The 140,902-nt window shown below is 43.0% G+C and overlaps 6 protein-coding genes across 7 annotated transcripts in view; 4 read left to right on the top strand and 2 right to left on the bottom strand.

Moving 5' to 3' along the window:
* LOC311245416 (forkhead box protein P4-like) overlaps positions 1-11,020 on the bottom strand; it is a gene marked incomplete at both ends in the record, with an annotated part of 26,770 nt that extends 15,750 nt beyond the window's left edge. Inside the window, 2 exons of the mRNA XM_084335259.1 lie at positions 2,282-2,386; positions 10,415-11,020. Coding sequence (XP_084191385.1) covers positions 2,282-2,386; positions 10,415-11,020 — 711 coding nt within the window. The remainder of the gene's footprint in view (positions 1-2,281; positions 2,387-10,414) is intronic.
* Positions 11,021-29,290: 18,270 nt separating this feature from the next.
* On the top strand, positions 29,291-59,159 carry samtor (S-adenosylmethionine sensor upstream of mTORC1). The gene is made up of 5 exons (XM_084334909.1): positions 29,291-29,480; positions 39,033-39,174; positions 39,329-39,457; positions 48,169-48,283; positions 55,468-59,159. Exons 1-5 carry the CDS (start codon positions 29,321-29,323, stop codon positions 56,101-56,103), a joined length of 1,182 nt encoding a protein of 393 aa, XP_084191035.1. The 5' UTR covers positions 29,291-29,320; the 3' UTR covers positions 56,104-59,159.
* Positions 59,160-61,028: 1,869 nt separating this feature from the next.
* tmem168b (transmembrane protein 168b) lies at positions 61,029-67,114 on the top strand. The gene is made up of 4 exons (XM_084334876.1): positions 61,029-62,532; positions 62,685-62,827; positions 63,865-64,139; positions 65,538-67,114. Exons 1-4 carry the CDS (start codon positions 61,402-61,404, stop codon positions 66,083-66,085), a joined length of 2,097 nt encoding a protein of 698 aa, XP_084191002.1. The 5' UTR covers positions 61,029-61,401; the 3' UTR covers positions 66,086-67,114.
* Positions 67,115-67,547: 433 nt separating this feature from the next.
* LOC311245415 (kinesin-like protein klp-3) lies at positions 67,548-80,977 on the top strand (the record flags this gene model as incomplete). The annotated part of the gene is made up of 11 exons (XM_084335258.1): positions 67,548-67,688; positions 68,655-68,783; positions 69,671-69,784; positions 69,884-70,050; positions 70,605-71,262; positions 71,366-71,508; positions 72,670-72,730; positions 73,807-74,015; positions 78,711-78,897; positions 80,091-80,186; positions 80,828-80,977. 11 exons carry the CDS (start codon positions 67,548-67,550, stop codon positions 80,975-80,977), a joined length of 2,055 nt encoding a protein of 684 aa, XP_084191384.1.
* Positions 80,978-81,667: 690 nt separating this feature from the next.
* znf277 (zinc finger protein 277) lies at positions 81,668-98,714 on the bottom strand. Of its 2 annotated transcripts, none has more exons than XM_084334362.1 (12): positions 98,593-98,714; positions 97,476-97,689; positions 96,395-96,483; positions 96,214-96,296; positions 95,839-95,930; positions 94,318-94,428; positions 93,634-93,766; positions 85,582-85,649; positions 85,373-85,469; positions 84,011-84,053; positions 83,746-83,920; positions 81,668-82,824 (listed from the first exon to the last, which is right to left on the bottom strand). In XM_084334362.1, exons 1-12 carry the CDS (start codon positions 98,636-98,638, stop codon positions 82,638-82,640), a joined length of 1,338 nt encoding a protein of 445 aa, XP_084190488.1. In that variant the 5' UTR covers positions 98,639-98,714; the 3' UTR covers positions 81,668-82,637. The 2 variants fall into 2 exon arrangements, with proteins under 2 accessions (XP_084190488.1, XP_084190489.1); XM_084334363.1 differs by lacking the exon at positions 98,593-98,714 and adding an exon at positions 98,085-98,106.
* A 39,674-nt stretch (positions 98,715-138,388) lies between these two features.
* The window catches only part of immp2l (inner mitochondrial membrane peptidase subunit 2), a 503,188-nt gene continuing 500,674 nt past the window's right edge, over positions 138,389-140,902 (top strand). The window contains exon 1 of the mRNA XM_084335406.1: positions 138,389-138,422. The gene's annotated coding sequence lies outside the window, so the exon portion shown is untranslated. The remainder of the gene's footprint in view (positions 138,423-140,902) is intronic.

Genomic DNA, 140,902 nt, shown 5'->3' with positions numbered 1-140,902 from the left:
AAATACACACACACACACACACACACACACACACACACACACACACACACACACACACACACACACACACACACACACACACACACACACACACACACACACACACACACACACACACACACACACACACACACACACACACACACACACACACACACACACACACACACACACACACACACACACACACACACACACACACACACACACACACACACACACACACACACACACAGCTTGATAGAAGACCATAGAAAATAAACACACCTCCTTGGCTTTCTTGCCTGGGTGCTGTTGTCGCAGATGGAGGTGCATCTCCTCTTGTTGCTTCTTGTAAAACTCTTTTAAATGTTGCTGTAAAAAAAATAAGACAAGGTTTTACAATTATTATTATAATTGTTTTATTTATAGACTTTTTTATTTATAGATGTATGTGCATTTACATTAATCATTGTCACATGAAAACATGTTTGCACCAGATTTAGCAGAAGCTAATTTCCATCTATAGTTTAAGGTTGCAGGTTACTGATCCAAAACTATTATTGATGGAAAATATTATTGGTTGAAAACTCATCACTGGTTCCTTTTTTAACACTGGTGATTTTGGAAAAATGTGCCTGGAATGCAAGCCGATTAATTTATGTTACAACGCACAGCCGATGGCTAACAGTTGTTTCCTATTGGTGCAACTCATAACAGCAAAACACATCACACAATGAACTTGTTACAGTTTTTCTCAATTGCTTTGGTGCATTTCTCTGATCAGAATTAAAGTTCTCATAACTGTTAGTTCAACCTCCACAACATTTTGTAATTTGTGCACATCATAGTAGCAGTTTCTCATTCCTCCGAACAAATTGCAAATGCTTTTGGACATGCATCAATTGCTTTCATACAATTCTCTGCTGTTTTATAACATTATCATTTGCTTAGGTCATGTCAGTCAAAATGAACTATACTTATGACTGCTGAATAGTCATTCCCTATAAAACTAATAGTCCTCATTTCATTGCTTGAGTCATTACATACAAATATGTTGAACTAGTTGTCAAAATCCGTCAAGCAAATTTTATACATTTCTTTATAAATTTTCCCCTGAATGGAGCTGGATGCCAGGGAATCGCTGCACACATTCATATATGTTGATGAGGCGGGTTTCAATCTGGCAAAAGGTAGAAGGCGTGGAAGGAATCGCATTGGACAGAGAGCAACCACTGATGTCCCAGGCCAACGAGGAGGGAATATTACAATGTGTGCAGCCATCTCAGAAAATGGCGTCCTCACCCATATGGCCCGCATTGGTGCATACAACACACAACATCTGCTGACTTTTTTAGACACTCTTTACAGGGACATAATCCCTGAGAATGAGAGGGGTCTAAATGGCGACCATCTGACCAAGTATGTTGTTGTATGGGATAATGTGCGTTTTCACCACGCAATTCTGGTCACACAGTGGTTTGCAGCACATGAAAGGATGCTGGTGGAATATCTCCCTCCCTACTCCCCATTCCTGAATCCAATAGCCAGACAGACAGGAACGTCTGGATGTGAATGAATGATTTACAGTACTGTGTATGTTGTATGTTCCAATTCAGTTCCAATATGTACTGAAATATTGTTTACAGTTGTGCACAGCTCTACCCAAAGGCCAACGGGTCTTTCTTATGTTTGTTGTACATTTTGTTTGTATTTTTCTTTTGCACAATGCTGTGAACAAATTAAAATGGCAAAGAGCATATGCAGTAAAAATGTGAAACATACGTGTCTTGTACTCATTTACCTCACTAAATACAGCAATGTGTAACTGTAGATTTCAAATGGCTGTGCAAATAGTGTATAGTGCTGTCTTGAGCATTTTCAGAAAGTGTCACCAAGATCTGACTTTTTTTGCATTGGAAAACACTTACAGAGTGAACTGTCATAACGAAAACATGGCAAAGCCATTTGACTATCTTGTTCATAAACAATGGTGTCAGGACTTTTCATTTTGATGACAGTGACACTTTCATTGACATGAATACTTGCTTTTGAGGAATGAATTATCCATTTTGAGCAAGTGACACACTTCTGCAGGTTATCACCTAGGTTTTGCAGTTTGTACTAATTGTTTTGAGAAATGCACTAACAGTTATGAGAACTTTAATTCTGATCAGAGAAATGCACCAAAGCAATTGAGAAAAACTGTAATTGTAAGCATTCTACACTTGCTTTGATATGGTAATAATGTGTACATTATTACATTACATACACCCTTAGTGCAGTGTGACCTTGTCAGTACCTGCTGCAGCAGAAGGGCTTGTTGCTGCTGGTGGAGGAGAGCTTGCAGCTGACTGGGGAACAGAATCTGCTGCACCTGCTGTGGAGACATCATAGCCAGGGACACCTGCAGCAGCACAGAGGAATACAGAGATAAACTACACAGGAGGAAGAGAGAGTGGAACTATATCGTGCTATATCACTATTCAGTATAAGTACCTCTGGTCAATGAACTGCCGGTATTGTATAACTATCGCATGCTAGATAGATAGATAGATAGATAGATAGATAGATAGATAGATAGATAGATAGATAGATAGATAGATAGATAGATAGATAGATAGATAGATAGATAGATAGATAGATAGATAGATAGATAGATAGATAGATAGATAGATAGATAGATAGATAGATAGATAGATAGATAGATAGATAGATAGATAGATAGATAGATAGATAGATAGATAGATAGATAGATAGATAGATAGATAGATAGATAGATAGATAGATAGATAGATAGATAGATAGATAGATAGATAGATAGATAGATAGATAGATAGATAGATAGATAGATAGATAGATAGATAGATAGATAGATAGATAGATAGATAGATAGATAGATAGATAGATAGATAGATAGATAGATAGATAGATAGATAGATAGATAGATAGATAGATAGATAGATAGATAGATAGATAGATAGATAGATAGATAGATAGATAGATAGATAGATAGATAGATAGATAGATAGATAGATAGATAGATAGATAGATAGATAGATAGATAGATAGATAGATAGATAGATAGATAGATAGATAGATAGATAGATAGATAGATAGATAGATAGATAGATAGATAGATAGATAGATAGATAGATAGATAGATAGATAGATAGATAGATAGATAGATAGATAGATAGATAGATAGATAGATAGATAGATAGATAGATAGATAGATAGATAGATAGATAGATAGATAGATAGATAGATAGATAGATAGATAGATAGATAGATAGATAGATAGATAGATAGATAGATAGATAGATAGATAGATAGATAGATAGATAGATAGATAGATAGATAGATAGATAGATAGATAGATAGATAGATAGATAGATAGATAGATAGATAGATAGATAGATAGATAGATAGATAGATAGATAGATAGATAGATAGATAGATAGATAGATAGATAGATAGATAGATAGATAGATAGATAGATAGATAGATAGATAGATAGATAGATAGATAGATAGATAGATAGATAGATAGATAGATAGATAGATAGATAGATAGATAGATAGATAGATAGATAGATAGATAGATAGATAGATAGATAGATAGATAGATAGATAGATAGATAGATAGATAGATAGATAGATAGATAGATAGATAGATAGATAGATAGATAGATAGATAGATAGATAGATAGATAGATAGATAGATAGATAGATAGATAGATAGATAGATAGATAGATAGATAGATAGATAGATAGATAGATAGATAGATAGATAGATAGATAGATAGATAGATAGATAGATAGATAGATAGATAGATAGATAGATAGATAGATAGATAGATAGATAGATAGATAGATAGATAGATAGATAGATAGATAGATAGATAGATAGATAGATAGATAGATAGATAGATAGATAGATAGATAGATAGATAGATAGATAGATAGATAGATAGATAGATAGATAGATAGATAGATAGATAGATAGATAGATAGATAGATAGATAGATAGATAGATAGATAGATAGATAGATAGATAGATAGATAGATAGATAGATAGATAGATAGATAGATAGATAGATAGATAGATAGATAGATAGATAGATAGATAGATAGATAGATAGATAGATAGATAGATAGATAGATAGATAGATAGATAGATAGATAGATAGATAGATAGATAGATAGATAGATAGATAGATAGATAGATAGATAGATATAGATGTACAGTATAGTCTGCTGTTGTTGTTGTTGTTGTTGTTGTTGTTGTGCTGTCCCTGGGCACTGAATATGAGTTGTCTGTCTGTTGTCACTGCACCATGTGTGTTTGTCATACTAAGAAACTCACACTCCTACACAGAGCTGTCTCCATGCTTGCATGTCACAGCCAAACAGTGTTTGACAGCAGAACGTCATCCAACTTTCTGCGTAGGAGTGTGTAGGAAAGTTGTAAGTTGATTGTCTCCGTGCCACTGTCACCAAGAAATATTGCTAAATTTCTTTTGTATTTGGTGCGTGAAATGCTTCTGACAGACAGAAGGCAAGTGTCAAGGGTTATACAGTAATAATAACCATCGGATAGGAACGATCGCAATCCAATTACACCGCATTGCTGTGAACCTATTGTGAACATCATCATGATGGGTTGTGTGTCATTGACCCTAAATGAGATGGGAGATAGTTAACCAGTTCATTAGCAACATAATTACATGCTTGTTGTGACTCCTAATAGAAGTTTATGGATATTAATAAGGGCAAACACCCCCGGAATGATAACCGACCTGCTTGCTGTTAAACGACAAATAACACAATGGTCATCTCTTCTCCCATTCCATCAGTGGCTATGGCCAATTATGACTGAATCATTCCAAACGAGTCCCTCGTTCAATCTGAGATGCATCAGAGTGTAACAACTGTCACACAATGAACTGCCGGTAATTTGTAATAAAACATATTACAAACAGCACAATACAAATAAAACACTGTTGTTACATGATGATAATTGAAAAAAATATATACTAAAAGATATATATTCTTCAAATAAAAATGTTCTCTTATATTATGTTAAAATATATTCACATGTGATATATTTCACAGGCTGTATAGCTGTTCCATAGGTTGTTCTGTATAGGTTTCAGACTACTCGTGTTTGTGCTGGAGTAATATCTTTGTTGCTTGTCGGAACTAATGAAAGAAGAACCCTTCTGGGACCTCCTTGTCATCTTACTCAGTCCTATGAGATCACACTCCAGAATGTCCGCTGTATTGATCAATTTATTTATTCCTGTACCATGTCAAGATTTTTGATTAACAAAACAAAATTATTATACTGTTCATAATTGTGGAAACACCAGCATGAAGAATTCCCTCAATGACAGCTGGCTCTGGGTGTTTTCCCTAGCAAGATGCTATCCAAGATAGCAAGTTTATAATGCTTATCCCAACTAAAATATCACTTCTCTGCCCTCCAAAGTTTCTACAAATGCAACCCCGTTGGAATCATCATATCTGAGTATAAGGTATTGACATTTATGGTTAGCATCGTCGTTATCATGTCGCTCAAACCATCGGTTTTGTTGCTTGAGTTGCAACGGGGGCACTATCATTGACATCACCGTTGGAAAATAACAACATTCATCATTGAGTGAAGATGATGAAGGTGATGAAGGTGATGGGTCAGAATCATTGGGTTAATTACAACTTGACCCACACCAGTGACGAGAACCCGCCATTGTGGGCCGTGTTTTTATTAGTATTTCCTTTATATTAAATATATATATTTATTTATTTTCACTGCATATATATCTATCCACGCCTGTCTGTATTTACCTGCACATATCTGTAGATACTATATCTATCTGTACATATATCCTACTCTTACTAGTTACGCTGCTGGCCAGTATGATTACTACGATACTCTCTTTACACCTGTACATATTATACTACAAATCTGTACATACATCTGATTAGCACTACACTCAGTAGTACTAATCTGTATGTTTTGTACCCAGTTTAATCACCTGTACATTGTATATTGCTACATATTATATTATTGCTACATTTGCACTCTGGTTGAATGCCAAACTTCTTTTCGTTGTCCTGTACTTGTGCTGTATGATGACAATACATTACAATCTAATCTAATGATCTAATCAAACGAAAGAGGGAAGGCTTTGTGACTGTCCGTCCCATTCTGCCTTCCCTGTTGTATTGATCCCCTCAGATGAAAAAGAAATGCCCCCAGAAGGGACTGGTAACAGACAGCCATGAAACCAAGTTGGGGCCAATGTTTATTTGCCTTGCACTTGCATGTATTTGGGCCCCCGGGTCTGTGGACAATTATCCTTCTGTGGCCTTAACCCACAAACTAATAATGAAGGATAAACAGAGTCCTGCATGTCAACTCCCAGCTCGGGGAGATCTCATGAAATCTCTGCCACTGTCAACAGAGCTGTGACACTGCTGGGTCCTCTGGCTCGGTGTCTGAGGACGTTCAATATGGAGTTGACATTCTGTACCCCCCCTCCATCCCCTCCTCCTTCCCCTCAACGTCTGTTTACCCAACACTGTCCTATTTCTCTCTTATGAAGCGGAGGAAGAGACAAAGGAGGGAAGGCGAGAGGAGGATGAGGAGGAGAAGGAGGAGGATGAAGATACCTGTTTATGCCGGAGACTCTGGCAGTTCTGTGCGCTCGCGCCGCTGCAGGTGTCCCCATTAGCCGGTCTCTCTCCTGCGCTGTCGTCTAAGTGGCTGAAGAGGGGCTGAGTGGAGATTCAGGCATCCCAGCTCTCAAGTCCTGTCGTTGGAGGAGGAGGGGGGCGGGGGGGGCAATTCAAATCAAACGCACCCTTAAGACTCTGAGCTCTGAGCTTCTTCTGGCCAGTATCAGTGCTGATTTCATCCTGTTGTAATCTAGTGTATGAATGTGGCCTGGGGTAAAAAGAAAATACTAACACGGTATGACTTCATTAGATAGAAGGTGAAGCATACGTGCAGAGAGGTGACGGCTAATGGGAGCGAGCAGATGTAAACAAGGAGAAAGAGAGAAGAAACTCTGTCGGGTTTGTTTGAGAGAGAATGTGTGGCTCTTTCTCCCCCCAACAATTTAAAAACTTGAAGCGAAACAGTGGACATTATTTATATTATTTATAGAGTTGCAAAAGTCATTAAAAATGTTGGTCTCGTATTTTAAAACCGAGATATCAGATTTATAAGATGAATTGTTTTCGTAGAATTAAGTTTAATACATAATACATTAATAGAATCCATTTAATATTACAATGGTGTGGTTGATTACACAGACTGTCGCTATACGGTATTTAACACGTGATTAAATAAATAAATAATAAATAAAGTGACAAAAGTTTTGTATATTGTATAAAATAAAATTATTTTTCAGTTTCTGGTAGTTCTATGGTAGTTCTCCAGAATAATTAGGTGTCATAAAATACCACGACACACATTTTATTCATGCCATTTCTAGAACCATGCAATGACAGCATAAAGGCTATAATGTTTATTTTTCCTCAGACACCATAACCAGTCAAGTCAAATATATACAATTTATCACATGCTCTGGATCAGTCATTTACTTCTAGCACAATAGCCTACTCAGCTCACATGCTACTTAACAGAGCCTATCTACACACATGACTGAATTACTTCCTACATGCATGGCTGAACTTATCTCAGTTTTGCACGAAATATACAAGCACAAGAAATAAGAAACATACCTTATGCACACCCATGAAGTACAACTCACATACTACTAAAGCTGTATACAAATATGAAATTCCACAAAGCCTTAACTTTCCTAAAATGCACGAGAAGTCAAATCTGACTACACAGTCATTAGAGAAAGTTTTACAGTAACTTTGTCTATTAGGGTATAGAATATCAAACCTCCTCACCATGAAGTAGAATGTTGTCTGCAAGGCAGTGTTGATGTCTCAGTTATCTCGGCGAGGATGGGAGAGTGCTGCTGACAGAGTGGTGTATCTACCTGAGAGGGTGGAGTCACAGTGTCAGGCAGCAGATGGAGAATGACAGTTGATTACAGTAGAATGGAGAGAGAAAAATAACTGAGAAACAGAAGAGGGCTCCTAATAATTATTAATAATTATGTATTTATTTAATCAATAATTGTTCATGCATAACATTATTTACATCCAATAGGTTATTGTATATATAATATATGGATGTATTTGCATGATAATATAAGGTTATTATATATGGTTAAGGTAATTAAGGTTATCTCACCTGGTATTTGTGTCCAGATTTGCTGTGATATAAAAATGGCATTGGAGAAAGCAATGTTCCTCTACAAATTGATGACTTATTAATCATTATTGATTGACAACCCATACGAATGTGTAGTTGTCCCACTCTCCAGTCAATCTCATGTGCACAATTTGTATTCGCTTTTTATGTTAACATATTGTGTATCCGCAGTACAATATCTATGTGTTACGAGCAGACGAGACATAATACCATGCATTCACAATATATCCACAGATCAATTTTTGATGTTAAGTGGGTGATTTTGCTATCACTTCTCTAAGTGCACAACTACAAATGAATCCATATGCACAATCTGGCACACAGCCTATAGGAGGTTAAAAAAATAAAAATAAAAATGATACTAACTCTTAAGACAGGCATAATTTAATCTCTTTTAATGATTTAAAAGAAAGGGGTCCTCTCCTTTGAAAAAAGACAAATTTAGTCCCATGTGACAGTGTTTAGATGCACAATAAATATCCAAGAGTCTTCAAAGGGAAAATGAAATACCACAACATATAGCTCAGCATTCAGAACATAAAGAAGTGTGCAGCTGTCAAAGCATTTATCAAAGAGCTATTTACAGTTGTGCCTGTACTTCTATTTGAAGAGGATGTCAGTGCAGCTAATTAAAACAAATGGAGATGTTCTATGTAGACTTCTGCTACAGGCCTACTGTTAAATGCAAGGACAAATAGCAGTACGTCAGGGCATAGGGGCCTACTGTAACTACATACTGTAGGCTTACCTATGTTTCTGCTGAGACTGCTTAACAATTAGCTAACTTTGTACACTTTTAATGCAAGCATGCATCATTTGAAATTGTATTTAGTTATTGTTGTTGGTGTTGCTGCTACTGTTGTTGTTGTTGTTGTTGTTGTTGTTGTTGTTGTTGTTGTTATTGTTATTGTTATTGCCGTTGCTGTTGTTCTCCCTGTGCCAGGCTCTGTCATACCCATTTTTTTGCTTGCCCACTGAGTTCCATGGTTTGTGCAGACACTGTTTTACAGACTGTAGGACTGTATTGAGGTATAGGGCAGGTTACTACAAGAGCTTGTAATGAATGGGACATAATGTTTAAGACTAACAGATCAAAACGAAGCCTCTGCTTGTACTAGTTGATCTAAAATGCTGTGTTGTTCATGACCATTGAGAGTAGAAATAAATTAAACATGGAATGACATGCGTTAGGTACACACCCAAATGTAACAAAAGTACAGACTATGTAAAGGTTGAGGGCAGATAGGCAATAGCAAAAGTATTTATTTAAATATGTATCTAATTATTTGTTTTGCATAAAGCAGATACATCTACAAGGCTCTATCAGACATAAGATGTTTTAGATAAGTGGAGGATAAAGATTCAATTGTCTTTTTTTGTTTCCAAGGTAACTTTCTGCCACCTACTGGATCATTATTTATCTGCCATTATCTTATGTTATGGAAGAAAATGCAGGTCAGGTTTATTTGTATATCCCAGTATCCAGTATGTAATCCCATATGTCCCGATGGGATTCACAGGCTCATGCCACTAACGGCCCCTGACCTCAGCCCTCCATGAAGACGTCCCCCCAGACAGGATGGTCAGGCGTGCAATAGGTGCTGAGATGGGCAATCAATAATCAGCTAAATAAATTAAATCCAAAAAGAATACTAAGTTAAACAGTAACCATAGAAACTAAATGATAAAAACACAAGAGCACAAAAATATGGATTATGATATCCATATGACCAAATTCTTTATTATAACTTTTATGAAAATGTATGGAAATGTATAGCTATATTCATGGTGAAGCAGAATATTTAGATGTAGTCTGCACCATTTCTAGTTTTCATTTGATACGTTTCCAAAGGGTTCACGGGTGAATGAAATAGTTTACATAATAGGGCACCGGTTTTATAATGTCTCTATATACTGGAGTCACACACTGGCAGCCAGGTAAGCAGAGGGGGTGCTGAGGTCTCCGCACGAACATGCTGTCATGTGACTCTCTCACCCCTCTCAGAGTTGGGTTACACATCCCCCAGCTATGCAGCGTCCATGTGGGTGTCATGGGTTGACCGTGGTGCCAACTCCCGACCATAGCTGTGTCATGCGAGTATGGCGGTGAGTCAGGAGAATAGTAAGGTCTCACCCTGCCAGGAGTCTCTGCCCGGCCGACATCGAATCTCCCATGGTGATAGCGTGGTTCTGGCCAGACCAGAGGCCTGGCCCCATAACCACTAGGCCCATGCAGTTGGTACTGTGGTTCCACCCAGCCCAAAGACGGAGGACCAATCCTACAGATCCCGCCCCAGAGGCAGGTAGGCTCTGTCCGACCCGGGTGCATGGCCAGGCTGCCATGCGGCTCCCCCTCTCTGCTTCTCCTGGGCTGCCTGTGCTGCCTGAAGTTCCCTTGCTGGAAGTCACTCAGGTGGGCTGGGTGAATGCCCCAGTAGTGGCCCTTCCCGTCCTCACACCGGCTCACCTTCACAAAGCAGTCGTTCACAGAGAGGTTGTGCCGAACGCTGTTCCTCCACCCCTGGCTCTGGCGGCACCTGAAGTAAGGAAACTGGTCCTCCATTGCCTCGTAGATGGACGCCAGGTTGAGTTTCTGAGAGCAGGAGGATAGGATGACTTGAGAAATCAGAGCGACGTAGGAGACTGAGGGTTTTGAAAAGTGTCCCCTGTCTTCATACGAAGAACTGTCTGAGGTTCTCAGCTCTGACACAGTGTTCTCCTGAAGACGTGCCGGTTCCATGTGGACTTTCTCACAAGGTGTGATGGTACCTGTCGTCAATGGAGCCTATTTCTGGTGCAATTGTGGAGTTTCTCTGTCTCTCATCCCCCTCGGGTTCCTTGGTTAATTTCAATCCTGTTTTTTCCTCCGCCATGTCGTCGAGCTCCTTTATATTCTCATTTTGTGATTCTACTGTACATGCCTTTTCAGGACTGCTCTCGCTTTGCTGCTCGAGAGTGTATATGAACAACTTATCTCATTTGCCTACTCCCATTTAAACCACAGGAGGACTAGCAGCTCTTGTCATGCCTTGGGCTGGGCCTCCAACAGTCTAAGATAAACCCTGATGAAACACAAACATAATGAATAGCTGCAAACACGGTGGATTCTAACCCCAGATAAATCTCGATACGATGTGTGGGCTCAAAGAGATATAAGACCGAGGTTATGTGGATTTATTATTTGCTTTTCCCTGTGACTCAATCAAAGTCAACAATATTATTTTGATAAAGTTTCAATATTACACAATCATTCTTCATAGAGTCAGGGTTTGGCCATTAGAAGGACCTGAATAGTACAGTATGCGCGAAGGCTACTGTATACTGGGCCTTAACCAGTATCAGCTGAAAGAAGCAAACCGTATAACAAACCTAATAAATTACCTTACTGGGAGGAATTCTTGCTAAAGCAGGTGTCCTATAATTATCATTCCAATATTTCACATTCTTTGACAAAAATGTTATGTCTGGAAGAGCCATGGAGATGATATTTTCTCTTTCGAGCACAGACTGCATAGTTTAAGTCCCTTCTGGCCTATTTATAGTGTTGGCCCTCTCTACAATGTCATCTGTAACTCGACTCCATCTGTTTAGTCACAGCTTGTTGAATGCCAGTTGCCAGGAGCAGAGGCTCCACAGTCCTCCCTCACTCTCGCGCAGAGAGCCCAAATGCAGTATTTTGCTGAACCAAGACCCTCTGGGGCCTGTAACCTCCTCGGGGTACCGGGCCTCAGCAGCTCCGGAGATGTGGAAGCGGACGAGGACGACTGCGACGTGGGGCCTGGCCCGAGGCCCAAGTCCTCTCCCCTCCCGCGGAGACGGGTGTCTGAATCCGACGAGGACTATGAACCCGACCTGGCCCCGTTTCGCTCCAGGAGAGTGTCCTTCGCGGACGCCCAGGGCCTAAGCTTGGTCTGCGTCAAGCAATTTGACCAGTGGGATATACCCAACCTACCAGGTTACGAGTCACTGGAAGCGAAAGGGAAAGTGGGAGAGGAATACTACCTGTCTACGCTGTTCTCCCTTTCGTTGTCACCTGAGGAGCTGCTTAGGAGAGTTCACGAGCAGAGGCTGGAGCTGGAGACTATCGAGTTGCTCCCCGGGACCACGGTGCTGAGAGGGCTGATCCGAGTCCTCAACATCTCCTTCGATAAGAAGGTGTATGTCCGTGTGACGCTGGACGCCTGGGCCAGCCACTTTGACCTCCTGGCGCAGCACATCCCCGGTTCCAGCGACGGAGTGACGGACGGTTTCTCGTTCAAGCTCACCCTGGTGCCGCTGTTCGGCGAGCAGAGGACCAGGGTGGACTTCTGTCTGCGCTACGAAACTCCCGTTGGAACCTTCTGGTCCAACAATGGTGACATGAACTACGTGGTGTTCTGTCACCAGAAAGTGAAAGAGATTAAAGAAAAAACGCAGAAAGTGAACATAGAGAAGAAAAGCTGTCTCAAGGTTGTCAGGTGAGGAGGTTGTGGTTTAGTTACCATGGCTATAGTGATTGCAGTTATCATTATTTTAAATAGCCCAAACTAGATCAATTCATGTAGGTTATAGGTCATATTAGTAAGATATTTCATTATTTGGAATGAGAACCATGTAGATTCAAACTAAGTCAAATGTATGGACCGTAAAGTCAAATGTATGGACCGTAATTTATGGACCGTTTTGACTCAACCATTAGATTATGTGCTTATTCCACAAATTCCACATGGTTCTTATTCTAAACAGCCAAATGTCTTACTGATATGACCTTTAATGATAAGAATAATGATGATGATAATGATGATGATAATGATGATAATGATAATGATAATTAATAATAATAATAATAATAATAATAATAATAATAATAATAATAATAATAATAATAATAATAATAATAATAATAATAATAATAATAATAATAATAATAATAATAATAATAATAATAATAATAATAATAATAATAATAATAATAATAATAATAATAATAATAATAATAATAATAATAATAATAATAATAATAATAATAATAATAATAATAATAATAATAATAATAATAATAATAATAATAATAATAATAATAATAATAATAATAATAATAATAATAATAATAATAATAATAATAATAATAATAATAATAATAATAATAATAATAATAATAATAATAATAATAATAATAATAATAATAATAATTATTATTATTATTATTTTAATAATAATGATGATGATGATGATGATGATGATGATGATGATGATGATGATGATAATAATGCTGATAATAATAATTATAATAATAATGTGTATAATAATAATAATAATAATAATAATAATAATAATAATAATAATAATAATAATAATAATAATAATAATAATAATAATAATAATAATAATAATAATAATAATAATAATAATAATAATAATACAAGGTCTACAATATGCAAGTTGCAACAGGTCATTCAACAAAAGTATTATAGGCATTATCTATCTCAGTGCCAACATAATGAGAACAATCTCTCTCGTGTAGTGATCTTGTTGTGTGCGAGTTATTAACTAACAGAACAGTGTGAATTAGTCAATATGTTCAGAGAAAGAAATGGCCTTTTATCTTAACCCTCATGATTTTATTAATTTCAGTCGAAACTTCCTAGCAGTGGAGACATGGTCATCCTTAGAAAACGTGTCATCAGGTAATTTCTAAATATAATTGTCATATACAGTAGAAGATAACTAGAGGATAACAACTGGAAAATAAATCAGTAATGACTTTACTTTACAGATGTGTCAGAGAAAGAAGAAGTGGCCATTATAAAAGCCCAGCAAATCCGTGATTCTCAATCAGGAACTTTGGAAGAAGATGGTCATAAATTACAAGTGAGTAATAATAATTTTTAGATTAATCATTTATCTTTTATTAAATCTGTCAACTATCTTCTTCTTCTTCCATTTCCAATACATACACATACATCCATTGCAGTAATAGTGTTTTTCTGCTCAGACTCTAGACTCTAAACAGATATAGCAACTATAACTCAATGTTAGAGGTTAATGCCTTTAACTTAAAGGAACACGCCAACATTATGGGAAATGCGCTTACCGTCTTCTCCAGATTCAGACAAGAAGATAGCTTAGAACAAATAAATGGAAGCGGATATGGAACACCTCTCCCGGAGTTTTAAGCTAGGCTAGCTGATCCGTATCCGCTTCCGTTCATTTGTGCTACACTAGGCTAGCTTGCATCTGGATTGCTTTCTCCTGAACACACAGAGAGGAAATTGGTATCTATCTTCTTGTCTGATTCTGGAGAAGTCAGTCAAGCGCGTTTCCCATAATGTTATGCGTGTTCCTTTAAATCCATAGCTTGATTTGCTGTACATGGATGACACCTCAGCACATGACTTTTCCAAGGTCCCAAATACATTAGTCATGTCACGTGCTCAGTGAAGTGGTTAGGACCTGTATAACTTTTAAAGACCACGTGGTCCGTCAGCGAGGCACAGGAGAAACAGGAGACTGCTAGTGACCTATGAGTGGATATCATGATGGAGAACTGAGAGAGTCAGTGTAACATGCTGTACTGGCCCAGTGTGTTTTCCTCTGGTATATGTATGCAGTATAGTAGTAGGAAAATTATGATTTTGGGGTGAAAGACATACGTACTTGATTTGAGTAATATTTGCACCTGTTGAGTGTCTCTTACTATGTTGAGAATTGATTTTGAAGTGCATACTGTAGCTGTCTTTTTACAAAGGTATGGTTATGTGTGATATTTAATCTGAGCATGTATGGTGATGACATAGGCCTTCAAATTTCACCGTCCCCAAAAACACCACAGGCATGGTGTGAGCAAGCTGAACTGAGCTGTTCTCTGACTCTCTGTTGCTCCTTGATTGACAGGTCGAGAACAGCCGGAACAACAGCCAAAGAAGTCAGCGAAGGTCGGCAAGGTTGGCACGGGTGAAGGACTACTTTTCTGAAAGAGACGGAGATGCCAGCAATGAAGACAGTAAAGCGTCAACCCCAGAAACGTCACAGATCGCAGAAAGAAACACTCTGCATTCAAATGGGTCAGAAACAACACAATTACATCCAGTGGAGTACAGTGAATCTGCGGGTTCGGAGGTCATTCCAGTGGCAACATCTCCTGATGTCCAACGTGAAACACTGCCAGTGCAGCGTGCCGCATCAGTGATGAAGTCAGAGAAATCCAAGACCCTCAACTCATCGGTTGACTCAGCCACATCAGAAACAGCTGTGCAAGATGCTGCAGCAATCTCTAACAACCTATCAAATTCAAAGGTTCAACCTATGTCTCCACCACGTCAAAACCTCAACGAGTCTGTCTCCAATGCTGAGGACGAAAGACAGAGGCAAATGGAGAGTAATATGGGAGGTGTGAATGATGAATCTACCGGTACGACCAACACAGAAAGCAAATTGGATAGCAATGTCAGGTTATTGGAACCCATTAAAGGCTTTGACGGTCGTGCTAATAGTTTCACTTTTGAAACTGTGGTGGCCCCATTGTATCAGCAGGTGGTCGGTAGAGCACAAAGCGAGAGTCAAAACTTAGCTGATCATGGAAATCCAGTGAGGGAAAGACTGAATAAAAGGGACTGTTCATCGACAGGTACCATTCAGAATTATTATCATCCAAAAAGAAGTGAAACTTGCTCAAGTGCAAAAGATGCCAGTAAAAGCCACTCAGAAATTCCTAGGGATTCTTTAGAGACTCAAGAATCCGATCAACAATGCACCTATACATCTAAAGAACCTGCCCCTCTCTCAGAGGAAGTATGGGGCTTTCCCAAGTCTCACGAAATGTTGAACACTGACCTGTGGAGAGGACACGTCCCAAGAGGGAGTTCACATCTTCAGGGGAAAGCTCGGGAAGACACTTTGACCCATAATGTTCGACACAACAGCCCTGTCCAAGCGCAGACCACAGTGGAAACAGCACACACACAGCCTCCGGAAGACAAGTCTTCATACATGGAAACACTAGATGCAGCGGTTTTACACACACAGACCGACACAGACCGTGTACGTGCCCCTTTCTCACAGGCTCACGCTTCTCAGCTTGCGTCAATGAACATCAGTGCCGGATTCATTGGCCATGAGTGTATTGATGAGTCAAAGGAAAAAGAAGAGGTTCACACAACCACAGGGGCGTCAACAACCGGTACAAACTCAGAACGGGACAAACCCGTAGGTATTGCTATGTCAGAAAAGGAGGGGCTTGGTCAAGTTAAAAACGTGACCACGAGATGGGAGATCATCGACAAAGAGAAGACGGCTGAGGAAAATAACTGGGAGAAGATGGTTGAGGAAGAGGAAGTGGATGTGGACGTGTTAAACGAGGAACAGGGGAGTGCAGAGACAGCAGACAAAGAAGAGGCCGAGGAGGTCGGGAAAGAAGAGAGGAAACCGATGGAGGAGCTGGGGGAGGAACAGTGCTTAGAGAAGATAGAGATGGAATTAGAAGGGATGGAAGAGGAAGAAAGGTTAATGGAGGAAAGAGCGGTGGAGGGGATTGTGGTTGGGGAGGAGAATGAGGAGGAGGTTATTATAGGGATGAAAGAGGAGGAGGAGAATGAGGAGTGGGATATTATAGGGATGAAAGAGGAGGAGGAGAATGAGGAGGGGGATATTATAGGGATGAAAGAGGCGGAGGAGGAGGAGGAGGAGGAGGATATTCAATGGGAAGAGGACCCAGGAGAGGAAGAGGCGGAGAGGAAGGAACAGATGGAGCCAAACATGTTTGAGGCAGAGGAGGACATGGGTGTGGAGTGGGAGGAGGTAGAGCCAAAGAAGGATGACATGGGAGAAGGGAGGGAGGAGGGGATCACAGTGCATAGAGTAGAGGAGGAGGTGGATGTTGAGGAGGTAGGAGAGACAGAGGCTGTAGGTGAAAGAGTGGAGGAAATAGAGGAGGGTGTGAAGATAGAAACCAGTGAAGATGAGATGGAGGATTTGGAACAGAGATCGGATGCTATCCAAAATACAAACGTATGTATCACAGATGATATCCATCTCCACACAGGTGACGATGATACTACAAATGACAGAAAAAGAGTTGCTGACCAGGAAGATGCAGAGGGAGAATTGTGTTTCCTAACAGATGACCCAGAAAGGGACCTAACAGGAGAAGACAGTGCTTCCATGGAGTCTCTATCAGATGACGAGGTGGAACTGTACATGCACTGTCTGAGGGCTGTTCAGAAAAGAGACCTTGACCTGGCCACCACAAGGGATCGCAGCATGGGTTTCAGTGTGGTGAGAAGACCCTCTATAGTCAGAGGCAGACAACTGCGTATGCCGTCCATCAGCGAGTCTGTGGACGAGGACCGTAGCGGTCAAGACGATCAGGCAGACATGGAGAGACTGGAATCCCAACCCGCAGCCACCCCAATGGCAGGACAGGAAACCGGAAACATTGGATGGTGGAAAGAAACCTTTTCCTGCAGTAATATCTCAAAAGCGTTGTTATTCACCATATTGTTAGTTGTGTTCTTTGTTGTCGCTTATCATTATGATTTTCTTGCTTGTTTTGCTCTGTACTTGTTCTCTGTATTCTGGCTGTGGTGTCAGGGGGGGGGAAAGCCAGCGAAGAACAACAATAGATTAGGTTAAATCAAATTGGGGGGGAAAAAGGTTGTAAACTGATTTGTTCTAATGTTATCCCTGTGGATCACTTAGGTATCTGAGCATACAAAGCATTGACATTATGTACTCTGAGATGGGTTCCCTGCCTCTGGGATTACCAGCCCCCCTGTGGTCCAGAGATTCAACTCCAACTTGCTCCCTACTTTCCATGTTTTCTCTGAATGTGAATAAAATGATGAAAATAACAGCAATAACTAGAAGACTGAACAGCAACAACTAGAAGACTAGAAGAACAGCAACAAATAGAAGACTAGAAGAACAGCAACAACTAGAAGACTAGAAGAACAGCAACAACTAGAAGACTAGAAGGACAGCAACAACTAGAAGACTAGAAGGACAGCAACAACTAGAAGACTAGAAGTACAGCAACAACTAGAAGACTAGAAGAACAGCAACAACTAAAAGACTAGAAGGACAGCAACAACTAGAAGACTAGAAGAACAGCAACAAATAGAAGACTAGAAGAACAGCAACAACTAGAAGACTAGAAGAACAGCAACAACTAGAAGACTAGAAGGACAGCAACAACTAGAAGACTAGAAGGACAGCAACAACTAGAAGACTAGAAGTACAGCAACAACTAGAAGACTAGAAGAACAGCAACAACTAAAAGACTAGAAGGACAGCAACAACTAGAATACTAGAAGTACAGCAACAACTAGAAGACTAGAAGGACAGCAACAACTAGAAGACTAGAAGGACAGCAACAACTAGAAGACTAGAATGACAGCAACAACTAGAAGAATGCACAGGAGGCCTAACAATCTCCCCACGTTGCCATTACTTTCATTATGCAACATTCTACTGGGTAGATGACAGCAATGAGACTTGTCGATATTGCCAGTCTCAACAGACCCAGGCTATGAATTCACAGGTTTCTGAATTTGTACAGCAAATCGTGTGCCTGTATGACTTCAGGTCAGGAGATACGTCCATTTGAAAATGGAAAGTTTGGCCTGATGGGGACAATAGAGATTTCTTCCTCTTGGAGTCATGAATGTTCACAGCAAATGTTATAATAATAATACATCGGATTTATATACTGTAGCCGCTGTAGCGCTTTTCCAAATGCTCAAAGGCACTTTAGACACAATCCAGACATTGCTTTTCAAGATATCTTGTTCTGAGCTTGGCCTGATGGCTAGAGAAAAGGTCATGGGGTCACCAAAATCAAGAGATTTCTTCCTCTTGGGGTCATTAATGTGCACAGCAAATGTTATAGCCATTCTTTAATTCATTTTCAAAATGATCATAAATGTGCACTGCAGATTGCATGGCAATCCAGCCATTACTTGTATAGATAAGTCATGGACAGACTTTGGCCTGATGGTGGCGCTAGAGGAATGGTCATGGGGTTCTTCCTGATCTGACAATTTTGAAAAGGTTGTGCGGTGATGGACATTGTGGATTTTTTATATGAAACATATCAGGAGAGTGCACTGTATATTCCCTATGGGAGAATGTTCATTTTGTGATAAATTTGGACACATAAAATAAATAGCAGTTTTCTTGTATATTTTACAAAAGGCATTGTGCCCGATCAACTTCACAACAAGACTGTGGACCACAAAGCTCCAATGGATCATTTAATTTCTACTGCATTATAAAAGGTGTAAATTAAGCAAATGAGACTGTTTGTACGGATGCCACTAAAAACTATTTTGTAATACTTGTGTTATATTTACATAGATATTTATCAAAATAAATTAATTGTATCATAACAAACCACTGAGTCAGCCTATTATTTTATTCAAATGTGTAAAGAGAATTAAGGGGGGGGGGTGATATATTTGCATAGACTGCATCTATAGATAATACAGTCAGTTGTACTCAGTGTGTAACAGTACCAGACTGGTTAATCTTTTGTGTATGACAGAATACAATACATGACTCATTCAAGCCACTGCATACAGATTTGCTATACATAACATGCTAACATACATAACATGATAGCTATATGGCCTGTGGTGAACATAACATGATACTGTAGCTATAGGGCCTGTGGTGAAGTTATTTTAGTTGTTTCACACTATACTATGACATATACAGTATAAGTGTGTGTATTATAGGAAGTGGATATATATATTTAATTTTAACATTGTAGCCTATTAAACAAGAACATACAGTAGAGGGGCTTATACTCCTTGCAACATTATGTTGTCTAACCATTCTGCTCAGAAGAATAAAGACAAACAAACATTGCATTTGGATCAGTGATTGATTAGAACAATAAAAGTAGATGAGCACCATAGGTGGTTTGTACCCGATACAGGGCCCATACCCTGAAACTCCAAAAGAACTTCGAAACCAGATACCATATAACTCTAATCTTATTTAAACAGTGTTTTGGACATAGCCATACATTGTAATCTATATTAGTCTTTCCTGGTGTGTGGAAATGTTTGTCTTAGCTGTCTTACAGTATATCACCAGCTACTGTAGGATGTCACTGTTGAACTATGTTTGTTGTCAAGTTAAATAATGCCGCACAAACCCATAAATCATTCCATTTCAGGTTGTTTACTTGCTGTAGTTGTGGTTTTCAATGTAAAGTACACATCAAGGTTAATATTTTCACCTGAATAAATACAGGCTAATATGTCATTAAAATGTCCCTGAAGACTATTTGCACTAAATCCTGATCCCGTTCTCTCTTTCTCCCACTTATTCCTGGGAAAGAATGGCAGGATTCCTTCCGACATGGAGCTGTTGCCAAATAAAGGACAGACCTTGAGAGTTGGTCAAGAGCTCAATCTAAGAAGTTGTCTCTTCCTAGGGTTAGGGTTAGACAACGGATATTGTCCCCTGTAGGATTAAGAGTGAGGCTGGAGAAAATACCTTTCAGTATTCAGCACCTATACAATGAAACCAGCTACCATCTCAGATAAAATAAATTGTCACGATTAGGCATTTTAAAAGAGCAGTGAAGGGATGGTTGCCTAGCCGCCTGCACATTTTAAACTGAAGCATTTTATTTTGTATAGTGTTGTTTTATATTGTATTGTAAGAGTTTTATGTATTTTTTATCTTAAGTGTTTACTTTTGTTTTAATGTGTTTTCTGTACCTTGCTGAGACCTACCTGTGCCGACTATTGCTGTGACAGACGAGGACCACAATGGAAATAAGTATCTGACTTTATTGTTTGATAATTCCTCAAACAATGCAATGCATGTGATGGTTGTGGCCCAATTGGGTTTTAAATCCTGTGTGTATTTTTAACATCTATCATTCAACAGCGCCACATCACAGAAGTCGATTCCAGAGATTGTAGGCTACTCAGATGGAGTCACTTGATAGCTACAGGGTGTGACTTTATCCTGAACGTTAGCTTCTGCCTATGGTTGGAGCGGCACAGCTGCAAGTATTTTCTCAGGGGCTTTGGGGACAGTCCTCTGTGAGGATTATCACTTCCTCTCTGTACGTACATGGACGTTTTTAGCCACAGAGTACTGTCAGGGCAGGTATGCAGACAGGCACTGGGAGAAGGAATGTTAAGAGGGTAAAAACACAGTTTCCTTATTCAGATCCTGATTACAGCCTTCAAGGACATGGGCCTGTGCTCTCAGGCTTACTACAAAGTCCCCCTCTGGACAAAATGAGCTCTGTATTGTATGGCAGTGAGCCGGGCAATGGTCTATAACTCTGCTTGAGCTATTACCTAATGCGTCACTTCTATTAGTGTCGTGTAGCAAGCTTGTTTATTCATTCAAAGTCAAGTGATATATAGTGCTGCCCCCATTGCGTCGATTAATAGACCTATCTCAAACTCTGCCCTTTCCTTGATCATCCAATCACAACTGTTGCTTTGTCCGAAGTAAGCAACAGTTGTGATTGGAGGACCAAGGAAAGAGGGCGGTCAACCGATGAAGCGATTAGTTTGGTTTTTTTTATTATTGCAAAACAAAATTATTAAAAGTCAGTACTCAACACACAATGCATAATGAAACTAACAATTAAGATGGCTAAAATGACATACAAGCACAGAAACAGAAAGCAAAAAAAAGTATATAATAATACTTTACAGTATACAGTGTATAACCAACGAAATTACCAATTATACCAATGTCTTATACAGGATATACCCCTAATACCTGTTATCTAAAACCCTACACACATATGCTCCAGCTCGAACCCCCCCCCCTCCCGGACCCCTCTTTGGATAGTACCTCCATTATCCCTCGCTCCTAACCAGACACTACCATTATAAGCTAGCTTTTATTTTCTCCACCACTTCTAACCACATTGACATTTTGGATTCATTGAGACCCAGAATTCTTGCTGTAGATATTTCTTGATAAAACACATCGAGATATGTAAGAAACCAAACTTTCCGGCACATACTTTCCGGTTGAAACCAGCGTGATGCGATCAGCTTTTTCGCTACTGTGATACCCGATAAAACCAATCTCTTTAGCTGTGGATTTACTGCAAACTCAAAAACATCATTCAATAGTAATACAGAGGGGTGTACAGGTATATTCCAAGATACGAGTTTTGATAATTGTTGGGTCACATCTTTCCAAAAAGCCTTAACTGGTGGGCAGTCCCAATACATGTGCATAAATGTCCCTTCGTCTCCATTTGTACATTGGGAGCATTTGGAGTCTTGTTTAAGACCCATTCTGTTCAGTCTTATAGGAGTCAAGTATGTCCTGTGAATATAGTTAAGATTGATTTGTTGATGGTCCGGGTTCATTGATGTAAGTCGGACATTTGCCCATGCTCCTTGCCAATCAAAGTCACTTTCCAGGTCTGGTATATCCCTCCTCCAGACAGAGTCTAGTTGGAGGGTTTCATATGAGGACGTTAGTAATTGATGATAAAAACCTGAAACAAAACCTCTCGATGTCTCTCTTTCATAGAATAATTTGTGGTATCTGTGGTGTTCAATTGGTATGTCTAATGGAACACCGTGAGACTTCAAACATAGCCGTAACTGTATGTAAAAAAGCCATGTGGACTTGGTGAGATTAAATTTTGTGCATATTTCTCCATAACTACAAAAACCCTGGTTATTAAAAATATCCCCTAATGAGTGTATGCCTTGCTCTTCCCATATAGGGAATCTTATAGGTCGTTTTTCAATTAAGAGTGCATTGTTATTGAATAAGGGAGTGTGATTGTGCCATTTTTGTGGGTTAGGATATTTTTTTTGTGTTTCACGCCATATCCGGATCGCATGGGTAATTATGGGGCCAAATTTCCGTTCACAGTGCTTGATTGGTAGTTTAGTGTATGCTATGTCCTTCAGTCTATGTGGCGCTACTATGTTTTCTTCCAATTTTCTCCAGGACACTAATGCTTGGGGATCAAACCATGTTGTCAATGGTCTTAATGTGTACGCCTTAAAATAGTGGAAAAAATCTGGAAATGCCATGCCACCGTCTGCTTTATTTCTCTGTGCGGTGGATCTTTTTATATGTGGTGGTTTGTTATTCCAAATAAATTTGTATGTGGAGGAGTGTAATCTTTTCCAGTAACCCTCTGGAGGGGGTAACGGTAGCATTGAACTGAAGAAGTTGATTCTAGGTAGTACATCCATCTTAACTATTGATATCCTTGCCTGTACTGAGTTTTTAAGTTTTGCCCACCTATCAAGGTCGTCTTTGATTTTGTTTTGGATTTTTGTGTAATTGTGCTTCACCGTTTGTCTTATGGTGGGGAATATTTCCACTCCCAAGCATCTAAAATGTTTTACCATAGGTATCTCACCTGGGAGGGTTATATCTTTTTTTGCAGGGGTGTTAAGTGGAAGGAAAGCCGACTTCGGCCAATTTATCTTAAATCCCGATAAATCACCAAAGTTCTCAATCAACTTGAGTAGATGAGGCAATGTGGTGTTGGGGCTTTGCATGAACAATATTACGTTGTCCGCATATAAACTAATTTTATGTTGTGTGCCCTTGATTACGATTGGTTCTATGGATTGGGATTGTCTTATATATTGTGCTAAAGGCTCTAATGATAGATCGAATAGTCCGGGACTATTAGGGACCGTTAGTAGTTTTTTTTATGTTTTTTTTTCATGCTGAATGAGTAAACACTGAAATTCGATAAACACATACTCTGGTAAGTACTATTGGAAGAGGTGCTTCTGCATGACTGCACAAAGTGGGAAATACAATTTTACAGATTTGTCGACGAAATCAACTAATCGATAAGTCGACTAAAATCCTACGACTATTTGTCGACTAAGAGTTTCTTTAGTTGAGGACAGCCCTAGGGCTATCATGGCCACTTCCTCACACCAGGCCAGGTATGACATCAGTGTTTTACTCTGACACAGAGAGGTTTGATTCTCTGCCCAAATCCCGACTGGGCCCAATCCAACCCACTGGGTTCCAGTCAGGTTGTAATGTCTCTAAATCCCCCCAGCTTGAATTGGGTCGGGTTCATGCCAATTATTATTATTATTATTTTTTTTTACATATTACATGTTCCAACATAAATATTGGCCAGAATATTTTGTATGAGGGTCATCATTTAGACATGATTAACATGCTTTTTGTGCTTTTCAAAGCAATAGAAATACAGTAATCACCATTTCAGCCAAATTGGAGCAAGTCAGTATTTTCAGCTGTAACACCTTAACTCTTTCTGCGCCAAACACGAGAATTCTCATGTTTCAAATCCAACCGTTGAGCGCCAAAAACGAGATTTGCGCATACGCTGCACAAAACACACTTTATCTCACGATCTAGAAAACCAGCCTGGATTATTTTGAAACAGGGTGATGTTTACTGTGGTATAGCGCACAAACAAAGGGATGTAGAAATGAACTGTTTCATCCCTGTTGTACTATAAATAGTGTCTGTCAAATGAGCCCTACTATTGTCTCCATAGCTATAATATAGAATATACGATGGGTCCGCAAATATCGTGAAAATGGTCAATAACGCTGGCGCCAGGGAGTAAAGATGTGAAAACAGCGTGGCAGTCAATGAGTTAAAATGGGCTTTCTTTCCTACGCAGCACGACTCAATGGGAGGTGTTGTTTGAACACTCGAGCTCTACCCCCAAAATGACACCTTAACTCCACAAATTCACCATGGTGGACTTATAAGCCACCTGTCTTCTTACTTCACTAGCTGCCTGCTTCAACACCTATGCCTTTTGACTGCAGTGACAAGGCTATCACAAATTGGCCTAGAAAGAAACATGTTGTATGTTTGAAATAAAGTTTTTTTTTATAATAATAAAATAATAAAGTATTATTTATTTACATCCTAGTCATTTCTAGATCTGTGTTACTTAAATCAAGTTCAAGTTTCTTTATTAGTTGTCATACAAAAATACAGAATACTTTTATATGAAATGCTTTTTTTTTTACTGTTGGTGTTTCATCACCTGCACATGGCACCGCTGATAGTAGAGACCAGTGGTAGAGACTATACGCATAAACGCCTCTCAGTCATGACTGTAACATCAGGATATTGCCACCATGGGGTACTGTAATAGACATATTGCTGATGATGACACTACACCACAGCGTACCAGCAGGCGTTTCTGTCAGACTCCATAAACAGTGTAGTCACCATCATGTGCTTGTTATTTTTGGAGTGGGGTGCCAGTCAAGCTTCGGCAGGATATTAGTAGGAGATTGTATGATTCCTGCATGGGGTCTGACGCATTTAGGTACTGATTTGGCCTAATTGTCAACTTATATTTAAAGCCACAATAATGATTTTCTGACGACTAGCGGGCAGCATGGAGCCACTCTAAACAACCCCTTCCTTTCTCCCAAAAGGAAAGCCTCGTCTTGTTTCACCAAAGTTCTCATTTTAAGTATAAAAGATTTGCTGAAAAAATACTTCTTAAATGCATAGGTTTGGTCATGAAAGGTTTTGTATGTAAAAATGGTAGAAAATAGTTATTGCAGCTTTAGCCTAATTTAAAATCTGGTGCTGCTCCATAGACGTGGATGGGGAACTGACTTTGTGGAGCCATTAAATAAGCTCATAGACTCACATGATGTTTACATTTTGGAGACCTCATTCAGCCCCCTATCGCAGCCCCTGAACTGTGGAACAGCATCCCCACCTCCATTAGGCTCGCCCCCTCGATAGATGCCTTCAAATCCAGGCTCAAAACCCACTTCTACCTACTATAGATGTAGCAGTACTGTCTATCTGTATGTCGTGTATGTCATATATGTTATGATGAATTGAAAATGGGGGACCCTGATGTAAACAAGACGAAATTCTTTCTCTGGTCTGCATCCCCTTAACAATTGTGTGTATTGAGCTGTACCCATTCTGCAATCTGTTAATAAAGTTTTCAATCAATCAATCAATCAATCAAACCAAACATGACACATGCCTTTTTTTTTTTTTTTTACTATGATAGGGAAGAGAGGTGTAATGTTTTGTGGGATTCGGCCACATGGTGGCATCATTCACAACAATTATAATGATAGACCTGAAAATTGAATGTGTCATACTGATAGTTGTTGTTGTTGGCCAGTGCCGCAAATATATACCAATCGGCCATGTGGTGGAGCTATAATCAAAGGTCAAAATTTACAACTTTGACTATGTACATAACACCTACTCTAACTTACAGACACCATACATCTGATTGACGCAAGACTTCAGATAGCAAGGTGTACAACCTTGCTAGTAGATAACTGCATGATGATAACAGTTACCAGTGCTCAGGTTGAAGCGGATATCAAGGCAGCAAGTAACAGCTTGGTCGCAGTTTTATCAAGTATCTTTGTGTTTTTCTTACAGTAACTGATTACATTTACCTTTTTGTTATCATATAACAGGTAATTTGTTACTCAGCTATTCTAAGCTAAAGCTCTATTCAAAAAGTTTGAAATAATAGATAGCCCATGTTACTCTCAGGAATGATTATTCTTTCAAATAAAGCTTGGACTCTGACCAGACTTTCAGGGAACGCCTCTCATTGGCTTGTCAGGTCAGATTTATTTGTATAGTCTAATAAATGTCTCAATGGGCTTCACAGGCACACAATGCAACAACACCACTAGAGAAGATAAGGAAAAAAACGAAAAAAGGCTTGCCTTCAGGCGGTTTAGGAGGGCTCCCCACCCTCCAGAACATTTACAACAAGCGTTGCATGGGCAAGGCGAAGAGAATCATTAAAGACTCCAGTCACCCGAACAACTGCCTCTTTGAACTGCTGCGGTCAGGCAAGCAATACCGGAGTCTCAAGGCGAGCACAGAAAGACTCAGAAGAAGCTTCTATCCCCAGGCCATCAGGCTGCTAAACGAACAATGAATGAACACTACACAACAACAACCACCAAACGCACATAGCACACACATCCACACGCACACACTCACTTTAAACAAACACACTGTAGCACCCACTCCACACACTTTATAGCACACACCCACTTTAAACAAACACACTGTAGCACCCACTCCCCACACTTTATATTTATTGATGAAGGATTGCACTACAACTCGTACACCTTACTGTAAATTGTACCTAAATTGTACCTCATCCCATTTCTGCTTTGCACTATATAGTACTGTACATTAGTACACTGCATAGTATTGTATATTATATGGTAACTCAGAACATTGTACATATGTCTATACCGAACACTGTGACCTCATTTTCTTCTTCTAAAATTACATGCTATACTATGTTATTTGATACTATCTTGTCTAGCACAGTCTCTGGAGCGTAACAGTAAGAAGCATTTTGTATGAAAGTATTCTGTACTTCTGTATGACAACTATTAAAGAAACTTGAAACTTGAAACTTGAACTTGAAATTATGTACTTCATCTGTTTGATTGATTGATTGAAAACTTTATTAACAGATTGCAGAATGTGTACAATACAGTACAGCTCAATACACACAATTGTTAAGGGGATGCAGACCAGACTTTCATCTTGTTTACATCAGGGTCCCCCATTTGACTGTGAGGAAAGCCAAATGAGAATATTAAAGGAACCGAATCACTAATTCTTATGCTGACAGCATTTGTCCGCTGTTTTTTACCTTGTAAGAAAAGAACTAAAACATATATGTATAGCCTATGTATAGATAGAATATAAATTTTCCAGAATGTCCAGGGTTCGATTCCTGCTTGGGGACCAGGTTTCAATGATGTTACCCAGGTGGGGTATCTCCCAGGCCTTTCTGTGTGGAGATTGCATGTTCTCCCCGTGCTCGCAAGGGTGTCCCCCCCGATAAGATAAACCCAATGGAAAAACATGCACAACAATAGATCGCTAACGCTGTGGCGTCCTTGACGAAGACGGACAGGAGCACTTGGATTGGTCCCCTGGCGCGGCTCACGTTGACGCCTGTCTGCTCCCGGCTGCCCTTGGGGGGGAAGGACGACGGGATGGGTTAATCGCAGATACGAATTGCATGCATGCATCGCATGTGTGCCAATTGATGACCTCTGAGCAGGTCCTAAATTATTATTATTATTATTATTATTATTGTATATTATGTTTCCAAATCTACTACGGTTGAAGAGCCGGGAAAAACAAGCATAGATCTCATGTTTTTCTGAACGTATGTATATTTTATAAAGATGTGACAATAAAATAATCTTAATATGACAGATCCACAATAAAAGCAGTACCTCTCTTCCTGCTCATCAGTGTTGTCAACAAATTGCCAACCCTCAAGTACAAGTCGAGCGTCCTCAGTGTTCAAGCCCAGGGTCTGAGTCAAGGTCTTGTCTGAGTCAAATCCAAGTCAAGAAGGTTGTGACTGAATCCAGTCCCACATCCCCTTGTGTTTGACTCCAAGTCACAGTTTGAGTTCAAGTAATCAAGTGTCTGGATGTTATGGAAGTTACTGGAGAGAAGTTAGTAGCAGGGGTGCGTTGCTCATCATGGGACGGGGTCAACCGGCTCTGTGAGCAGAAGCAGAACCAGAACCACGCACGCGGCACATGCACGGATGTAGTCATCTACTACTAACTATTACTCTGTTGGTTTTAACATTTTGAAATGCCTTTACATTTGTAAATAACGCATTAGGAGTTGTCTAGGACTCAAAACCCAATATTTCAGACTTGTGACTTGCTTGAGACTTGCCTGTCATGACATGGAAATTGCCATTCTTGCCACTTGACTCAGAACAGAAGAACTTGACTTCGGACTTTGGTTCGACCTCTTTGATGTACAAGTAAGAGTTTATTCTATTCCAGTAGTAGGCAGTAATGAAACATTTTGGATGCCAATCGCCTCCAAAGAAAAACAAGAGAAAAAAGAAGAAGAAGACGACGAGGGCGTTTATGTTTCCAGGCCTCTGATTGGACGTTGGCCTGTCAATTCTGAAGCATGTTTTGTCAGAAACAAGCAATCAGCTCGCGCCGCCGGTATCCGAGTGGCGTCGGACGGGACTGCGGCTGAAGGAAGGGGAAGCAGCAGCAGCGGCGGTGCAGCGGCCAGTGCAATGGACCCCACGAACAATGTCGAGACAGGAGAGACTGAAGACGACCTGGAGACAGTATATATGCTCATTCCGACAGAGGCACCGTGCAAGAAGGAACAGGAGAAATTGTCAGGAGTCGTTAAAAACGTCCACAGAAAACTCCGCAGAAAATATCGAGAAGGTGAGAGCAGCCTCTGTGTTGCATAGCCTGCCCTGTCTGTCTGGCCTCGAGCAGACTCTGAATAACCAATGACTGAGATAACTTTAACCAACGAGACATGTCGGTCACTTTATCAAGTTAACTAGCGACCCAACTAACTAACCACTGGGTTTGTTTGCTTACTAACCGGGTTGATCGTGATCAGCTAACGCGTGACTGACTCGGGCCTAACGTTAACGTTGAACTGTGTGTTGTAACGTTAGCCGAGGTTAGCAGAGCAAAGCCACAGTTTCTCAAGTCTGGCCTGGAAAATACAGCAGATTTTTTTTATAAACTGTTAGCTGTGACCTGTGATATCATGCACATACTATTTGACAACTCTGTTCAATCAAAATTAGAACATGATCGACGCTCAACCAGAATCTGTAATGTCACCAAGAGATACACTTTTTAGCAGCAATATTGAATGGGAGATTTAAAAGTCGTCCCACCCCCCAATCAAAGAAGCTTGATTTCATTGTCTGGTCAGAAACATTAAACATTACTTATGCCCAGAAAGTCTTCATGGATGATGTAATAGTGTTGTCCTCCTATTAGTCAGAAGAGTATCTTCAGAAAGTCAAGTGTAACCTGATGACATCACATTATTAACTAGAGTTTTGAATTGATTGTTTCTTGAGACTATTCATGTGCACACAAATGTATATTAAACTATCATAGGAATAATGTATCTGTTTTAGGGTGGATTTTACACAGAAACCCTGAACTAACCTAAGCCAGCTAACGTGTGGTATTGGCTATTATAGGCTGATGACAAGTGAAAATAGGGTTTTGTTACTGGAAGAATTCTCCCAATATTCAAAATGTGTAACATCTCTGAATATTTGACACGTAAGATGTAATGGAGAAAATGGATTATGTCACAATCAGAATGGTCTAGGGTTATTATAATGTTCAGTAAAAGTAATAGATTATTATGTATCTGCCAATTGCTATTCCAACTGATTTTGGTCATTTAAGTCTTTTTCTGTTTTCACTCAGAACAAGATCAATATTAACACGCAGTAGTGTGTGTGCTACACACAATTAAAATGTACCTGACTGAAGTCTGATTACTTACGTGCCCCATGTGCCAGGCACGAAATCCACGAATACAAAGCAAGCTAGCTGATTTGAAAAAGCTTTCATCTGTTGTTGTCAAGCTCTGTGATCTCATAGTCCCTCCCTTTTTGGTGGGATGAAGGTTATAGTCTAGCATTGCCAGCAGATCTGAACCAGAATTTAAACCTCATTTGCGTATTAACTAATGTTAATAAAAAAAAAATGGTGGTATCAGCAAAAATCCATGGCAAAACTCTTACAGTAAGGCTTATAGCAGCGTTGCTCAAACTTGTATCGGACAGGCTAGATAGATTCCTTAACACATTGTGCGCCAACAATGAATAAACTCGTTTTTGGGATCAATATTTCATTTTTTTTCGCCATGGCATTCATAATTCATCCAGCCTCCCTCCGGGACTGCAGCTGGACCCTGTCTGATATTGCAACGCCTCAATACCGCCGCCTGGTGGATGTCGGGCGATTTACACTCCAAGCCAAACCGGAAGTGGCGCTCGGTGCATCGAGGAAATTCCTCCGGCAGTAATATTTTGTAGCGTGGATCTAGATACACACTTGAGTGCATGGGATCGCTTTCGAAGCGCAATAATCAATATGATTTCGGCGTTTATTGCGTCATACAAACGGGAAATGGATCTAGCAGATCGACGTCAAATAATTGGAATATTTTTCCTCCAGTCTCATCGGCGAACGGTAAGAGGAATATAATGTTATTTTCAGCCCGATTGTTTATTCATTTCAGGGCAATCCATCTGATCAACGTATCAACCCATAGTAAGAAAAGACGATACTGACGATCAAGGAATTATAAATGACCCCCCCCTTCTTCACGCATGATGAAGCATAATGTATACCGATCATATACATTTGAATTTTTTAATATAGTGTGTATAGGAAAGAAACACCAATCGATAATCTATCATATGCGTCAGGGCCTATAACTCGTGTTTTAGGAATTACTGCAGAAAACCTTAAAAACATACTTATATTCTCGACGGTACTAAGTAACACAACAATGTATTATTGAAAAAATATAACGTTCCCACATCCGGAACGATAGATACCCAATGTTGAATGGGCCATAGTAATGTCGATATAGCTATAATATTTAAAAAGTTATAGCCCTGCAAAGAAGGTAAACATCTCCATAGGGTTACAGCACTGGCAGACTGGGCATAAGGATGGGTACAATGCATGGCGGACAATGTGTTAAGCTTATACATTAATATTCAGTAGGGGGGGGGGAATCGCCAGTTTCATCACAATACAATACAATATCGATTCTTTGGACGTTTTGATATATTGAGCTTTAAACTTAAAATAACTAAGTTCCATTTTTTGGAACTCACAACCTAAAACCCCTCCCTACCTCCCTCTCCCAAACCGTTCTTACAACTATTTTTTACATTGCATGATCATGCGTACATTTATTATGTATTATATTTTATGTTTAAATATCAACATTATCTGGCCATCCTCAGTAAAAACTATCAATTCCTCTGACCTCATCTGGTCTTTCCAAAGACCAGAGATGGGAAGCCAATGCACACACGCACACACACAGAAAGGTAGAATGGCTTATAACAGACTTAATGATTTTAGAATATTTCAGCTAATGAAGTAAAATGTTTATTATCATCAACTATCCAGTTTGTTTTTATAGTGTAACGTTTCGCTACTTAAAATCATTGAACGTAGAGAGAGGGACAGAGAGAGGGAGAGAGGCTTAGCCCCCCCCCCCCCCCCCTTCTTCAATAATGGAACTCCGCGGGCGGCTAAGTGGCGCAGTGGGCAAGGCGCTCGCCACTAACGCAGGAGATGCTGGGTTCAAGCACAGCTCTCGGCGTTGCTTCCGGCTTGGCTGTTCGTTCATACTAATACAATTGGCAGTATTAGGGGGTGGGAAAGCCGGTGGGTGGGGATCGTACGTTGTGGACAGCGACTCCTACAGGTCGGTTGGTGCGCCTGTACAGCAGAATCAGGAAGTATTGGGGGCAGCGTGAGCCTCCCACGAGTTACTCCCCGCCACTGAGAGATCGCGCTGTTCAGGTGAAAAGATGCGACGGCTGCCTCCTCGTGTACCGGAGGGGACACGTGATGCAAGGCTTCGTCCACATTGCAGCCGACCAGTGGGGGAGAAAATGAAGATGAAAATGGGGAGAAAAAGTAGATACAAAAAAAATAATAATGGAACTCCGCTGTTTTCTCTGCCTCCTGAGCAGGGTTAGCTTAACGTTAGCAGGAATGGCGAGGATGCAAAGCATGTTGGATGCATTGGACCCATTGTGGGGGGAAAAAGCAGGGACTTAGTTTGGGTCGCAAAATGCGACCAAATAGGCGCACTCTGGAGCCCTGCTGTAACGTCTTCACACACAGGCATTTCACATGCTGTTGTTGTTGGGCGTATAGCCACCCCGCTCACCTGACTCTGTCAGATGGTTTGTTTTCACATCTCACGTGATGATCTTGCGTGAATCCAGCTGCCGGAGCTGCGCTTGGGCGTAATGAGACTTGCCACAGGATTTTCAAAATTAGAGTATCGATATGAACCGATATTTTTACGCTGCATCGTTCCTATTGGATCATTGATAATTGGATCGATATATCGATCTGGATCGATGTATTGTCCAACCCCTAATATTCGGAGAGTCTCTTGCTTTGCACACTGCAATCTTTCTACAGCTTGATTCTGCATCCTTTGCCGTGTCCAGCCTTCCATCATCACAAATAAGTAGCCTACTTGAGAAACGCTGTATAGACCTGGTGAATCATGTGATGGTTCGCCGGTTCATGTCGTCTCAATTACATGGAGCTTCTCAAGGTAGCTGGATTTATACGGTTCCATTCATGCAATTGGTCTGACATTTGACGGGAGCAGATTAAGAAGAAATTAAGGGGCACAAGACGAATGGCGGCATATGCACAAGGAACTACATTTTAAACAAGACGGGATACACTATTGGAATTACAAACTTGTGATTACCTGACTGATTGTTTTTCAATGGCATAGTTTTCGAGCTTTGGATATAAGTGTTCATAGCGATCATTGAAAACAAAGATGGCAGTGAATGGTGTGATATCGAACGAGATGAAGATGCCGACATCATAGTAGTTGTGCTATTTTGATTGGTCGAAGCCAGGCTTATGGGTATTGTAGTGGGTGTTATGGAAACAAGTAAACATTACGATATAAAATGCATTTTCACAAAAATTATATGAAAACATTTGCTTTTATTGGTTAAATAAACAAATAGTGAAATCTAAATCAAAACAAATCAAATTTATTTGTAAGGCCCGACAACACACGTTAATGTCCCCATGGGCCGGACACGTCTTCTTTAAACAAGTCAAGAAGAAACATTAACAATAAGTCAAGAACAAAACAAGAACACCATAAGGTCCAACAAATTTAAAATAAGTGCAAATAAATGAATGCAATGTGAACACTCCCAGACATACCCCACACGAAGGTAAGGAAAAACTCACTAAAACCTAACAATAGGGAAAAATGCACCACAGGCAGTGTGGAGGAGAGAAACCTTAGAAGGGCCATTCAAGGGGGGATCTCCCTTCTTAGATGTCAGTGATAGTAGTGTTGCAGACTGACAGTTGGTAAGCATGCACTCATGTGTGTAGTGAAACACAGATGAGTGCATGCAATAGCAACTGAACATTTTGAAAGATTAAAGATAGAGCTGATAGCGGATCTATTTGAGGCACAGGGGCGGCGCAAAGAGGGTCGCGTCCTCCCCGTCTTAATCACGGGACGTTCAACACTCCGGTCATCGCTCCGAGACAGCCGGAGACAGGGAGATAGGGGGCGGCGCAGAGAGGGTCGCAACCTCCCCGACATCATCGCGGGACGTCCAGCACTCCGGTCACCACTACGAGACCGCCGGAGACAGGAGGGCACGCAGAGAGGGTCGCATCCTCCCGGTCTTCATCACGGGACGTCCGACACTCCGGTCAACACTCCGGGACAGCAACTCACAGGGAGACAGAGAGATGTGGTTGGGACAGGGGTTAGAGAGTTCCCATGTTTGTAGTGCTGCAGAAAAGCAGACATGGGAGAAAATAGACATCCTAACTAAACTAGACCGATTAATCTAAAGGTCAGTCCCCGACCAGGTGAGATCAGGGTAGGTTGAAGGAGAGAGAGAAAAGACTCATATGACTCATTAAGCAGGCCACCGAGACACACTCATGTTCCACAGGTAGGGAGCGCGGTAGACAAAGGCTCAGTGGCCGGCGGATTTCTTTTTAATATCGAGAAGGTGAGAGCAGCCTCTGTGTTGCATAGCCTGCCCTGTCTGTCTGGCCTCGAGCAGACTCTGAATAACCAATGACTGAGATAACTTTAACCAACGAGACATGTTGGTCACTTTATCAAGTTAACTAGCGACCCAACTAACTAACCACTGGGTTTGTTTGCTTACTAACCGGGTTGATCGTGATCAGCTAACGCGTGACTGACTCGGGCCTAACGTTAACGTTGAACTGTGTGTTGTAACGTTAGCCGAGGTTAGCAGAGCAAAACAGTTTCTCAAGTCTGGCCTGGAAAATACAGCAGATTTTTTTTATAAACTGTTAGCTGTGACCTGTGATATCATGCACATACTATTTGACAACTCTGTTCAATCAAAATTAGAACATGATCGACGCTCAACCAGAATCTGTAATGTCACCAAGAGATACACTTTTTAGCAGCAATATTGAATGGGAGATTTAAAAGTCGTCCCACCCCCCATCAAAGAAGCTTGATTTCATTGTCTGGTCAGAAACATTAAACATTACTTATGCCCAGAAAGTCTTCATGGATGATGTAATAGTGTTGTCCTCCTATTAGTCAGAAGAGCATCTTCAGAAAGTCAAGTGTAACCTGATGACATCACATTATTAACTAGAGTTTTGAATTGATTGTTTCTTGAGACTATTCATGTGCACACAAATGTATATTAAACTATCATAGGAATAATGTATCTGTTTTAGGGTGGATTTTACACAGAAACCCTGAACTAACCTAAGCCAGCTAACGTGTGGTATTGGCTATTATAGGCTGATGACAAGTGAAAATAGGGTTTTGTTACTGGAAGAATTCTCCCAATATTCAAAATGTGTAACATCTCTGAATATTTGACACGTAAGATGTAATGGAGAAAATGGATTATGTCACAATCAGAATGGTCTAGGGTTATTATAATGTTCAGTAAAAGTAATGGATTATTATGTATCTGCCAATTGCTATTCCAACTGATTTTGGTCATTTAAGTCTTTTTCTGTTTTCACTCAGAACAAGATCAATATTAACACGCAGTAGTGTGTGTGCTACACACAATTAAAATGTACCTGACTGAAGCAGGGTTTCCGTTAGAAAAAATTGTTGCCGGTCTCCGTGACCTGCAAGATTTCAATCTACCGGACAAATGAGATTAATTCCGGTCATAGTTTATTGAGCTTTAAAACAATTGATAAGCAGGCTATATAAAGAATGTCATCCTCAAGGCATGTCGATTTATAATATTATTACTTAAAACTAGGCGTATACAGTCATTAATTAATATATTCCAAATAAAATAAGTCCCTCGATACTCCGTGCTGCTGCTGACTTGAAATAAAATAGACCGCGTATGTGGGCAGTCGGTCCGACACTAAACAGCAGTCTGTTATAATCACATTTTTATGAGCTAACGAATTCCGTTATATTGGACATTTGTATTAATTATATCAAGCGAAGAACTGAGAAAGCAGAGAGACGGCAACATTATCGTGGTTTGCGTGACGACTCTCTCCACCTCGCAACGACTTATTTGCAAAGAGTATGGCGCTGCAGAGAAGCTGATTTAGCTGTTATTGGCTCTTTTCTGGGAACCGCACAGCAGCGCCCCCCACCCAACATTGGCTGAAAATGGCTGAATTGGAGTACTGCTGGAATACTGCATTGGGCTGCTGGTGCTATGGCTCTGCAGCTTCACAAAAGTTTGCACACCCAGCACTAAGCTCTCGCTCGCTGACAACGTCGTTGTCATTATTAGAAGCAACGAGGAAACAAATGTAATGATCGTTTCGTTCATCGCATAGGCTATTTAATTTTAGCCTATTTTAATACAATTCAAATAATCAAATTGTGCTTAGACTCAGGGAATTATTTTCACCGGACATTAAGACCGGAGAGATGAAATATGTCGGACTTCAACAGATTTTGCCGGTCAAATACCGGTAATTACCGGCTAACGGAAACGCTGGACTGAAGTCTGATTACTTATGTGCCCCATGTGCCAGGCACGAAATCCACGAATACAAAGCAAGCTAGCTGATTTGAAAAAGCTTTAATCTGTTGTTGTCAAGCTCTGTGATGTCATAGTCCCTCCCTTTTTGGTGGGATGAAGGTTATAGTCTAGCATTGCCAGCAGATCTGAACCAGAATTTAAACCTCATTTGCGTATTAACTAATGTTAATAAAAAAAAATGGTGGTATCAGCAAAAATCCATGGCAAAACTCTTACAGTAAGGCTTATAGCAGCGTTGCTCAAACTTGTATAAACTTACAGTAAGGCTTATAGCAGCGTTGCTCAAACTTGTATAAACTAACTAAACTAGACCGATTAATCTAAAGGTCAGTCCCCGACCAGGTGAGATCAGGGTAGGTTGAAGGAGAGAGAGAAAAGACTCATATGACTCATTAAGCAGGCCACCGAGACACACTCATGTTCCACAGGTAGGGAGCGCGGTAGACAAAGGCTCAGTGGCCGGCGGATTTCTTTTTAACCCTAGGAATCGATAGAAGCCCCGCATTTTGTGAGCGCAGAGCACGAGCGGGCGAGTATCGGGAGATGAGATCAGATAGATAGAGCCGAGCGGTGCAAGCCCATTAAAAATTTTGTAGGTGAGGAGTAGCACTTTAAAGTCAGATCGGGCTTGAATAGGAAGCCAGTGTAGGGTGGACAAAACTGGTGTGATGTGATCAAATTTTCTAGTTCTAGTTAGTATCCGTGCAGCCGCATTTTGCACGAGTTGAAGATTTTTTTATGCTTGAATTAGGTAGGCCTGAAAAAAGTGCATTACAGTAGTCCAGACGTGATGAGACAAAAGCATGAATCAGGGTTTCAGTATCAGCCAGAGTTCAAATGGGGCGAATTTTTGCGATATTACGAAGATAGAAGAAGGAATCTATCCCTCCATCAAAGATTATGAACCCACACAATACTGTTTGGCTGTAATACTTAATAGTTTTATCTTCGCTGGGTGGCTACAATGAGGGAAAACGATTGTTGAACCTTACACTCCCCAGGTATATAGGCTTGAGGTTTATTTGACTTACAATAGTAGCTCTGAATGGTCCCTGACCCAGAGTAACCTAACTTGGCCTGTTTCGAATGCCTTTTAGAAAGTCTTGTTTCCAGTTCTTTCATATAAAAATACTGCTTCAGAATAAAAACACAAACCTCACCATTTTCTTGCTCTCTAATATCAAAGTAAAGAAAAAAAACACCCAGCACGAGGTAACAAAACTAGTTTGACATCGCTCATGGAGGAAACGAAAGAAGGAATCTCAATTGTATTTTTGGAGTCGGCCTGATGTTGTTTCAAACGCAGCCCAGTCAGTCTCCCAGGAAGCGGTGTTGCAAAAACTGGGGCTAAGTTGTTTTTGCTGACCCTGGCTTATTTTCTAACCTTCTGACCTCATAACAACCAATTCTACAGCTGTAGACTGCATTATCATCAGTGTAGCTTCCACAGCGATGCACTAAAGACCAACAGGCTCTTCTGAGAGACGAGACCTGAGCAGTTGTCCTGTTAGTTAGACCCCATGATTGGTTAATAAGTAAAGCATGATCTGCCAGGCTTGGCATTGCAGCGCAGTAGCTTTCAGGGCACTGCTGTTGTTTACGCCAATCCCTCCTTGTTGTCCTTTAATTTCTGCAAATCTGATAGTGTTTTCCGTCCTTGTGGTCATGGGATCTTTTTCTCTTCCTCATCAGCGTGTTCTCTCTTCGCTCGCAGAGCGAACGCTTGTGAATCAACATTTGAGATGCACTGAAGGGAGTTTTCCTGCAGACATTACTAATGTGAAATGGCTGTTTTGAGTTCTTCAGGGAAACCGTTCCGCTTCTGTTGCTGACTGATGATGCATAAGCATTGAGGGAATGTTGAGCATCCTAATCTTTTTCAGCCATTTTGCCAAAAGAAATTAGTCCTTTTTTTTTTATTCTGTCGATACTTCATTTGGATGATCACAGTTCACAAGTAGGTACTGAAAGCCTTGTTATTCGCTAAGGATAGGCCTAATAACTGTGAAAGATTATTTGGATAGACATTTTCAGACGACAACAAACGGGAGACCGAATTGTTTCGCTAATACCACTTAAATTAAATTGAGCCGTTTCTCATTCTTGTGGCACATATCATAGTGTTTATACAGCAGTTTGTTTGTTCTCCTCTGATGGCCTTCTTTAGTGGGGGATTTTGACAAGATCTGGCGAGAGCACTGTGAGGACGAGCAGACACTGAGCGAGTATGCCTTGGCCATGAAGAATCTAGCCGACAACCACTGGACCAAAAACTGCGAGGGAGAGGGACGCATTGAGTGGTGTCGCAGGTATGTGTAACCCGAAGATGGACAGAGACACATTAAATGGTCTCCAATAGTCCCCATGGCAACACACCCTGACACTCGTCGTTTGATTTTTTTTAACACATCACTGTCATTTTAACAGAGGTATGAGTAATATGTTTTCATTCCACTTTCTCAGTGTTTGTCAGGAATATTTCCTGGACGGTGGGATAAAAAGAATGTTGAAGAAGGATGAGAAAAGTGCCAGGATTGCCATGGGTTTGACCGCTGCATCATTAAGTGCCCAACCAAACAGCACCGTCCCTAGGTAAGTCACTGTGCCCTCGCCTAGTCACCTTATTCCCATTTTGGAGCGAGTAGTGCTTCTTCTTGCACTTTTTTCATAGGGATGATCCTATATATTGGTGGGCAATTGAGAAGCACAATCTTTTTTTCAGTTCTTCTTAGCGAAGAACCATATGACTGTTTTAGGTTTTCAGAGGAACAATGTTTCCATACTTTATTATCTAAAAATGGTAAGTTACAGTGTTGTGTTCATTCATAGTTAACTCTTTAATTTCCAGACCCGAGATATCTCGGGTTAACTCGCCATGCGTTGGCTGCCAGACCCGTGATATCTCGGGTTTTGGTCGTTTTTTTCTTTTTTTATTCGCTATTTTTATTCATCCAATGACCTCGGTGTTGCCATAGGAAGAGATTTTGAGATCGCCAAAGTGCAATACCGGCCGCGTCCTGCCAGATGGCAGTGTCGCCCACCCTTTGAAACCTTATATCTAACTCTGTGTTACACTCAAATGTCACCGGGCGCTATATTTAGACGGAGCCGAGTAAGACGCTTCATCCGAGCACTTCCAAACGCATCTGGCACTCTCGATCCATAAGTTGTGCCAAATTATGTCCGGGACCAGACTGACACCAATACTGGAAATTGCGATCAGACAATTGGAATATTCTTTTTGGAATACCACCGACCACAGGTAAGGACTATCTGACATCAATTTCAGCTTGATCCAACAATGTTTTGATACCGATCCAGCTGATCAGCGTTTTTAGTGTTCAATACGAATGCCGTTACTGGCAATCAAAGCATCAGAAACGACCCCCCCCCCCTTTCATGCATTCATGATTAAACATAATACCTATTATATACACTTGATTTGGAAATAGTAGCGTGTCCAGGCAAGAAACGCCAACGCTTATAGTAGGATTCACGTTGCACCCTATTACTCGCTTCCCAGGAATGATCCCTTATCACTCTGAAATTATACTTATATTCACCACAGGATAACGCGTGAACGTATGCATGAAAAAAAATTCTCTTTTTTGCATTTTGGACGGAAGAAAGTCAGTGTCAAAATGACCATAGTATTGTCCCCATAGCTATAATATAAAATATAGATATAGCTCTACAAACAAGGTGATGCACTCCTATCTTTAAAGCATGGCATAGCTACAACGGGACCCGGCTAATGGCTGGCGCTGAATGAGTTAAAGACAGTAGAGTAGGGGTGTAACCGTACGTGTATTCGTCCAGCGAATTTACGGTACAGGCTTGACGCTGCGGTACGTGCAGCCATACGAAGAATACGTCTCATACCACTAGGTGAAACTAGGGTTGCACATTTTACAAATCTATGCTCAATATCTTTACTTTACACTGGCTTACATTGATCTTTAACACTATGTGGACCGTCCACGTATATATACGTGTTTCGATTCCACCCGTTGAGGACCAGAGCCACGACTTAACTCGTGGCGAGTTGTTATTGTTTTATTCCATATTAATAGCGCTATTAACGTCCGCGATCGACTTGCAGGACCTACCCACATATTTGATTTTCGAAACATGCAATACCGGCCAGATCCGCTTAGGGGCGCCATCGCTCCACTGCAGTATCATTGAGGGCGATTGAATATTTTTTTTTGCTGTCTGTGGACGTTTCATATGAGCCTTGCTTCCAAACGAACACCCTCCATCTTTGATCCCGTTACCGATCGCAGATTTCAGCCTGGAATAATGGGATTTATGATTAGCCAATGGACATATCGATCTACCAGATTCCGATGACTAATGACGAAATACTGCCGGCGATCACATGGCCTGACGGTAGGATACTATTCCCCCAAATTACAGCTGGATTGGACATTGTTTTAAAACTCAACGTGATCGATCAGTGAAAATGGTATATTGAACGCACACTGTATTGCTAATCAATAATAGTAATCGGCGTTCCCCGCCGCCCCCATTTCATCCATAGATGCTCTGTAATAGTCCGGATGCTACGCAGTTTGTTTTATTTCATTCGTATATATACAGCAGAAATGGCGTTTGATATAACGTGACTAGCTTTTAGCCTCATATCTAGCTTCCCAGAAAAAAGACGAGGCGAAAACCGCGATAAACCTTATATTCACGCCGCTATAAAATGACAACCAACTGATGGATTTTTATTTTCTTTAAGCCATTATGAAGGCACGGTTTATGCACTCAAGTGACAATGAGAATGGACAGATAGCAATACTATAAAGTATATATATAGTTGTTAGAAAGTACATCGGTTTGTTGACAACCCCTGGTCGTCCAGAACCATATTACACTGCAAACCGTGGTCGCCAATGTGTTAACGTTGCATATTAAGTAGGGCTGTCTTAAATACTTCGAAGCTTCGTTCGATGGCACAAGCTTCGTACATTAAAAAAAAAATCGAAGTTAAAAAAATATATATATATTAATTAAAAAAAAAATTTACTTCGGTGTGTGTGTGTGAATGGGGCCATTGGGTGGGGCCGGGGGACAAATACACTGGAGGAAAGTAACCCAGCTCAGCACAGCCCAAATTATATCATCACTATTGCCTGTTTGAAGGATATCATCCTCAAACACATATACACCACCTACACGCCTATTCTCAGTCCTTGCCCCACAATGGTGGAATGAACTACCCACCTCAGTTAGGACAGCCGAATCCCGTCCAATCTTTCGCCGTCGACTAAAGACTCACTTCTTCAACCATTATCTGAAATAAAATTAAAAAAAATCTAACCCTAACTAACCTTACTGTCATGCACTTGTCCTAATAAACTAACCTACACTGTAACACGCAACACTTTGATGAATATTGTTACTCAGCTGATAGAGTTGTATCCTTCCTGATGACCTGTCGTACAGAACTTGTAAGTCGCTTTGGATAAAAGCATCAGCTAAATGACTAAATGTAAATGCCTTGTAGAATTCCACACATAAGAAAGAAAGATACTGGGATGAATAAACAAAATGGGAAATAAAATGTAGAAATGCATGCAATACATAAATAAATATGAATCTCCATATATGAAATAGAACATTTAGATAAGGTGCTACTGAGATGTTTTGGTGAGTTCTTTGTTTTTTTGTGGAAGTAGCCCTTCTTAAAAATGCATGAACATTCACTGATAATTGGTCTGTAGTGGAGTCTACAAGGTCTACATTGCCGGACCTTGTAGACTGACATAATTCTGTGCATAGTTTAGTCTACACAGGCCATATTTCAAATAATCAAAATCTTACTTCATTCATCTTAAACATTCTTGATTTGGGGGATTGGTAGTTCCCATGAAATCTGAAGTTGTTCAAACGACAACAGCGATCCACCTTGAATTAAATCACACAGCCGTGTTGGCTGCGTCACAGTCACGAAAGGGGCTACTTAATTCATTAATCCAATCCACTTTATTTATAGAGCACATTTAAAAACAACAAAGTTTACCAAAGTGCTGTACAAGTCCCACAACATAAGATAAAAAAAAAAGAAAAAAAGATTATAAAAAATTAAATAAAAAATGAATTAATTTTTTTATTCGAAGCTTCGAATTAAAATCGAAGCTCGGCCCCGAAGCTTCGATTGCCAAAAAAAAATTCGAAGGTCAGCCCTAATATTAAGCTTGTATTGCCAAATTTAGATGATGAATAAAATGTTGAAGCTTGTAAACGCACGCACGATGACAAGCATAGACCAAATTAACAACGTGCACTGACCCTCTGCACTGCAGGCTATTTCTCCCCTCCCTTACTACAGGTGTCTGGTGTCCCTAAAACAAAACTATGAATTAATTATATCATGTTTGTAACACAGCAGGGTCATTACAATTTTACAGTTTTCTTTCTTTTTCTTGTTCGCCCAATAATGGTAACCAATGGAAAGACGCACACACCAAGTTGGTGTGTCACCAACACACACGCTGACTTTCTCCGCGGACTTTCTCAGTCACAGCAGATCGGGAAAAAAGCACTACATACTTTTGGACTGATCATCTGAGCTCCTCTCCAGTTGCTGCTACTGTTGCTGTGTTTAAATCCAAAATATTGATAAATCCTCTGCCATTGTTGTGTAACATGTCATCTGTTCTCTAGTCTTCTTCAGTCTCGGCTTCACATGAAGTTAAATCTTCTCTACAAGTAGGCCTGCCGCGATAATCAATAAATCAATTTATCGCGCGATAATTAAAATTAATGCAATGATTTTGACGGCCGCGATTAATTGCTATTTGCGCGTTTGTTTTAATGAGGCGGAACCAGAACCTCTTCAGTCTCTGTGTGGGGAGGCGGGGCCGCTGGCATTACTACAGAGGTTGGCTGTGATGTTGCAGGCACGAGAGCAAAGCTCGCGTCACATCACAGCGTGGCAATATTCACGATGGCCACTGGCGTACAGCATGAGCGCTCCAGTATAGCTATGTCCGTGAGGGCTTGGAGCAAGCCAGAGTAAAACACAGTTTCAATCAATCAATAACAACATTAACCAGACTCTCGTTGTCTATTCTGCTAACGTTACCTCTCGTGTCTATTCTGCTAACGTTAACATTACCTCTCATTGTGTCTATTCTACAAGCTTTAACGTTAGCACCTAAGCTAACAACAAGCTTTAACGTTACCTAATTTGTGTCGCGTCAATCTGGTCCACAGACACGTTCAAACTTTGAAAAGTTTCAGTCAAGCGACCTGCCCACACAAGCTACTGCATCAAAGTTACTTATGATTAACACTTTGGCTGCCGGAAGACGTTTTTAGGCGTCCTTCCCCGCCATGCTCAAGTTGCCGAAGACACCGTAACTCGTCTTTGATATCAATATTTCAAAAATCTGTGATCGAAATCATATTTTCTTTCCGGAGCCCTGAGATGTACTGGTGAGCTCCCATCAACTGTTTAACGGTTCGAGAGCGCCATCTGGTGGCCGATCAGCAGATCGGCCAAGAGGGAGGGGCTCGCCAAACAGGAAGTACTCATCCTATGTGCTCCGGGCACTCGCGATCGGTAGCCGGACTCCATCTCAACACACTGGATGATCAATCGCTCGCCCTAACTCAATAAACTACGTTATTTGGACGTATATAGTATTATACAACCTGAAAATGGTTCATCTGGATAAACATCCCATAATCGAAAACGTCTACACCACGCTGATCGTCCAACGGCGCGAGGAAGATACGGTAAGATTCAGCGTTATTTTTGAACGTGTTCGATATAAACTGCTCTGATGAACATATGACCCACACTAGATGAATGATATAACGCTGCCCACGGAATTATAAACGATCCCCCGCCCATCCGGTCAACATCAGATGATACGTAGAAACTTCTAGAAGTACGTCCAATTGAAATTTTTTATATCGCGCCGATTGCCATCAAACTGTATTTCATCATCAATATAATGCATTTGGGGCTATAGATCACGTTCTGGAGAAAGCTGCAGAAAGAGATGAAAACATACTTATACATTAGACCATATTTTACTATGAATATGTGAATGAAAAAGTTTAACGTTGCTACACAATGAACAATACATATAGGACTTTGAATGGGCCATAATAATGGCAATTTAGCAATAGAATTTAAAAAGTTATAGCCCTGCAAAGAAGGGGTACTTATCCATAGACAAATAGAGCTGGCAACCTATGGTATATCATGAATTTAGCCTTAGGCAATCAAAGTGTTAACAAAGGCATTCGTTTTGTGGCATTAACGTTATATAGTTACACGTTCAATAACATCAGCATATTTACCCGAACATAGCAAGCATTACTCATTCATATCTCTCACTTCCTTCCTTTGCTCAGAGAGCCCGTACTGAATCGTACCCATTCTGCAATCTGTTAATAAAGTTTTCAATCAGACAAATGTATAGAAAAGCTTTTATTATAACATTCGTTGCAGTAAAATCATTATGCCTCGTTTGGTCATCCTGCGGAGCGCTGGTAGCTCCGGCGGGGAGCTAACTTTATTAGCGCCGGTAGGTTTATTATTGATCTCGCAAGCAGATCAATAGCGGACTTCCCGGAAGTAAAAAACGAATAAGCGATTGCCGATTGGTGGTAAGAACAGCAGAGGCGGGTGCAAGCGGTGTGACGTAATTGGCAGAATCGACTGTCAATCAAAATTGTTCTTTTGCCATCTACCTGCATTGCTTTGGTTGAGAGAGATAGTGCTCATTAAAACTCATAAACAAGTCTTGAGCAAGACAAGTTAGTCTGGTAGGTTATGAAAGTCAGTGAGTATTGTATGACTCAGACTTCAGCAATAATCATGACTCATGAGCATTATAAAATAAAAACACACATGGCATGGTGGAATTAATACCATAAACATATTTCTTGATGTTTCCTTTTTTTAAGTAAGTAAAGAGGCCTATGTTCATATCGGTGAGCACAATTTGTAACACAAAAAGAGAGACGCGTAGCCTATTTATTTATTTAATATTTTATTTATTCATTTTATTATTATTATTTTATTTGTTGCCATGCCTAAAATAATAGTCAAGCATAGGGCTAAAACCTTTTCATAAACAATAATATAATTTTTTGTTATGTTATAATAAAAGCTTTTCTATAAATTTGTCTGATTGATTGATTGAAAACTTTATTAACAGATTGCAGAATGGGTACAATACAGTACAGCTCAGTGGACTGGAGGATGAAGACCAGAAAATGACTTTCGGCTTTTTTACATAAGGGTCCTCCATTTTAAATTCATCAAAACATTTAGAGACATACAAATATACAGTAGTTTCATAAAAAAAATATATATACATATATATATATTTAATTTTTTTGCCACAAATATCGGTATCGGCCGATTGTGTTAGTTGAACAATCGGTATCGGTGGCAAATTTTCATATCGCCGCATCCCTATGGAAAACCGAAAATGCAGAGTCGAGTACGGTAGGTACCATGCAGTGGAAAAGGGTCCGAGAGTCCATTTTATTGTTTTAGGTTGTTTTATTTATTTAGGATATTTAAAATGTCTTCCAATGTTAAATAAAAGTTATTGCACTTTGAAACGGCGTCCTTGCATTATTATGCTATTATCATTATATTAGTGAATAAAAAAAAAAAAAAAATTGAACTTTTATGAAATAAATTTCCCAAAAAAAAAAGTCTCTAACCGGCCGCAATAATATCGCTTATCGCAATAATTTTCTGGGACAATTAATTGCCCAGCAAAATGTGTTATCGTGACAGGCCTATCTACAAGTGAAACTGAAACTAAGTTGTTGCATAAGTTGTTAAGGGGGCAGTAGGCAATTAATTTACTCATTGGATGCCTGAACACAGAATGACAGCAGTATCACTCACTACCACGGCAAGCCTATAGAATATCATTCTATTTAACCCCCCCCCCCCCCCCCACTGCAGCCAACGGTAAAAAGCACAACACGGTCCACACAGATAGCTTTGATCACATGAGAAAGAAATATCAGATCAACGCAAGATTTGATATATAGTGTTCTTACCTGGTCTCTGATGTAATGCAAAAAAAGAATCCAATTATCTGATCGCCATTCCAAATACTGCTCGCGGAGGTCCGTCCCACATTGTCCGGCATTGCATATGAAGGAGGGGGGGGGGTCAGCATCGCAGATGTATCGTTGTAAACGCTAGTCCTGCCGGAGTATTTAAACCCTGCCCGCACGGCTCAGATCGGCCCAGAAATACCGGCAGGAAGGCGTAGGCGGCGGTATTTGCCCTTTTGCTAGCTCAGACCCATTCCAAATGATAACATCAGGCTGGATGGATGAAAAATTTATGGATATAGCTAATAAAAATAACGATTAAAACCCGAGTTTTCTCATGATTGGCGCTGAACGGTTGGTGAGTTAACCCGACTTTTCTCGTGACTGGCGCAGAATCAGTTAATAATAATAATTATAATAATAATTATAAATATTCTTTTCCTGTTGTACCAAAATCATACCGAACCGTGACACCAATACCGAGGTACGTATCGAACCGTGGCTTCTGTGTACGTTACACCCCTACAGTAGAGGTTGAGTACTTTCTTGTGATGTATCGCATAAGCACTCCAAGTGATTTGGATTGACTTTACAACTGCAAATAATAAAAAATAATTGACATTTTTGTGACTTCTTTTTACTGGGAGTTTAATATGAAGTGCCAAGTGAACACTAACAAGCACTTTTGTTTAAACTAGGGATGCTCGGTATTGGCTTTTTTACCTATACCGATATTGTCCAACTCTTCATTTCCGATACCGATATCAACCGATACCGATATATGCAGGGTTTCCCCCGCCAAAAAACTGAATAATTTCAGGTAATTAACATTACATATGTCTTGTTGTGGAATTAACATAACATTATGCATACTTTTGACAATAAATAAAATCAGAATTTGTTCTTACTTGCTTGCCTGGGTAAATAAAGGTTATAGAAATGTAAAAAAAAAAAAGAGAAAAATTTGAGAACCAATACCGATATTTTCCGATATCACATTGTAATGCCAATATCGGACATCCCTATTTTAAACAACTATTTAATTTCAGTTAATCTCTCCTTTTAACTTGCATGTTTAGGACCTTCATTTATTACAGGGAGTGTAGCAACCTCCATCTGAGGATAGGCATGTCTGGGGAGAAAAAAAGCCTAACCCAATTTACCCATCTCAAACCACTTGCATTTCTTCCACAGATCCCATTGGGCTAATTTTATGACTCCACTTTATAATCTGTCACTTTCTGTTACAGTTCAATATCTCGGCTGGGGAAAATGCGCCTTCTTGATGTTGGAAGCTGTTTCAACCCTTTCCTGAAGTTCGACGAGTTCCTTACAGTCGGTATCGACATAGTGCCTGCGGTTGAGGTTTGTGATGCTTTTCTTGCATTTGAGAAACCTGTTTTACTGACGTCAACTGTTGTTACAATAAAGAGCAAGGGCTTTCCCTCACTGGTACCTCATGGAGTTGGCGTTATAAAGAGCAAGGGCCTTTCCTGACTGGTACCTCATGGAGTTGGTACCAGTCAAACCTTCTTTGCAATGTCATCTTCCTCTAATAATAGATCGGGTCTTGGTGATTCCCCTACTTTTTACAGCTTGTTCTTAGCCCAAATCATGATAGAATTAGACGACCCGCAAATGTCCACTTTTAGCCCATATCGCTCCTCCTATTTTAATAGGAATGTGTGAAGGAAAGGGCGATGCGGCTCACAGCAACGGTGCTTGTTATCAGAGAGAGATAACAAGTGGGGGAGGTTATTGGGGAAAGTGAGAGAGAAAGTGTTTAATAGCCTCCCTCTGTGGTGGGGGAGGGGGTCTGTGTTGACCAGGCTCTTAACACCTTCAATGCACACAAAATAATTCCAAATGATAGGCGATGCTCTTTTTGAAAGTATCAATACCTCGTCTTGCGAACTGCTTTCAGTTATTTTAATTTCTTCTCCAATGTTGTTCGGGGTTACCTACGTGACCAAGAGGACGCGGTCAGACAATGTAGCTGAGGAATGAGGAGGGTTTCACTTGATTATAGGAGTACAGGCATTCTGAATTGTGGAGGCTAAAATCGTTACCACAATTAATTGTACAGCCCTACTGTGTAGTCCCTACTGGGCCCCAGCCAATAGAAAAAGTGTGTAGGGAATAAATTAACTAATTTTAATTAGTTAACATTGTGTTAAAAGTAAGAGTTGGTTTAAAAACTATGGCATGGCTTAGGAGTTAGTTGAAAAGTCAGTTGTGTTGAACATGTTTTGTTTTAATTGGGATAAATGTCTAGCTTTATTTGTATTTATTTAGGTCTATTTACTATACATGTCAATATTAGTATTATAATAGTTTATATTAGGGGTGGGCGGTATGGCCTAAAATGTATATCACGTATATTAAAATGTTTGAACGGTAACGGTATATCATGGTACAGTATATTTGTTTTTCATGTCATTAACCATGTGAAATCCTGTTAGCCATGTTTTTTTTTTTACCTTTTACTTAACGTGGTTCCAAGTGGTCTGCCGCACACACAATCTGCCCATTTCACATTCTAATTATTATATACATTATCTAATTAGTAAATACAGCCCACCTCCATGATGACTGTACTGTATTTAAGCATTACATCACGCGCAGGAGGGGTTTGTGAACAATAAACCATGCCTAGGGGTGGTCGTTAGGCCCGAGGCGCAGCCGACTGCAAGTGGTGTAAAGCTTTTATACAACTGCCACATTCATCCAACCTTATTTCTATACAATAAACACACATTAATCGAAGATTTATTGAAAACCATCCGCCAGAAAAAGTAGTTCCCACAACTACAAAAAAGACAATTTGCCTCCATGTGGAAGCAGATCGGAAGTGCATCCAACCAACTAACACATCCAACTGTGTATTATTGGAATGATTGAGAGAAGTTGCCTCATGTGGAAGCAGCTTGAAGTGCATCCAACCAACTAACACATCCAACTGTGTATTATTGGAATGATTGATTGAAAATTGTATTACCAGATGCAGAATGGGTACAATACAGTACGGCTCAATACACACAATTGTTAAGGGAATGCAGACCTACTTTCCATAGAACTTCATTCTTAGATGCTTCTATAGAAAGTAGGTAAAACAAATTAAAACGTTTTCTTTGCCCTATAGGAAAAAAATGTTTTCTTCGCCCTATTTTTTTATTTATTTTTTTAAACCTACTGTAGAGGGCCTAAACTTAACCAGTTGGAAACCAAGCGTACAGTAATAAAATTAGCAATCAATCAACTCAATAGGCCATGCTCACTTAGAACAGCGCAGCACCCAGCTCTCTCTCAGTCTGACCCGCGTTGCAGACAGGAGTGTGTGTGTGTGTGTGTGGGGGGGGGGGGGGGGTGTGGCGGTGGGTGGAGTGTGGCGGTGGGTGGAGACTAGAGCTAGCGCTGACAGTCAGAGAGAAGGAAAAAGAAATTGAAAAAAAAATGCAAATCAATCAATCAAATCGCGATTTTTCTTTTGTTCTAGAATGACTCAAGACTCATCAATTACATCATCCAACATTGTTTAAAGGACTAACACATTCGCAGTGACAGAATCGCTTCATATTTAGTCGTTATGGCGCTATCAACATATCCATTTGTTGTCCGCGATCTTGTTTTCTCCCGGAGTGAGCCGGCGGAGTGATATGTGATTCGGTTGTGGGCGGGTCCTGAGCCCAGGACCGTGGATTGTTGCCAATAAAGACGTGTAAATGGACTGTTTCAGCCAATCAGAATTAGGGATGCCCCGATCGATCGGCCACCGATCGTTATCGGCCGATACTCAGTATAAATATGCAATCTGTGAATTCCGATAATTAGTCATATTCGCCGATAGCGGAAACCGATCAAGCGAAGCTCTCACTCGCTGTCTGTCTCAGACACACACGACCTGCAAACTGCCGCTGCTCCTCCTCCCTAGCCCCGCCCGCCCCCGTGTAGAGTTTGTAAACAAAGAGGTACGGCTCCTCTGCTCGAGTCTGTAGTGCACTGCATTCGACCTGCGCTAACGTTAGCTACCTAGCTATCGTTACTGTTTAAACAAAATTACCCAGTCAACTATTCACGTTTAGTAGGCATTGTCTAACGGTATTTAGCCGGCTAGCTACCGATAGCTCCTGATATCAACAAATGATCCAGAAAGTCTAGTAGTTCATGTTCATACCTCAGTTAGCTTGCGTTAGCTGACGTTCGTTTACTGTTCAAAACGAAATGTCCCATTGAACTAAAGTTCTGTCTTAACGTCATCTAGCCGGCTAGCAGTAGCTACAGATAGCTCTTGATATCAATGTCTTATAACATTGATTTAATGCGTATTCGAGCTGAGGGCTTGCTGAATGTGAAATGACCAAAGCACTTAACGTTACCAATGGGGTCCCGCTGCAGCGCCGGAGAATCCTTTTTGGAGCTGGGCTACTAGAGTACACACAGACAGTGGAGCTGTTTGCAGATAGTGAGCATTTTGACTTGTTGCGTGGTGGCGATGTCTCGCAGTCGCAGATAATACAAGTACAAGTCTAATTATATAATATATATATTTTATAAAAAATAAAAATAAAAAAAAACGTTTTATATAAAATAATTTTTAATTTTTTTTAATCAAAAACAATCGGTATCGGATCGGTATCGGCCGATATGGCTCACGACGATCGTTGATCGGTATCGGTGGCAAAAAACGTGATAGGGGCATCCCTAATCAGAATCGAGAAATTTGCATGCCGTTGTATAATTACTCATCATTAGTAGCAACACTTGTAAAACTGACTGGAACTCATGTCCACAGTACAGACTCCAGGCGGAGACAGAGATTGTGAAAATGATGACTCAGACGAAACAAACACCATGTGCAGCGCACAGATATTGAAAATATTGTTTCATATTTACACTGTATGCCCACAGCGATGGGTCTTTATATTTCAGTACTGATTTCACCATACAGCATAAACACCCACTAGCTGGGATTACAGTGATATGCTTGTCGTCAATTATCCTTATCAGGGATGTGATTTCTCCGGTTTCAAACGGAATTCTAAAATGTGACTCGCGTGAATCATGCAGAAAAGCAACTATGGTCATGGTCAATATTGAGCCGCGGAGCCGGCTTTTTAGAAAGCAGCCAAATGCAACCAACCAGAAGGCGAGGCTGTTCCGAAGCTTACAGCGCTTTCACCCGCCTCTGCTGTGCTCAGCACCAATGGGAAGCAGTTATTTGCGAATTTGTGAATGCCACAACTAATGCCTTTGTTTGTTAATCAGAACGTTATTTACGCGACAACCAGTTTGTGTGTGCGTGTGCGTGCTTGCGCCGCTCGCTTTCCATCACTGTAGTGTCTGCTGTCTTCATAACCATACTGTGTGTCTGTGTACTAGTACTTTCTAAAAATTGTCCTGTGTAACCTGAGGTAAGTTAGGCTAACTAACATCTCGAATAGCTAACTAGCTAACGTTACAACAAAACCAACAACCGGGAGACGTCTGGGAGATCATGGGCATGAAAAACGGGACTGTTTGTCGGGGACGTGAATGAGCTATGATGATATCGATAACCAGGGTGAACACTATGCATACACCGCTGCGGGATAGTTACATCTAGCTGGGTCACGTTAGCTTGATACACATAGCCACCTAGCGGTTTTGAGAATACACTGCTAGCCAGTCTACTTGACTACAGTGTACCATCCAATACTTTTTAACGTGTAACGTTACGTTATATTATAATTGGCTATGCGGATTCGCTGGATTTGGTTTTCGCTTTTTTTAATGGTTCGGGATTCGGCCGAATCCTTCACAAATATTGGACCGAATGTAACGTTATTTAATTACAGTGTCAAAAAATAACCATTTAGCTATGATTAATAATTGTGTCACTCATAGCTTTCAGCATCTTATCACCTTGTATTTATTCTTTATACTCACCCTTCATCTTAAAGCTTAGAATAACAGCTATTTTTATCTCGATTAGTATTTTAAATCAAGTGAATTGAGAAACATGTTTAACTTTAAAGTGTTTAATAGTAATCATTGGAATTTAATTTAATACTAAAACTTGAATTTTAATTTTTTTCCCCATCATAGCATAACTAATGAACCATGGTCAAAGTACCATTTAATAGCCCTGAAGTCAAGACCATTGATGGGGGGGGGGGGGGTGAAGAATTTCTTCAAATGGAGCTGGCTACAAGAGACAGTCGATGTATAAGCCGGAAACACATTAACACTGGAATGTTTTAGTAAAACTTACCAACCAGGCAAGGTTACTTGCAACCTGTGCAATGACACCATAAACTATGGCTCAAGTGGGAAGAAGGCACTCCAAATGCATGTTAAACACTCAAAATACCTGAAAGCATACAAGATCCACCACAAAATATGATAATTGAAATAACACCAGCAGACAATGAGAGAGATACCTGGAGGTTAGAGAGAGAGATACCTGGAGGTTAGAGAGAGAGATACCTGGAGGTGAGAGAGATACCTGGAGGTTAGAGAGAGAAGGGGATATCTGGAGGTTAGAGAGGGAGAGATACCTGGAGGTTAGAGAGAGATACCTGGAGGATAGAGAGAGAGAGATACCTGGAGGTTAGAGAGAGAGAGAGACCTGGAGGTGAGAGAGATACCTGGAGGTTAGAGAGAGAGAAGGGGATATCTGGAGGTTAGAGAGAGAGAGAGATACCTGGAGGTTAGAGAGAGAGAGAGAGAGACCTGGAGGTGAGAGAGATACCTGGAGGTTAGAGAGAGAGAAGGGGATATCTGGAGGTTAGAGAGAGAGAGAGAGAGAGATACCTGGAGGTTAGAGAGAGAGAAGGGGATATCTGGAGGTTAGAGAGAGAGAGAGAGATACCTGGAGGTGAGAGAGAGATACCTGGAGGTTAGAGAGAGAGAAGGGGATATCTGGAGGTTGGAGAGAGAGATACCTGGAGGTTAGAGAGAGAGAGATATTTTATTCATTTTCTTTGTCCCTTTCCAACCCCTCTCCCACCTTCCTCTTCCCTGTGAACAGTTCAGTTCTCTGTTTATTTCATACAAATACAATGTGTTCATTCATTCAAATGGAGTGTTTATTTCAAGAAAAATAATGGTTTCGAAAATATTCAGGTTTTTTTCTTAACACATTGTCCGCCATGCATTGTACCCATCCTTGGGCCCAGTCTGCCAGTGCTGTAACCCTATGGAGATGTTTACCTTCTTTGCAGGGCTATAACTTTTTAAATATTATAGCTATATTGACATTACTATGGCCCATTCAACATCGGGTATCTATCGTTCCGGATGTGGGAACGTTATATTTTTTCATTCATACATTGTCGTGTTAATACCGTCGTGAATATAAGTGTTTTTAAGGTTTTCTGCAGTAATTCCTAAAACGCGAGTTATAGGCCCTGACGCATATGATAGATTATCGATTGGCGTTTCTTTCCTATACACGCTATATTAAAAAATTCAAATTTATATGATCGGTATACATTATGCTTCATCATGCGTGAAGGAAAGGGGGAGGGGGGTCGTTTATAATTCCTTGACCGTCAGTAGCATCTTTTTTTACTATGGGTTGATACGTTGATCAGATGGATTGCGTGAAATAAATAATCGGGTTGAAAATAACGTTAGATTCCTCTTACCGTTCGCCGATGAGATTGGAGGAAAAATATTCCAATTATTTGACGTCGATCTGCTAGATCCATTTCCCGTTTGTATGACGCAATAAACGCCGAAATCATATTTATTATTGCGTTTAGAAAGCGATCCCAATGCACTCAAGTGTGTATCTAGATCCACGCTACAAGATATTACTGCCGGAGGATTCTCCCAGATGCACAGAGCGCCACTTCCGGTTTGGCTTGGAGTGTAACTCGCCCGAAATCCACCAGGGGGCGGTATTGAGGCATTGCAATATCAGACAGGGTCCAGCTGCGTCCCCGGAGGGAGGCTGGATGAATTATGAATATTTAATATTTATCCCAAAAACGAGTATACTCGTTTTTGGCGCACAATGTGTTAAGGCGCAATCACATCACTGTGATCAATAATACTACTCTGACAAAATTAACAAAATGCTATGTTTTATTGCCATTCTCAAACGGCCATGGAGCCAACAGGCTAGTGATTATCAAAGTTCCAACTCGTTTGAAAAGTTTTTTTTTCTTTTTTTTTTATACATGTAAGAAGAAAAAAAAGATTTCAATTATCATCTACTTCACAGGCACTCAGAAGCACCTTTCTTTCCAATCTTCTTTGTTTGCATCCATTTCACCGTGCATCTTCAGCATGCGTTTGTTTATGTCAAAACGTGCATGTTTTATTTTAGTAGCCAATAATTGTGAATAAATGTATTTTTCCACTAAATGTGTTTTTACACTCAAAGAGCCTAAAAGTAGCCTTCTAAGGGTACATCCGGTAGAGTCCAACGTCTACTTTGGCACGGATTTCTACCGCTATACCGGCTCAACCGTTATACCGCCCACCCCTAGTTTTTTATATCATTAATGTGCCAGCTTTGCCTAATTTCTGCCTCTCTCTCTCTCTCCCCCCCTCGCCTCCAGACTGTGTACAAGTGTGACTTCCTCAACCTCCAGCTCCAGCAGCCTCTCCAGCTGGCGGGCGACGCAGTAGAGGCCTTCCTCCGCCAGCTCCACAACCCCATCGACGCCCTGCCCGCCCAGCTGTTCCACGTGGCGGTCTTCTCCCTGCTCCTCTCCTACTTCCCCTCCCCGTACCAGCGCTGGATCTGCTGCAAGAAGGCCCACGAGCTGCTGGAGCTCCACGGCCTGCTGCTCATCATCACGCCCGACTCCTCCCACCAGAGCCGCCGTGCCCTCATGATGCGCAGCTGGCGCGTCGCCGTGGAGTCCCTGGGCTTCAAGCGCTACAAGTACGTCAAGTTCTCCCACATGCACCTCATCGCCTTCCGCAAGGTGTCCCTGGCCACCACCAGCGACCTGGTGTCGCGCAACTACCCCGAGATGCTCTACATCCCCCAGGACTTCCACTCCAACGAGGAGGAGGACGACTACGCCGACGTGCCCGTGCAGGCACGCTCCGAGTTCGAGGACAACCAGGTGGCATGGGGCTTCGTGGAGCTCCCCGACACGCCCTACGACTCCGACTCTGGAGAGAGCCAGAGCGGCTCAATGCCGGGCTTCCACGAGCTGGAGGATCCCATTCTGCTCCAGAGTTAAGGAGACTCCTCCCTTTCTCTAGAACCGTTTCCATCCTGCTTCAAGAGTTAGGCGACACCAGCTACACCTGCTCCTTCTCCTCCTCTTCTCTAGAACTGTTCTCATCCCTCAACTACTGCGCTGCCAAATTTAACCTGCTGCATTCTCCTCCCACTCCTCATCCCTCCTCCCAAGACAATGCAGTTTGCACAGAGTGAAAGAAAGAAGTTTACAGATGTCACTTATTTTCCTCATATCTACACACCTGTATGTACGTGCATACTCACACACACAAGATCTCTAACTCTCTCTCACACAAACACACTCTCTCACATACACACACTCACACATACACACAAAATGTCTAACTCTCACACAAACTAACTCTCACTCTCTCATACACACTTGCACTTAACCACGTGCACACACACAGACTCACTCACACTCACTCTATCTCTCTCTCTCACACACACCATCTCTCTCATACACACTTGCACTCAACCACACACACACACAGACACAGATGGATATATTTTGATAAATAGTTAGATTTTTTTAAGATTTGGAAAGTGAATGCCCTCAGGACATAGTTGGCCTGCTCCTCGATTTCCATCCCATTCACCAATCAGCTTTCAATAACAAAACACAACTGGTGTATACTCAGTCTATATTCTCTCAACCTTGAAATAAGCTAGTTAGGCAGGCTTCTTCATAGTATAAAAGCCAAAAAAAAACATAAAACCAAGTAGTCTTGACTGTTTTTTGTTTTGTTTTTTGCAGTGGAGGCATTGAGACAGAAAGATTGGTATGCTTGCTTCTGTCATGCAACTAGACTTTCTGAAATTCTTGATGTCCATTTAGTATATTCTCAACAGTCAAAACATTGGTGTTGTCATGCGTAATATGTGGCAATGCAATTTTAACTTTGCATCTTATGACTGATTTGTGTAGTTTTCTTTCTTTTTCTTTTTTTAACAATAAAGTGGTATTTGTAGCATTTGAAACATTTTCAGAACCATATGGTACAGTAGGAGTATGTCTTAGGTAGGTTTACTAATGTGAAACTGTTAACTGTTTACTCAATGTGTAATAACAAGGTATGAGTGTTTCAAAGTAGGTGTTGCTCTTTTTCTGTTTTGTGTCCTTACAAATGTTAACAGTACTGTGTAGAGTCCCAGTAGAGTTTTTTTTTTTTTTTTTTTACATAATGAATTTGTAGTCAAATAAATAGTATATCACTGCAAGCCAGTATCAAGCCAGCTATAATTTACAGCACCAGTCCAGTAGTAACCCCTGGAGACTATTTTGTAACGAGTAAGTAGGTCGAAGCAGCTCGGCATCCGCCCTGCGAGGGAGTCCATCCCTCTTTCAATGCACTAGACCAGGGAGATGGATTGCTGAAGGTGGAGCGCAACACCTACCGTCAGCTCCCAGTACTTACCTCACTGTCTAAGTTACTCAAGCTGTGCTACTCATACACTTGACTTGGCGAGTCTAGTGGCACGGCTGCATTCAACTCTACATTGGAAATGAATTGAATGCAGCCACGCTGCTAGACTCCGCCGGAGTGTTTGGAACTGCACCCTGAGCAGCCCAACGTAACGTTTTGTACTGCCTAAAGGTTTCCATCCCCACCCCAGAAAGCATCTTGATCTGAGCTCGTTAAATTTCAAATAATTTACCTCAATGAGGTATTTGCACTAATGTCCTGTTTTTGTCATACACAACCTCAGAAGAACAGAGCGAAGTACATTTTAGCAATAGCAAGCAAAATCTAATCTGAACGTACTGTATTTTTATGGGAACACTTTTACCCAGTGACACTAGCACCCAAAATGTTGTGTATGGTTCTACGTGTGTTTGTGAATAGGTGAAATGTGTGGGTGTGGCTGGGATTGTGAATGAGTGTTCCATTTCTACGTGCTGGTGCACAGCCACGTGACCTGCAAGGGTGGAGAAAATGACTTGAATGCATCTGTGCCGCTTCCGGACCAGAGCACCCACATGCGCCAGCGTACGGTCGGTGGGGCCAAATTTAGATTGGTTTGATGGCAAACTCATACCTCACCCAGCAACAAATTGATCCAACCACTCAAAACGTTTTTGAGTCAAAAGTCATAGCATTAATGTGATTGGTAATTGGCAATGTCAGATTTAACCACCAATATGTATATCAATATCTGTCACCAAGAAATTTGTCAGCTGACTTAAACAAACAATGTAGGGCTACAAGGGCAGAAGCCATGGTACTGTAGTGCTCCTAGTTGACAGATACTTGCCAGCATGGACAGTAATGTTCACAATCTTGATTTTGTGTAAGCCTGAATAACAGTTCTCTTATCAATCTCCCTTGACGTGTTTGTGTTTTGTATGGGGCCATGTGGCTCTGGAAACGTAAACGCCACTCTCTCGCAGCTGTCGGTGTGCAGACTCCGCCTATCCGGCACACGTAGGCATATACGCCGGCGTGGTAATGGAGCGCACCCAGTGATGTTTGAATGGAGGGGTGTATGTGTGTCAGTTTATGTTCTTGTCTGTGGCACTTTTATCAAAAATAATCTCTTGAGTGCCACAAACCGATTTCATCTCATGAAAATCTAGTCTTACAAACAATATGATGGGCCCATAATTTCATACCAGTAATTCTAAGGTGCCTTCTTTGTTAATGTTTATGTTGCAAGCTGATTTTCATGCCCCTAGAGAACTGAGAATTTAGACCTTGTTTATTATTTGTTACTTTTTTATTTTTTTCGTTGAGCTTCCTTTGCCAAATGATTGTGTTGCAGTACAGTATGTGCAACTGTCCAAATTCTACTCTGTAGTGTTATCGGTGGAAAATACAAGAATAATATATTTTGTCAATTTATTGCAATTAGTTGCTGTTCCCATATCATTTTCCAGCTGATGTATGTGGTAATATCACATCTGTGATAAGTGGGTGTGTTTTGTCTTCCAATGTTTCTTTTGGTCCACTTGCATGGGGATTTTTATTTCCATTATTAAGGACTTTTTTGACAGTACAGAACAATGTGTGCTTACCTTACAGTATGGGTGTACTTCTCTTTTATAAATGAATGTAAAAGTAATGCCTGAGTGTTATTTTGTCCTCCTACATAATAAAAGAAAAAAAATTGAGTGGTTAAAACTTAAAGGTACACTATGCTGTTTTGGGGTAGAGAGGGACTTGTTTACATTTTCACCATAAATCGAAACAAAATAATTTGGAGGCAACGTGAACCAAACGTAAGCCTAGTAGATTTGGTTTGTTTTATGTTTGTAAACAAAATATCAGGCATGCCATTATAACCTACTCCTACCAGTATGTTTAATTGTTAATAGCACTTATTCAACATGATTATTTCTAATTGCTTTCAACTTGGCATATTCCACTAAAATTCAAATAGTGAGGCAGAAAGGTTCGGTTAACCACAACCCAATCATACCTGTACCCTTAAAATACCATTCTAAACCATTTTAGATATTTTCAGAAGAATTTCCACTACCTATAAATAAAAAATGCATACAAAAAAACGTACTTCCAGGCTATGGGATCTAGCATTTACTGTTTTTCTTGGTCAAGTTAGAAAACGTCTATACATTTTTCTTTGGTACCCACCCACTTTTTAAAGGTATATTTCACCAGAAAAGCTAGGAAATACACGGGTGTCTTTAAAATCCCATAATATATTAAACTACAAAACTACATAGCAATACTCAAAAGCAATTAAAGGAACATGCCAACATTATGGGATATGCTCTTACCATCTTCTCCAGAGTGACAAGAAGATAGATACCAGTTTCCTCTGTTCAGTAAAAAGCTATCTGCTGCATGTTAGCCTAGCTTAGCACAATGAACGAAAGCGGACAGTACCAGTTAGCCTAGGTGTTGGCCAACTAAGACCTCCTAGAGTTTAAGCTGGGCTACCGGTACTGTCCGCTTCCATTCATTGTACTATTGGTTTGATGCTGTGTAGCTTTTGAAGGTATTCTTCACTAAAAATGTCATTTTAATAGAAGCAACCTTTTATATTATGCCATCTTTGACTCCTTCATACTTATTTTTTTACCATAACGTTTTTTTTAATTTTTTTTAATATACATTACCCTACAATCAATACTTTCAATGCATATCTTTTAACTCATAATTTAAAGGGATAGTGACCACTGCTGTGTCGTCTGCTGTCAACACCACCATTCCTCCCAGGTGTCAGGCTCCTCATTCACTTCCATTCATTTTGAGGATCAAATCTAAATATAATACTTCTGAATTAACAATAGTTATTAATTATAGTATTAACAAACTATACAGCAATATCATTCTGTGTAATGTATTTTTCTGTGTCAACGGTACTTGTTTAGGTATTTAGCTAATGTTGCCATTTTTTTTATTAACGGTAAAGGAACTATTTCAAGGCAAGGATACATAGCACCCTCAAACCTACAACAATTTGACTGGATATGCTTTTATTTTTCAGTGGTAATAAAACTGTAATGACACATCAAATGCCAAAACAAACATGCACATTTGACTCAGAATCGTCTCTTATTGAAATCTGCACAACAGTAGTTTGTTTATTGAATGGTGTTTAAGGAATGGTGTTGACAGCGGATAACAAGAACTGTAGTGGACACTAGCTAACTTGTAGATGCACTTACAGCAGTAAAACTGCTGAAACTTGACAAGTTGTACTAATGTGCAATATCCCTTTAAAGCACACTCACATTTTCGTGCTTTTGAATAGTTTCAACTGAGTCATTATCACCATTACTTTTGTGCAACATGGAACAACTAAAACGCATCGGATTGATGGTGCAAGCTTGTCAAGTGCATCTCCTCTCCACTCCCCTCTTGGCCTCTCTACCAGCTTCTAGTCCAGAACCAAAGCGCAGGTCGAAGTTGTTTGTCCACAGATGCTTGCCGTAGCTTAGCAAAGTGATGGCGGCGACTGTCATCTGACTGAGCGAAACTTTTAGAAGTGACAAAGTTTTTGAAGTGATGCCTTCCAGGTCCTTGACATTTGGGTTCGGGATGATTCATCTCGTATTTGTTCAAAATGATCGCACATAGATGAGAAACCAACAATATGTACACAAAGTTAAACGCATAGCTAGCTAACATTATACAGTATGCTAGGCGCATTTAACCGAGAGATGCAGCTGTCTCTTAAGCTAACGTTAGCTAAGCTAACTTTATTCAACAAGTTAAAATGATCGTGTAACAATATTGACCTCATGCTCTTTCAACTGCCACATCGTAAGACTTTAGAAGTCTGAGGCGTGCCTCTCTTTGTTATTGGACAGTTTGACTTTGCCAGCGAGATGTGTCGCTTCATACGCTACTGTGTCAGTCACTGTCTGCGTGCAGCGATGACCAGGATGGAGGAGGTCAATGGGGAGCTAAACATGTGGTCCTCTGTCCGCTGGCTGGGCTACCTGTCCGGCCTGAACTTGCTGGTCGCCCTGTGCCTGGGACTCTATGTGCGGTGGGAAACGACGCCTATGATTCTGATCATTTTTGTGTTGGCACTATTTGTTATTGGGATAGCAAGTGTATTGTACTACTACTTCAGCATGGAGACAATGAGCCTGAGCCTTCTCCACCTGTGGTTTGGATTTTTGTTGGGTCTGCTTTGTTTCCTCAATAGCCCTGCTCTGGAGAGTGATGTCAAAGAGCAGGCAACGAACTACCTGCTGTTAGCCAGTACGGTGCTAAGGATGCTGTGGGCTATGCTGGAAAGAGTGTGTGGATGTACCAGATACCGCCCTGCCTTCCTCACCTCCGCAGAATTCCTGAAGCTGGCAGGCTTTGCCATCGCCAGCACGGCGCTGCTCATTCCACAGTCCTTCAGTGTGGTCATGCTGGTGGCGGCGCTTGCCACACTGATGGTTGCTCTTCGGATGAAGGTTCTCCTGGCTCTGCCCAACTTGTTGTGCTTTAGTGTCATCACGGCAGTGCTGTTCTTCAAGTCACTGGCCATCTCCACCAATCCCTTCGCCTTAGCCTGCTTCTTCAGCCAGCTCATCTGTGACCCCCTGCTGGATGTGTACTTCAGTGGCCTGTCAGTAACTGAGCGCTGGCAGCCTTTCCTGGCGTGGCGTGGCCTGTGGCGTCGGCTCTCACTCCTGCCTTTGCTGGTGGTGGAGGTGACCTTCTTCATCCTGGCGGCGCTGAAGCTGAGAGATATGGACCAGTGGTACCTGAAGATCCCCGGCTTTGTGGTCTGTGGGCTGTTCTGGGCCATCTGCCACGTGGTGTTCATCATCACGGTGTGGGGCTTTCACACCAAGCTCAGCGACTGTCAGAGATTTAGCCTGGGCCAGGGCTCAGGGGTCGGCACCCTGGACAAAGTCATGGCCTCTAAAGGTGTGAGGCACTTCTGCCTCATCTCGGAACGCCTGCTGCTCTTCACCTTGCTGTCCACCGCTGTTCTCGCTGCTCTCTCGTGGCAGGTAGGCGGATTGATTACATGTCATGAGCTCTGACACAACATTTCTGCATGAGACAGAATTTACACATTTACTTTTTGTTTACTAACAGGTGTCCGTTTGGTGTGTCTTGTTTTTGCTCAACATGTGATTGGACCGTTGTTTCCTGTCCCCAGTCCTCCAGCAGTATCTTCGTGAGCATGTTCCTACTTGTCCTGCCCTTGGAGTCTCTGTTCCATGGGCTTTTCCACGAGCTTGGGAACTGCCTGGGAGGAACCAGTGTGGGCTACGCAGTTGTCATCCCCACCAACTACTGCAGGTAGGGCACAATGATGCATGTGTGTAGTGTACTGAGTGAGAATACATGATGGAGGCAAATTCTTCTGCTCTAAGAAGGCTATTTTTTCCATCAGGCCCAGGTACTTGCTGGGGCAACTTGCTATTGTAATGGATAAATGATAGTGGTGACAGCCAACAAAGATAATCACTCTGGATATGTAATATACTGTATATTGTGAATGTCACTCTCAACTATACATTCATATTTACAGGTTTTCAACAGTCACACACACCTGGTCCGGTCTGACTTGTTCTCCCAGTGACAGTTGCCTTGAAAAAATATGGCAATATAAGAATACTTACAATGGTGTACATTGTCCCTACCTATGGACATTAGGGAGGCTAGATCACTAAATATTTTCAAAAGTAAGCTAAAAAACATACCTCTTCACCATAGCCTTTTAATACACGCTGTTTGGACTCATTGCATTCAGACTGTGATTTTTGTACTATATTTTGTCAAATGTTACACTCATTATATGTCTGCACTTTATGCATTGCTTTTATTTTGTCAGAAACCTGCTAATAGTCTTTTATAGATTTTAATGTCAGAAATCTATCTTAATCAATAAGAAATCCAAAATTTCCGTGAGGTTGTAATGCTCATTTTATACCCGTCTATAATTATGCTCATTTCATGCCTATGTCTATTTTGTGTCTACATCACTGCTGTGAAGCACTTTGGGCTCCAATTCTTGAAAGGTGCTATACAAAGTTTATTATTATTACAATTGTTAGAAAAAGGTAGAAGTACTGACAATATAACATTTCATATATGTATACATATAATATACTATACAAGATTACACTATTAGACAGAGATAACTTTACAGCTAGAATTGTGTATTTAACATAACAATGCAAAAGGATTCTGCTACTGGTGGTGATGCATCAATCTGTTAATTCTACTGCTGCGTTCGTTCCAAGTCACTCTGCATACGAGTGTCTGTCGAATGAAAACACAGTCCTTTTCATCTTCAACAACTAACTCCTCTCTTCGTTCCATCTGCCCTGCAGTCCTGACGGCCAGCCCACGCTGCTTCCTCCGGACCAGGTGCAGCAGCTGAACCTGCGCTCCACGGGCATCTTGAACAGCATGCAGCATTTCTTCTCCCACCACCTGATCGAGACCTTTGGCTGCGACTACTCCACCAGCGGGGTGACCGTGGAGGCACTCCAGGCCAAGCTCCGAGCCTTCCTGGAGCTCCGCACGGCCGACGGCCCTCGCCACGACACCTACATGGTCTTCTACAGTGGACACACCCACCGCTCCGGGGAGTGGGCATTGGCAGGTAAGAGTGATCATCCTTGTGTTATTACATGTGTTATTATTATGTACACTTTTTGCATTGCTCTTATTATGTCAGAAACCTGCTAATGGTCTTTTATAGATGTTAATGTCAGAAATGTATCATAATCAATAAGTCATAATCAGAAATCTATTAAAAGATTTCCGGGATGTTTTTAATGTAAATTCTCTGAATTATGCCAATTTTATATTTGTATGTCTATATCACTGCTGTGAAGCACCTGGGGCTGAAATTCTTGTATGAAAATAACGTTTATTATTATTATTATTATTATTATTATTATTATTATTATTATCATTACATGTGTTTGCACAAGAAGGAGTACAGGCTGCGTGAATATTTTAGGCAACCAACTTGTGTTTAGCGTTTCTCTGATTGGCCAATACGCCCATGTGACCACGGCAGCGCGAGAGAGCGGCAGCGCGGAAATAGGCTGTCTATTGCCTCGCGCTGCAGCGCGGAAATAGGCTGTCTATTACCATTCTCTAAGTCAAACTCTAACCTTAACCAGCTCCTTAACAGCGCCTAAACTTAACCCTTCTAACCTTAAGCAACTCCGAAACAATGCCTAACCTTAACCAACTCCGAAACAATGCCTAAACTTAACCGGCGAAATGAATGCACGTTAAAAAATATTGCCATTCTCTAAGTCAAACTCTAACCTTAACCAGCTCCTTAACAGCGCCTAAACTTAACCCTTCTAACCTTAAGCAACTCCGAAACAATGCCTAACCTTAACCAACTCCGAAACAATGCTTAAAGTTATGCCTAAACTTAACGGCGAAAGAATGCGAATGCACGTTAAAAAAAAAAAAAAAAAAAAAATTGAAGGGAATCGAACTAGCCAGCAACGAGCCGTAGGATCCACAGCCATGCAGCGTTGCCAATTGAGCTATTTCTGGATACAGAATAAGGGGCGGTTACTGGCATATAATGCTGCCGCGACGGAGCTCTGCTGCTGCCGCGATGCCGCGGGGGCGTGGCTAGACGCAAGTTGGGCGTGGTTAGACACAAGTTGGTTGCCTTTAATATTTAGGCGTACAGCCTACAGGGCATCCACTACGCTGGGTTCCCACGGGTCATGGACTTTCTATATCATGGAATTTTAATAAACAAATCAGGGAATTTTTACTTTTTTGAGGCATTGTGTATGAGATCCCTGTGAGGGAAAACTAGTAACTAATCAGCCTACTTATACGTATTCAAAGTTAGTCTGTGCAATTACAACGGTATGCTGTGGTGTAAATTCCTGTTTGGTTCATTGTATTCGGAAAGTGCAGAGCACTTTTTTTTTTCATTTTGCCATCCGCTTGGTAGTGGGAACCCTGACTATGTTCTAAGTTCAGCGCTCTTCATCTCCTCTCTCCTGTCCGTCGCCAGGAGGAGACGTTCTCCGCCTGGACCAGATCCTGGAGTGCTGGAGGGAGAGGAATGTGGACTCCTGCTCCCGCCTCATCCTGGTGCTGGACTGTGAGAACTCGTTGCCGTGGGTGAAGGAAGTCAGGAAGGTGGAGGGTCTGTACGTGGCAGTGCAAGGGGCTCAGCTGGCCCGGGCGACGGACGTGGAGCTACAGGACGCCCCTCAGCTCGGCGACTTCACCTCCCAGTGGGTGGAGTTCAACTGCAATGCAAACAGTGCCATCCAGTGGTCGGAGAGGGGCAGGACCGTCAACGCCGCTTACGGCATCTCCAAGCACTGGAGTGACTATACATTGCACCTGCCCACGGGGAGTGACGTCACCACGCACTGGAGGATGTACTTCCCTCGGATGACCTACCCGGTGGTCCAGCTGGCGCTCTGGTGCGACGGGTTGAACCTGCTCTGGGCCTGCAGTGTCTGCCTGCGATGCCTTAAGAGGGTCAAGCTTAACTGGTTCCCACCAGCTGTACTAGACACTGGCCAAGGCTTCAAACTGGTCAAGTCTTAGGGATGCAACGCCAGTATGATATTGACCCAGAGATTCTGTTTTTGTGTTTAAAAAAATATATTTTGGGAATATTTTTTAAATCAGTTCTTGTGGTTGATAGCTTGCCTGTGCAATTTTCAGCTTTAGTCGCTGAGTATATAGGCAGCTATTGGATCTGAATCCATCACTAATCAATGCACAAGATGTATTATTATATTCACTAAGAGTGCTGTTATCTTACCGTAGTTACTGATTGGTGTGTTTGGAGGTACTGTCTCATACTTTATTTTTTTATGTACAGTATATATTCTTTGTAAATTGTTCTATGAATGTTAAGAGTTTAGGTTGGATTTAGATCATGCACATCCCTGTCAATCATCCCTATTAGTGGGATGAGAAGAGAGTGAAAACATTACTTATAAGAGATAATAAATGTCTTATAAACTGTTGACTGTCAAGCACATGGGCTATATGTTTTGCACACGATTTTGCATTGTATTTACCATTACATCTTATTCCATTGTGAATTCACATACATTAGTATTGTGCCTTTGAGAATCACCAAAGAACGTCAAGTTATTATGTCCTCGAAACCAAAATCGCAATGGTAGGCCTACCCCTTCCCCATAAGATCTCAGGTATCTGAAAAATGGTATTATTTGGATCTAATTCAGTACATTTGTATGGTCTTTTACTAGAATTTAACATGTATTAGGCCATTTCTTTTATACCGCTATGCTTTTAAAGAACTACATTGTGGCAAAGCTTGAATATTTCCAATTTTCTGATTTGTGTCTTCCTTTTATAAGTTAAAGTTGTAAGTGTTTTTGGGCTATTTAAATCTACTCTAGCTGTGTCAGGGATTCCAGAAATAGTTTTTACTGTACAGTTGATTGCACTATTCCAGTCAAGAGTTGTGATAAATAGTTATGTATGATGATTGATGATTACTTTTTGAGTTTTGTTATAAGATGATTTAGCTATGCAAGCTTCTGCTCATCTGTGTTGTGTTGAACAACACAAGTCTGAACTATGCAATAAAGAGCTTGACTTTATTACCAAAATGATTCATGTGTGGAAAATTTTCTCTCAGATGATGGAGGAAAAAAAGAGACGTCCAACTCTGCGTAGGATAATGAAAAATGTATTAAGTGAAAACTTTACTATTCAAGAATTACTTGAATAGGCATAGACGTGGTGTAGGCCTATGTCAACATATGAGGAGATTTCAAATGTTTATAGTTTGTTGTATAAGAAGCATTTCTCTGCACGTATAGCCTAGTCTGGTACTGTTAATCCTTAAAAACAAAGTCAAGAAATCCACGATTTGTTTTTAAACGCGCGCAGTTCTAGGGTTTCACAAGGACCTCGCCTGTTTCCTTGACGTAACTGGCTACCTGTCAAGAGTCAGACACACTCCTCTCTCTAGTCTGTGCTGCCTGCGTGGTGACAGGAGGTGTAGCCCGCCGGGTCCTTCAGCATCATGGGGAGTGGTGCCTCCGTTAGCGATGTGAAAAACACCGCCGACAGTGAACCAGTGCGGGGGGTGGAGAGAGTCGAGTCCGAGGATGCTGACCCACGTCCCATCACACCGGCGGCAGGCGCAAGTTCCGACACGCTGGAAGTAAGGGAAGGACAAACTGATTGCTACAAACATGTTGTGTGTTTGTGTGTTTCAGCAGAACAACGCCATGCTGGTATTATTATTATTATGCTTTGCTTTATTATACTAGGATACACAGGCGTGTTTTCAGGAGCCACCAAAGGTTCACGCAGAAGAACATCAAAGTCATGCAGTTGACATACAGTCAAGTGATGACAGCATCTCAGAAAAAAAGGACGAGGTCGCACTCGCAGAAGAACTAGAGAATCTTCTCAATCCAACTGTGGCTGTGACTCCTGTGAGTAGCCTTTCGAATGTGAAATGTGTGTACTGTACACAGATACTGATGTGATCGATACACACGTCGATACACTTGCACAGCTTTAACACAGTATAACACTGCTGCTTGTATCAGGAGGCTATTGCAGAGAACGAAGAGGTGTCCTTGGCTTTCGAAACCTTTCTACACAACAACGGGACTCTTTACAGTTGCTTCAGTCAACACGGTAACAGGCTATATGTTGACGAGTCACAGGTGAGCACCTGTTGATAATATGGGGAGCCATAATTATAATTCTGACCATATATTGCATGCATCTGTTTGTTTTATCAATTTAACTCCTCGTTTCTTCGTCTTTTTCAAGGCTCTGAAGCCTTTTCCAAACGAATGGTACAATCAGGGACGGTTTATCACTGGCACCAATGAGGTGATATTACTTTTCAAATGCCTGATTGATTGATTGATTGATTGATTTGAAAACTTTATTAACAGATTGCAGAATTGGTACAATACAGTACAGCTCAATACAAACAACTGCTAAGAGGATGAAGACCATGGAAAAATACTTCCGTCTTGTTTACATAAGGGTCCTCCATTTTCAATGAATCAGGACATTTATGACATACAAGATATACAAATACGGTACTGTGAGCATTGTGTTAAATGATTGAGTTGTCTCATATAGCTGTGGTTGTGATGCTTCACAGTTGCCTAGTCAGTCCCAGGCTGCTGTCTGCAGTCAACAAGTGAGCAATGAGCCAGCTGTTCGTGAGGACGACCGGGCCAGTGGGGTTTACATCCACGGGAGAGGCACCGTCATGACATACATGTTTGAGGTGATGATGACCGGATGACAATTAACATTTTAACATGATAGATATTATGAGTAAGATGCATGGCCGGGGCAAGAAAGTGTTATGGGCCCCCCTTGTCCCTCAGGGGACAAACAGCTCTGGACTACTAATTTCAAGGGCTTTTAGATGAAGGATATATCACAAAACTGTGCCCCAGTACCTTAAGCAGTATACTGGGGGGCCTTTCAAATGGAATCATGCCTGCATGATGAGCACATAATTCCAATTGATATTAGTGAGATGATGCACTTAATCTACACACAAACCCGGGGCTCTCTGGCGGTGTCTTCCCCCGGGGCAGTTAGCCGGTATGCCCGGTCAGTAATCCAGGCATGGTCAGCTGTAATGACATTATGTTGCACATGGTGCTGTGTAGTGCTATCTTTGGAAGTGGTGGAGCACACTTACTAACTGTTATTATAGAGTGTACACCAGATGTCTGTACATACCTGCACATAATCCTTTTACATATCTGTAGATACTATATCTACATATCCCTTACCTACTCTTACTAGTTACACTGCTGGCCAGTATGACTACTACCATACTGTCTGTAGACCTAGTATAACTCTGTACATACATCTGATTAGCACTACACTCATAGTACTGGACTTGTGCTGCAATGACAATACATTTGAATCTAATCTATATTCAGTACCTACATTTGGTTTTTCATTTGAAAATACAAATATACTGGGGAGCGTTGACCCCCCCCCCCCCCCCCCCCCCCCCCCCCCCTTACACGCGCACATAAGGCACACACACACACACACACACACACACACACACACACACACACACACACACACACACACACTTCACCCCTGGTTGCACAAGACTGATTCTCCCGTTCTGTATCCATTCCCTAGGAGAAGGCAAACATCTGCAGGTACTTTGAGAGTCAGTCAGGCCTGTGGCTGCTGTTGCCACTGCAGTGGGAGGTGAATATTGACTTTGTCAAAGCGAGGGTCAAGCAAGTCATGGTAACTAAATACCACGGTTGTCACCACGTTTCACCACACAAGGAATTCCCGGCACATGACTGTTATATTTAATTGCGTTTCTCTCCTGTTTCCCTCCAGTGTGCCCTGCCAGGCCTGGTAGATCAGAAGGAGATCACCGCGGCCCTCAGACAGTGTAACTACGACCCTGATGAGGTCATCTCCGTCTACCTCACCATTTTTGGAGATATCCTCCTCCAGTCCTCCTCCACTGGGGAGCAGAACTACAGAGATCTCAACTCCTTTAGGTGTGAAAATGGAAAAGCAGTAATAATCAGAATCAGAAAGGTCTTTATTGATAAGATAAGATATTCCTTTATTGATCCCTTTGGGGAAATTCAGGCAAATCAGGCATTGCCAAGTAGTTTACACATACCAGCTATTTGATTTGGTCACTTTGTGCGACATTAACAGACAGACAATTAAGGTAAAATAAAATAAAAGGTAGAATAAAATAAAATGGAATATAAACTAAATTCAAATAGAAGTACAATATAATTGTAAAATAAAATACACCAGGGCTGTACAATTGCGCATGATAACAAGTAATACCATAATAACCAAATATTTTCAACTGCTGTACTTTTTGGTATCACGGTTGAGGAGTCAAGGACAGATTAAAACTCAGTGATCATAATCAGAGCCCTTTCCTGAAACTACCAGAGCAGGGACAAAACCCTTTCCCTTAGGGTAGAATGTACTGTTAATAATGTCCTCTACTACATATCTCCGAACCTTTAGAGCTGCACCTCTGTTCCTGCTTCTTTTAGCACAAAAACCTGTCCTCATTTGAAACCATCAGGGCCCATCTGGAGAAGGACCGGGTGATTGAGGACCTGAAGGAGAAGCTCCAGACCAAAGAGACAGAGGCTGACAACCTGCTCCAGAGGAACAGCTACCTGGTCCGGGAGGCCCACTACCTGTCCGACGTGGTCCAGCACCTGAACCAGAGGGTGGCCGAGCTGGAGGCCGACCAGCAGGAGGCGCGGGAGAAGATCCGAGCTCTCCTGAAACGCAGGGTCCCCGCTGTGCCGCCCGCAGCCAAGGCCGCCCCCAAACCCACCGTGGACCCGGCCCAGCTCCAGCAGATCAGCCAGTTGACCCGTGGACTGAACGTGTCTAACAAGCAGCTGCGGTCCACGGTGCGTCAGGCGCTGAACGACATGCAGAACCAGCTGGAACAGCTGAAGGATGCCGTGGGCAAGCTAGGCGAGCTGGACGCGGCCGGGATGGTGGAGGAGCTGCGTTCTCTATACAGGAAGGAGGCCCTGGAGAGGAAGGCCCTGTACAACAAGCTGCTGGAGCTCCAGGGGAACATCAGAGTGTTCTGTCGCTGTCGGGACAACTCAGACCCCAACACCTGCCTGGAGATGCCCTCGGACCGGGAGGTGGTGGTCGTCCAGAGAGGAACCAAGAAGAAGTTCCAGTTTGACAAGGTCTATTCTCCCATCACCTCACAGGTGCAGTACGGGTCTGGCTTCTTGGAAGAAACATCACCAGAACATCTCAAACTCAAAATTGCTTTAGATTTTACCATGCTCTCTTGTTGTTCTTCATGTATAGGAGGAGGTATTTGAAGGGACCTTACCAATCATCACCTCCTGTGTGGATGGATATAACGTCTGTATACTGGCTTATGGGCAAACAGGGTCTGGAAAGACTTATACTATGATGGGCACCAAAGAAAAGCCAGGTGTGAATATAAGGTGAGAGTTGCACACTGGTTTTAACATGACGCTGTCCAATCACACTGGTTTTAACATACAACGCTGTCCAATACACTGGTTTTAACATACAATGCTGTCTAATCACACTAGTTTTAACATACAACGCTGTCCGATCACACTGGTTTTAACATATAACACTGTCCGATCACACTGGTATTAATAACACTGTCCGATCACACTGGTTTTAACATACGGTGCTGTCCGATCACACTGGTTTTAACATACAGTACGACGCTGTCCGATCACACTGGTTTTAACATACGGTGCTGTCCGATCACACTGGTTTTAACATACAGTACGACGCTGTCCGATCACATTGGTTTTAACATACGGTGCTGTCCAATCACACTGGTTTCATTAGAATTTAGATAACTTAACATTCTCATGCTAATGTCACAATGGCTACTGGCCATTGAAAGCTATAGATTAATAGAGGTTTTCTTTGAGGAAATATTCCAAAAAAAACTCACACCTGAAAGGGTTAATATGAATAAAGAGATGTAGTACTGTGTGTAACGGATGGAAACTTTCCATCTAAGGAAGATGATCTAGCCCAGACAAAGATATGAGTCTTAAGAATCACTCAAGCTATTAACCAAATTGAGGAAAATCCCCTCTGCACTTACAATATCTTTTACATTAGACGTGAGTACTTATCAAAGAGGGGGCAAGCAAGACTAATCGCGTCTCATTATCGATTGTGCTATCTGTGCATCAATATGTTATCAGTCAGAGCAAGAAGGCTGTGTTAAGAGAAATAGAATCAGCTTATGCAGCAAGGATAGGGTTTCCTTGGTGGTGTGAAATAGCACCATCTCATTGTAGACTGGAACACCACTTGTAATGTGAGCTGTTTTCACGGTTTAGGATTACCTATGGGGTATGGCCTGCAAATAGGTGTTATATGTTTGTGTGTGTGTGTGTGTGTGTGTGTGTGTGTGTGTGTGTGTGTGTGTGTGTGTGTGTGTGTGTGTGTGTGTGTGTGTGTGTGTGTGTGTGTGTGTGTGTGTGTGTGTGTGTGTGTGTGTGTGTGTGTGTGTGTGTGTGTGTGTGTGTGTGTGTGTGTGTGTGTGTGTGTGTGTGTGTGTGTGTGTGTGTGTGTGTGTGTGTGTGCGTGCGTGTGTACGTGTGTTTCTCCAGGTCTGTCCGAGAACTCCTGCGCATTTGTAGGGACAAAGAGAAGATCACTTATACTCTGAAGGTATGCTCTTTAATGGAGGTTACAATAAAGTGAATATTGTTCAAGTTCAAGTTGTTTGTTGTTGTTGTCACATATAAGGTAGATTCGATTGTACATTATAGTGAAATGCTTGGTTCTGTATAACCCCTCTGAGATTGTGCTTCATACAGTAAAAATATAAAAGAATAAACACCAAACACTATACAAAATATACAATATACAAAGCTAAAATGTACAAAATGCTAAATAAAATGCAAATTAGGTAGAAGAGGTATTTGTATTATTTATTTTTTTAAATGTTAAGTGATTAAAGTGTTTAAATTAGTGCTGTCAGGCGATTAAAAAAATTTATCTAATTAATTACAAGATTTGTAATTTATTAATCTAATTAATCACATTTTAATCGCATAACCATTTTAGGCCTGATATTCTATATTCTATAATCATATTTCAAATGACATGTGTCCGGATGGCAGAATTCAGTACTGTATCTACAAAACCTTCTGTTTAATCATCTTCCCTTTATTCATTTGCTTAGATTTTTGAGGTCTGGTCCATTTTTGGTGTTATTCACAGTCAAAAAAAAAAATAAATAAAAATAATTGAATTGATATTCTCATTTGGTTCATTACAATTTACTCAAGCCTAGTAACAGACACAGTATTTCTGACACTGGGAATACATTCCCTGAGATCCATAGATGTCCCTAGAATCAGATACCAAGAACATGCAAATGGACCATTTAAAAAAAAAAAATTGTAAATGTTTATTCTACGTTCTTATGGAATGAATGAGATAACAAATTTAAAAAAAGTTATATAAAAAAAAAATTGTTTAATTAATTTTGAATACATTTTCATAACGCGATAATTTGCAGTGTAATTAATTAATCTAATTAACGCGATAAACTGACAGCCCTAGTTTAAATGAATGTCAATATTTAAAGTGAGTGTGTGCATGTGGATGTTGTGTACAATGATTGTAGAATGGACGAGTTAATGTTGCATAGAGTCCACATTGAGTCCACATAAACACATTTTGCAGTAGTATGCCCCAAAACAACCTACCCCCTCCAAATAAAATACTGTCCTTCCCAGATATCCATGTTGGAGATCTACAACGATAGCCTGAATGACCTCCTGTCCAAAAATCCCAGTGGTGCTTTAGAGATCAGAGTGCAGGGGAAGTCCATCCTAGTCCCAGGGCTGACTCAGGTGGAGGTGAAGGCAGAAGCTGACATTCTGAACGTCATGGAGATGGGAGAAAAGAATAGGACGATTGCCTCAACCAAAATGAACATAGAGAGGTATCTCACAATGGACCTATAGTGGACCCTGACCCTCTCGATCCTCCAATTACAACTGTTGTTTTTCGTCAGAGAGAAGCAACAGTTGTCATTGGAGGATCAAGAAAATAGGGCGGGCTTGAGATAGGTCAATTCACCTGATATTCTATAACTACCATGTGTTGATCTTTTTTTGGTCTTAACTCTTTCTCTGCCAGTTATTATCCTCATCCTGTAGTAAATGTGCCATGCTTTATATAGGCATTTTCACTGTGCGACACAGTGTTTGCAGGGCTATATCTATATTCTATATTATAGCTATGGAGACAATACTATGGCTCATTTGACAGTAACTATCCCTCGTTCAACATGTGAAAAATACTTTTTTATGTATACGTTCGCGTTATAGAGCGATGTGTGAATTTAGCTAAATGCGTTCGCGTTGCTCGCCTGGACATGCTACTGTTTCCTAGAGCCATATGAAATCCGTTTTATTATTTTCCAAATTCCATTAAAAATAATAAGTGGGAATGAATAAATGTCCACAATTGAATAAGATATAACAGTCCATTTAATGTTTTTAAGTGCTGCAACTCAGAAATACAGTTCAATTTGACACAATATCTTTCAAATAATATTGTGACAAAATAAAAATGCACACAAAATAAAAATACACATTTCAAGTGTAAACAATAGATACAGCTAGCTACTACTGACATACACAATGTCAGTAGCCTAGCTATATATATTATATTGTGATGAAATATAGTAATGCATAATTTAGGCACCTTTCGTTTATTTCGTTTATAAAGGACAGTGTGTACTGACAACATTTGCATTAAATAAATAGATTGGTGCACCAGATTTAGCAAGAAGCTATCATTTCCATCTATAGTCCTATGTACTGTAACGTTACATAGCTATTTAATCACAATAGTGTCAGTGATTAGCCTCACCCATCGGCGTATTTAGACCACTATCAGTGGGGCACATGCACATGGGGTTGATCATCTGTGCCCCATTGATTTCTTTTTTAACAAATGTTTTTTATTTTCCCTTTTTTAACATGATCAAATGATTTTAACATGATCAAATAATTATTATAATATGTTTTACTTCGCTTTGAAATATTATAGTGAAATATTTTGCACTGTTGTCGCATTTATCTTGTTGAAATCCTCCAACAGGCTCTTTTTTGTAAGTTGACTGGTTTGCACACCCCTATGACAGCTAATACATGGTACATCCCATGGTGCTCAGCTGTCAGCAGGCAGCTGGCGCCTCGCGCAGTTCACAGGTGCTGCGTTGCATTCTGTCATGATGCACAGCTAAGAAATTCGGGCATTCCAGCCCTCGTGGACAGACTACTACGGGTTTGTGTGTCAGAAGGACCCTGCTGTGTGTACTTATGTTGAAGGCTTGCCAAACAAAGAGACAATCAAATCAAGGATAAAAGATATCCCCATGTCAGCTCGAAGTGTCGAGTGACGCATCAACGAAATGTCCGAAAATATCAGAGAACAGCAAACAGCTGGATTAAAAGATGCTCCGGTGTGCAGCTTAAAAGGACCAACCAACACAGCCCCCAGATAACAGATAAGCAAAACAGTGCCAGGGATCTCAGGTAGGCAGCGGTTTATTACACATGGCGCTGCAGCATGTTAACTTGAACGTCTTTCTCTCTCTCTCCTCTCTCTCTCTCCTCTCTCTCTCTCTCTCCTCTCCTCTCTCTCTCTCTCTGGCCTTCCTCCGGTGGAGGGATTGGTGGAGGTGTGCCTCAGTTAAACCTTGCGATGACTGAGCTGTGTTCTGGTCATGTGACACTACACATATTTAATTGAGACCCTTTATTATTTCAATTTAGCAATTCAGTAACATTTTCAGAGCCTTATAACAAAAACATTATTACGGTCACCATTGTGACCAGTGGGATTCTTTTTACTCAAAATGTGAGTATTACCAAGTCACCTTGTGCTCTTAAAACAATGACAATAAACATAGTTTTATTAGGTTGAAATAATGTGGTTGTGTACATATTTTTTCTGTTAACTTATTATGGATTGAAAACTGAAAACCAAACAAAATGTGCTATATATAGCCTACCGTCTGCGTCGAATATAAAATAAAGGCATCTTAATGATACATTTTTTCTTTAAAAAAAAAACAAGCTCAATCAAAAGATTCTACATGATTCCAAAATAGTGAAGAAAATTACTTTAGGAAGAACAAAGGCAGAGGCTCTGGTCCTTGCTCCAAAGGCAGTCGGTGATGTTCTCAAGGCCTTAACATCAGACAAACCCCTCCCATTCTCCATACAGATGGATGCATCTAATCTAACCTAACCCTAACCCTAAAACCGAAATAAAGTAAAAAAAGAAATAGTTACACAATCTGCCAATTTTCGCCCAAAAACCGGGCAAAATCGGCAAAAAAAAATCCCTAGGTGCCCCCCTGTGCCCCACTGTGCTTGGTCTAAATACGCCCCTGGCACCCTCTAGCTGTATCGATCACCAGGGATCATCGTTAGAGAGCTGGTGTGTTTTTGGGAAGCACAGTGTTTTTCCGTGTTCCTGACATGGCTTTTGGAGAGTGATCTTTGCACATGTTTTTGCGGGTCCAGTCCACGGTACGTTGACAGAATTTGCAAAACACCTTATCGCCAGAGGCATAAAAGTCATTAGGATACTGCTCTGCTCTGAATTTAGGGCTTAGTGCTACATTTCTTAGCTTCTTGACGATGTTAGCATCGAAGCAGCCAGACGCTTGGACACTGCTGCGTGTTGTGTGTAACACGCTGTAGCGTCCCCGACTCCCCGGTCATGTTTGCTTTGCACCAAACGTTCCATCTCCTCCCGAAAACGGAATTTCAGTCCAGATTAGGCCAAATTCTGCAGTTGATTCCATTTTTATTGGTCAATTCCGCGATTCCGTAAACGCGGATTTCATATGGCTCTACTGTTTCCAAATCAAAGGTATATAATAGGTATTATGTTTCATCATGAATGCATCGTTTTTTTATGTTCTGATCGTCATCAGCGGCATTCGTTTTGAATACTACATACGTTGATCGACTGGATCGATATGAAATCATTGTAGGATCAAGGTAGAATTGATGTCAGATAGTCCTTACCTTACAGTCTGGAACAGGGTTTCAAAGGGTGGGTGATACTGCCACCTAGCAGGATCTGGCCGGTACTGCACTCTCGGGATCTCTATTATTTTAAGGGTAACATAGTGACACTGAATAGAATATTAAAATCGAGGTCGGCTGGGTGGCGCAGCGGACTAAGCGCTCGTCACCAACGCGAGAGACACTGGTATCGAATCCGGCAGCGCTGCCTCCGGCTTGGCCGGCCGTCATACTGGCTCAATTGGCAGAGTCAGCGGGAGGGAAGCCGGTGGGTGGGTTCGGGTCGTTGTAAACAGCGACTCCTACAGTTCGGTCGGGGCGCCTGCACAGCGAGGGAAGGATCTGGAGGGAGGTAGTGTGACCTTCCACACGTTACACTCTCCCAGTGAGAGTCCGCGCTGCCAGGTGAAAAGAAGTGGTGGGCTGGGTACACATGTGTCGGAGGAAGCATGTGATAGTCTCCGCCCTCCCAGACCGACGGTAGGGGGTAGAGTGCGCAACGACCAGGAAGTGGATTGGGAATTGGCATAACGACTAACATTGGGAGGGGAGAAAAACGGAAAAAGAAGGGGAAAAAGATAATAATAATAAAAATTAAAAGAATATTAAAATCGAAAAAAAGGAAAACGGACCAAATAACGTATATATACGTGATTGATGTTCAACGGTTGGCGAGCAAACGCGTATATATACGTGGATGGCGCAGATTGAGTTAAAGGTGCTATAGATAACATTCAGCCACTAGATGTCACATTAGACTAGAATACCAGCATGCCAATTATCCAATCAGGTGTATAGGTGTAATAATAATTGTATAGCACCTATCATACATTATAGCCCAAAGTGCTTCACAGCAGTGATGTAGACCCAAAATAGACATAGGCATAAAATAAGCATAAAATTGGCATAATTATAGACAGGCCTAAAATAAGTAGAGAATTTATATTAAAACCTCCCAGAAAAGTTGTAATAGATTTCTTATTGATTCTGAATGATAAATTAATTTATCATATAATTTCTTTGGGGCTGAGCAATACTCTTATTCTGCACCTTTTTAAAAGCTCTGTGGATGTTATTTTCTTTTATTTTCTTTAAAAAAAAGATGTCTATATAGAAATGTTGTCTATAACACCTTTACTTAGGGATTTCTTTGTTGTAGTTTTTCTCCTTTCTATTTGTCTCAGCTTGTCCTGCTGTGTTTGATACATTGTCTCTTGTCTCGTCTATTGTTTGCTGTGCTGATCCTGTGGACAGTGAGGTCCTGTTGTCCTCTGTACGTGTGTGTGTTTGTCATGGAACTTTCTTAGTCGTTGGTACGTCTTTGTAACCTGGCTTCACAAGGGTCTTTTGATCTTCACTGCAAATCACCAATAATGAGATGACTCATTGGCAATATGGTGATTGGATATCTGCCAATTAATTAATTAATTAATTAACCAATTAACTCGTAGCCTTGCGTTACTGAATCACACGCCACGTCAGTGAGGCATTGTCCAGCACACTCCTTGCACAAGAGGAGTATCAAACTCTTTTCTCTCTTAGTCACTATCCTAGTGCTTCTAAATCGGATTCTTCCTCCCTCCCAGCTCCCGCTCTCACCTGGTGCTGACGCTGACAGTGGAGGGGGTAGATAGTGTGTCAGCAGTCACGTCTCGAGGCACCCTGACCCTGTGTGACCTGGCAGGCTCCGAACGCATCTCCAAGACGGAAGCCAAGGGACAGAGATTGGTGGAGGCAGCCGCCATCAACAAGTCCCTCACATCACTGGGACAGGTAGCCTGTAGTGGATTTCTTTTAAGAGACGGGGGATTGTAGTAGCATTGTAATATAATTACCGGTAACTGTAGATTGTGGGAGGTGGTAGACACACAATACGTTTGACCTAATACAGAGCTATATGGTGACATTCTGCCAAAGACCATAATGGGCACCAAAGTTTAAGGAAATGTACAGGAAAGAAATTAAGTAGCATGATCTGGAAAAGGGGATTGCAAATGGCCAACCATACTTTGAATTTCATATCTTGTTCAATTAATTAACAAAATGTTTTAATGCATTTATAAGAACATTATCAACTAAAACCACACTAAGCATTGTACTTCATCCAGTGGTGGAAAGTAAGTAAGTATTTTTTACTCAAGTACTGTACTTAAGTACAATTTCGAGCTACAGTACTTGTACTTTACGTGAGTATTTTCATTTTAGGGAACTTTATACCTTTACTCCACTATAGAGCAGCATAACTGGACCACATACCATTTTAACATAACCTTTAATCAGAGCAGCATAACTGGACCACATACCACTTTAACATGACCTTTTATCAGAGCAGCATAACTGGACCACATACCAATTTATCACAACCTATAGAGGTCAATGGATCAAGGATTGAATGCTCCCAAGCACTGGAATACACAAATGTAGAATGCATACTTTTACTTTAGATACTGAAGTACATTAAATACCAAATACTTCTCTACTTTTACTTAAATAGAATTTGAATGGAGGAATTTTACTTTAATTAATTAATTAACTTTTAATTTAACAGAGTACTCATTTATCTTTGTATTAAGTACTTTTACTTAAAGGAACACACCAACATTTTGGGAAATTAGCTTACCGTCTTCTCCAGAGAGAGACAATAAGATAGATACCAGTTTCCTCTGTGCATTCAGTAGAAAGCTATCTGGCTGCATGTTAGATTAGCTTAGCACATTGTCCAGCCTAGGCATTGTCCAACTAACACCTCTCCCGAAGGCTAACTGTTCATGTCTGCTTCCATTCATTGTGCTAAGCTAGGCTAACATGCAGCCAGAAATCTTTCTACTGAACGCACAGAGAGGAAACTGGTATCTATCTTCTTGTCTCTCTCTGGAGAAGACGGTAAGCTAATTTCCCAAAATGTTGGTGTGTTCTTTTAAGTAAAGGAACTGTGTACTTCTTCCACCACTGACCTCATCTCACAGGTGTTCAGCGCTCTGAGGTGCAATGCGCTGCACGTGCCCTTCAGGAACTCCAAGCTCACGCACCTGCTGCAGCCGTGTCTCAGTGGAGACGCAAAGGTAGCGTTACATCCTGCTTTAAAATGGAAACTTCTCACTTACATCCAGGGGTGTAAAAAGTACCCAGAAATTATACTTAAGTGAAAGTATGGGTACTGTCTCAAAATCGTACTCAAGTAAAAGTCAGAGTATCTGGCTAAAAACACACTTGAGTAAAAGTAAAAAAGTGTTTACTTTTAAATTGTACTTAAGTACTAAAAAGTTAAAGTAAAAACTTTTTCTGACTGTCTATTCTTCTGATAGCAGGTGCAAAGTTCCCCGCTTTCTAGTCTTGCACAAGGACCAATCAGCATGGGTATGGGCGGGTTAATTTTCCATTGATGGGGATTTGATTGTCTGTTTTTAAATAAAGTGTGGCCGCAGGATTAATAACGTTAACGTTAGTTCGGCCAGAGAAACAAATATACTAATTAAAATAGTTGGACCTGCTGGAGTTGGATGTTTTTTTTCCTCTGAAATGTAATTGAGTAAAAGTACAAGTATACAAACCTAATAATACTCGAGTAAAGTACAAATCCCCAAGAACAGTACTTAAGTATTGTAACGAAGTACAATTACTCAAGTACTTTACACCCCTGCTTACATCTTACATGAAGTTTGACTTCACCTGACCGAGTTGTATTTTCCTGTTCTCCCTCCAGTGCTGCGTCTTTGTAAATGTGAGTCCTGACGTCAACAACACGATGGAGACCCTGAGCACCCTTCAGTTTGGATCCACCATAAGGCAGGTGGCATTGGGCAAGGCCACCCAGAACATCATCCCAGCGAAGAACGCCAAGGCCGAGAAATAGCTACTCGCAGGAAATGAAAAAGTTTATCTTGTTATGTTTTAATACTTTATTTTAATAGACACTGACTGTTTATCAAAAACCTTTAATTAAAGAACCCGTACAATTATGTCAATTTAGTCAGAAAAAGCTTATTGTGGAATGGTATTGTCATGTAATTTTTTTCATCTTCTGTATCATTTGATTTGTTATAACTGTTTTAGTGCTGCACCCTCTGAGCACAGCCAACTGTCAGTGTGTTGAGGGAGGCGTGGCCTCTGTTAATTGAAAAGAGATGTCAAGTTAGTATCATAATGTGAAGCTTTCAAATGTAAACACATCTGGTTGCTATGGGATATTAACATTGGCTAATCTGTGCTAGCGGGTGATAAATACATTGTCACAGTTGCTGTGGTTTTTCTTGTCACCCGTTTGTGGACTAGCTAGCAGATATCCTTTATTACTACTGACAACTTACAGACTAACTGATGGGCCAATCAGGGTAACCAGAGTACATTATGCAATCTCTTCAGGGAAGCAGATTGGATATCTGAAACGGTTTAATTCTGTTGATATCCAGTAGCATAAAGAGCATAGGCCTTTAGTCAGCATTTTCACAATAGTTATAACATTTTGGGCAATTTTACACCAACATACCTTCTGTAAAAAAGAAGAATGCAATGAGATTGAAAAACACAATTTTCATTGTACTGAATGATCTTTAATACTCATTTGACAAAATAACTATCTCTTACAACACAACTTTGATATCTTCTGTGATGTTTCACGACTCAAGGGGTTTTGATACTTTGTTGACGCAAATAGACAAGAACAAGGAGTTAGATTCAGTTTAAGATGGTAACCTTGCATACATACAGCTAAATAAATTGATGGGAACAAGGAGTTAGATTCAGTTTAAGATGGTAACCTGCATACATACAGCTAAATAAATTGTACATTTGTGCGCAATAGCTGTGAATTAATGAATGATCATTGCATTTATAATAATAATAATTTATATAGCACTTTTCTAGACACACTCAATGTAGGGTGGAAATGGCCTCCTTCACCACCACTGTGTACTGTAGCACCCAACCGTAGGCCACGCAGACTGCCATACACTGGCACCAGGCACACATCACACTACACAATGACTACCATACACTGGCACCAGGCACACATCACACTACACAATGACTACCATACACTGGCACCAGGCACACATCACACTACACAATGACTACCATACACTGGCACCAGGCACACATCACACTACACACTGGCTGAACGGCTAAGGAGACAGGGATTGATATCAACCAATTAAAAGGGGGGGGGGGGTGCTTAAATGGCCTTGATGTCCCGAGACCCAATTGGGAATTTGGCCAGGAACGTCAGGGGAACCCCCTACTCTTTGCGATAGGCGCCCTGGGTTCTTTAAGGACCTCGGTTTGATGTCTTATCCGAAGGACGGATGGATGAAATGCTGTTTATTGCTCGCATGGAAAGAAAGGACACCAAGTGATGACGTAACATGTTCAATACAAGCCAATGTACTGCAATGTATGCTGCAGCCAAGTCCTCTTTCCAGTAATAATGTTTCTGTTAGCTTTTTATGTGCACATAGGGAGAGGGGCAAGGCAGGAGAGGAAACACTTGCTCCTCAAATGGGAGTCCATCTGATTGGCTAGTTGTAAGTGCCCCTGTTCTTCAAGAGCTGATTGAGCACACTGGTCTGTTTCAAGGCTCTGAGGTTGGAGATGTCCTCCGCTATCACCGGGATATTATCCCTGTGACCCGCGCTGTCCGTCTCGCTGTCACTGTCTGACAAGGCACACAGGAGGGCATCGTTTTCATAGGTGGGGAAGTAGTACCTGGAAACGGAAAGGTTTTACGTGTTAAAGTGTTGTAAGTGTTTTTATGTTAAAAGTAAGTAGTCTACATGTTAAAATAATAGCTCTACATTCCGAAAGCCATCACTGATATAGATTGTCTGGTCAGTAACATGGGTCTTGAAATAAGTATAATACATTATTATTATTATTATTATTATTATTATTTTTTTTTTTTTAAATAAGGGTTCTCTGTCCTGATTGAATACAGTGGGGAGGGATACCAGAATTTTTATTTTGCGTTTACTACAGAGCAGAGGGACTGAGAGACCAATGTTACTGAGCAAACACTCTATATCAGTGATGACTGTCGGAATGTAGAGCTATTTAACACTTATTTAAACCAAGAAATACCACTTACAGCAACTTATTTTCCAGTGTTTCCCATACATGGCACAGTGCAACCATAGACACGATCAATGTAGGTCTTCAGATGTGCAAGAATATGTATTTACTTGTGCAGAGTGTGTGTATTCATTGAAAATGTATTTGATCACTTTTGTTCTTAGTTGCCTATTATTGCCTAGTTGCCTAGATTATTTCTGGTATGTGACTGTGCTTCAGATTTTCAACATACAATGATATGGAGCCAGGTTGAATTCTAGTTTGAGGAGCAAAAACACGGTCATGTGTGGGGAAATAATCAATGCATCTGTGTCGTATTGACAGGTAGCTGTAGTCCACAGCCTTATTTAATAGGCAACAGAGAACAAAAGTGAATACACACATTCCATGCAGGTAATTTAATAATCTCAAACACCTGAAGACATAAATAGAATTGTGATTGCAGTCAATTGAATAGTCCCATGTACAGGGATGTACTAACAGAGTTAGCCAAGTGGGCAGTAGACAGATGTACAGATTAATAAAGAAAATGTAGAGGCTGTACTGTAAGGAACTTACTGAGGTTGGTCCCACACAGACATATCTGGTAACTTCATGACATGGCCAACATCCATGATGTGACAGAGGACTTCAGCTTTGGATCCAAGCTTCTTCTGGCAGCCATAGCAACGACACTGGTGTATCTCCCGTCGTATGTAGTTAACCAGTTTAATTTGCTGGTAGAACTTCAGATCTGTCAGAGGAGAGAGGCCGACCGGGGGATTCATGACACGTGATGAACCTACATCATTAATTGTTCTTTCATTATCATTTTATTACTCACCGAGATCGGTCTTCAACTTGTGCAGATCAAACCCATGGGTCTCCTGAAATGACAAGTTGAGCAGTAATTAACAACAAGGGAGCACACTCCTGTGTAGTATAATCTCCCCCCTATGCTGACAGTGTGGGAGCAGTGTGAGTCTGTTGCTTTCCAACAGGTTTCAGTATTGATACTTGCTAACAAGCCACATTACTTCTAGGAAAAGTGTGACCCTGAACCCAGAAATAAACATTACCAGGGACTAGTTTCCCTGGTCTGTGTGTTAGAATCAGTGGTGGAAGAAGTACACAGTTCTACTTAAGTAAAAGTAGAAATACCTAGATGAATGAGTACTCGTCCTCCATTCAGATTCTACTTAAGTAAAAGTAGAGACGTATTTGCTATTGAATGTACTTAAGTATCTAAAGTAAAGGTACACATTCTACATGACGTTTGTGTATCCCAGTGCTTGGGAGCGTTCAACCCTTGATGCATTGACCTCTAAAGGTTATGTTAAAGTGGTATGTGGTCCAGTTATGCTGCTCTGATTAAAGGCCGTAGCCTCTGGCAAAAATTAAGATTAGCCACAATAATTTGACTATGCAAAAATAGAAAGCCATGGGTCTCAAAGAGCTTAAACAGTTACCTATTGTTACAAATTAGAGCCGGTCTAGGGGTAGGTAGTCTAACCATCCAAGCTCTAGCCCTAACATTAAGTGTAGAATACAGGAAAAGACAAGGAAACATAAGAACTGGTCTGGTTTTCAATGACAGAGAAATAACAGCAGGGTTAGCTCACCATCTCATGGCCAGCTCAAGTTCATTTTTTTATATAGTTGGTTGATCTGGTGACAAAACACTGGTTTTCTAAACAAACACAGTTCATGGGTGTTCAAAATGAATAGATTTCTGTCTTAAGGTAAACTTAAGGCTTCCTCCATGTACCACAAGCTTCTCTTCTTCTGTGTGTCACTGAGTTCACAGTCCTCCGGAAACACCAGCTGACTTTATTGTTTTTTTAATTCCCACTTCCCAGGGTACACATGTGCACTCATTACCACATATTTCTAAATGAAAACCAGCTTAGACAAAGGGAGACTCAAAGGAAGGAAAATGTAAAATGAAAGTAGAGAAACTCCTATTCCTCTCGTTCCTAACCACCTATATTTATTTTCATTTTAAAATGAACATAGTGACTTTTGGTTGGTAGGGTTTCAAACTCTAGGGGTTTCTCGATTTCTGCAAGTACAAAAGAAATCTATGCAACACATTTTTTAGAGCGCCCACAGCCAAAGACAAAGCTCTTCTGGAAGCAGAGAGGGGTGCGGCACTGCGGGGCACTGCGGACATCGCTTTAATATCTGTGTTTTTCTGTCCCCATACCTCCATGTGAGTGCAGATCTTGTCCATGGTCTCCGACCGCTGCTCACAGAAGAGACACACAGCACACACTGGGTGACTCTGCCAGTCTGACCAGTCACTGAGAAGACAGGAAGACAATTCACACTTTTTAGTGTCTATTCATGACTGTGATTATCATTATATGCAGTAATGTGTTACGACACAGTGTGGTTCGTGTTGCGATCACTCACTCGTCCCCGTCGTCCGCTATGTCGCGGTCGTCCTCCGACTGCACCTCCTCCCACGTCTTGCCGAGCTCCTGGTAGTGAAGTGAAAATGACAATAGGTAATTACAGGGAAATACATATCTGAAGATAAACCATAGCTGCCCCCTCCCTCTGGAAAGCCCTCCCCGGCCAAATACACCCTAGTGTCCTTTAAATCAGCCTCAAAACCCACCTTTTCACTCTTGCTTTTGACCCATAGTTGTAGTTGTTTGTAAATCACCTTTGAGCACTGAGAAAAGCACTACATAAATTCAATGTATTATTATTATTATTATTATTATTATTATTATTACAGGGTTCCCACAGACAATGCCAAATGAAATTAAAGGACTTTTAAGTACTTTTCCAAGCACTATTTTTCATTTTCAAGGATGTCACTCGAAGGATACTATTCACTTTTAACACATTGAGTGCCACGGACGCGTTGTCGTTAGTTCATGCCGACCTTTGAGTGCCCCCGACGCTATATAGCGTTTGTTTGTCGTTTTTATTTTTTATTGGCGATTTGAATTCATATTTCATCAATCGAGCCTCGGGTTAGTGCTGCAGAGTCTCTTTGAGCTCAATTGGGAAGATACCGCCCCCTATCGTCTCTCCCTGTGTAACTGCACCCCATTACTTTACACTGACGAAGGGGGGGTGGCCAGTTTCCTCATTTTACTTTTCCCTCAAGCCAACTGAAGAATCCATTGTGCTCGCCGGCCCGGAAAACGCGTGGATTATGTATTTACAGTACCCAACACTAATCAATAAGCGTGATCGATATTTGGAATGGCGATCAGGAATTGGAATAATCTTTTTGGATAACATCTGATCTCAGGTAAGGAATTTATTTTACCAGTCTTAGGATAATCAGAGCTATTTTCACCTACCGGTATATATAAGTGTTTGCCCTATGCGTGTGTGTGGCTGTGATCGCTGATGAGGAAATGAGAGAATCGATTTTTCAGCCCGCCTCTATAGCGTGCATAAGTACACATATACGATAATCTAGCGTTTATTTGAAAACTATTCATAAATAGGCTGAAAAATGACAACGTGTTTGTGTATGCCAGAATATTCCAGTAAATGCCTTTTATCACGGAATCTATATATTTTCCTTGAAAACGAGGGCTTTTCAAAATGCTATAAAACGGAAATTAACCGATTAAAAAACAATCCGTTTTAGACAATGTTGACTGCAAACAAGTCATTGATAAGCGAGACAGAGATTATGCGTTCACAACGCTATCATTGAAGTGGGTGGTGGCATTTAACCATGCTTCACCATGTTAATGGCCGGCACTGAAAGTGTTAAAAGCAGTTTTTTAACACTTATTTTTCCTTTGATCCCCGTTCTATACACTCCCTGGGTCTCGCTGGCACATCTGCCTATGTTGGAATTGCAATGACGATCGAATCTCGCTAGGTGGCAGTATCGCCTACCTTTTGAACTGGAAACTGGGGATATCACTTGTGTGGTGATCCACTCCGGCTGTTTCTGCCTAAGAGTGGATCACAACATAGCAATCGGTGGAAGATTTGGTGCCTCAGCGCTATTATTTCCCGTATGATAGCCATGCCCAATATACACAAGTAATTGCGATCGCCATGGGATAGACTGGGATTTATTAATTTTGGAATACTTTCTGACTGAGGTAAGGTCTATCTTAGGTAACCTGCTGGTATTTTTTAACGTAAAACATGCTTCTGTACCGATCAGTGTCATAGTTTACCGGACGTAAAACATACTTTTTGTAACAATCGCAGTTTCTAGTTAAAACGACCCCCCCCCCCTTGATGATTTTGTGAAGACACATATGTATATGGTATATACCTTTGATTTGGAAGTATTTGGGGTTTCGGGCGAGCAACCAGAACGATTGGGCATATAGTCCAGTCATTATATGAAAAAACCTAGGACAAATTGCAACAGTAGCAAACTCAACTGATTTTGTATCCTCATTATGTCCTTAGTGAGGGAAAAAAAGTCCCAAGGAATTCCATCATGGGAAAGTTTTGAAAACGACCTATATATATTCATATAAAAAAATGCCTGTTATAACATAGTGGTGAAAATTTTACTTTTAGATATCACTATAAAAACTCACAAGCTGATTACACACACAAAGACAAGAAAAAAAGTCAATCACAACTTCATTGAATTATTCTGTTTACTCATGCAAATCACACATTATCTTATTTGATATGCACCAATTAGCATACACGCCAGAACTAATCAAAGCATTTGATAAAGAAATTTTTTTCTTCTTGGAATATTAGTAGATAGGCTCTGTGGAGCTCAGTCCACGAGGATGAGGCTCAAGGGTTTATGTCCGTGGGGATAGGTCCATGGAGATGGTTTTTTATTATAATAGGCGGAAATTACATATTTGTACAGCATGCAAAACACTACATGATTCTTGCACAAAACTACATGGGCTTAACATAAATTTGGTATGTCTGTATAGGGGAGGCTTGTAGGTACCCATGTAACCCATTTCCATTAACATATATTGAGGTAGAAGGCCAAGGGACCATTTGAAAAATGGTGATGGCCATATTTCCCTCCCCAAAAAATCGTCTTAACTTTGAATAATTAGGTATGTAGCCCCCTTTCCAATGAGGTAACATGACATGGTTGGTCTCATTGGAAACCCGAGGTTGTCTAGAATCAAATGGTATCTTTACTTTTGAGCTACCTCAAAATTTGAACGCGTCACAATCTCTGAAAGACAGTGTCGTCAGTGATCCTGCCAGCAATCAAGTACATTGAAAAAAAACACATTTCCCATGATGGGATTCCTTGGGACTTTTTTTCTCTCACTAAAGACATATTGAGGATACAAAATCAGTTGAGTTTGCTAATGTTGCAATTTGTCCTAGGTTTAGCCTAGTTCTGGCCTATAATGACTGGACTAATAATGCATATAACGCGTCATATCTTGCGATCTATGAAAAAAGACTGGATTATTTAGGAAAGGGGCAATGTTTAGCGTGTAATAGCGCACAAACTACAGTATGTAGAAATTAACTCGTTAGTCACTCTTGGACTATAAACAATGGCTGTCAAATGAGCCATACTATTGTCTCCATAACTATAATACAGAACACATGATGATGGGTCTGCAAACATTGCTAAAATGGTCAATAACGCTGGCGCCATTGAGTAAAGATGGGAAAAAAGCGTGGCGCTCAAAGTTAAGCATCTTCTTGGCCTGCTTGCCAGCTAGAACGTCGCACGCGAAGAAATGAGGAAAAGCAGTTGGAGCGCGCAAGACAGCGACTCATCATATTTGATTAAAACAGAACAAAAAATATTTATTTCTTGATTCAGAACAATTTGATCATGGATGAACAAAACATTCAATGCGAATGGTTGATTTGAATTTCAAGGACTAAGCTCTTACCACGCAACGGCCCACATGTAAGCCCTTTTGAGGACAATTTGCCCACCGGCACTTGGGCGAACTCTAGCGGCTCGGTTGTGCATATTTTTTAATACAATATATGGATCGAATTAAAGCCCTAATTGTTTCCTGTCGATTGCCCTTTCGGGGCGACAACATCCGTTCAGCGGTTCTCGAGTTATATGTTCGGCGTGCACCAAAGCACACGGCTGACTTTCTATTTTTTTCAAATACCACTTCCGACGTCCGAGCCTCTACCTCGAAAATTATTGGACAGGGTTGTAACGAATGAGTGTGGCTTTTAAATGGTACCCCACGTGGGAATTAGCAAATCAGGGATCTAGGTGAAAAGTCACAAGCCAAACCAGGAAGAGAATTCTCGATCGAATGCATTGAAGTCTATGAGAAAATCGTTTTCTGAGCTCTCTCACTTTTGACCAAAACCACTTCTAATCACTCATTTCTTTTTTTTGTATTTTATTTTTTTATTATTTTTTAAACAAACATGACAACACACGATAAGATATACAAGCATTAATTGTCAGAGCACATCCAATGAAATCACATTTTAGTTAATTGTCTTATATAAGATATACCCCTAATACCTGTTATCTAAAAACCTACACACATATGCTCCAGCTCGAACCCCCCCCCCCTCCCGGACCCCACCTTGGGTAGTACCTCCATTATCCCTTGCACCTAACCAGACACTACCATTATAAGCTAGCTTTTATTCTCTCCACCACTTCTAACCACATTGACATTTTGGATTCATTGAGACCCAGAATTCTTGCTGTAGATATTTCTTGATAAATCACATCGAGATATGTAAGAAACCAAACTTTCCGGCACATTTTTTCCGGTTGAAACCAGCGTGATGCGATCAGCTTTTTAGCTACTGTGATACCCGATAAAACCAATCTCTTTAGCTGTGGATTTACTGCAAACTCAAAAACATCATTCAATAGTAATACCGAGGGGTGTACAGGTATATTCCAAGATACGAGTTTTGATAATTGTTGGGTCACATCTTTCCAGAATGTCTTAACTGGTGGGCAGTCCCAATACATGTGCATAAATGTCCCTTCGTCCCCATTTGTACATTGGGAGCATTTGGAGTCTTGTTTAAGACCCATTCTGCACAGTCTTATAGGAGTCAAGTATGTCCTGTGAATATAGTTAAGATTGATTTGTTGATGGTCCGGGTTCCTTGATGTAAGTCGGACATTTGCCCAGGCTCCTTGCCAATCAAAGTCATTTTACAGGTCTGGTATATCCCTCCTCCATCCTAATCACTCATTTCTGAACAGATTTATGAGATTTGGACATGTACTCAGGGCACGAAATTAACTTTTTGACTCACGGGCCAGTGGCGGGTAGATGGGAAAAATCTACCCGCCAAGCATATTTCTTACCAGCCAATTTTTTTTTTAATAAAATATATATATTATATAATCATACTTGTAGTTGTATTATCTGCGAGACATCGCCACCACGCAACAAGTCTAAATGCTCGCAATCTGCAAACAGCTCCACTGTCTGTGTGTATATACTCGAGTAGCCTCCAGCTCCAGCAAGGATTCTCCGGCGCTGCAGCTGGACCCTATACTCGAGTAGCCTCCAGCTCCAGCAAGGATTCTCCGGCGCTGCAGCTGGACCCTATACTCTACATTCAGCATGCCCTCATGCGATGGAAGCCAGGGGCTCGAATACGCATCGAATCAATGTTATAAGACATTGATATCAGGAGCTATCTGTAGCTACTGCTAGCCGGCTAGATAACGTTAAGACAACGCCTCAGTGAACTATTTAGTTTACTTGGTCATTTCGTAGTGAGCTAACGTGAGCTACCTAGCCAACGGAGGTATTATGCACTACTAGACTTGCTGGAGCATTTGTTGATATCAGGAGCTATCAGTAGCTAGCCGGCTAGATAACGTTAGACAATGCCTCATGTATGAAACTAAAAGTGAATAGTTGACTGGGTCATTTTGTAACGGTAGCTAACGTTAGCTCACGGAGGTCCCACTAGAGCAGTCAGTAGACTACCCGACTCGCCCGAGGCAATAGCCTCTGTGTTTACACGGGTTTGGGAGGCGTGTATGCTTTTACCAACCCAGTTGTGTTTCCCGGGTTCCCGTTTTGCGCTCTGATTGGCCACTGACCTACACGCGTACGCCCCCCCTCGCTATAGCCTTTGGGGCGTGAGATATGAAGACAGATTTGCCTGGGTATAGGAAGGAATGCGACAACAACCCAATAATAAACACTCGAAACAGCTATTACCAGACAATTACAACAGCAGTGGTGCCTGCTTCAAATGTCACGTATTATAGGCTATAAGCCTGTGTAGATCTATTCGGAATAATAAACATATGTAGCAAAACATGACACATTGTGATCCTATCTCCGATAGAGCGGCTGGTCGCAGAGACGCGAGTTGAACGAACACAACGGGAGGAGAATGAATGAATGAATGAACCTGATGTAAACAAGACAAAAGTCTTTCTCTGGTCTGCATCCCCTTAACAATTGTGTGTATTGAGCCGTACTGTATTGTACCCATTCTGCAATCTGTTAAATAAAGTTTTCATTCATTCATTCATTCTCCTCCCGATGTGTTCGTTCAACTCACGTCTCTGTGACCAGCCGCTCTATCGGAGATAGGATCACATTGTGTCATGTTTTGCTACATATGTTTATTATTCCGAATAGATCTACACAGGCGTATAGCCTATAATACGTGACATTTGAAGCAGGCACCACTGCTGTTGTAATTGTCTGGTAATGCAAATCCGTCTTCATATCTCACGCCCCAAAGGCTATAGCGAGGGGGGGGGCGTACGCGTGTAGGTCAGTGGCCAATCAGAGCGCAAAACGGGAACCCGGAAACACAACTGGGTTGGTAAAAGCATACACGCGTTTGGGAGGGGCAGGAGGAGGAGGAGCCGAGGCGGAGCAGTGCGCTGCATGTCTGTGTGCTTGAGACAGCGAGTGAGAACTCCGCTAAGAATTGGATCATGTTTTTCGATCGGTTTTCACATGACTATTTCGTTGCCCTCCACATGGCGGACAGACCTCTCAGTCTCACTCGCCAAACGTAAAATCTGCCCGCCAATGGCGGGTGGCGGGCTCTAATTTCGTGCCCTGCATGTACTACAAAAGACTTCAGGCTATGGACCCAGTGTGTTTTCTCAGCCATACCAATTTTTTTGGATATACTACTTCTAGGGGCGACAGTGGCTCAGGAGGTAGAGCAAGCGTCTGGCAATCCGGATGTTCCCGGTTCGATTCCCGCTCCTCCCGGGCAGCGTGTCGATGTGTCCTTGAGCAAGACACTTAACCCCTAATTGCTCCCGATGAACAGGTTGGCACCTTGCATGGTTGCCTCCGCCATTGGTGTGTGAAAGTGTGAGTGAATGGGTAAAATGTGAGTAACAAATTGTAAAGCGCTTTGGATAAAAGCGCTATATAAAAAAGCAGCCATTTACCATTTACTTCTGATATTGCAACTACAGAAATACGTGAGTAACACATTTTTCTATAACTCAAGTTCAGACCTGTTACTCTATTTCATTAGCACTAAAAGTCAATTATCTTTATTGTATCATAAACTTCAGAATGTCATTGTTCAAAAGAGACCAGGCTCATGCATGTGCTATAATATAAAGTATAGTATTTTTGGTTTTCAAAAAAAGTATGCAGTCCTCAAAAACGAAAACTAAAATGGCCACCTTTGGGGGCGCAGGTTAAGAGGTTAAAAGATTGGCTGTTGGAATTCCAGGCCTTGACTTTTTTTTAATAAAAAAAATATCAAGAATTTTAAGCACTTCAAGGACCTTGTGCGAACCCCATTATTATTAGAGCAAAGTTTTGAATACTCCTTAACTCATTCAGCGCCAAACGCGTAATATTACGCGTTTCCTCGCCAACACTTGAGCGCCAAACACGTAATAATACGCTTTTAGATCCTTTGATCCTTTTCCTCTGATCCCCGTTCTAAATCATCATCCGGATCATTCTAGCCACCCCTGGCTCGTTTGCCAACGTTGGAATTGCAATGCCGATCGAATATCACCAGGTGGCAGTATCACCTACCTTTGAACTGGAATGGTTTGGTTTGGATACATGTTTTCCTTTATTTATTTTTTTTTGGTAAGGGCTCCTCCTCCTGCTTGAACAGATATTCACAGCGAGCGCCTTGAAATTCCGTTGCCGAAGCGTATTTCCCATCGAAATGTGTATAGACATATACACTGGTAAATTACCGAACCTAAAACAATGTTATACCGGACATAAAACATGCTTGTCAAACACGATCACAAGTTTTGAGTTAAAATGCACGATGTTTAGCGTGTAATAAACTACAAACTAGAGTGTGTAGAAACAAACTCTTTTTTTCCATGTTGGACTACAAGTAGTGTCTGTCAAATGAGCCACACCATTGTCTCCACAGCTATAATACAGAACACACAGCTCTGCAAACATCGTGAAACACCGCAAAAATGACAATTTTAAGCTGGCATGAAGCGGCAGAGATGGGGACAGTTTATGGCGCTGAATGAGTTAATGGATATTTTACCACACACACAGTTATGAGCATTGCAGACACTGTAGTGAACCGTACCAAATAATTGATGATGTAGAACCGGTCGTATTCTCGGTTGCTGGCGTTTATCCGTCTGTGCTGCTTCTTTCTCATGTGATCTTTCAGAGTCGTCTTGTCTCTGAAGGTCTTCTCACAGTACAGGCACTGCAGCCTGAGAGGAGGAGAGACAAGGAGTCCCTCTGTTGTTACAGTACAGGCACTGGAGACTGAGAGGAGTAGAGACAAGGAGTCCCTCTGTTGTTACAGTAGAGGCATGGAGACAGAGGAGGAGAGACAAGAGTCCCTCTGTTGTTACAGTACAGGCACTGGAGACTGAGAGACAAGGAGTCCCTTTGTTGTTACAGTACAGGCACTGCAGCCTGAGAGGAGAGACAAGGAGTCCCTCTGTTGTTACAGTACAGGCACTGCAGCCTGAGAGGAGAGACAAGGAGTCCCTCTGTTGTTACAGTACAGGCACTGCAGCCTGAGAGGAGAGACAAGGAGTCCCTCTGTTGTTTCATCAGCAAATAAACTGCTAGTATAGGATGTTGGTGAAAGTCGGAGGTGAATTTCACACGCCTTTTGTAAGCTAAATGGAACAATTGAACATGAGCGCATGAACACCTTATGCCATTATCTGCACTACAGTCAACCCTGTAGAGATACAATATTCCACCACAGTGTTTCAAATAAGTATAATGAACATACTTCAGGGGTTCTTACCCGTCTAATTTACTCTGTAGTGTGTCCAGGAACTCATTGCAGTTAACGATGTTGTCAGGCAGCCCGATGCTGAAAGAATGCTCCCTGGCCATGTGGTTAAGCAGTGACGACCTGTAGACGTTTTGAACACAGTTAGTGAGGGCAACACACGTTAAGACTCACTCAAGGTCAAAGTAATCTTCTTGAATGAAGAAAATCTTTTTTTTATCCACTTTTTCTCCCATTTTCAATTTTTCTCCCATCCCAATTTCATATCATCCAATTCATCCCTCCCCTGTCTCGAACACTGTTTTTTATTTTTTTTTTAAACACACATATAAACAAACATGACAACACACGATAAGATACACAAGCATTAATACACAGTGTATATCCAACAAAATTACCATTTATACCAATGTCTTATACAGGATATACCCCTAATACCTGTTATCTAAAAACCTACACACATATGCTCCAGCTCGAACCCCCCCCTCCCGGACCCCTCTTTGGATAGTACCTCCATTATCCCTCGCTCCTAACCAGACACTACCATTATAAGCTAGCTTTTATTCTCTCCACCACTTCTAACCACATTGTCATTTTGGATTCATTGAGACCCAGAATTCTTGCTGTAGATATTTCTTGATAAATCACATCGAGATATGTAAGAAACCAAACTTTCCGGCACATTTTTTCCGGTTGAAACCAGCGTGATGCTATCAGCTTTTTAGCTACTGTGATACCCGATAAAACCAATCTCTTTAGCTGTGGATGTACTGCAAACTCAAAAACATAATTCAATAGTAATACAGAGGGGTGTACAGGTATATTCCAAGATACGAGTTTTGATAATTGTTGGGTCACATCTTTCCAGAATATCTTAACTGGTGGGCAGTCCCAATACATGTGCATAAATGTCCCTTCGTCCCCATTTGTACATTGGGAGCATTTGGAGTCTTGTTTAAGACCCATTCTGTTCAGTCTTATAGGAGTCAAGTATGTCCTGTGAATATAGTTAAGATTGATTTGTTGACGGTCCGGGTTCCATGATGTAAGTCGGACATTTGCCCAGGCTCCTTGCCAATCAAAGTCGAACACTGTTTCTTGCCTCCCACAAGCCGGCTGCAATGTGGACGAAGCCATACATTACACAAGTCCCCTCCGATACTCGAGGTAGCAGCCGTCGCATCTTTTCACCTGCGCTGCGCGATCTTTCAGCGTCAGGGGTCTGCGCTTTGGAGGGACGCCGCCCCGATCGCTTCCTGATTCTACTGCGCAGGCACACCAACCGGCCTGTAGGAGTCGCTGTCCACAACGTCCGATCCCCACCCATCAGTTTTCCCACCCTCTAATACTGCCAATTGTATTAGTACGGACGACCAGCCAAACTGAAAACAATGTGGAGAGCTGGGCTCGAACCCAGCGTCTCCAACATTGGTGGTGAGTGCCTTGCCCACTGCACCACCTAGCCGCCCAAATGAAGAAAATCTTCAAATACAAATAAATAAATAAATATTACAAGAAAGTGTGGTCCAATACCTGTTTCCAGTAAACTCGTCATTGCAGAACATACAGGTCCTCTGAAAGCTGTCGTCATCCCTCTCTCTCTGCTGCTGCTCCAGGATCCGCTCCTGTGGACAGAGAGACATTAAAAACAAAGAGATGCGTACAAGCCGCTAGAAATCAGGGCGGGAAATGAACACCGGCAATGATTAACAAATGATTTTGGCTGTGCCTGGGTAATTACAGTGTCTTTATTCTTCCATGTAGGTACGTTATCAAACTATGACTGGTGAAGTAACAAATGCAGTCATTTCTATCGACAAGCTACTGTGGAAGGGTGGGTGAAAGGGTTATGTTTTCGCCCCCTGCTTAGAATGGAAGCCCAGGTGCTTTGAGACTGAAAACACTCACCAGCCTTTTCTGTTGGAGATGTTCTCTTAGGGTTCTGTCTTCTGGCAGGGCATCGCAGAGGAGATAGTAATACTCCTGTTTTTCTACAACCAAAATAACTGGTCAGTAAAGTCTACATTTTTAAGCGGAAGCCCTAAACAATAGTTAATTTGAAAGCTGTCTTTAGTGAAGTCCCACTCACCGACTGGGCCATTGGAGTTCGTTTTGATCACGCTACAGAAATCTGTAAGAGGTTGTTCTAAGAATCTGCCCTTCCAGTACTGCATGTACCTGAGAGAGAGAAAAAACAGGGACATCAGTGTGGCCTGTCAATATCTGGTCACAGTTAACTCTGTATGATAACGTGTACAATAGTGCTGTATACAGTCTATACCCTCTATATATATATATTTACAGCATATATATATATATATATATATATATATACATCTGAATATACCTGAATATCATCCTTCTATATACCTACTTATCCACCTGCATATAACCCATATAACTCTGTATGATAGCATGTACAATAATGCTGTATATTCCATATATATATATTTATTCTTACCGTATATCTATCCACATCTGTCTGTAGTACATACATGCACATAATCATTTTACATATCTGTAGATACTATATCTAGGCCTATATCTGTACATATCCCTTACCTACTCTTACTAGTCACGCTGCTGGCCAGTATGACTACTACCATATTGTCTTTATACCTGTATCACTGTACTTATATTACAACTCTGTCCACATCTGATTCAGTGATTAGCACTACACTCAGTACTAGTACTCATTTATATATTTATACCCAGTTTAATCACCTGTACATTGTACATTACTATTGCACTTTACTGTTACATTTGCACTCTGGTATTGTATCACAAACAGTACTGTAATTGCAAATCTGGTATGTCATAAATGTATAGATGTAGCAGTACTGTCTATCTGTATGCCATGTATGTCATATATGTTACGATGAATTGAAAATGGGGGACCCTGATGTAAACAAGACGAAAGTCTTTCTCTGGTCTGCATCCCCTTAACAATTGTATGTATTGAGCTGTACTGTACTGTACCCATTCTGCAATCTGTTAATAAAGTTTTCAATCAATCAATCAATGGTTGGATGCCAAACTTATTTTCGTTACAACTGTACAATGACAATAACTTTTAATCGAATCTAATCTAAATTCTGTGTCTACACAACGTGTAGTCTGTTGTTACAGTCCAGTAGTCCACACACAGGGACTTAAACAAGGGGCCTTACTTTGTGAACTCCGCTATAAGCTTGACATCGGAAATGACCAGCTTGTGCTCCAGAACCAGGTGCTTCAGAAGACGGTTTTTGTCAGACAGAGGGGCAGACTCTGAGCACAGCACACAGACCACCACCTCTACACAGAGAGAGGAGGAACTGGAATCACTGCTGTTGACGGGCTCCTCTGGAAAACACAGGGGCTCCAGTATACTGTCCTGTTCATCTGTCAAGAGAAAACAGGTCGTCTCTTTGACACTGTGCTTGCACACACACAACTAACACACTGCACACAACATAGTAGTAGAAGGTTTCCAGTTTCCACCGACAGACACAGAGGGCTATTACAAAAGAGACCGTAAGTAGGGAGGGAGAGACAGGGCAAACTGGTGTAATAAGGTAATAACGTGTAATTTTGGATGACAAAAAAGTTCAAATTGCTAGAGAGCTGCTAGCAGCAGCCGAGCATTGAAGCAAATCACATACATCTACTTTTGCTGGGGTTAGTGAACACTGTAACGACATTATCATGTCTATAGAGAAGCTATTTTGATAGAAACATCGCTGAAACAATATCTGAGAACACCTAACGTTAGTAATACAAATAAAAATACCACGTACCACGATTACGCCTCATGCACGTCGCCATCTTGTATGTCATGTGATCAAAACAGCTGATAACTGGCCAATAAAACGTTACCAAAATATACTTGTTAGTTACGGACATCGGCCACTAGGTGGTAGAAACGCCACACTGACTGGTGGAAGATTTGTTTTCTCTACCTTCTATATTTACACCACTACTAATCTTTCCATTCGAATTTCAATAAAAGATCAGTCAGTGTATTTTGTTTAACTCATGTCTGTATATACCGACACATCAAACATTAATCAAATCTAAATCCATGATATAGCTAGTCTAGTTAACCAGTTCCATTATATTGATATGATTAGTAGAACATCTGGATGCCATGCATTTCAAATGAAAAGTTAGTTAGTTTATTCCCACCTTTCTCTCTCTCTCTTTCTCTCTATTCAATTCAGTACGATTTTCTGACCAGCCCCCTATGACGGCTTCTCAGTTACAGTCGGTGACAATATTGTCACAAGGAAAGATGAAATTACCTACCTGGGTTCCATCCTAGAGGATAATCTTTCCTGTGACAAAATGGCATCCAATGTAATAAAAAAAAGTCAACCAACAAACTCGATTCTTGTACCGGATCTCCTCTCTGGTAAACAAGAATACCCTGAAGACTCTGGCAGGAGCACTCATTCAAGGGTACTACAACTATGCTTGCACCTCATGGTACCAAAGCACCTCAAAGGCACTAAAAACAAAATTACAAACATCTCAAAACAAACTGGTCAGACTACTGCTTGACCTGACTCCTAGAACCCACCTCACCCCTGCCCACTTTGACAACCTAGGATGGCTTAGAGTAGACGACAGAGTACAGCAACTTGCAATGGGCCTGGTCTACAAGATACACTACACGACCAAGGTACCCATGTACATGTCAAAATACTTCCCAAAGGTCAGTGAATACCACGATCACAACACCAGAGGGAGCTCCACAAATCATGTTAAACCCAGATTCGGCTCAAACAAGGGACTAAACACGTTTAGCAATTATGCCACATCAATGTGGAACGCCCTACCCAAAGCTGTAAAGGAATGTGAATCACTACCCACTTTCAAAAACACTCTCAAAGAACACCTACGGGAGACTGCAATTCGAAACTGGCCCCTGCAAATGTCCTAACCCAACCCCCTCCAATGTACAGTAAATGACCAAGTGTACAGTGTAGTGTCCCCCACCCACCCCCTACCCAACCCCCCACCCCACCCACCCAACCACCTCCAATGTACAAAATCCATCTCAACCTTAAAAAAAATCACTGAAACAGGAACTGCTCAAATCATATCTCTAAATAGAATCCATACTTAGGAATATTAATTGTCTGTTTTTATGTATCTATGTTGTATGTATGTTAGTAGGTAGGTGTGTAAGTGTATGTTTTTGTTTGTTTATTTGTGATCAGGCTCCCTCCAAAAGCTTCTTGGGAGACCTGGCACACGTACACAATCTCGACGATAATGTTTTTCACATGAAGATATGTATATGTAATATATATTGTGTGTGTGTGTGTGTGTGTGAATAAATTCATTCATTCATTAATTCATTCATCCATTCAGAGAGAACCCTAGATAGGCCTATTACAGTATATATTTTTTAACTTATTTCGAGAAGTGCCAAGTCAAATTAGTTTACTGCACTGGCAGATTATTTGACTTGTTTTAAGCACATAATTTGCTTAGCACTTTTTTTTTTTTTTTTTTTTTTTTTTTTTTAAACATAACATAAAATTAGACACACAAGCATAAAAGTAAACATCCAATGAAATCACCATTTCACCATCGTTTTTATTTCTTATGTTTGTCAGACCATTATCACAGTGTGGAGTTCTCACTCCTGATTGGATAAAGTGGGAACAGAATGCCAGGAAAAGGCTTTTTCTGTTTACTGCAGAGTGGAGGGACTGGAAGACTCATGTTACTGACCAAAAGAACAATACTTACAGTACCTTTAATGTCAATTAATATAGTTGAAAAAAAGAAATAGTTCTGAAGGTAAATTAAATAATATCGACTCAAAATAAAATGAAATCAAATAAAGCAAAAAGAAAAAGGAAAAATGTAATTGTAACTGAGGGGTACAATTCCCTGACTGTATTAATCAAGTATTGGTATCATTAAACCACTACCGTCTTATGTACATTACTGGCCATACCGTACACAAGTATATGATGAGAACTCCTCCACAATGATACGGTTTCCACACAAATACTCGTTTAGAATAATATTTATTAGCAGCAAAGGATATTATATTACATTACTAGATGCGCTTATAAGGCAAAGGAATTATGCATAGGCAAATCAATAATGAATATTAGGAATTATCTATGGTACTCTGGGGAGGGGGGTTACTACCGGTTGTAAGCCAGCAGGGGGAGGCAATGCTCTATGCAAAGTCAATGGGTCCACGGACGATATTACTCCCTGTGTCAGCGGACGGGAGGCAGCTGCTATACTCTCAGTGTGCGGGCGGCACAGGTGTAAGCCGGTCAGCCTCTGCTCCAACAGAGACGGGCTCGAGTGATGTCCTCACGGGCATGTGTAGATCCCACAGAGCAGCGGGGTAGACGGTTCTCTGCTCCAGCAGCCACAGTCAAAGCAATGAAGAATAATAATAATCCTGCCGGAAAGGGCTCTGCTGTCGCCGGTGTAAATCCTCCGGTGCGCGGTGGTTCACAGTTGAACTTGACGTTACTATCTGTAACTGAGGGGTACAATTCCCTGACTGTATTACTAGATATGATACTTACTACCACTACCTTTGTACTTAATATTCGGCCACCCAGTACTCGGCATAAATATATTATGATGAACACTGTCACGTAGATGAAACGGATCCAACACAAATGTACGAATTAGAAATAGGTCTTTATTTCTACACAGCGATGGTGTGTAGAGCAAGCACTTAATCAAATCAATCACATTTATGAATGGGAATTAGTATGCACTTTTATGGCAAGAGTATTCGTCGGTATATCAATAGAGAATGTCCAATCTCTGAAGGCGCAGGTGGTACATATACGACCTGGAATAGTTTAAGGAATAACAGCAATGATACTTTAATGATTATAGACTGGACACACTAGGGGGGGGGTTAATCCGGTCGCTTGTAAGCCGACAGGAGTAGGAAGGGGGGGGGGGTAGAATCCGGCTGCCTCATCCGGCCAAGGGTATCCCAGGTGAACCCACTGTAGTGCCGTTCAATGCGCCGGCGATCCTTGGACCACAGATGAAAGCAGATGGACTCTTTGTGGGCCGGCGTCCTCCGGTCCACGGAGGAGAGACGTGAAGCGACCTCGTCTTGCAGAGCGTCTCCTCACCTTGCGTCCTCTCCAGGGGGGGGGTTCCAACACACGGCAGTGTCGGGGGTCTTTATCCATGGAATAATCAACGTATACAAAGCATAATCCGTGCCTGGGAAGGCGGGCTGTCGTCGGTAGAATAATCCGGTATACAGGTCCACTCGCTCGTCGGCTCTGGGGCTCCTCGGGTGCAGCTTCACGTGGGGTCAACCACCCTGGATAAGCAGCCAGTTCTCTGCCCGAAACGATGGGGTACTGACTACGGTAGTATTCTCACCGCACGAAGCACTATATATTAACAGACTATTATTAGCTTAATAGACTACGTCCAACTCGACGATATAGTGCCAAATATGACTATTCAAATATTAATATACACGATGTCTCAATACCGATGGTAAGCCGAACTTGGCCTTACTCCCACACGTGGCGTCGCGGGGAGGCTTTACGTCTGTGACTCTATTGGAGGGTAAGAAACTGGACTGAAAAGGAAGTCCTACTTTAGTAGCGCAGTATATATACGCACTATGAACAAATAGTCCCATCAGTGGTGCGGTAGCCAGATTCCTACGCGGAACTAGGACTTGTTCGTACATGTTGAGCGGTACGTTTGAACTGGGTCTGAGGGGTATGGCAGCCTGGCACCAAGGTCTCGACCAATAGTAGAATGGAGACTATTATGGGATGTTCAGTAGGCTAGAATGGATATTCAATGCATATTGTACAAGGAATATACAAGGGATATCAAGGAATATTAGAGAATATACAAATACAATTAAATATATATATATAATAAATATATATATTCGGTTTAATCTGGCCCTTCACAACAGCCACCCCCTGATTGGTCCCAGACCTAATCAGTTAAACAGAGACAGATTAATCGCGTTGTCTATTTACACATAAGGGTTTGCTGTAGGGGTCAGTCAACTTCACAAAGTCATAGGGTTATAGGGTCATGGTCATCATCGATTGTGTCTGGGAGTCGGGGCAGTTCTATGAGCCTCGCCACGGGACGGGTGTAAGTGCGACCCTGGACGAGCACTTCAGCTGCTCGGACCTTGCCGTCGGCACCGGTGATCACTTTGCTTACGCGGCCGGCCGGCCACATAGCTCTGGGCAGTGATTGATCAATAATCATGACGACTGTTCCTTCTGTCAAATTGTCTCTCTCCTTTACCCACTTCTGGCGGGTCTGTAGAGACGGTAGGTAGTGCAGTAGGAAACTGCTCCAAAACTTGTCGGCTAATACTTGGCTGTACCTCCACATTCGTCGGCCGTTCGCTTCTTCAGGCCGGTACATTGTCTGGGGTAATGCAGGATCTAGCCGCCCCATCAGGAGTGTGTTGGGGTCTGCGGAGATAACAGTGCTCAATCCACAGAACACAGGCTTCTTATTCTCAGCCTCCTCCTGACTGGCTTCCCTCGGGATAGGCGTGGGCCACTCTCCTTCCGGGAGCTTTAGGAATGCTGGGCCGTCACTGTAGACATTGCGACGGGTGAGGTCATCCAGGGGCATCCCCCGGGTGATGACGTCAGCTGGGTTCTGTTTTGTATCAACGTAGCGCCACTCTGTTTCTCCGGTTAACTCTTCGGTTAAGTCTTGAATCTCGGTGACTCTGACTCCCACGAAGACTTTGTACTTGCATGAGTCCGATTTGATCCAGGCGAGTACTGTCGTGGAATCTGACCACAGGATTGTTCTAGACACCGGTATGGTGAGCTCACGTTGGATGAGCGTGGCTAGGTGCGCTCCGGCTAGGGCTGCGCAGAGCTCTAGACGTGGGATAGATTGTTGCTTGCGTGGGGCTATTCTCGAGCGGGCGAGGACAAATGCTGTGTAGATCTCTCCCCCCTTTTCTTGGGCCCGCAAGTAGGCTACTGATCCGTATGCAACCTCTGAGGCGTCACTGAAGACGTGTAAGTCCATTTTACATGTCTCTGGCCTCACCGTGGGTGGGAAGTAGCTTCGGCGCATATTAACGCCTGGGAGTGAGTGGAGCTCCATCTCCCACTCTCTCCAGGTGGATGCAAGGTGTGCGGGAATGGGGTCGTCCCAGCCCTGGTCCTTGTCCCACAATGCTCGTACAATCATTTTTGCCCTGGTGGTGTACGGTAGAATACATCCTAGCGGGTCATATTGTCGGGCGAGTGTTGTGTACACACTCCGTCTGGTGGTCGGCGCCGCCGCCGGCCTTCCCTGCTCCGTAGTCAGGGGCTTGTGTCTGTAGTGAAGCGAATCTGTTTTGAATCGCCACACCAATCCCAGGGTCATCTCCTGGGCTTCTCCCGGGATTGTAGCCATCCAGGTCTCGCTGCTGGCTGCCTTGTCCTCGGAGGAGAGGCTGCGCAGTACTTGCGGATCGCTGCTGGCCCACTGCCTGAGATCAAAGCCGCCTTTGATCAATGAGGCGCGGAGTTTAATCAGGAGAGCCTCGGCTTCTTCCTGGGTTGAAAGGCTTTGTAGACAGTTGTCTACGTAGAAGCTGTTCTTTACGCTGTGTCGGACCTCTTCGTCCGCTGCTGGGTCCTCTGCTACATGTTTCTGTAGTGCAAATGTAGCACAGCAGGGGCTGCACGTCGTTCCGAAGGGGAGGACTTCCCATTGGTAGATGGCTGGGTGCTCATCTCCTGGCTTCTCTCTCCATAGGAACCGTAACAGGGGCTTGTCCTCCTCTACTAATCTCACCTGCAGGAACATTCCTTTAATGTCCCCGCTGATGGCCACCTTTTCCTGGCGGAAGCGGAGTAGAACGCCGAGTAGGGAGGGGCCGAGTGTGGGACCGGGCAGTAACTCTTTATTCAGATTTTGGGATCCGATCTGGTAGCTGCAGTTAAATACTATGCGGTCTTTACCGTTGTGATGGACCTTGTGGTGAGGCACGTACCACGATTCAGTGGTCTGGTCAGCCTCTTTAATGTCCATCTTTGTGACGTGTCCCGCTGTGATGAGCTTCTCAATCTCAGCGCGGTATACACTCTCTTGGGCGGGGTTCTTGGCTAAGCGCCGCTCCGTGTTCAGCAGGTACCGTTCTGTGGCGTCTGTCTTGGCGTGGAAAGTAGGCATTCCTTCTCGCCGCAGGAGTGGCGTGGCGTATCTCAACACGCCGTTGACCGGGACTCTCTTGGTCCCTGTCTCGAGGAGGTGAATGGCGTAAATGTCATCTTTAGAGCGAATGTCTTTCTTTCCGTTCTTAAAGGGCATTTGTTCCAAGGTCCATAACCGCTCTACGTGTTGCAGGAGTGCGGTTTCTCCCTCTGTGACTCGGGAGTGGAGACATCTAGTGGCTGTACTTCGGTTGAGAGATTTGGCGAGCGGGCCTTGGAGAGTCCATCCCAAACGGGTCTCGACTGCTGCAGGACAGCCTCGGGGTCCGGTATGAACCCGGTCTATCGGGACAATGAGGTCTGCATGGTCGGAGCCTATCAACAGGGTCGGCATAGCATTGTCTATGAGCGGGATCGGTAACTTGCGCAGATGTGCATATTTCTCCATCAGCTTGGCGACGGGGTATGTGTACCGCGACAGTCCTATTTCTTGGCTGGTGAAAGCGTCTGTAATCTGGTACCGTCGCTCAGGCTGGCCGCTTGCTGCGATAGAGAATGAGACATTCTCGCCCTTTATCGTCTTCAAATCTCGTCTTATTGTCCGAATTGTCATTTGGGTTTCGCTTCCCCGCAGCCCTAGCTGGGCCGCAGCGGAGGCGAGCAGAAGGGTCTTCTCGGACCCGTCATCGAGGACGGCGTAAGTGTCCAGGACTTTATTCTGGTAGCTTAGTGTCACACGCACTACTTTTAGGAGTACTCGGGCTCCACTGCTGCTGGCGGGATCGATGTACATGACGCTCGCTTTGCTGCTGGATGGTGCGGGTGAAGGGCGCCGTCTGTTACTGTCGTGAAGTATGTCCAGATGGGCTCCATCGCACTTGGTGCACCTTTTCTTTAAGCGGCATTCGGCTGCCATGTGTGAGCGCGCACAGCGAAAACAGAGCTTGTTGGACTTTATCCATTGACTTGCTTCCTCCGCGTTCAGCTTGGGGAAGGAGTCACATTGCGCTAGCCAGTGTTCTTTCTCACAGTAGGGGCACACTATCTTCCACTTCTCCGTTCTGGAGGGGGTACTGTGGCTCCTGCTGCTCGGTACTGACTCCGATTGGTGCATCACAGTCACCGATCTTCTTCCATCATTTAGTCGTCTGGTTCCTTCTCTGGAGCCAGGGGTGCTCCGTCCGAATGTATCTAGCCGTAGGCTGCTGACTTCTCTCGCCAGGAAGTCTGCTAGATCGAGGAGGTTCGGTTCGGGGCCATTCGGGTCTCGGTGGTCTCTCTGCCGCCTAAAACGCTCCTGTCGAGCGGGCGGCAGCTTCTCCAAGATCCTTTCCACATTTGAGTTGGCGTAAAGTTCATGCCTCCCCTTCTCTCTCTGCGCTCCCAACATCCCTACCAGGGACTGCACTCTGATGGACAGGTCGTCCAGTGCTCGATTGTCTATTGCTGGGGGTAAGCGGTCGATGTGTCGGATCTCCTGGATCACGTAATCCCATATGCGCCCATACCTCTGGTCCAATGCTACCAGCGCTGCTGTGTATGGGGTGGTGGAAGTCGCGTAGGCGAGCGCTATATTATGTGCGCGGGGTACCTTTAAGTGCTTCAGTAGGATGGCGTATTTGTGGCGTTCATCCAATACATCCACCAACATGGTCTCCAGACACATGCGGAGTTCTGTATACTGGGCCCGGTTCTCTTGGGTGAAGTCGGGTACCATAGGCGTGCCAATGTATGACGCTGACTGTGGATACATCGGCGAGCGTTGGGGGAGAGGCCTCCTAGGCGAGTCTCCTCCCGCTCCTTGGTATGGGCTGGTACCGGCAGTGTACCATGGCCCGCTTGTCCAGGTGCTGTTCCTCGGTGCGGGTTGTGCGTCGTGCTCACCCGTGTATAGAGTCGGGGGTCTGTAGCGCAGCTCCGCGGGAGTATAGCCTGGGCTGTACCGGACCTCCTGGTCCGGTAGAGTACTGTGCTGTCGTCGGGCGTGGTTCTCCTCCTCTTCCTCTTCGTCTTCAGTTAGGTCATCCAGTGCTTGTAGTCTCTGGTTTAGCCTCTCCACAGGATATGCTGCTCCTTCCCGGTTGCTAGGTCTCGCTTGGACCGGTGGGGGGAGGTGGTCTGTGGGGGGTATAGACCTCGTCTGTTGGTCAAGTTCAGGGTTGTTTACTCGGCTAGGGGATACCGCCCTGGAGGTGTGTCTAGACGAGTTCCTGGAGCCTCTGGCGGAGGGAGAGGGTGTTGTCCGTCTGATCAGCTGTTCTATTAGTTGCGCTTGCTGTCTGTCGCGCTCTGCGTCCCGTAGAGCACCAGCAGCTGCTCGCTGGCTGTCTGCTCGGTCTCGGGCCACATTCTCTTCCCTCTGAATGCGTCTTATTTCTAGACGTATATGCTCTTCTTCGCTCCGCTGCTGGATCTGCAGTCGGTCGCGTTCAGCAGCGGCGTTCAGGCTGATGAGGAAGGCCTGCTGTAGGGTCCTCTCTGCCTCGCTGGGAGAAGGCGGTTGTATAGGGGAGCCTTCCCTCGGGGTACTCCTTGCGGAGCCTTGGAGCTCTATCTCCACGGTGCTCTCCCCGTCTTCTTCCGTGCCGAGTTCTGTCTCGGTAGCGTTGTATTCCTCCCGGGACTCATCGGGGACTACTTCTTCAGTACTGGCGGGGTGTGAAGTCATGTCTGGTTCCCACTGGTCCCCACCGTGAACTTGGTCAGTTACATTAGAACCCGTAGGGGCCTCTATGGTCGGGGTAGTCTGGGCGTTGGGGTTAGACATACTTTTACTTTCTAGTTTTACTGCGTTTACTGTTAGTAGAAGACTAGGTTGTTGACTGACAGCGTAAGCCTCTAAGTACTGAGGGAGCCGTCGTTCGCGCTGCGGGCGTTGGTTAGGAGGATCGTTTCGTGGAGTGTTCATCATAGGCCATTTCAATATTAATAACACTATATTAATATTACACTAATTACCATCCGGTTCGAAGGACCAATTGTAACTGAGGGGTACAATTCCCTGACTGTATTACTAGATATGATACTTACTACCACTACCTTTGTACTTAATATTCGGCCACCCAGTACTCGGCATAAATATATTATGATGAACACTGTCACGTAGATGAAACGGATCCAACACAAATGTACAAATTAGAAATAGGTCTTTATTTCTACACAGCGATGGTGTGTAGAGCAAGCACTTAATCAAATCAATCACATTTATGAATGGGAATTAGTATGCACTTTTATGGCAAGAGTATTCGTCGGTATATCAATAGAGAATGTCCAATCTCTGAAGGCGCAGGTGGTACATATACGACCTGGAATAGTTTAAGGAATAACAGCAATGATACTTTAATGATTATAGACTGGACACACTAGGGGGGGGGTTAATCCGGTCGCTTGTAAGCCGACAGGAGTAGGAAGGGGGGGGGGGTAGAATCCGGCTGCCTCATCCGGCCAAGGGTATCCCAGGTGAACCCACTGTAGTGCCGTTCAATGCGCCGGCGATCCTTGGACCACAGATGAAAGCAGATGGACTCTTTGTGGGCCGGCGTCCTCCGGTCCGCGGAGGAGAGACGTGAAGCGACCTCGTCTTGCAGAGCGTCTCCTCACCTTGCGTCCTCTCCAGGGGGGGGGGTTCCAACACACGGCAGTGTCGGGGGTCTTTATCCATGGAATAATCAACGTATACAAAGCATAATCCGTGCCTGGGAAGGCGGGCTGTCGTCGGTAGAATAATCCGGTATACAGGTCCACTCGCTCGTCGGCTCTGGGGCTCCTCGGGTGCAGCTTCACGTGGGGTCAACCACCCTGGATAAGCAGCCAGTTCTCTGCCCGAAACGATGGGGTACTGACTACGGTAGTATTCTCACCGCACAAAGCACTATATATTAACAGACTATTATTAGCTTAATAGACTACGTCCAACTCGACGATATAGTGCCAAATATGACTATTCAAATATTAATATACACGATGTCTCAATACCGATGGTAAGCCGAACTTGGCCTTACTCCCACACGTGGCGTCGCGGGGAGGCTTTACGTCTGTGACTCTATTGGAGGGTAAGAAACTGGACTGAAAAGGAAGTCCTACTTTAGTAGCGCAGTATATATACGCACTATGAACAAATAGTCCCATCAGTGGTGCGGTAGCCAGATTCCTATGCGGAACTAGGACTTGTTCGTACATGTTGAGCGGTACGTTTGAACTGGGTCTGAGGGGTATGGCAGCCTGGCACCAAGGTCTCGACCAATAGTAGAATGGAGACTATTATGGGATGTTCAGTAGGCTAGAATGGATATTCAATGCATATTGTACAAGGAATATACAAGGGATATCAAGGAATATTAGAGAATATACAAATACAATTAAATATATATATATAATAAATATATATATTCGGTTTAATCTGGCCCTTCACAACACTATCCTTATTCGCACGCGGCTATAAGTGCTCTATTTAGACGCACAATTACTCACTCCACGTGGTCTTTGACTCGTAATGAAGGCTTTTACTAGCAAGGAGCGAACGATACGTTGAACAAACGTATTAGGATAACACGACTCTATTTTGGGGCAATACGAGCCCTACTGCACCGCACGTTGCATAGTGGGTGAGGCGTCACTTGGGTAACTGAACAAGACTGAACTCCAACTCGAACTGAAAGGGAAGTCCTGTATTCGCCTGCGCCATATTTATATGTACAGGGAATAATCTAGTGCCAGCCTCCTCACTGTCTCGTAGCCCTGGGCAGAAGCGGGCATGTTGAGACATGTCATGGCGGTAGCTTTCAAGTCGGCTCTAGGGGCACGGCACTGGCGCTGGTGGCACGCCATCCAATAGGAGAACGAAATATTATGGTCTGTGTAACTACTAGGTTAAAGGGACATTCCGTGTATATGTACAAAGAATATACAAGGGATATCAAACGATATATAAATATTATGCAATATATATCAATCAATAAATACATATATTCGGTTTAATCTGACCCTTTGTAACAGCCGCCCCCTAATTAGTCCCACCTAATTAGCTAAGCAGAGACAGATTAACCGCACTGTCCACTACTCAATGTCCGTTGTGAGGGGTCGGCAGGTCACAAAGTCAGGGGTCATGGTCGTCATTAAGCGAGTCGGGGAGCCTTGGCGACTCTATCAGCCTCGCCACGGGTCGGTTGTAGGTCTGCCCTTGGCCGAGCACTTCTGCCACTCTGACCTTCCCGTCGGCACCAGTGGTCACTTTGCTTACGCGGCCGGCCGGCCACGCAGCTCGGGGTAGTGACTGGTCTATGGTCATGACGACTGGACGGGATGAAGGGGGGCTTAGGAGGAAGCGGGCCTGAGACTGCTTTGATCTGTGCTTGGCTGTGATTTCTCCTCCTCCGTCTGTTTCTCTTGTTTGCTCTGTACCCCATCTGAGGAGGGGCCGGTCCCGGCCGCCCCGTCAAGGAGTCGCTTGGGGTGCTGGGTTCGAGGTCAGCTACGTCTGAAGCGCAGCTGAGGGGGGTGGAGTTCCGAACTCCCTCTGGTGCCCACGGTTCTCTCACGGGCCTCTCGCTTAATGTCAATAGCCTCTGCTGTACGGGGGAGAGGCCGGTGTCGCTCGCCTCTGTGTGTAGGCAGCGTGTAGACGTGGGTTGACTGTCAAGTCCGTAGAGGGGGCCCTGGAGCGTCCATCCCAGTCGGGTCTGAACCGCGACTGGGCATCCTTTGGGTCCGATGTGGGCCGCCTCAATTGGGAGAATGAGGTCCGCGTGGTCGGAGCCGATGAGCAGGGTCGGTGTGGCGCCGTCGATAAGCGGTATAGGTAGTTGACGTAGGTGCACATACTTAGCCATCAACTGTGGGATGGGGTAGGTGTACTGAGACAGGCCTATGTCGTGGCTGGTGAAGACGTTAGTTATACTATACTGCTTCTCGGGCTGGTCCACCGCTGCTATCTTGAAGGAGACCTTTTCACCCTTTATGGTCTTCTGGTCCCTTCTGATGGTGCGTATGGTCATGATATCTTTGACACCCCGCAGGCCCAACTGGGCTGCTGCGGAAGCGAGGAGGAGAGTCTTTTCAGACCCATCGTCCGGACGGCGTAAGTGTCCAGGACCTTGTCCTCGTAGCTCAGGAGCACTCTGACCACTTTGAGGAGCACACGGGGGGTCCCGCTATGCTGGTCAATGTGGAGCACTCCTGTTGGTGGTGACGTAGAATCTATATGGTGCGAGTCGCACCGTGACTCCCAGTGTCTGCTGTAGCAGTCGGGACACCAGGGAGCGGTCTGGTGGAACTTTGGTGCTGGTGCCACCGCCTCGGCATGGTACATTACCGCGACGGGCCCACTCTGTTGTCCTGGCTGACGCCTGTTGATGTCATGCAGGACCTCCAGGTGGGTGCCACCGCACCTGCTGCACTTCTTCTTCAAGCGGCACTCAGCTGCTAGGTGGCTGCGCGCGCAGCGGAAGCAGCGGCGGTGGTCCTTGGTCCACTGACTCACCTCGTCCGGGGTCAGCTTCCCGAAAGTGTCGCATTGGTACAGCCGATGTTCTCCCTCACAGTACTGGCACTCAATCTTCCACTGGTCCTCTTTCGTCGAGGGGGTGTTGTGGTTCTTGTGCTGCGGTACTGATTCGGCTTGGTGCATAACGGTCACCAACCGGCGGTTATCCGTTTGTCCCCGAGGTCCGAGTTTTGGGCTTGGTCCACTCCATACGAACGTGTCGAGTCGTAGGCTACTGACCTCCCTGGCGAGGAACTCAGATAGGTCTAGGAGGGATGCCTCTGGGCCGTTGGGGTCGCGGTAGTCTCTCTGCCGCCTGAAGCGCTCTTGTCGGGCGGGAGGGAGCTTCTCTAATATCCTCTCTACATTAGAGTTAGCGTACAGTTCATAGATACCCTTTTCCTTTTGGGACCCCAGCATCCCTACCAGGGACTGTACCTTGATAGACAGGTCATCTAATGCTCGGTTGTCTCTGGCTGGGGGGAGACGGTCAATGTCTCTTATCTCCTGTATCACATAGTCCCATACGCGTCCATAACGTTGGTCGAGTGCTGCTAGAGCCGCTGTGTATGGGGTAGTAGAGTTGGCATAGGCCAGCGCTATATTGTGCGCTCGGGGCACCTTGAGGTGCTTCAGTAGGATAGCATACTTGTACGGTTCGTCAGCTACATCTGACAACATTGTCTCTAAGCACATTCGTAGCTCCGTGTACTGTGCTCTGTTCTCATGGGTGAAGTCCGGGATGGTCGGTGTGCCAAGGTACGATGCCATGGATGACTGGCACATTGGTGAGCGTTGGGGAAGAGGCCTCCTAGGCGAGTCTCCCCGTGCGTGTCGTCTTGGGCTGGTACTTGGTGGGTACCGAAGGTCGGGTACCCAGGTGCTGTTCCTCGGGGCTGACGATGCGTCAAACTCACCCGTGAGTTGAGTCGGGGGTTTGTAGCGCAGGGCCTCGGGGCTGACTTCTGGGCTGTACTGGACCTCCTGGTCCTGAGTACGTTGCTGCTGGTCGGGGCTGTACTGGGCCTCCTGGGCCAGAGTACGTTGCTGCTGGTCGGCTTGACATTCCTCCTCTTCCTCCTCCTCTCCCTCTGCTAGGACCTGGAGTCTTCTGTTCAGTCTCTCGGCGTGGTCCGGTTCTTCCCGGTTGCTGGGTCTCGTATGGACCGGCCGGGGAGGGGGTTCGGAGACGTGGACAGGATCCTCCTGTTGGCGGGGTCTCGGGTCGCTTCGTCGGGTAGGGGAATGTGTCCTAGACCCATGTCTTGACGATCTCTGAGAGCTCCGTGCGGAGTGAGGGGGTGTCGCCATGGCAACCAGTTTGTCCATCAGCTCCGCCTGCAGCCTGTCGCGCTCTGCCTCGCGCTGGGCATGGGCTGCGTCGCGCGCTGCTTCGCGCTGGGCATTGGCGGCGTCGCGCTGCGCATTGGCGCTGGCCTGGGCGGCGTCGCGCTGTGCGTTGGCGGCGTCGCGCTGGGCATTGGCGCTGGCATGGGCGGCGTGGAGCTGTGCATTTGCGACGTCGCGCTGTGCATTGGCGGCGGCGTGCTGCGCATCGGCGCGGCTTCTCTCAATGTTCTCTTCTGTCTGGAGGCGTCTGGTCTCCAGTCTTATGCGGTCGTCTTCACTCCTTTGTTGCGCCTGGAAGCGCTCTCGCTCGCCTGCAAAATGTTCGCGCTCGTGCGTCTGTTGCGCTTGAAGTCGATCGCGTTCGGTGGAGGCTGCCAGGGTGGCGATGAGTGCTTGCGCCAGCATCTTGTCCGCCTCGCTGGGGGAAGACGCCGTTCGGGGCGATCGGCTCCCGGCAGTACTTGTTGGAGATCCGTTCTCCTGTTGCGTACCGAGGAGATCCATCTCCTGGGTGCGCGTCTCTTCTTGTGGTGGGTCGGGTTCCATCCCGGGAGGGCTTTCTTTATCCTGGAGCTCTCCGGGGACTACCTCGTCGACGTTGTCTGGGGATAAAGTCGTGTCAGTTCCCTCCTGGTCCCCACCGTGAGCTTGGTCAGTTACATTAGAACCCACTAGGGCCTCTGTTGGCGGGGTAGCCTGGTTGATAAGGTCGGACATAATTTTACTATCCGCTTTAGTTATTTTATCCGTATTTAATTTCCCTTTAAAGCTAGGTATTGGACTGACAGCGTATGCCTCTAGATAGGGAGGTGGCTGCCGTCTGCGCTGCGGGCGATCTAGCTTAGGAGAACCGTTTGTGGAGTGTTCGTCATCGGCCATGTCAATATTAATATTATTAATATTACGCTAATTATCTCCGGCTCGAAGGACCAATTGTAACTGAGGGGTACAATTCCCTGACTGTATTAATCAAGTATTGGTATCATTAAACCACTACCGTCTTATGTACATTACTGGCCATACCGTACACAAGTATATGATGAGAACTCCTCCACAATGATACGGTTTCCACACAAATACTCGTTTAGAATAATATTTATTAGCAGCAAAGGATATTATATTACATTACTAGATGCGCTTATAAGGCAAAGGAATTATGCATAGGCAAATCAATAATGAATATTAGGAATTATCTATGGTACTCTGGGGAGGGGGGTTACTACCGGTTGTAAGCCAGCAGGGGGAGGCAATGCTCTATGCAAAGTCAATGGGTCCACGGACGATATTACTCCCTGTGTCAGCGGACGGGAGGCAGCTGCTATACTCTCAGTGTGCGGGCGGCACAGGTGTAAGCCGGTCAGCCTCTGCTCCAACAGAGACGGGCTCGAGTGATGTCCTCACGGGCATGTGTAGATCCCACAGAGCAGCGGGGTAGACGGTTCTCTGCTCCAGCAGCCACAGTCAAAGCAATGAAGAATAATAATAATCCTGCCGGAAAGGGCTCTGCTGTCGCCGGTGTAAATCCTCCGGTGCGCGGTGGTTCACAGTTGAACTTGACGTTACTATCCTTATTCGCACGCGGCTATAAGTGCTCTATTTAGACGCACAATTACTCACTCCACGTGGTCTTTGACTCGTAATGAAGGCTTTTACTAGCAAGGAGCGAACGATACGTTGAACAAACGTATTAGGATAACACGACTCTATTTTGGGGCAATACGAGCCCTACTGCACCGCACGTTGCATAGTGGGTGAGGCGTCACTTGGGTAACTGAACAAGACTGAACTCCAACTCGAACTGAAAGGGAAGTCCTGTATTCGCCTGCGCCATATTTATATGTACGGGGAATAATCTAGTGCCAGCCTCCTCACTGTCTCATAGCCCTGGGCAGAAGCGGGCATGTTGAGACATGTCATGGCGGTAGCTTTCAAGTCGGCTCTAGGGGCACGGCACTGGCGCTGGTGGCACGCCATCCAATAGGAGAACGAAATATTATGGTCTGTGTAACTACTAGGTTAAAGGGACATTCCGTGTATATGTACAAAGAATATACAAGGGATATCAAACGATATATAAATATTATGCAATATATATCAATCAATAAATACATATATTCGGTTTAATCTGACCCTTTGTAACAGTAATGTATTTACATTTATATTTGTTTTGTTTTATCTTATTCATTGTCTCTCATGGCACATAAATACATATTGGGCGGCTGTGTGAACTGCTTTGCCTCCATCCATCAATCGTATCAAGTTATTTTATTGTTCAAGTAGAGTCAGTTTGTTTGTTCTGACTTGTTAGAACTTCCCACAGTGGAAGAGGAAGTGTATCTCTGTCTCCTCCTCTCCTGCCATCCAGTGACCACATCTCATCTCGCTCTCTTTCTCTCCCTCTCTCCCCCTCTCTCTCCCTCTCCCTCTCCCTCTCCCTCTCTCTCTCTCTCTCCCTCTCCCTCTCCCTCTCCCTCTCTCTCTCTCTCTCTCTCTCTCTCTCTCCCTCTCTCTCGTTTTCTCTCTCTCTATTTACCTCCCTCTCTCTCCCCCTATCTCTCTCTCCCTCTCTCTTTCTCTCTCTCCCCTCATCTCTCTCTTTCTCTCCCTCTCTCTCTCTCTCTCTCTCTCTCTCCCTCTCCCTCTCCCTCTCCCTCTCTCTCTCTCTCTCTCTCTCTCTCTCTCTCTCTCTCTCTCTCTCTCTCTCTCTCCCTCTCTCTCGTTTTCTCTCTCTCTATTTATCTCCCTCTCTCTCCCCCTATCTCTCTCTCCCTCTCTCTTTCTCTCTCTCCCCTCATCTCTCTCTTTCTCTCCCTCTCTCTCTCTCTCTCTCTCTCTCTCTCTCTCTCTCTCTCTCTCTCTCTCTCTCTCTCTCTCTCTCTCTCTCTCTCTCTCTCTCTCTCTCTCTCTCTCTCTCTCTCTCTCTCTCTCTCTCTCTCTCTAAAAGTTGACGAGAGAACAGGTCAGCTCAGCAGTAGAAGCACTAGACACATTAGAGCACTAGTCATATAAAGATAAAATAGTAAGTAAATTAAAAAAAATATATATATATATAAAATGCTATATACATACATATATATACTATATATATACATTTGTAAAAGTAAAAGTGACGAGTGTATACAACAGTATTGCACAAATGGAATCTCTCTCAGTCTCTCTCTCTCTCTCTCTCTCTCTCTCTCTCCTTCATTCTGTTCCTCCCCTGCCTTCCAGTGTGGAGTGTGGTTGCCTCTGTTTGAGCAACCCACTCAGGTGCTGCTCAGGTGTTACATTATTCAGACGGAGCTCAGAAGCTCTAATGAAACCCCAGAGAGGGAGGCAGAATGCTGGAGAAAGAGTGGGTGGGTGAGGCGTGTGTGTGTGTGTGTGTGTGTGTGTGTGTGTGTGTGTGTGTGTGTGTGTGTGTGTGTGTGTGTGTGTGTGTGTGTATGTGTGTGTGTGTGTGTCTCTCTGTGTGTGTGTGTCTGTGTGTGTGTGTGTGTGTGTTTGATTTGAACCACTGTTCCCCTATGACTCAATCCATCTCCAATTCCAAGCAGTGAAACGCTAAGGCAGTGAGCCTATTGACTTCGTCTATAAAGATATCATAAATGAACAGAATTGTGTGTGATGGCCCCAAAGGCAAACCTTTCGAATGCAACGAGAATACATTCACAAATAGTCATATATAATATCCGGTACAATTCAATATCTGAAAGACCTGCATTTGCCGTTACTCTATCCCCCCCCTTCCAGTGAGCTGTGGTGTTCCACAAGGAAGCATACTAGGGCCGTTGCTGTTTCTAATTCATGCAAATGACATGTCGTCAGCTTGTGACTGCAACTTGTTCCTGTTCGCAGACGACTCAGCCCTGCTGGTCTCTGACAGGAACAAGTTGCAGGTTGAAAAAACCCTCAGCTCGGAACTCGGCAGAATCTGCACCTGGCTCGCTGATATCAAACTATCATTACACCTGGGTAAAACAGAGTCCATTCTCTTCGGTTCAAAAAACAAACTCAGCAAGACCGACGGCTTCTCAGTTACAGTGGGTGACAATATTGTCACAAGGAAAGATGAAATGACCTACCTGGGTTCCATCCTAGAGGCAAATCTTTCCTGTGACAAAATGGCATCCAATGTAATCAAAAAAGTCAACCAACGAACTAGATTCTTGTACCGGATCTCCTCTCTGGTAAACAAGAATACCCTGAAGACTCTAGCAGGAGCACTCATTCAAGGGTACTACGACTATGCTTGCACCTCATGGTACCAAAGCACCTCAAAGGTGCTAAAAACAAAATTACAAACATCACAAAACAAACTGGTCAGACTACTGCTTGACCGTACTACTAGAACCCACCTCACCCCTGCCCACTTTGACAACCTAGGATGGCTTAGAGTAGACAACAGAGTACAGCAACTTGCAATGGGCCTGGTCTACAAGATACACTACACGACCAAGGTACCCATGTACATGTCAAAATACTTCCCAAAGGTCAGTGAATACCACGATCACAACACCAGAGGGAGCTCCACAAATCATGTTAAACCCAGATTCGGCTCAAATAAGGGACTAAACACGCTTCGCAACTATGCAACAACAATGTGGAACGCCCTACCCACAACTGTAAAGGAATGTGAATCACTACCCACCTTCAAAACCTCTCTAAAAGAGCACCTACGGGAGACTGCAATCCAAAACTGGCCCCTGTAAATATACTCTCTTTCTTAGACTCTTTTTGTATCACAAACAGTACTGTATTTGTAGATCTGGTATGTCATAAATGTCTAGATGTAGCAGTACTGTCTATCTGTATGTCATGTATGTCATATATGTTATGATGAATTGAAAATGGGGGACCCTGATGTAAACAAGATGAAAGTCTTTCTCTGGTCTGCATCCCCTTAACAATTGTGTGTATTGAGCTGTACTGTATTGTACCCATTCTGCAATCTGTTAATAAAATTTTCAATCAATCAATCAATGACACAATGTTGAAATATTCAGACACAATCTACCAAATTGACCATGTGGTTCTGTATCTATACAGAGCAAGAGAAACTACTAATAGAGTATCAATTTGTTAATTTGTCCTGTAACAAATGTTCAATATCTTTCCGTCTTAGCTCCATCCACGTTGTCTATTCGGTTGGTAAAGCCGGCAGCCGAGCTTCGTCCTGTTGTTCTCTCAGAAGACCCTGTGATGTTGTGAGGTGTCTAATAACCACCTCTGTTTGACTTCTTTCCACTGAAGCCCACCTGGACACTGCCAGTAGCTGATTGTTGCATAGCAACCGCATGCTCAGCACCTGTTTCTCCCAGAGTCAGGGAGAAAAATATGTCATTATGTGGGCAGAGCCACTCACGTGCATGGGTCACTGTCAAACAGTGGCCAAAATTGTTCTTCTTTCAAGAGTGCTGCCGCCCGGGGCGGCTGGGTGGCGCAGCGGACATTGCGCTCGTCACCAACGCAAGAGACACCGGGTTCGAATCCGGCTGTCGGCGTTGCTTCCGGCTTGGGCCGGCCGTCATACTAACTCAATTGGCAGAGTTAGCGGGTGGAAGTCGATGGGTGGAAATCTGGACGTTGTGGACAGCGACTCCTACAGGTTGGTTGGGGACGCCTGCACAGCAGAGACAGGAAATGGCGGGGGTAGTGTGAGCCTCCCACACGTTACACCTCGCCAATGAGAGTCCGCGCTGGCAGGTGAAAAGATGTGACAGGCTGCCTCCTCGTGTATCGGAGGGGACACGTGATGCAAGGCTTCTATCCTCCCTACAACCGGCCAGTGAGGGGCATATGCGAGCAATGTTCAAGACAGGGGAGGGGAGAATTGGCACAGCGAAATTGGGATGGGAGAAAAATAGAAAAAGAGGAGAAAAAGTGAAAAAAACAAAACAAAAAAAGAGGGCTGCCGCCCTGGGAATCCACCCTGCTGTGATTTCTGAATAAGTGTTGCCTGCGTCTTCTCTGCCTGCGTCTTCTCTCCCTGCGTCTTCTCTGCCTGGGTCTTCTCTGCCTGGGTCTTCTCTGCCTGGGTCTTCTCTGCCTGCGTCTTCTCTCCCTGCGTCTTCTCTGCCTGGGTCTTCTCTGCCTGGGTCTTCTCTGCCTGGGTCTTCTCTGCCTGCGTCTTCTCTTCCCTGCGTCTTCTCTCCCTGCGTCTTCTCTGCCTGCGTCTTCTCTGCCTGGGTCTTCTCTGCTTGTGTCTTCTCTGCCTGCATCTTCTCTGCCTGCGTCTTCTCTGCCTGGGTCTTCTCTGCCTGGGTATTCTCTGCCTGCGTCTTCTCTGCCTGCGTCTTCTCTGCCTGCGTCTTCTCTGCCTGTGTCTTCTCTGCCTGTGTCTTCTCTGCCTGCATTTTCTCTACCTGCGTCTTCTCTGCCTGCGTCTTCTCTGCCTGGGTGTTTTGGGTTAGAGCGGTTCAGACCCCCTGTTGCTTTGATCACCTCTCATCAGTGATGTTGTGTCAATGTGTCAATGTGTTGTGGTTAGGTTACTCTGCAGACAGAAGGGCAGTAATAGTTTGTGACAGGCTGTCCAAGTGGAACTGGTAGCAATGGGGACCGTGAGCCTGTGGTCTGATAATGGCTTCTACGTTCCAATTTTAATTAAGCCCTTGAGGAGAATCCCGTCTCTTTATTATCAATGAAGCCCTGCAGTTTTTTTTTTTTTTTTTTTTTCTTTCTTTCTTTTTTTTAAAGTTTGGGCTGGTTAAGCACCTGCTTCCCTCGTTTCACACTGTTTTCTTTTTCTTTACTTGCTAATTCCATCATGAGGTTTTCTCTTCTCAGCAGGTCAAACAGTCAGTCACTGAATATTATTATTACTCTTATTTATATTCTGTTCAGAAGCAGTGACACTTGTGACTTGTGACTCTTTGATCCTTTGCCCCACTGCTGGTAACCATATCCACACTGTGGCCATTTTGCTCTCATGCTCAGGTTGGGTTCCTTTCCACCCCGTTCCCACCCAAGTGAATATGGCCAATTGCACAAGGCATCCAACACCTCCTTTTACTCCTTCTTTTTAATTTGTAGACATTTTCATTTAGTTATTTCTTTGTTTTGTTTTGTTGTTCTATATGTGTTGTTTTTGTGTGAGCAAGCACCAAGCCACATTCCATGTATGTGCCGATGTACTTGATGAAAAAAACAAACCGATTCTGATTCTGATTCTATTACCGGTACTCATTTTGTTAACTTGTGTTCAGTGGAAACTGTTCACCAGCGTCCCTTTGCCAAACCCCAGAGAAGAGTTTTACATTATAAGTATGTGGTTATAAGTATGTGGTTATAAAGAGAGTTGTCAAAGCAGTTTTCTTATCAGCCCGGACTATGGTGATGTAATTTATAGGCATGCTGGGGCCTCAATCCTTAAATCCTTGGACTCTGTATATCACTCTGCCCTCAGATTCATCACTAATGATAGATACGACACTCATCACTGTGTCCTTTATGAGAAGGTTGATAGAGAGGCACAACAAACACTGGTATTTGTTCATGTTTAAGGCCCTTATTGGTAAGCTACCTCCTTATACTACATCATTATTGGAATGGAATTTTGGTACCTATGGAACCTGTTCTAGTGACTGGCTGGTCCTTATATATGGGAATATGGGAAATCAGGTCATGATGAATTAATGCAAAGTGGGGAAGCTGTACGGATTGTTCACTAGCAGGGCTTGCGAGAACCGAGAACCATGCCTTTGATGACGGTATTATATGTAAAACATGACTTTTTAATGTGGTGTCTGGCTACACTACACACAACTACAACATGTAAAGACTCCGCTTGCTCTGTCACATTCCTGTTCACTTCTTTCATAATGTCAGTTGATATTATGGTCTTATGAATACCTAAATTATCATGTAAAATCACTCAGCGGTTTTCTCTCCCTTTCCCACCTCTCTCTTTCCTCTAAACACACACTGCACGCATGCACAGTTATATATCATACTGGTCATCGCGTCTCGCTCTTGCCATGAGATAACTCTTATCTCCTAGCACCTACTGTGCTCATGAACAAACAATTTGCACTCATGCACGTGACCAGGCCACGCCCCGCGTCCTGATATAAGACACCGGACATGGTCACACTCTACCTTCCTCTTTTTTTGTTTCCAACATGGACGTTGCAGTGCACTCCATGAACTAGTTGTTATAAAATGCAGAGAGAAATTACACAATGTTGGGTTTTCGCCGGAGGTTCACCAGCCCCTGGAATCTTCTCGGCACATCCTAACAGCGCATCGGACCTGTCCTGGGGTTCCCTCATCTCGTGACAGCGGATCGAGGGACGTCGCACAGCGGCTAGCTGTCGGGCTAGGTCGTGCACAGGTAGGGTCTGCGCTGCCAGGGATTAATGCTAGCATTTGTGATACTGCTCATTGTCCCGTGAGACAGCCGAGTTGTGTATTGGCGCGAGGGGCAGGATATTTAGGAGAACATGGTCGTCATGACTCTGTTTTGGGTGTTTTCCCAACTATCCTAGTGCGCACGGCTAATGCTACAATGCTGGGTCTCCGTTCTTGTTCCCTGCTGAGGGCTGTCTTTACTAAAAGGTCTTCCCTCCTCTTAACCATTCATGCTGACGGTCAATCGGTGTCTAATGTTGGGGGTTTAGCAGGGGCTTGTTTACCATTTTCATGGGTGGATGGGCTGAGGCCTAGGGCTGGTGTGCTTTTTGTGAATCTATGAATTGTGTGCGGGACTGGTGTTTTTCTCTGGTCTGCATCCCCTTAACATTTGTGTGTATGGGCTAGCCCATTCTGCAGTGTGTTAGTGGAGTTTTCGTTCATTTATTCATTTACCCCTTCATGGGTGCACACCACAGTGGAGGTTGCTGCATTCCTACTAGTGAGGCAGTGCTTCACTAGTAGTAGTCTTTTGTCTGCAGCCATCACTGGTGCTCCGTGCTTGTGAAGCAGGTGGCATCAGTCCTTTGCCTCTGACATGGTGGAACGGTGTCCCGCCCGGCCGACGCCATGAGGCGAGTCGGCCCGGCAGGTGGCTGGTGGGCTGTTGAGCCTATACCGCCACGGTATAGAATTAGCAGCGTCTGGCAACATTGTTCGAATTGCTGTTTTTTCTGTCAAAAATTGTGTCGGGTGGTGGGGCCTTAGGGCCAGCCGACGTCAGAACATCGCGCAAGGTTTTGAGGTTATTAGCTTTTGACCTAGCCGCAAGTTATAACCGCAGGGAGGGCTAGGATGCTGTCAACGCTTGTTTACAGACATCTTGGTTGGATCAGTCTCCCCTTGAGGAGGAGAGAAGGGTTTTCCCTCCTCAGGGCTCCCCTCTCCGCAGAGCGGTATTTGACCTAGGCCCCACACCGCCTCACACCGCGCAGCCAGAGGTGAGGGCGCAGCCTTGCCAGCGGCTGTGGCGAGGCCCAAACCAGCGGCCATGTTTCCCCCGCCTGAGGTAGCCTGGACACAAAGACAACAGGTGATCGCAAGGCCGACAGCCTTGGCGGCCGAGGGATCAGCTACATTAGATGAGCACGCCCTAAAAAAACGTTGCCGTCTAGCTGTGTCTAGCTCGCTCTCCGGTCACTCCCCCCCCAACACCAGCGGGATACGGGCTCTGATTTGTTCCCTTTGGCTGCGGGCCGCGTGCTTTCAGTGAAGCACGAGCAGCCCCACGTTTCGCTTCTCATGGGGACAGGGGCTGACACCCAGTTGCTGGCTAGGCCTGGGTCTGTCCCACGCCACGCGTTCTGCGTCTGTGTTTGGTGAGCCTGGTGTTGTGTCTGTCAACGACGAAGGTTGTCAGCGGGGGGAACTCGAGGCCCAGGGGGTCGCAGCGTGAGTTCCCCCAGCCCCGCCCTCGCCAGGCCGGGTATCACGTTAGTGCCTCCCACGGCCGGAAGACCGGCTGTGGTCAGGCAGGCGCGCGTGATTTGGGTGGTAGTAATATCACTGCAGGGCTACGGTGTGTAGGAACCCACCCTATCGGGCAGTGTGGGGACCTCACGCCTTGCATGTCCAGCTGTAGAACAGTTCCTCAGCAATCCATGCCGGGGAGGTGTTCAGTGGGGGAGCTTTTGTCACCCAGTGTGATGTCAGCTTCCCCCGTATCAAACCGGCCCTTTCTGTCGGGGTCCCCCCTTGGGTGCGATTGCCTCGTTGGTAGTGTCAGGGTGCGATATCCCAGCTCCACGAGACGCCCTGCTTGCCCGGTTGGCGAGTCCAGGGTTGGCAACGCACAGCGGGTGGGACCGGGCCGCCTATCTACGGTTCCTGGCGGACCAGCGCCAAGTGGCGGCGGGTGCGCTTGGGATTATCATCACATATGGCTACAGCAGTGCCATATGTCGAGGTGGATGGAGAGAACGCTGAGGCGGGGACTTGTGTTTGCACAACCCCACCCGTTTTCAGGTTTGGTACAGACCCTATTGTCAGGGTCAACAGCAGTGACAGCTCTGGCCGACGAGATCCAATCTCTGTGGGCGAAGCAAGCCATCGTCGTGGTCCCAAAGGAGGATGTGATGCATGGCGTTTCCTCCCGGTATTCTCTGGTGCCCGAGAAATCGAGGGGGGGTGTCAGACTCATACTGGACCTGTCCCATGGAAGGTTCAGAATGTTGACCGTCTCCCACCTGTTAGACGCTGTCAGCCTGGGGGCCTGGTTCACCTCCATAGACCTGTAGGATGCGTATTCGCATCCCGATCTTCCATCCTAGGGCTTACCTACGCTTCCTTTGCAGGGCTTAGCGTACGGGTACCAGAGGCTGCCATTCGGCTACTCTCTGGCTCCCCGCATCTTCACCAAGTGCGTGAAGACCGCGCTGGGACCTCTGCGTCGTCGGGGGTTACGAATTCGTGCCCTGGACGACGTTCTGGTCCTTGGCCGGTCAGGTTAGATCGCCAGGTCTCATACCAGGCAGGTGGTGTCTCACCGGCCTGGGTTTTGCTGTAGACTGGAAGTAGAGTTCTCCTCTTCCCAGTCAACGGGGTGGAGTACTTGGACTTTTTCTAAGCTCAAGGTCTATATGGGCATCCCTCTCGGAGCGGCGGCGAGTGGTTGGGTCTCGGCACGCTCTGGAGGTTCCGTCCTAGGACGGTTATGGCGCTGTCCGTGATGCGCCTGTTGCTGGGGTCCCTCTTGGCCTCCTCTTCATGAGGAGGATGCAGAGATGGTTTTTTCCAGTATGAAAATGGACCCGGTGTGAGACATATGGAAGCGGCTGAAGGTTCCCATGTCAGTACTGGGGGACCTCGTATTTTGGGGAGGGTCTGGTGCCCTCACCTGCGGGGTCCCCTTGGGCAGCAGGCTGTCACATGTCACGGTCTTCACCGACGCCTCCCTCATGGGATGGGGGGGACGTGTCGGACCAACGCAGTAGGGGGCAGCTGCCATGCTGCCCGGTCTGCGCTACATTCAATGTGTTGGGATTGAAGGCAGTCCTTCTGGTCCTCAAACGGCTCGACCACCTTGTGGTGGGCAAGCATGTTTTGGTCAGGACGGACAACACGACGTCAGCATTGTATATTGTCAGACAGGGAGGAGTGCGCTCCCCCCGTTTGCACCGGGCGGCGGTCGGGCTCTGGCTATGGGCGTTCTCCATCTGCTCTGCCTGAGGGCTCTCCACATCCCCGGCAGGGTGAATGTGGGTGCAGGTGTGATGTCGCGGGGCGGTCCTCACCCTGACGAGTGGGGACTACGTCCAGACATAGTCGGGCAGGTCTGGGACCGATTCCGTGGCCGTCCGGGATTCTGTACGCTTTCCCCCCCTTACACCTGATAGCTCAGCTGTTGGGGCGGGTACGTCGGGAGCGCGGGACTTGGTCCTGGTCGTGCCGGGCCGGGGCTCAACTGTGTGGTTCCCGGCCCTGATTCAGCTCTTGGTGGCCCCGCCGCGGCCTGTTCCGTGGTCACCGCGGGCCCTCTCTCAGGCGCACGGAACTCTGTTCTGCCTTCCTGTTCTGGGGCAGCCTCTAGGCGTGTGAATCTGGTGGGGATGCATCTTGACTATTCTGTGGTTAACGCTATCCGGTACGCGCACGCTCCGTCCTCTACCGCGGCTTACGCTGGGGAGTGGCGTATGGTAGAGTGTGGGGGTGGAACGTTGTTCAGCCACTCTCTCGTGGAACATTCCTGCTTGGCGCTCTGCGTCTCAAGCCTGTGGAACGTTCTGTCTCCGAGTGGGACCTCCAACTGGTCCTGGGCCGGTTGTCGGAGGCCCCGTTTGAGCCTCTTGAGCAGGCGCCATTGGATCTTCTGTCTTGAAGACCGCGTTCTTTTTGGCCATCACCTCCGCTAAACGCGTGGGTGAGCTGTGTTCTCTCTCGGTGCGGCCTGAGTGCTGGTCTATTCGGCCGATAGCGGTGCGACTCTGAGGCCTAATCCAGTCTTTGTGCCAAAGAATATCCGGAGCTCTTTCGCTCCAGGGATATTGTGGTTCAGGTGTTCGTCCGCCTCCTCACGCTAGTGAGTTGGAGGCGTGCCTTCACCTGTCATGTCCTGTCCGTGCACTGGGGGTTTACCTCAGGACTCGGGCTCTCAGGGCTTCCGTTCAACTGTTTGTTTGTTACAGTGGCCCTTGCGCAGGTGAGGCACTGTCCAAGCAGCACCTGTCACATTGGTTGTGTGGGGGCGTTGCTTTTGCTGCACGTTGGCTGGACAGGTCCCCCCTCGGGCTGTTGCCCAGTTAGGGGGGGCCTCGGTGGAGGACATCTGTGCTGCGGCCTCCTGGTCCTCCCCGGGTCCCTTCGTTAAGTTTTCCCTTGTGGACATGACTGGGGGTTCTGTCTCCCAGGCGGTTCTGAGGTCTGGGACCTCTCCTGCGTCCTGCCTTTGGTGGACTAGCAGGGGTGTGTAGGTGTGTGCCACGGGGTCTCGCCTGTGCTGTGCGTTTTTCAGGGGTCTCTGGTTCCCCTTTTTTCGCACTTTGGTGGAGTTGACTGCCTCCCCCCCTTCGTTAGGACGGGCGGGTGGACGGGACTCCCCTCCTCCCTGGTAGTGGGGCTTACGGGCCCTCAGGGGGTACACTTGTCGGGTCACGTGTCCGCTCTGTCCCATATCTCATAATGGCAAGAGCGAGACGCGATGACCAGTATGATATATAACGAAAGGTTATCCTATAACCTAGTTATATGAATACTGGCAGAGCGTCTCGCTCTTAGCGCCCTGAGGTCCCTTGGTTGGGTTTTGAATGTTGGAAACTTTTTTTCCGAGGAAGGTAGAGTGTGATCATGTCCGGTGTCTTATAGCAGGACGCGGGGGCGTGGCCTGGTCACATGCATGAGTGCAAATTGTTTGTTCATGAGCACAGTAGGTGCTAGGAGATAAGAGTTATCTCATAATGGCAAGAGCGAGACGCTCTGCCAGTATTCATATAACTAGGTTATAGGATAACCTTTCGTTCTCTCTCTCTCTCTCTTCAAGCCGCATCATGCATAGCATACACAATTATACTGCTGTCAGATGGTATCATAGCCTTCTGACCTTCTGCCTCCTCTATCTGTTTGTTACAGAGAGAGAGAGAGAGAGAGAGAGAGAGAGAGAGAGAGAGAGAGAGAGAGAGAGAGAGAGAGAGAGAGAGAGAGAGAAGAGAGAGAGAGAAAAGCCAGCCCTCAGAATACATGTTTGTCAGTTGAGATGGCTCTGATGGTAAACTCTGGGTAGTTTCCTACCAGGTACCAACTGCAGCATGAGTCTATCTCACAGATCATCTCTGTCTTGCGTATCTATGGTCTGCCATGTGTGCATACTGATAGTGTATGTATATAATATAGTCCACTACCTATCATATCTGTTAGTATCTTGTTGACCATGTACCATGTTGTTGTACAGTAAGTACCGCATTTGTCCTTGTAAAATGTACGTCAGTATGTGTACTGTACTGTGTTGTCGACAGTTTCACCTAATCAAAATGCCTGTACATTTGATTGTAGCTGGCAAATTCAGTGATTCTGCTTTTGGATGGTTTGATCCCTGCGAGGACCACATACCGAGACGTTCCCCTGATCCCTCAGGCCGTCCCAACCTGACCGGCTTAGTGTCATCCCAGCTGAAAGACACCATCTTCCATTTACACCTAAGGTATGGGACGCCTGAGAAACACCAGCTGGATATAGCATGAAATTATAGCTTTTTCTATACAGTCCGAGTTCCCCCTGGAAGTGGATCCTGGTGGATCCTGAAGACGCAGAGCAACCAGACAGCCTGGCCCTGAGCTTCGCCCTCAGCATAAGCCCTACAGCCAAGCTGCACATTGTTGAGAAATATAGCCTGACAGCTTGGAATTTGCACCATCAAAAAACTGATGTCATTGGTGTGGTTTATGCTTGAGGCTCTGTACCCAGATTACCGTTGCCATGAAGAAAACTATTTTAGAACCATTGTGTCTTTCCTCATGGGGAAAGATGAATGCACTGTACTTACATTTTATTGTATACAGAGAATTAATCATTTGCTTCAGTGTCTCCCAATTGCCATTCCTCATAAATATATTAAAGGGGACATGGCTATTCCTTTCACTATTTGGGCAACTTTACACAAGTCTATGGAACACATCTGTAAAAAAAAAAAAAAAATCATTGTTTTGTATTTCTAAACAATACTCAAAAGCAGCATTTTTCCACTTCAAGATTACAAGCTGTTTTGGGCTGGGCTCCGCCCATAAGCGCTTTGAGTGACAGTCACCCACACAGCGTGATGTATACGAGAGAGAGTGAGAGAGAGAACGAGCGAGTGAGAGAGAGAGAGAGGGAGAGAGAGAGAGGATACATCGCTCCGTGCGTGCGTGTGCACTGTGTGAGCGGCTCAACTGCGATTGTGTGTAAAATGGAGGTTGAGAGAGAGAGGGAGAGAGAAAGAGGATACATCGCTCTGTGCGTGCATGTGCACTGTGTGAGCGGCTCAACTGTGATTGTGTGTAAAATGCAGGTTGAGAGAGAGAGGGAGAGAGAGAGGATACATCGCTCCGTGCGTGCGTGTGCACTGTGTGAGCGGCTCAACTGCGATTGTGTGTAAAATGCAGGTTGAGAGAGAGAGGGAGAGAGAGAGAGAGAAAGAGAGAGGGAGAGTCAGGGACAGAGAGACCGCTTCCGCATTATTCCCACTGCTCCGTTGTTGAGCGAATTGTTGATTCTCTCTGTCGGCACCCATGCACGTCAACCCGTTTGAGGAAGTAATTCCACTCGCTCTGTTGTTGAGCGAATTGTTGATTATGGGCGGTGACTACAACCAGTGCCTTACTCACGTCAGCAAAACAGTCAAATCAGAATGGCTTAGTTGAGTGAGGGAGGATCTCGTGAACTCGAGACTAGACTGATGAGTCAAAATGAGAATTAGAGACACAGACCCCATTGATATAAACCCCCATTGCTAGGAAACAATGCTAAACACTGGAAAAGGCCATTTATAAGACACGGGACCTTTAAAAGATATTTGTGAGAACATTCTGTGGAATGAACCTCTCCGCATAGCTTGCTTCTGCGTTAGCTAATGGTTAGCGATAGCCTGGTTGAGCTAACTGTTAGCCAGTTAGCTGTTTAGCTACGACGTTAGCTGCCGGCTGCGCTCGGCTGGGAACGTTCGTTTGATGCTATCAGTTAGCCTTGAGTTAGCTGTTAGCTTGTGCTACGACCATTGACATTAGCCGTGAGAATAGCAGGGGGTTATTTTTGTCCCGTCAGCGAGAGGCCTTTCGTCAACGTGGAGACCTGTGTTGCGGCCTTTCGCCCTGCGTTCCTTGGTGCAGGTAAGATTAATGAAAATCATGACATTACCCCACTCTTCCTTCCTTCCCCTCCCGAATGTTTTGTTAATAACGATGTTTTTTTCCAGGCAAAACATATGTTACTTCACAACATTTGGAGATACGACATGTGCTGTGTGTGAATTCATTGTCTTGGTCGTTTGTGTAGCTTGGGTAGCGTTGGGCCGTTGGCCAAAGCTGTGTGTGGCCTGGTGTCAGTAGTCTACCTGGCTAGCCTTTAGCTGTCGGCCATTGGCTCCTTGCTGCTTTGTTTTCTCTGGTATAGACCCTCTTCTCTTTGGATTTAAGTGTTGATCTTTGTCCTTTTGGATCTATGTATATTCATGTTGCCTTTGTGAAGTTATCTTTTCCTTCTGTTTTGTTCTTTCATTAAAAGTTGAGGTTAAGCAGGTTTTTGAGCTAACTAGTAGGTTTACTTTCATTCAAGGCAGGCCCACCTTGGGGCTAAAAAACTGATTCTACAGTGAACCCCTACTGCTCTCTTATCTCATTGGACAAAGAACATTCTTCCAGCTCAATGTCCCGGGCTATGAAGTGAAATTGGAACATTGGCTACAATATTTCTTCATTCAGGCGCTCAGAGCTATGAAAACACAGTAGTAGCTCGCGTTTAAATCTCGCACAGGGCCTCGCATTTCTCCCAGGCTGCCCTGTGTGTGTGTGTGTGTGTGTGTGTGCCGCTGATCAGGAAATGAGAGAATCGATATTTCAGCCCGCTTCTATAGCGTGCATAAGTACACATACTATCGATAATCTAGCGTTTATTTGAAAACGATTCATAAATAGGCCGAAAAATTCCAGTAAATGCCGTTTATCACGGAATCTTTATATTTTCCTGAAAAACTAGGGCTTTTCAAAATGCTATAAAACGGAAATGAAGCGATTAAAAAACAATCCGTTTCGACAATGTTGACTGCAAGTCATTGATAAGCGACGGGCAGATTAGACACATAGCCATAATTTAAGACAGAGATTATGCGTTCACAACGCTATCATTGAAGTGGGTGCTGGCATTTAACCACGTTTTACCATGTTCACCAGTGGTAATCAAAGTGTTAAAAGTGCCAAATATCGACCGATGAAGATCTTATAGTGGGATTATGGTGCAAACTCATATATGAATTTATGTACTTCTATTATCTATTTATATATAATTAAATTGTTTTCATTTTATTCTTCTTTCTGTATTGCTGTCTGTTCTTGTATTGTCTTATCTTTGTGTTTGTTTGTCTGTTTGTGTATGTGTGTTTCACTTGAGATAATTGATGCTATGTCCAGGTTGTGCAGGGGGGGGGGGGGGGGGAATCCAATAAAATACTCATTATAAAAAAGGGCAGATCACTCAAATGGGAAAATATCATCTCTCCCTCTCTCTAGTCTAGTGTCTCCTTGTTTACTGCTGTGGAACCACAGTGTTGTTTGTGGAATTAGGAGCTACAGCATTTCCCTTATTGGCCTTGTGCAGAATGTTTGTGTAGTTGTCTTTCTTCTAGTATGGCTCCCTGTAACCATTGGTAACCGCTTTCAAAAGAAAACGCCTAATTTCTGTGCAGTGGTAGAGTAGGTAAAATACTGGAAAAGAATATTATTGTTCTACTGTGACTTGTTTACAAGATCCAGTAATAAGACACCAAATTAAGTTTTTGTTGATATATTTGTCCCATACTATAAAACATAGCAACTGTTGCTTTGCACATAGAAACTGTTGTCTCCCATTGCCATGTACAAAACAACGGTTGATAAGTTACAGGCAGCCATGTTGGAAGACAGAGAACTACACAAGCATACCATGCAAGGCCTCTATTGGCAGTTCTGTGGCGAAATGATCTCGAAAAGAAAAAGTTCCTATGTATGTCGCCCATCTTGCATCAAGTTGCATGTGTGTGTTTGCTGCATGACAATGCTACAAATAAAGACTTCTTCTTCTTTCTTCTTCCATCCCTAAAGCTGCTTGAACTCCACTGAAGGAAGGGGGAGGGGAGCAGTTAATGGGGAACACCACCCACTTTGGTCCTTTGGTCTAAGACGGTCCAAAGATATTAGTGAACATGAACAACTCTCCCGAATCCAGAAACCTGATAATTATGAAGAAGAGGATCCATATACATCCATATACATACATATATCTGAGTCACTGGGCATGTCGAAGTGTCCTTGAGCGAGACACTTAACCCCTAACTGCTCCCGATGAGCAGGTTGGCACCTTGCACAGTTGCCTCCGCCGTCTGCGAATGGGTGAATGGGAGACATAAGTTGTAAAGCACTTTGGATAAAAGCGCTATATAAATGCAGTCCATTTACCATTTAGGATGGGTCACACCAATGTTCTCACAGAACTTATTTAGCACTAGCAGACAAGAAGAAGCACCTCTTACAACAAGATATATCTCCCAGTGGTAATGGGGAAGTCATTTTCAATGTTTCTATAATGACACTAGGGTCATCCAAATCGTGTAATGTCATCAGGGATGAAGTGTGGAACTGTTCTGTAGACAGATAGACAGGGAACAATGGTAAAGGTGACACAGAGAGCACCCATGGTTCTGTGTACAGGTAGATCTTCTGTTTCAGAACTGAGAAGAAACTGAGAAGAAGAAGAAGAAGTCTTTATTTGTCATGCAGATTAACACAAACATGCAAGATGGGTGACACACAAACGCATCGTTCTGAGTCGCTGATGAAATGTCTCTCTGAACTTGACCCATTCCGTCGTCCTTCCTCCCAAGGGCAGCGGGGGGCAGACATGGGCTGCAGTGTGGGCCGCGCCCGGAGACCAATCCAAGTGCTCCTGTCCATCTTCTTTAGCGCTCTGCATGTTTTTCCATTGGGTTTATCTTATTGGGAGAGGAAACCCTTGCGAGCACAGGGAGAGGCCCAGGAGATACCCCACCTTACCTGGCAACACGGCAACCTTGTTCCCAAGTGGGAATCGAACCCAGTACCTTCTAGCTGTGAGGCGACAGTGTTAACCACTACACCACCGTGCCATTACTATTAAATAATGCTAATTTGGGTATAACATACATTCTGCAAGTCCGCAAAATAGTCAGTCTCACATTCATTGTATATTGTCAGCTCCAGTCTTTATACCTGATTGCGCGGTGGTAATAGCACCCTTAACTGCGCACGTTTAGCTGCTCCTGATTTGCTCCAGCGCTGTTGGCTCAGAGCAGTCTGCACCTGCCAGCGCTGTTGGCAGATATCAGGAAGGGGAATAAATAAACCCAAAATGAGGAATAGACATAACAGTATTTTTCACCACTTGTATTTAGTTTACTTCATAATGTATAGCTTGCCTAATTTTTATTTTCATGACACATTGCATCCTTTGTTTTTGTCACTATATTTCGTCATTGCATCCGTCTGTCATGTCCTATTCCTATGTTTTTACTTATAATTGTACTATATTCTATTGTGCTATATTTAATTTTGTTTATATCCAATTTAATTGTATTCAACCTCTTTATTTACAGTTGTCCAGCCCTGGCTTATATTTGATTTCATAGTTGTATTATATTCTATTGTGCTTAACTTAGTTCATATTTCATTTGATTTTACTCCACCTCTTTATTGTATTATCTGTCTGTTAACTCATTCACGGCCAACCACAACTATAGTGGGGTTATCTCGCCAACCGCACCAAAACCTATAGTCGGGTTTTCGATAGTTTTCATTGTTTTTTCTTTTATTCGATTTCTTTATTCTATACAGTCTCACGGACCTCTATGTTACCGTTGAAAGCCATACTGAGACCCTGAGAGTGCAATACCGGCCAGATCCTGCTAGGTGGCAGTATCACCTACCCTTTGAAACCCTGTTCCAGACTGTGTGTCACATCTAATGTCATCCAGGCGGAGAATTTAGACCAAGCCAAGTGAATCGCTTCATCAGAGCACTTTGAAACGTGTTCAGCACACTTGAGGCATATCTTGTGCCACTTCATGTCAGGGACCCAATGGACATCAATACTGGAAATCGCGATCAGACAATTGGAATATTCTTTTTGGAATAACCTCGATCAAAGGTAAGGACTATCTGACATCAATTCCACCTTGATCCTACAATGATTTCACATCGATCCAGCCGATCAACGTATGTAGTATTCAAAACGAATGCCGTTGCTGGCGATTTGATGCATTCATGATGAAACATAATACCTGTTATATACCTTTGATTTGGAAACAGTAGCGTGTCCAGGCGAGAAACTCGAACGACTTTAGCAAAATTCACATATCGCTCTATAACGCAGCTTCCAGGAATTAGCCAGGATCACTCTGAAACTATACAATATTCACCATGGAATAACAGGCGAACGTATACATGAAGAAATGTCCTCTTTTTTACATGTTGGATGAGAGATAGTTCCTGTCAAATGAGCCATTGTATTGTCTCCATAGCTATAATATAGAATATAGATATAGCCCTGCAAACATCATAACGCACAGTGAAAATCCCTATCTTTTAAAGCGTGGCCCATTGACTACAAGGATGGATAAAACGGCTGGCGCTGAAAGTATTAATGTCTGTCTGCTAATGTCGCACCGAAAACAACCAAAGCTAATTCCTTGTATGTGAAAACTACTTGGCAATAAAGACCTTTCTGATTCTGATTCATTTCTCCATCAACACAAATCCGCCCCTCAATTAATATCGCCGCGGGGGGGGCATAATCCCGTGGGACAATGCATTGGGAACTTGTGTCACACGACGAGACCTACCCCTGTGAATATTATTGCACGGATCGGAATACGGGCGCGCGTGTGGGAGCTTGTGCAAAATCACCCATATTTTTCCACATCGCGCCTGGCACTTTGCTCTCGTCTGACGGCTCACACCAGATTACAATACACTGGTGAACAGCATGCAATGCCATTCTTCCCAGTTCCCACTAACAAAGAAACCAGATGTTGTCAGTGGCAATATGGCAGTGCCATGGCAAAGTTGAATACAATATTTAAATAATAAATAAGATTGCATGGGATCTCTGGGTGGCTGGCTCAATATCATCCTTGATTTCATCGAGTAGATCAAGAATTGCTTGGGGTGGCAACCTGTGTCTCCGGTTGATTTCGGTCTCGCCTAAATCAAAAAGTGATATTACAAGGCACTTGCAGTCTTCAGGGCTAGGCGACTGCTCGACCTCATGCATGATAGGAAATGACTTGCTCTGGTTTGCGCAAAGCGTCTGCGCAAAGACGAGGCAAGCAGGCTATAGTCAACTCTGAAGTGTTCGACTTTTTGACTCCTCCCCCGGCTGTAATCGGCTACTCTCGCTTGTATTCCAGGGCGAGCAGAAAGTAATCTCAAACAAGCCTAACGTTAAGAGCGTCGCTATAACTGCGCGGTGCAATTTGCGCCGGCCGTTGTGAATTGGGAGTGTTTTTGGAACGAGGCTCATTTGCATAGAAAGGGGAACATGTTTCTCCCATATTACCTCATTTAAATACGCACAAATAGCACCGGATGCAATGCTGATGGGACGCAGTTACCACCTAATTTCACTTGTTGCGCTTCCTTTGTGAATAGCAAACTGTGTTTCAGAGCTATTTGCGCTGGCATAGCCTCAGAAAAAGCCCTTTGTGAATTCGCCCCTTACTTTTTTGGTTTCTGGCTTTGCGAGAATGTAGCTCATGATTTACAAATATGGCTTTCCTAGGCCGTGGAAATAACATACTGGTATTTAAATATATATTTTTTTTATATGTTTTTGGTAGATTTCTTTTTTTTTGTACTACCGGGCAGTCCGGTAGAGAGAGAGAGACAGAGGAAGAACGGGAGACAGAGTGGGGGGAAGACATTCGGCAAAGGACGGCGGGTCCGGGAATCGAACCCGGGTCGGCCGCTTCGTGACGCAGCGCGTTACATGGGTCAACCACTTGGGTGCCCAACATACTGGTATTTTCATATTTGAATGCTCTCAACAAATACTGCCATCCCAATCCACTTGCTTCCTCCCCATATCCATCCCGAAGTTGAATGTATCAACTGCCTCAAACCTGTATCACAACTTTGCTCACTGGGCTTTATAGATATTGTATGTTTAATCCTAATCAGGAAGATATGGCACAAGCCCATCGGCAAGGGAGAAAGTTACACAGCCATTAACATGCACATTTACTTTTGCATACTTCCTTTAATGGTTCCATTACTGCCCATTCTTGCATCACTGTTAAGTTTTTCTTTGAAACGGGCCTCCATTTCCATATGTGGCTGTGAGGCTCAATTTCTCTTATTAAATGGTTAGAGGACTGAACGTGCTGTGCTGTACCGCTGAAAGAGCTGAAAGTGCTGTGTGAGTAATAATTTGGTCCTTTTGTGTTTTCATAGCTCTGAGCGCCTGAATGAAGAAATATTGTAGCCAATGTTCCAATTTCACTTCATAGCCCGGGACATTGAGCTGGAAGAATGTTCTTTGTCCAATGAGATAAGAGAGCAGTAGGGGTTCACTGTAGAATCAGTTTTTTAGCCCCAAGGTGGGCCTGCCTTGAATGAAAGTAAACCTACTAGTTAGCTCAAAAACCTGCTTAACCTCAAGTGTGTGCGCACGCACGCAGCCACGCACACACACACACACACACACACACTCACACACACACACACACACACACACACACACACACACACACACACACACACACACACACACACACACACACACACACACACACACACACACACACACACACACACACACACACACACACACACACACACACACACAAACCAGTCTGATGTGCAGTGGTGGAAAGTAAGTGTTTGTACTCAAGTACTGTACAATTTCAAGCTACTTACAAGATCACATTGATGGAAAAAAGGGGTCTAAAGGAATTCAGGCCACTCTGAGGACCAATAGTCACTTCTACTCACTCACTCTTGTTTTGAAAACCAAGTCTAATAATCATTCTAACCAGTGGTGGAAAGTAACTAAGTATTTTTTACTCCAGTACTGTACTGTACAATTTCGAGCTACTTGTACTTTAATAATAATAATAATAATAATAATAATAATAATAATAATAATAATAATAATAATAATAATAATAATAATAATAATAATAATAATAATAATAATAATAATAATAATTAATTTATTTTGTATAGCGCTTTTCAAAGACCCAAAGTCGCTGACAATAGGCAAAAAAAGAAACAAAGAAAACAAAGAAACAACCACAGGGAAATGGAGAATAATAAGAATACACAGGAACATAAAACCACGCGTAACGGATAACAAATACAGGAGTGAGTAGGGGAGATAGTCTGGAAGAGAGAAAGGGAAAACCAAGGGGGGTGGGGGGGCAGGAGAGGAGAGAACGTAGGGCAGGGGAAAATGGTGGTGGGTTGGAGGAGGGTGGTTATGGGTAAGGAAGGTTGAATGCTAGGGAGAACAGGTAGGTTTTGAGTCTGGATTTGAAGGTGGAGAGTGAGGGAGAGTCTCTGATGGTCTGAGGGAGGGAGTTCCAGAGTCGGGGTGCAGTTCGTGAGAATGCCGGTCACCAAAACTTTTGAGTGAGTATTTTAATTTGAGGGAACTTTAATTTTTTTTATCAAACCTTTTACCTTTTTTTTTTACATAGAATATAAAACAAAGATGATGGCACAAATACAACAATAATAATAATAATAATAATAATAATAATAATAATAATAATAATAATAATAATAATAATAATAATAATAATAATAATAATAATAATAATAATAATAATAATAATAATAATAATAATAATAATAATAATAATAATAATAATAATAATAATAATAATAATAATAATAATAATAATAATAATAATAATAATAATAATAATAATAATAATAATAATAATTATTATTATTATTATTATTATTATTATTATTATTAATATAATAATAATAATAATAATAATAATAATAATAATAATAATAATAATAATAATAATAATAATAATAATAATAATAATAATAATAATAATAATAATAATAATAAAAAGAACAACACCAGACAATAATAATAATAACAATCACAATAATGACAATGGAATAACAGTAGAATAACATAAATAATAAATACAGAACCAAAATGTTTTAACAAATTCAAATTAATCACAAACACCACAAAATACATTGGACATTTCCCCCCACTCCCACCCCCCCACCCCAGGACCCCCGGATCCCCCAGGACCAACACCGCAACCCCGCTCCGCTGCTAGATAGTGGCCTTTACTTTATCAGCCGTTGCGACCCACAGCTCAATGCTGGCCTGTCCCACCCCAATTACACGTGCAGTAGAGATTTCCATATAGATAACATCCAATAGTGTCAGAGACCAATTAATCATTGTGAGTTTCTCAGGTTCCTTCCACCTCATAGCTATCAGTTTTTTAGCTGCAGTAACACCCGCCAGAATGATAATTTCTTGTTGTATGGATGTTGGTAGTAATGATATATCGTTCAGAAGTAGTGTTGCTGCCGTACGTGGGATTGTTAGGTTACATATGTTTGAAAGTTTAGTTGTTATGGCTTTCCAAAAACAAGCTACTGGTGGGCAATCCTAAAACATGTGCATATAAGTGCCAGTGGTCCTCAGAGAGCACAAAGTGCACAGAGAGTCGGTCACCAGTCCCATAGCAAACAGCTTCCTAGGTGTGATATACTCCCTATGAATATAATTAAAATGTATTTTCTGATGATTAGGGTTGCGGGAGGCTAATGTAACATTTGTCCAAACATCGTCCCAGTCAAACTCAGAGTCTAATTCTGGGATGTCCCCTCGCCAGATTCTATCTAATGATACTTTTTTATATGTGGATTTGATTAAAGTGTATACAAATCTGAGACAAACCCTCTTGAGGTTGTCCTGTCTCCGATAAGCCCGACAAAAGGGTGTGGGTGCAATGCTTGAGGCCAAGGGACGCCATGAGCCTTGAGCGCCGACCTTAGTTGCAAGTAGAGGAAAAATTATTCACAAGGTAGATCATAAAACTCTCTTAGGTCCTGAAACGCTTGAAGGCCATTTTTATCATACTGTATGTAGTGGTGTGGTGGGTCATCTTATATGGTTGTGTGCTGGGGTCTGGTGTGGTGGGTCATCTTATATGGTTGTGTGCTGGGGTCTGGTGTGGTGGGTCATCTTATATGGTTGTGTGCTGGGGTCTGGTGTGGTGGGTCATCTTATATGGTTGTGTGCTGGGGTCTGGTGTGGTGGGTCATCTTATATGGTTGTGTGCTGGGGTCTGGTGTGGTGGGTCATCTTTTATGTGATTGTGTGCTGGGGTCTGGTGTGGTGGGTCATCTTATATGGTTGTGTGCTGGGGTCTGGTGTGGTGGGTCATCTTATATGGTTGTGTGCTGGGGTCTGGTGTGGTGGGTCATCTTTTATGTGATTGTGTGGTCTGGTGTGGTGGGTCATCTCCTATGGCTGTCTGGTCTGGTGTGGTGGGTCATCTTCAGTTAGTTAGATAGTAAATTATAACACTACCTTATGCATACTGCACTTTATGTGACACTGTGAATACTGTATATTTCAGTTAGTTAGATAGTAAATTATATTGACTTATTTGTTTACACTACTTGTGTTGTTTTTACTACCTGTACCCCCCCCCCATCCCTCCATCCCCCATGCTGCTATGATGCCTGAATTTCCCCAAGGGGATCAATAAAGGAATATCTTATCTTATTATTATCTATGGTTGTGTGCTGGGGCAGCAGAATCCAAGCAGCAAAATGCCAACAGGATGGAGAAGCTGGTCAGGGGGACTCTGTCCTGGGAGCTGCCTGGATCCATTGAAAGTGGTGGTGGAAAGAAGACTGGTCTCTATAGACTGTTAGCCTCATACTGGACTCAAACATAAAGCCATTCTACACATCTGTTGTAGCAGCCTTGTATGTAGCATAATTTATACTATGTATATAACTTCTATATTTTTTACCAGCACACCTTACTCTTATCTTATTTGACTATATCATCTCTAATCTAGATTTAATAATTTCAACCCATCATCTTGATTGTGATGATTGACTTTATGCTATCTGTCTTTTTATTGTTCTATAATATAGAATACATAATTTATATTTGTACTTTTGAAATAAATCGTTTGTAGGTGTTGGAAAATACATTAATATGCTCTATTATGTAAATTGGTATATTACCAATTAATTGATTAAGGCCAAAGAGAGTTCAAAGTCAGTTTGCTTTTTACTGTTAAGAATAATACTTGTCAGGTCATTTATGTTATTTGGAACGTATATTCCTAATATACTGACCAGTCCATTAGTTTTATGGGTAAATTACTCAAGAGAGTGAAGCTTGTATTTTAAAATCGGCATCGGCATAGCATCCAGCACCATGGTCAGCGCCTCTCAGCGAGCCTGAACCAGGGTGTGTTTAGGACCCGGGAGCCGTGCTTTCCATTCTACTACAAGTGTCAGCAGCAGGAGCACGGAAGTCACATTGTGGTGAGTGAAACCTTTCTGTAGTTTCACTTAAAAGTAGGGAATGGCGTCTTAACGGAATGGAAATTACTTACTGTTCCTCTCACATGATTTGCTGAGCTTCGCAGACCTTGCTTTTACGGCTGGCGACATGTGCACACTGCACACGAGAACACTGTTTTTAAAGTTAGCCTGCTAGCTAGTCAAGCATTAGCTTGTGTGACTGTGACATAATCCCACTACTGTCTTTGACAGCCAGCATATGCAGTAATATGTCGTTGCTAGATGGCAGTGGTCGATCATGCACACGGTAGCTTTGAATGACTCGATTGCACGTGCGTTGGATTATCACACCCCTTATTTGTTGTCTGACTGGTAACTAGTTTCATTTACTAAAGGCTCTGTTTCAAATGCAGGATTTTGCCGTGAAGTAAAATAGTAGTAGTAGGGACTAGGGAGATGAGTTACAGCTTCCTTCATTCATTCATTCATTCATTCATTCATTCATTCATTCATTCACTATGAATTGAAAATGGGGGACCCTGATGTAAATAAGACAAACGTCTTTCTCTGGTCTGCATTCCCTTAACAATTGTGTGTATTGAGCCGTACTGTATTGTACCCATTCTGCAATCTGTAAAATAACATTTTTATTCATTCATCCTGGGCTGCTAGAGCAAGGACACCTTTAAAAGAAGGTAGGGTTATCACTTCAGAATACCAGCGTGCTATGCTCTGCTTGGTGTCAGACTTCTATTGAAGCCTATATTACATTTAAACATACCAGCTACAGTATTTGAGGAAATATACATCAACCAATACATCAAACGTTAGCTAGTTAACAATGCAGCAAATTGCAGATGATTCGGACACTAATAACGTAAAATGCTAATCCTGTATTTTTACTATTACGTACCCTAATAGTTGAGTTATTTATTTGTTGATGATGAATGTTACTTAGCTTAATTGTAGCTACACAAGGCACATTTGTCTCGCTGTACATCCCACCAAGTTACAGACACCATTGTCACCTTCATCTACATTTCATCAGAGAGGTCAGTGCAGGGTCACCCATAGCCCCTTTCGTGACTGCGGTTTGCAAGCCTGGGGCTTTTGTGACTACAGTCACTTGTTTATGGGACGCAACCACTTTAGAAAATACCAACCAAGCGTGATCGCGTGGATGAAGTTGTGTCAAAAATATATCAGATATGAATTTCAAAGATACCCAGCGTACAATATGGGTTTAACACAGCTTTACAGTGTGGTCTGGAAGCTCGGAGTTGCTAATAAACAGTTTAAAACATTGTTAGAAAAAAAAAGTGGTACTCACAACGAACTTTGGCAAGATGGCGTCTTCTTCTTCTGCAACTTTTTTTGTCGCATGCCTGGTGCGTCCAGCAATCACTGCGCTCCCTATCGGTCCCTGTTGGTCATTACAACAATACACAGGACACGGCCCCCATGACACGCTCAGCAGATTCTACCATGTGGTGTCTTCTGGCGAGAGCATCCCCATGACCTTTCCATGACCTTACCAGGTAATTCCTATAAAAAGGTGTCACGCTCAGGTTTGGTTGATATCTTTTCTGTAGTTGCTAACTGAACAAAAAAAGTAGATATGGATGTGGACAGTGTTCTTAAGGAGGTTTCACCATTTATTTTGAAACCAAAGCAAATAGCTTCCTAACATTGTTTTAAACTGTTTATTAGCAACTCCGAGCTTTCAGACCACACTGTAAAGCTGTGTTAAACCCATATTGTACGCTGGGTACATTCATATCTGATATATTTTTGACACAACGTCATCCACGCGATCACGCTTGGTTGGTATTTTCTAAAGTGGTCACGTCCCATAAACAAGTGACTGCGGTCACAAAAGCCCCAGGCTTGCAAACCGCAGTCACGAAAGGGGCTAGGTCACCCACAGTGCACCACCCCTTTCAGTGCCTTGCTCAAGATCACTTTGACAGAGGTAGTAGGTACCATCACTATCAGTAATACCAGTTATCATCCAGTCACCAGTTCACAGCTGGAATCACAACATCGTTCCGTGTCAGGCTCTATTTCTATCAATGGATATCGTTCTTAGAGTTGGCAACGTTCCTCATTTATCTTACATCTCAGAAAAGGAGATGCCATTTTGAATGTGAGACGCTGGTTTCACTCAAAACATATCGTGTCATTTACCTCCTTGAGAGGGTACACTTCAGCATCCTCCACAGAAAGAGATTCAGAATCGTCTGCTCTTAATCCTCCTCTGATTCAGACAACAACCGTGAAGGGCGCCATCTAGACAAAACTACATTCCTTTTCTTTTTGAATACTTTGCGCAAAAATGTGGAATGGTTTCATGTATGGCTTTGAAATAAAATGTAAAACCAATGCTTGAAATGGGGGGTGGCTGGTAGCGAGAGTGGTGATGCCCTCGGTGACCTAATCCTCTACATCCCTGCTGAAGTGCTTCTGAGTAAAGGCACTCTACGGCAACTGCTCAAAACAAT

The sequence above is a fragment of the Notolepis coatsorum genome, assembly GCF_963971535.1.
Source record: "Notolepis coatsorum genome assembly, chromosome: 18".
In the NCBI taxonomy this organism is placed as follows: domain Eukaryota; kingdom Metazoa; phylum Chordata; class Actinopteri; order Aulopiformes; family Paralepididae; genus Notolepis; species Notolepis coatsorum.
The sequence above is the reverse complement of the archived record's forward strand: the minus strand, read 5'-3'. Positions and strand labels throughout refer to the sequence as shown.

Excerpts from the sequence above, each read along its gene's own strand:
- samtor (XM_084334909.1), top strand. The coding sequence starts at position 29,321 with ATGGACCCCACGAACAATGTCGAGACAGGAGAGACTGAAGACGACCTG. Across the intron at positions 39,458-48,168 it reads CCAAACAGCACCGTCCCTAG|TTCAATATCTCGGCTGGGGA; the intron begins GTAAGTCACTGT and ends TTTCTGTTACAG. Across the intron at positions 48,284-55,467 it reads ACATAGTGCCTGCGGTTGAG|ACTGTGTACAAGTGTGACTT; the intron begins GTTTGTGATGCT and ends CCTCGCCTCCAG.
- tmem168b (XM_084334876.1), top strand. The coding sequence starts at position 61,402 with ATGTGTCGCTTCATACGCTACTGTGTCAGTCACTGTCTGCGTGCAGCG. Across the intron at positions 62,533-62,684 it reads TCGCTGCTCTCTCGTGGCAG|TCCTCCAGCAGTATCTTCGT; the intron begins GTAGGCGGATTG and ends TCCTGTCCCCAG. Across the intron at positions 62,828-63,864 it reads ATCCCCACCAACTACTGCAG|TCCTGACGGCCAGCCCACGC; the intron begins GTAGGGCACAAT and ends TCTGCCCTGCAG.
- znf277 (XM_084334362.1), bottom strand. The coding sequence starts at position 98,638 with ATGCCATTTTGTCACAGGAAAGATTATCCTCTAGGATGGAACCCAG. Across the intron at positions 96,484-97,475 it reads CTTATAGCGGAGTTCACAAA|GTACATGCAGTACTGGAAGG; the intron begins GTAAGGCCCCTT and ends TCTCTCTCTCAG. Across the intron at positions 83,921-84,010 it reads CAAGTTGAAGACCGATCTCG|ATCTGAAGTTCTACCAGCAA; the intron begins GTGAGTAATAAA and ends CTCCTCTGACAG.